The sequence below is a fragment of the Apostichopus japonicus genome, chromosome 19, assembly GCF_037975245.1.
Source record: "Apostichopus japonicus isolate 1M-3 chromosome 19, ASM3797524v1, whole genome shotgun sequence".
NCBI classification, from domain to species: domain Eukaryota; kingdom Metazoa; phylum Echinodermata; class Holothuroidea; order Aspidochirotida; family Stichopodidae; genus Apostichopus; species Apostichopus japonicus.
The window spans coordinates 763,745-883,285 of NC_092579.1; the positions used below are offsets into that span (position 1 = coordinate 763,745).

Here is a 119,541-nt window from a genome sequence, read left to right on the forward strand (position 1 = left end):
GGGTTTATATGGAGGCGAGTATTCAAGTCTCCAGCGGATCGAGGCGGAGAGGAGGTGGGCTTACATGGAGGCGAGTATTCAAGTATCCAGCGGATCGAGGCGGAGAGGAGGTGGGTTTACATGGAGGCGAGTATTCAAGTATCCAGCAGATTGAGGCGGAGAGGAGGTGGGGTTTTACTGAAGGCGTGTATTCAAGTCTCCAGCAGATTGAGGCGGAGAGTAGAGTAGGTGGGGTTTCACGGTCTAATTATAAATTGACCCACATGGGCTACTTTAACTTATAGTCAACGATAAAAAATATATAAATATACAAACCAAGTTGTCAATAATATGTTATTAAATTTGCTACGCCCTGAGAAACTGGCATTTGATAAGTATTGATATTACAACCAGTTTAATCGCTGCATAAAGCATGGTCAAAACAGGAGGTATGGTTACAATTATGTATTATGACAACTGCATGTAATATCGTTACAGCACAGAGTTGGTTAAACACATGTTGCTTGCTAACAACGTTGTGATTACAGATTATGTTATGATTATAGTAGATGCATATATCACATCAAACATACTATTGTTACAAGATATGATATTGTAACAACAACGGAATGCTCGTGTTATACTCGGACTCCGAGAACGATGACAACAGTGTCAAAGGAAAGTCAAATTTGTCCGCAGCAGAACATCTAATCTGTTTATCTGTACAATGATCGGATCAATTATTCACAGTAGAAAGTAACATTTTTTAAACATGTCTGCATTTTGACGAAGTCTCAATATAACGGTAAGTCTTCCCAGTATCATAAACATTACCTCGACCAGAATATTCATTTAAAGGTCTACGGACACCTATAGAACAACATTGTGTTTATCACTCTAATGGGCATTAAAAATCATGAAAATAGCTGCAATTTCCATCAAAATCCATCAAAGATTGACCATTTTACAAGTCTTTTCTTAATTCTACTTTTATTTCTCGAAGAAACATTAGCTTATTATTCACACTGATGATGTAAAGATGTTGACTGCCTAATTGTTTGTTATGTTTTCCCTTTGTTTTTACAATTCAATATGTTATTGTCTTCTTTGAAAAGAAGAACATGACATTATTCAAATTATATATGTAGGCTTGTAATTATGGGTTGTTTAGGCCTAAAATAAGAACTTTTAATGAGCGCATCACTCCACGTCATACTTTGCAAATATTTCATAACTTTCCCAGATTTATCAAAACTTCAAATTTGTATATGTTGAAAACAAAGAGCTATTCGAAATATTTCAACCATTTTGAATGAGAGTATATCACACATAATAAATGTTCTGAATATGGTTCAAATTGGTTAGGTGTGCAAAGTACTTTAAAATGAACTATGTTCAACCTCACCTCTCCTTCTTTAAAATAGCATATTTACGTGCGATAAACGAAGTTTGTCCGTTCTTTGGCGCTTGATATCCAATATTTGAATACCAAGCAAGTAAATGACGTCCTCGTATGACAGAAGACATCTGTAAATATCAGATTGGAATCGGTCTAAGATCGGAGAGAAAACGTAACAAGAACAGGTTAAGGCACTCTGCAATCATTTTTTCCCCCGGAATGCTGTTTTGCATTGATACTGGATGTATCGCACATCTTAACGTGGCAAAATACGTAACATTTAAATAAGGTTCAAGATACATTACAACCGTGTATAACGTACGGGATTTACCTTTCAAATAACAGGAACATGTTGGACATTCTCTTGTTTGTCAGTTATCAATGAGACAAATCAAGCATGTTTTATTAAGAATACTAACTTATTTTGCTCTTACGGGTTTTAGTTTAACTCGAGTAGTTTCTGAAGAAATATTGTAGAATACTCGAGGGTCTTTTGCGAAAATATTCAGCAGTCATGTAGACAGCCAAACACTTCGGAAAACTAAAAGAAGCGACTTGAGATAATATCAGTGACACGTGTGTGACGTAAATACTGAGTAAAGTGGCGCCATGCTGCTAGACGAAGATATTCTGTCGAGATTCATTTTTCACGAAATAAATTAAAATGCTGGGGAAAATGGAAGTTTTATTATTAATATCATAGTCCCATCTTCGTCATCATCATCATCATCAGCATTATTTTTCATCTTTATTGGTGTATGATATGCTTGATTCAGCATTTTCTTGTCGCTTTAGAAAGCTATAAACTAGGACGATTTTAAAGAATTACGGACTCGATTATCAGACCTAAATTACGGAAGTATCGAGTTAATATGAAAAGATGGCCTTGCCAAGTTTTATGTCTTGTTACTACTATATTCATCAAATCACTATGTTCATCACATTTCTTATGTGTGAGTTCGTGAGTGCGTGCGTTCGTTCGTGGGTGTGTGCGTGAACGTGTGTGTATTGTTTGTTACGACTTCTTACTTGAGGGTCCGGAAAGACATACAATAAATAACGCAGAGCAGTTCTTGAACGTGTTTCTCTTTTTATCAACACGCACCGTATATCAATATAAGAACGTACACATGATAATGGCTTCCATGTATTAACGTATAAGCTGTGGTTGCAATATTGGGAGAAGGGAATGACGTAGTCATATGCGCTTGCGCATATACCAGTCTGTTTAATGAATATTCATATTAAAATATAATGGCATCAATGAACTACTAGTGTTCAAGTTCAGTTTTGATTTAACGGATCAACAGTGACGAATAATAATAATAATATCTCTGTAAAATGATATCACTCCTCACTACCACTTTCAAGAGGACAGTCATTGCTTGTATACATTCGGGATGGGAGGAAGCTGTTTGGTGAACCGGAAGGGGCAGGGGTAAGGAGGGGGTAGGTGAGTTGTTGGAGGATGGGTGAAGATTTGAAATGAGATATCTTAACTTCTATGACATAGAAAAAGGTAAAAAGTACTTCTAGCGACGTTAGCGTTGATCATTAGCATGTAGTCATGCCAATGATCAACGCTTATGCAAAGGCAAGGCAATTTTCAAAACACAAAATAAAATGCTTAAACAGTTAATGGTAGTAGAAGATGCGGTTAGTTGACGTACTAGTCTTCATTTTCATGCATATAGCACCCGGCTCGTGATGGCCTCTGATATACAAACATGCTCACTACATCATCATATCACCTTAGGAACGGAATGTTTGTATTAACATGTAGCTACGCCCTCGAGTGCATTTCTCTTGAGTCTAAACAACAGTAAAATATATACAATGTAGGATGCTGCAAGTTGATTGACGAACTGGGAATAATAAAATAAATTGTTTTAATAAAACCAGTAGTAGTATTGAAGAAGGATAATTGAGGGAAGGTAATATGATATACTAGACCATATCGTGTTTATTGGACATTATGATAAGAGCACAAATTGATATAAATTTACCAAATAATCGAGCAACCAGCATAATTGGTCTTTTATTCAAAATAAATAGGGTGTGTGCTTAATAAGATAAACACCGAAAATTTCTTGATCCAAAAACTAATGCAAAAGTTACATATATATTAGCACAAAGCTATAAACTACGCCCCATTTAGCTTCAGCACCTTTATGCATGAAACTTCGAATCACCGCACAAAGTGTCTTCAAGTATACACAGAAATGTCGATTGTGATAAGCGGTACATTAGACTTATTAACATTCAATGTTGATGTGAAACAGACGTTCCTTATTGTCCATTTTAACTCAAAAACATTAGAGGTCACGATCAAAAGAATGCAAGATTTGTCAGAGGGTGAGGTTGGGTCTGAGGAAAGGATTATTGGGGTCGAATGGAGAATATTCATCGATCAATAAATGGGCATCGCCTATTCCTAAAAAAACAAATTGTCGATTTCAAATCGTTTGAATTTTTTTTGGTCACAGATACGAATGTATGTGAAAGACGAAGAAACAAAGGAAATCTAACAATTAATTAATCTAGCTATATTAGTCTTTACTTAAAAACGCTAATTTGGGGATTCTCTCTGCACCAGCTGGAATGCGGAGTCTTCAGCTGTTTCGAATGAACAGAGCATTGAGTAATTTATTCAAACTGACCAAGCTGGTCACGTGACTTAAAATCTACAAAAGACACACCCAGGCATGTAGTATACTTAAGTCCATACTGGTAATTGTATTCAGACTCTAGTCCATACTGATATTTATTCTCATACTCAAGTTCATACTGGTACTTGTATTAAGACTCAAGTCCATGCCGGTACTTGAATTCATACTCTGGTCCATACTGGTACTTGTATTAAGACTCAAGTTCATACTGGTACTTGCACACACACTCTAGTCCATACTGGTACTTGTAATCATACTCTAGTCCATACTGGTACTTGTAATCATACTCTAGTCCATAATGTTACTTGTACTCATACTTAAGTCCATACTGGTACTTGTTCTCATACTCCAGTACATACTGTTACTTGTCTTCATACTCTAGTCCATACTGGTACTTGTAATCATACGTTAGTCCATACTGGTACTTGTAATCATACTTTAGTCCATACTGGTACTTGCACACACACTCTAGTCCATACTGGTACTTGTAATCATACTCTAGTCCATACTGGTACTTGTAATCATACTCTAGTCCATAATGTTACTTGTACTCATACTTAAGTCCATACTGGTACTTGTTCTCATACTCCAGTACATACTGTTACTTGTCTTCATACTCTAGTCCATACTGGTACTTGTATTAAGACTCAAGTCCATACTGGTACTTGTATTAAGACTCAAGTCCATACTGGTACTTGTAATCATACTCTAGTCCATACTGGTACTTGTAATCATACTCTAGTCCATACTGGTACTTGTACTCATACTTTAGTCCATACTGGTACTTATTTTCATACTCTAGTCCATACTGGTACTTGTCTTCATACTCTAGTCCATACTGGTACTTATTTTCATACTCAAGTCCATACTGGTACTTGTATTCATACTCTCGTCAATACTGGTACTTGTATTCATACTCTAGTCCATAGTGGTACTTATTTTCATACTGAAGTCCATACTGTTACTTTTACTCATAATTATTGTTTATTCTCTACATGAGGAAAAACATACTTAGGTTTGTGGTTACATCATCATTAAATTCTCAACACCAAGCAGAAATGGAAATATCAAAAGATTGTTTGAAGAACCGAACTTGTCGGGTTTCAGGTTTGTTTACATCACAAGTACAGACATGTTTGAGCCTGATGCAACATCTAGCATGCATATTCTGTTCTAATTAGAATAACTGATTCAACAAGAGAGAGTTATATGTACTGGTAAGGTATGCGGTATTTCATGTCTCGACCCACACCCCAGCACCACCCACGACTCTGCCCCACTTCATCCCACTCATAGCCCCACCAACAAACCTCATGTATGAATGAAATGTTATATGTTATTCATGTGAGGTGATGTCAAGCAAAAGCTTATCAATTCTTAATAAGCATAGAACTTGCAGAACAAATCTGAATAAATAAATACCAACGATGAACAAACACGATTGTAATCATGTGACGTGTATGCTAACAATGCGAGCTGACTACTGGTACTCAAACTCGAGTACATTGATTTATACTTGTACTCATGAATTGTACTCTTACTGGGTCAAACTCGAGACATTGTACTAACACTACATATCTGACCAGAACCATCACCGACAGTAGTCTAGTGGTCTAGGAGTTGAAGTGGAAGGGTAAAATCAGATTAACCTCTCAAATTGTATCTATCTCATATATATATATATATATATATATATATATATATATATATATATATATATATATATATATATATATATATATATATATATATATATATATATATATATATATATATATCTTTATGATTCACCGATATAAACGTCGAATGTATGGACAAATCCTTTAATAACCTCTGCTAACTTCATTTATTGCTTAGTACATTCCGGCAATTTCAAAATAACACAGTGTAGCTCCATTTAATCAGTATATTGTAGAATCGACATCAATTGACCATTGTTCATACAAGGTTGAGCATGTTATTTTAGACACCGATTTCTCTGGAGTTTGGTTGTGTTGCCCTCTACTAGATCTGGTCTGTGTGTTTTACTTGGTTCATCAGACTATAGTTTTAGATGTTGTTCGCATGAGTGGTAGACGATGTACCATCTCAGAAAGCTGACAATGTTAGACTGGCAACTTACGTTATATTGCATGTGTTCTATCACACATATATAAAAGATCACTTTTTAAATCCTCAATTTAATTAAATTACTGTACTTACTGGTTAAGGTGGAAAGGGATAAAAGTAAATAAAAATGTAAAAAAAAAAGGAAGACATAAGCAAGAGAACGTCTGGATGTTCTACTTCGATAAGACAGTCCCTTTAATTAAGGGAAATCGTTTCACACCTATGTAACGGTGAATCAAAATAAAGTTTGAAGCATCAACGTTTTGATTACCACAGAAATTTAAAGCTGAAGACATCCGTTTCGTTCATCTTCGGATGATAAACCAAACATGGTTGATGCGAAATAATTATAGACCACAAATATATTTATACGTCGACTTAGGGTACAAGAACCAGCCTCACGTATATTTACGTTCCATGACGTCATTAACTAAATGAACCTCCAATTTACCACTAAATGTCTGTAATCCTTAGGCAGAGGAAATGGACAAACAAATTAACATGTGTCGTTTAAATTAACATCTGCACTCAAAGGCCAATCTCCGCGAAAGATTATTACGCAGGCATCTCGTATAAGATTGAGTCTGTTATTTCAGTTATTTCTGTTAACTGACCGTCTTGAGATTCTCCCGAGACTGACATTAGAATCTAAACAAGTCTGTGCGCCAGTCTGCATTCAGTCTGCACTCTTGCTTTAGTCTGAAGGCAAGTCGATTGCTTAACAGTCTTTTCCTGAGTCATAAATTGATCCCTAATATATATATATATATATATATATATATATATATATATATATATATATATATATATATATATATATAAATATGTATATTTCAAATTGGTCCATTCCCTTGACAAACTGGTAAATATAGACAAAGGCTTCTTGGAAACTGAGAATACGACTGATTTGAAGATTGTAGGGTACTATTAGTGAATTTCCCGAGGTACATGTAGGGTACTATTAGTGAATTTCCCGAGGTACATGTAACACTAAGATATCAATCCTCGAGGGATGGGGGGGGGGTGCCTATGCAATTAAAACTGGGCAAATTCCTTTTCCAGAGCGATAACAAATCAGTACAATTGTTTTTCTCTTTCTGATTTTGTGACGCCAGCACTATAATTGCCAAAAATTAAGCTTGAAATTAATTTGTACTTTTGCTGGTTGTTTATGTACTTGTTATTATTTTCAAAACATGTTTGTGGTGACTAGAATCAGAGAGCTGCCAAATGTCTGCTCTCTGATAGGATGTATTCAGTTTGAGAGGAGAGATTGGGAGGTCGGGTATAAGGTACATTACATTAGCGATGACAAGGGGAAGGGCCCTCCGAGGGACAAACCTTTGATATTCACACCTAAAGAAGGGACACTACTCCACAAAAATGGCTGAAACAGAAGCTAGACTTTACAGGCCCGGACATGTCTCCACGTAGAACGTTGTTCGTTGCAAAGACCAGAGAGGCTATACCCATGTATGTAGTACTCCAGCTAATATTTCGCCTATAACAATCTACCAAAGTACTCCATAATGTATTACATATGTTACATTCATATACAAACCATCTAATACTCTATCTAATATTCCACCTATAGTACTCCATTTAGTACTCCATCTACTAGTCTATATGATATTACACCTATAGTACTCTATCTAATACTCCATTCAGTACTTCATCTAATACTCTATCTAATTTTCCACCTTTAGTACACTATCTAGTACTCCATTTAGTACTCCATATAACATCCCACCTACAGTAATATATCTAGTAGTGTATGCATACTTCATATGATATTACAGCTGTAGTATCGGGCTTTTACTTCATCTAGTACTCTATCTATTGTACTTCATCTACATTATTCTACCTATTACTCTATGTAGTAATCCATCTAGTTCTCCATCTAGTACGTACTCTATCGAGTACTCCATTTAGTGCACCATCTAACATTCCACCTACAGTAATCTATCTAGTAATGTATCCGTACTTCATCTGATATTACAGCTGTAGTAACTGGCTTTTACTTCATCTAGTGCTCTATCTTTTGTATTCCATCTACATATTAATCTATGTAGTATTCCATCTAGCTCTCCATCTATAATACTCTATCTATTGTACTCCAACTACATCATTCTACCTATTACTCTATGTAGTATTCCATCTAGTTCTCTATCTAGTACTCGGTCTATGTAAGATTTTAAATGAGAATAAACTATAAGTAGGTTAGTTGTAAGATGATGACTAATATAATGTTATTTCACTTGATCAGTTCATTTTCACTCGCTGAATCATGTTCGGATTCCCCAATTTATCATTGTTTCATTCTCTAAGTAGAAATACATGAGCAGCGTTCCATGAAAATGACTTTTTTTAATGAATATAGTAGTATTCCATATGGATTATTAGCAGCCATGTGTGCAAACCCGTTGTTAATATCGAAGCTTAATTAAAGCTTTTTCTTTCATAGATGTCCTTATGCCGTCTAAAATGTTCGTCGGTAATGTTCTAATGTTGTCTAAATGATGATCCCACCAGCCATTGGTACTATGTGCATCCATTGAGCTGATTTATGGGTACATGTTACCCAGGGACACTAGTATGCTTCTCTTATATTCTCATTCACAGATGAGTACCTTCATTAAATGCATAACCATGTGGCATATGTAATTGGCTACACACGTCATCAATCATACCCGCTAAAGATTACTTTAACAATTGGTAGCTAATTATACTCTCTTAAGACAAAGGGAATAAATTACAAACGGTAATGATGACCTCAGACTGCTTCGCAGACAAGTAATGGCATGATCTGTCCTTTGACGATTCACCTGAGTTACATTTGTGGTGGGATGGTTGGGTTTGGGCATAGGTGGAGGCAAGCAGTAGAAGAAAACAGTGCGCGTTGGAAAAGTCCATCCGTTTGAAATCTTTCCTAATTGCCAGCAAATTTGATCAAGCGTTAAGACAATCCATGCTGACAAAGAAAGCTGAATTGCTTGCTTAGATCAGGCTTCCTCAGAAGGCAAAGCCCGGTTTATATCGCATAAAGGTTGATGTTTAAATCGCGCTTTTCTTTTGTTTTTGATGATCAAATGATAACAAATTAAACCAGCCATACTGGTTTACTGAAGGTTAATGTTTACGCGGAAAATGTATTAAGAGACAGAAGTCTTACTTGAAAGTAATATTAAATACAGTTCCGGCGTAAACAGAGGTTACTCCATTGGGATTTATTGCTTTAAAGCGATATAAAATGGCTGATGAAATGACATGTACTCGGAGGATCCAATAGTTCATATGAATGTATTACCAACGTGATTATGTGATGAAAACCAAATATTTTCCACTCCGATTAATATTATTTGTTTGTTTACGTAATGTCAATGGAGTATGCTACCTGGTCATTAACTTTCCTTATCATAACGAAAGTGACCCCTGTTGCATTTTATAACTAGGTTAGAACATGGAGCTGTTTATAGCTCCATGGTTAGAACGGACCTCACAAGTTCCTTGCAATGAATTTTGTGTTGCAAATGTTTCCTTTAATCATTGAATTTTACTATTTCGTATTGATCTCAGATTGTAAGGGTAAAAGTTGCCCAGCGGCACATTTTAGAGGAATCATTAATATCGTACAGGGGCTGTGTGAGTTAAATGACTTCATGAAAGGCAAGAACGTCCTTTGGTTGATAACTGAAACATTTTTTGAAATTATACAGAGAATTCTTAAGTTACTGCGATGACGGTTATAAAGGACAAAAATAAACTATTTGAAAAACTGAAATTTACTGGATATGTTAAGAAAGACCTTATAGTCAAAGTTAAAGCAGCCAGTGGTTATCGTGTTATTACGTGTTTGGGTAGTATTGTTTATTACATAGGTGTCACAATAGATGCTGACTGGAGTAGTGTTTGTAAATGTTTATAGCTCAACGTCATGTTTGTAACACCGGGCGAATTTATAGGCGTCAGAAAGTAATCAAGGCTGTCATATCTTGTGACACCACGTGATATCCCTTGTCACCAGCTAATGTGTACATCGTTGGGCGTTGGAACAATGCACTGGTCATTTCAATGATAAACGAAAGTGCCTTTGGGAGAAAGGCACTGTTAGGCATTGGATGGCAAAGAACAATGCCCCAGTCACTCAGTGATAAAAGAGAGTCCCTTTGGTGGACGAGACAGTATGAGGCAGAGTACGAAACCTGATGAAACAGAATACAAAGTCACCAAGTGCTAGAGTAGTAACCATTTGTCTGGAAGGACACCATGGAGGGGCACCATGGAGGGGCATCATGGAGGGGTATCATGGAGGGGTATCATGGAGGGGCATCTTGGGGCAGAGACATGTCTATGAGAGCCAAATTGGGAGATGGGGACATTTAATTCAGCGAGCCCAGTTTAAAACTCTTAATTCAGTTTCCATATGAAATGAGAAAACATCTTTTTTTGTCAGAGATTTTCCCGAGCCCCCCTATTGGCTTCAGTCTCCCTGAACCCCACCCTCTCGCCAGGCTTGGTGCATTTGATAGTATTTGATGGTATCTCTGTGAACATGCCCAGACGGAGAAATATCGTCTATTAACTGACATTATAATGTGATCCATGTATAGGCCTGCTTGTTAAAGCACACTCAATTAGTTCGTGTCAGGTAATGTAAGCGACGACTTCTTCTTTATACTTGTGGAAGACTACTGCAGTGACTATATGACTGTTTTAAGTATACTAAGTGAAACCACTATGATACTCAATGCTTTATTGCTCAACAACAACAAAATGAAAATGAAAAGAATAACCATATCGTGTCCGCAACAGTTTCTCGTCATTAAGTTTATTCTCGACATCATTTTATTCTAGCCATGATATTTGTTTCGCGTATTCAAAGACCGCATCTTTTCAGAAACCACTTTTTAGCAAGAATAAAACCTTCGTTACCAATTCAGCAGGTTGAAGTCATAAATCCGTGACGTAGTCACAGATTCTCCAAGCGGTTAAGATTACAATGAGAATTTTGCTTTGATTGCGGTGGCTGAATGGCGGTAAACATTCCCCCAATCCATGTCTCTGACGTAACTGACATCACTTCCGTCATGAGGACAATCCAAGACGTCAGTCGCTGACGTGCACTATATTTGACTATCATCAAACTGTGACACGAGTGACAACAAGCACATGAATTCCATTCTTATAAATGGCGTCTAAAAGTCTCAACTTTAATACTAATAGGGTTAAAATTGGCCAAACATGCAGGTTCTTTTGAAAAACGTGATTGCTTCTAGTTAAGCTTGACATATATTTTTTTTGGAGGGGGGGGGGGGGGGGGGTTGTCTCGCTGTAAACGAAAATAAATTCAGAAGAATCCGAGTAAACGTAAACGTAAGTTGGCAGCAATTTGGAATAGGGAATTTTTCCATTTTTCATGTGCGTTAACGGTGTTTCATTTAATACTTCTGTCATAGTTTCTTCAGATATGCCAAAGGCGATACGGAAGAATTCTTCCATCCGATCACTCGAATGAAGTTACCTATAGTACGGATTTTAAAATACCCAAACCATCTGGACATTTATAAATCGCTCTGAAGCAATTAATACTTCTGGAAAAATGACAGAGCGTTCACCCAAGAAAAAGCGCGGTTATTGACCACTGTGCGAAGCGAACTGAGAGGCTCTTTCAGTAGATAAATCTCGCTTATCCAAATTGGTGTCATTTTCGCTGCCGTTTCGGGCTCATTCCTAAATGAGGGTCGCAAGGATGTGACTTTAATTGAATATCGATTAAAATATCGCGAGACAGAAGATAGGTGCAAAATTCATGCTGCGAGTGATTTCCAGCGACCTAACTTAGCAGGTGTTTAAGTATATATGGGGCTGGGAAACACACTGAAAGAGGCTCAAGTTGTAGCAGGAGATCGGAAAAGCTTTCCCGCCTGCAGGCTGATGGTTCTAATTACTCCTACAAATCCATGTAATTATCTTTCTGGATGCGCGGTTAGTATTATGACATATCTAATTGGCTAGTTTACAATATATCAAAGAGTAGAAACAACGTAAAGGAATAGAAAATATAATATATCACAAATTTTTTCATTGCCAGGTAAACCCATAACGCCGTTAAACTCATTTATTGACTCGGATGTACCATTGGTATATATTTTAATTTTTCCAGTCCAAGTAAAAATTACCGCCAATGTACCTGCAGCGTAGAGTAGGTGCAAGCAATAAAACCCTGTGTGTGTCTTAAGGGGGAGGGGTGGCGGGGTGGGGAGGTTAAGAACACAGGGAGAGGATCTTTCGTTAGAAGAATTGTTGTATAGATACTACGTTGGCCAAGATGAGACATTAAAAATTGCGATAATTTCTCTCACAATTTGAACTACTTCGACTTTTGAACTGTTTTCTCTAATATTCCAATTTTTCATCTAATTCGATATTTCCCTTTAACTTTTCTTCGATAAGAAATATCGAAATTTTGAGAAACAAGTCGACTTTCGATTTATTTATTTCCTAATATGTATATTGTCTTTCTCCAAATGTCGGTTTCTTTATACTGTTAACATTCACAGTTTACTGGTTTCATGTAAAGTCGAATTTTTATCTTAAAAGTTACGGTTGTTTTCTCGAAATGTCGACTTTGTAGACCAAAAGCTATAGCCTAATTAGGAATTTCTTCAACTGTTCTTTCGAATTTTGGGCCTTTTCTCTAAATTTCTTCTTTATTCTCAAACTGTCGATTCTATAGAAAATTCGACTATTTCTCTCACCATTTCGACTTTGCTTGAAATATCGACCTTTCAACTTGACATTTAGCATCGTTTATGCCGAAATTTCAGATTTATCTCAAACTTTTTATTCGAAATTGTACATTTTCTGTTGAGCCTTTTAGGAATGCAAAGGACTCAACTGGCAAATGGGGAGCAGCAGAAATATACCCTGCCCACCAAAAGACAAGAGAGGGGGGGGGGGCTGTCCCCTCTGGTCCTATGAGGTAGGATCTATGTGGCCGCAAATAACTCAGTGTCTCGTATCAATTTTCTTCATCGTGAACTCGGAGCAGTAATCAACTGAAAATGAACTAAACCAAACGTGACTGCTTCAAAATGTAACACCTGTAGTCTGAATAATGAGTCACTCAGTCGCTTCCATAAATAATTAGAACGACAATCGTTCTTTCTTTCTTTTTTGCATCAGTTAACACCTCTTCGATTATTTCATCAAACTCATAAATTGCTACATCCATATTTCAAATTGGTTTCTTCGAATCTTCATAAAGCTTCCCGGTAAACGTTTTAAACATTATTTATGCGGATTGCTTGAAGCTTAAAATAGGAAGAAATTAGAGTTCACATCGCGAGGTTCATACTATGAACAATAAAGTTATTATAATTTTATTAAACGGAAATGCCTTCGCCAAACACATATGAAGATCTCCTCAGTGGGTTTGATATAGAATTTGCCAAATGAAACATTCGGACGACAGTGAAAAATGTTCAGACTACTAAATAAGTACAATTATATCAGAGCCGACGGTTGGTAGCGTCACCCGAGGTTAAACATTTCACAGCAAACAATAGCGGTTACCGTCCGGCACTGATGTCAATTTACAATACTTTGGTGTTTAAACTACTGTGGGCGAGGGTTGTTAAACTTCGAGAATCACCAAAGCTGTGTGAGCAAAAGATATTAGCAAATACCACTGAAGCTATAAAATAAAAAAGTATGGTAAACAAGTTCATAGCATTTGGCTGTAACATCATTCGTAATGCTACCAAGACACGGATGATGCTTTAGCGAATAGTGACGTAAATTAAAAACCAGACTGCAAACATGCATTGTGGTTTCGATGATGTAACATGAGCAGTTTTCTTCATGAATCTGACGTAATGTATAGTGAGGGTTTACATGATTACAAGGGGTTCACGATTGGACCTCTGATGACCCCAGTGGTTCATTCAGTTTTGCATATAACCAGTGGTTCATTTAGTCTTGTATATGTAACCAGTGATTCATACATTCCTGCAAACCAGTGGTGCATTTAGTCCTGCATGTATAACCAGTTGTTGATTATGTCCTGCATATATAACCTGTGGTTCATTTAGCCTTGTATATGTAACCAGTGGTTCATATATTCCTGCATAGTTAACCAGTGGTGCATTTGTCCTGTATGTATAACCAGTGGTTCATTTAGCCTTGTATGTAACCAGTGGTTCATTTAGCTTTGTATATGTAACCAGTGGTTCATATATTCCTGCATAGTTAACCAGTGATGCATTTAGTCCTGTATGTATAACCAGTTGATTAAGTCCTACAGCTAAAGCCAGTGGTTGCTATCACCAGTTGTAGATATTCAAATATTTCAATTAAAATGTAATCATTATTAGTATCCAATCTGCCTTCCTCATGAGTAGTTGCAGCAGTTTTAAGAAGAGAACCATAGCAAATGCACCACAAACCAATCTGCCTGGACATGGGGTGGAGGGTCACTGCACCACAAACCAAGCTGCATGGACATGGGGGTGGAGGGTCACTGCACCACAAACCAATCTGCCTGGACATGGGGTGGATGGTCACTGCAGCACTGTTGTGGTGACACTTTGCAAACATCGACATTGGTAGTGTTTTAAAATAGTATGGATTTTTTTGTTGATCTACTCCTAGAACTCCTTTCTTCTTGGGGTGTGGAGAATGTAGTTTAGAACTTGCTCTGTTGGAAATGAAACTTAACCATCTTGTAGTTAGATCCAGCTTTCTGATCAAATATCTAATATGAGAACTGTACCACAAACAAGCATTCTAAATAGTTGTCCACTTCAGCAAACTGCCCTACTACTACTACTAGCATTGGCAAAACAAAACTGTTTATTTCATCTTAAATACCAGTAACATTTGCAGGTACTATACGCTAGTATTTGTTAACCGCATATCTTGATAACTTTCAACGTTGCAGTTTTTTAGAATGGTTGTTGAGTCAATCTGAAAGTAAAATAAGCACATGGACACAAATTCTTTATCAGACAATTTTCTTTCTATCAATGTAATACAAGTACATGGTTATCTTTAATGTCAATACCTACAACCTCTTACAACACACAAAAAGGAAATGATTTCATAGCAAAAAAACCTTCAGAGACTTGCCTTTCTGAAAAAGACATCCAGCCCCTCCCTTGGAAATCTGAATTGAGTTAGCCTAAGACAACTTCAGTCCCCACACTGTAAATAACATCTAACCTCAGATGTGCTTGTACCAAGAATTCAGAATCAATGTCATTATCATCTGATCAGGAAGCTGCCATTAGAGTTCCCTGATCTGAGAAGCAGATAAACTAATTCTTCATAAACTTAACAAGTAGTCATACCCATGCACACACTAAATGTGAAATTCAATATTCAGTCCTACCAATAGAGATCAATAAAGCACCAAGTTTAAATTTCAATTACAACTATTATTATCTTTATATAAGCCATAGATCTTGCTTTAAACACATGCACAGCACATCTGCATACATAGTTTTCCCCTTTGGGGAGGGGGATGGGGGGAGGGGTATGGTCAGGTTGTAGCTAGAATGCAGTGATGCATGCAATACAAGAGAACTGTGGCTTAGTGAGAAATACTTGTGCAAGATGATATTTAAACTGATTGTTTTTCAATGAAAACTTCTTGATATGGATTGATAAGTACTTAAATCAATGCAAGATACTGTACTACAAGTTTACACTGTGTACTCATAAAGTAAGATAATACAATCTGTTACATGTGTTTGGCAGCCAGCAAGATACTACGTCAATATCAAACCAAGGCCACTTCATACTCCTTAAATGAAGATCTAAAAAGGAACTTGTTGATATAAAACTACTTTGATCATTTTGATGTTGAGATTTATTTGGCAATAAAACTCAATTAGGCCTGCTAATATTATGCGACCAATCAGAGAGAGAAGTCAATGAAATAAAAACGATAACAATGTTCTACCAGACATCCAATCAGCATACTGATTAGAAATATTTAAATTTAAGAAAGGATGAGTTACTAAGAACTTACCAAGAAATATCAACCTGGAACCACAGAGTTTGAAAATGCCTACAGAATTATTTTCAAACTAATAAACTATTAAAATGTAAAACCTGTTGTCTAGATTTCATATACTGTATCCTGTCAGGATAACCTACAGTAGGTCCCTTAGGGTGTAATAGAACACAAAGCACCTGACTCACTAGTTCCTGTATCACAACACCAGAATAATTCCAAATAGACCTCTTAATACAACAACAGAGTGACATTAATAGCAAGACATACCAGTCTTCTCTATAATCTATTATGCAAAGAGCTCATTAGTTGTAACGTCCCCAAACTAAGCCAAATACTCAGATCTTTACATCGGTGATCTCAATTAAACCTCACACTGCCACCCTCAACCCTGCCCCCCCCTCCCGCACCACCCCACATACCACAAGCACTGTGACTGTTAGGTTGACAGCAGTTGAAATTTGTTTCAATACTTTTACTTTGTGGATTGACATTTTAAGAGAAGGAAGATCAAAAAACTACAGAACAAAACAAGACTCTGGTCCACTCAGATAGCACTTTCTCTTCAATGTTTTATGTAGCACTTTCTCTTCAATGTTTTCACATCGAACTGAAACTTGTGCAAAGAGTTAAACGATGGTCCTGCTATTTGGGATTCACTGTGATATTTGATGGTTTACATGATAAAGCCTATTTTCCTCATGGGCACTTGTATTTGGTGACTAGATGGTGATTTCAGTTTCAAAATCTGCTGCCTCCTGCTTCACCTGAGAGGGGCTGCTTCGTCTTTAGAGCTTTGTTCAGCTGGAAAAGAAATGAAAGAGAAAAACAATCAGAAAATAGACAGGCAAAGTGATATGTATTTATAATAAAAATGTAGCAAACAATAAAACCAACATGTAAAATAGTTGAATATATCAGATTGTAAGGACATACAGTAATGATGAACATCTACAGGAGAGGACTTCTACTCCCACCCCCCTCCCCATCAGCCTTCCCCCATCAGCCTTCCCCCATGGATAACTCTCATAAGTATCAATTTTCTCTCTCTCTCAGTCTCTGTGTATGTGTACAGTAGATTCACCTAATTATTTACTTCCCAGATAGGAATAACCATACTGTAGAAAATGTTTTTTATTATCAATTGTACATGGAAATACATCTTCTGTTGGATAAATTCTTGATTAGATGGTGATTCATTAACACCATGCATATAAAATGTGGCCATACAGTACTGTATGGCAAGGGGTATTCATTATGGTCATGCTTAGTCAGTATGAAAAAAGCTAAGTACTAATTAGGCCTTGCCTTTCCAGTATTAATTATGCACATTAAGCATGTTGCATTGTGGGTATCCATTATGGCCATCCCCATTAAGCATGTTGCATTCTTGAGCTACAGTACTGGATTGCAATTGCAAATGAAATTAGCTCTATGAAACACATCATGCGGACAGGAAGAAGTGAAGAGCATCTAATTAATCAGGATATTCATAGACATGATAATGAGTACCAATCTTTGGTACTTAACATTTACTGAACCCTCTTATCAGCACTTGAATACATAATTGTTTTGTATTTTGCACAGGGATTTGTTGTTTGTTTTTATTTAGCATGCATTCCAAATCTGTTCTGTACACACTTGTAGACTTTATGTGTTGTCTGTATCTACAGTACTATACATTTACAAAGGCAATCTATGTAAGTATATATTAAACACTGTCACACTGTGATTACTGTACAGGGGGCAATGGATACAGGAAATACAGTCAATCCTACAAGAGGCTAGGATTCTTGTACTTGAATTTATAAAGAAACTGGACAAGCTGACCTATTGATTATTACCCCTTTTTGCTCACACAGCATAAGGGTATTATAAACTGAATATGTACAAGTGAAAACATGTAAAGTTTATTGTAAACTCTAGGGACCTTTACTACTTTCTGATGTAAATCTCACAAACTATAAAGTATTCTGTAAATGATTGAAACTGAGATAACTGAACAAGAAGATATCACCACACGAATACAACATTTACAAAAATATCACAAAAAACGTCATTCTGTACTCTATCTGAGATAAACAAGTCCAAACCTCGACTTTAAAGAATAGATTTAATTGAATGTAATTGCTTTGGCTTCCTGCAGACACTTTTATGGTTTCATTTATACATTTATGGCTTACATTTAATAAAAAAAAAAAAACATGTTACCAAGAAATTGGTTCTATTAATAAAAAGCGACTGCCTTTCCGCTTTGCTTCAAGAGAATATTTATTTAGAGAGAACAACGAGCATGCTTGAAGAGTACTACTGTAATTATTTACACAGTAAGATATGTGGCAATAGAAAGAACTGATTTACAACATTAGGGTCAACTGATGACAAAGTTTATAATTAAAGTATTCACAAACTTGGTTTAATGTTCAGCAGGCTAGAGTGACAACAGGATATGAGACAGGTGGTTACGTACAGTAAGTCTATGTTGCCCTCAGAATAACAGAGTTTGTCAAAGCATACTGTATTAATACAGTAGGTTATAATATTATACAAAACTGTAAGTTACCATGCATTAATATTATACAATGCAGTATATATGCATTATAAAATACCATGGAGTATATAATTAATCAATAGAAAGTCTAAATGAGTCAGCTTACATAAGGTATTAGAATATGGATAGCTACTGTATAATATGAGAGCTACTGTAAAAAGGGACTTGCAGTCTTTCCCACTGGGCCCCTGATTTGACTACAGTAGCTGATACATATCGACCAGAGTTAAATGCAAACCAATCTTGTGGGATTTATTTCTCAATATACTTAGATGAGGAATATCCCCACACTGCAGACATGAGCAGGGAACATCTCAGGCACCACACAGGGAGAGGAGAACACTTACAAACTTGAGCAGGGAACATCTCAGGCACTACACAGGGAGAGGGAACATCTCAGGCACCACACTGGGAGAGAGGAACATCTCAGGTACCCCACAGGGAGAGGGGAACATCTCAGGCACCACACAGGGAGAGAGAACATCTCAGGCACCACACCGGGAGAGGGGAACACTTACAAACTTGAGCAGGGAACATCTCAGGCACTACACAGGGAGAGGGAACATCTCAGGCACCACACAGGGAGAGAGGAACATCTCAGGTACCCCACAGGGAGAGGGCAACATCTCAGGCACCACACCGGGAGAGGGAACATCTCAGGCACCACACAGGGAGAGGGGAACATCTCAGGCACCACACAGAGAAAGGGGAACATTTACACATGTGAGCAGGGAACATCTCAGGCAACTCGCAGGGAGAGGGAACATCTCAGGCACCACACAGGGAGAGAGGAACATCTCAGGTACCCCACAGGGAGAGGGGAACATCTCAGGCACCACACAGGGAGAGAGAACATCTCAGGCACCACACCGGGAGAGGGAACATCTCAGGCACCACACAGGGAGAGGGGAACATCTCAGGCACCACACAGGGAGAGAGAACATCTCAGGCACCACACCGGGAGAGGGAACATCTCAGGCACCACACAGGGAGAGGGGAATCATCTCAGGCACCACACAGAGAAAGGGGAACATATACAGATGTGACCAGGGAACATCTCAGGCAACTCACAGGGAGAGGGAACATCTCAGCCACCACACAGGGAGAGGGGACACTTACAGATGTGAGCAGGGAACATCTCAGGACTATACTGTACATGGAGAGGATACATCTCAGGCACCACACAGGGAGGGGGGAACACTTACAGAGGTGAGCAGTAGTTTACAGTACTACAGTAGGCCTATACTGTAAGCTATTAATTTGCAATGCAATCCAATGGCCTATGATCACTAGACAGGAAAGCAGAAGTGTCAAAATAAATTATTTATTACTACATTAATTATGTAACTGGTTTAAACATAAATTAATTCCTTTATTACTTCAATTATGTCATTAAATACCTCATGAATTCCTAATTCATTGCTTCAGTAAATAATCCTGTTTCCTGTTTTTAATGGCTATGATTCAGTCTAAAGTACAGACTGAATTAATGTATGTTGTACAGTTTTCATAGTACTACTCAACATTCATCAAATGCTACAAACTGCCTTAAACAACAACATAATGGTTGTGGCAGCTAATTACCAGTAGTTGTCATTAACAGTAATGTACTGACACTTTGTCAAATCTATGATTACACATTAATTAAACTAGCAGGATGCTGCTCTTTTTCTTTAATTAGATAGCTAATAAGTAATTAACATTCCATTCAGTTCTGACAATTTTCTCAAGCAGACAAGCTACGTTAATTACAACTGCTGCTTATAGGGTGATCTACCCATTGTGAGTACAAGTTATGTAGTATTAATGTACATTACAGCTGGTCAACATATAGTAGTTCTGTATATAAGGTGGTTCACACGTAGAGGACGCATTCTCTTTAATGTTCAATTTTTCCTTGTTAATGACTTGCTTCATCCGTTCTGCTGATTCAAGGGTGAATTAATGTTGCGAACTTGTACAAGTTACAGTAGTATTAAATGTATATATAGAGCTGGCCAACATACAGTAGTTCGGCAATACATGTAAGGTGATTCACATGTAGAGAATGCATTCTCTTTAAGAATCTTATTGTTTTTGTCAATGATTGGCTTTATCCTAAAAGTTCTTTGTCACTGAGGAGAGATTTTAAGGTTACAATTAGATGGATCAAGACACCTTGCATTATGCACATGTAGTAACATTATCCACATTACTACAGACATGTATAGAGGAAGTTCATGTTTCTACGCACTGATCATGCCTCTCCATATAAGATTTACTATTCAACAAAACTATTGCTAATCACGATTATGTTCTTAAAAGCGAAGTATATTTACTAGTATTAACTGAAGCATGGCTAAAAGAAGATGATCATGCATTTACCCCCCCCCCCCTGATGGTTACTCTTTCATCAATGTCCTGGGTGTATGGGAATTTGAGGTGGAGGTACAGTATAGGAATTGTCTTGAAAGAGTATCTCTCCCATTGAATTCAACCAGACACTTTTCTATACATGTGTTATGGGGAAACGGAAAGGTCTGCACATGCCTCATAGCAAATATAGACCACCTCCCTCTAAAGAGAATGATTTACAAGTTACAGAAAGATCTGTGCCTAATAGCGTTATATAGACCAGCTCCTTCTAAATCTTGAGAATGGATTTACAAACTGAAAGTTTCTGCATTTGTCAATTAAATTGCAATGTTAATTTGTAAACTTCTCCTAACTGATGATTTCAATGTTTACACTGATCAACCCCAACAAAACTAATGTGAAACAATTCCTGAATAACATCTCTGAAGTTGGACTCATGGAACATATCACTGAACTAACACATGGAAATGGTCACACCATTCAACCATTGACCTTCTTCTTTCGAGAACAGAAGACAAAATTACTGACTGGATCACTGGAAAGTGCTCAACGAATTAATGTCAGATCACTTCCTTGTTATCTGTGATCTCCAACGCAGGAAACCACAGCCTACAAAAATTAAATGCTCTTCTAGAAACGAACAGAAGATGGATGTTAATGCCATTGTCCAGGTCCTTCAAAATAAACTTGTTCCAGTTATGCAAATTGCGATGATCTTGTTTGTGAAATATGAAATGTCTGTAAACGGAAATTCTAGACAAATATTGTCCTGTATCAAAGAGAATATGCACCGTTCAACCACAGATGCCATCCATGTATAATTCAACAATCCACGATGCTTGTCCTTTTTCGGTGGCGCTGTGAAACAAATAGGGTAAAAGCTGCCTTGAAGTGGATAAACAGATCTTCCATGAACAGACGCTGAAGTTGATCGTTTGATTAACCGGGCGAAGTGTGACTACTATGAACATCAGCTCTTTAGTGCTACCAGTGAAAAGCAATTTAGTGTTCTCAACACGTTAAATTATGGTGCGAAAGTTCTCCCTGCAAGCGACTCAATGTCAATTCTGGTCGATAGGTTTGCAGTTTTTTTTACCGAGAAAGTAAAGAAAATCAGAGACAGCTTGGACTCGAGCACTCACGGTCATAATCATGATGTAAAGGAGTTAGTTTGTATTCATCATGCAAGTGAAAGAAATGAACTAGTCATATTAGTAGAGAGTGATCCACGGTCCAGAGTGATCCATATTAGTAGAGAGTGATCCACGGTCCAGAGTGATCCATATTAGTAGAGAGTGATCCACGGTCAGAAGTTAGAAGGTTGACTGATCTTAGGCCAATTAGGGATGATGAGGTCATTACTCCATTAAAAGAAATGATCAAACAAAGTCTTGTTTGCTTGATCCAGTCCCCCCCCTTCCCCCTCCCCCACCTTGCTGTTGAAGGAACACTTGTCTTGCTTTGCTACACTTCTGACTACAGTAGTTTAATCAATGTTTACTTTACATCTGGTGTATTTCCAGACTACCTCAAGGAAACAATCATCTCAAAAATTATCAAAAAGCAGATGCTGGATAAAAACACTCTCAAAACTACAGGCCTGCATCAAACATTTAAGAGGCTCTTGCCAAGGCTATTGCCATTCACTGCTGTAGATTGCTTATCTGAGCACCTGTAAGATCTATAGATAACTTGACAGCTTCCACTCAGATACCAAATCAGCTCTTCTACAAGTAAATAATGATATCTTATCTGCAATGGACAAGCAACAGGCCGTCCTTCTAATTACGCTGGACTTAAGCGCAGCATTCGACACTTTACTTTGTTCCTCAACAAATTGCAACTCAATCCAATTAAAAAAGAATATTTTATCACCAGCTCATGGTGATCTATTTCTTGTCTGAACAGTGTTACATTTGAACTGTATGATGCTCAAATAACACCATCAACATCAGTCAGGAATCTGGGAATAATGCTTGACTCTGGTTTGACCATGGTTGATCAGATATCTTCTGATTGTGAAATGTGTTAGCTACCATCTGTGTAATTTGTCTCACATATATATATGTTTTATGGATGAAGCAACCTGCAAACTGGCAGTCCAGTCACTCATTTACTCCAGAATAGACTACGTATGGTAATGCATTGCTATTGGGAGCTATTGAACATCATCTTACAAGACTTCAAAGGCTGCAAAACTGAGCTGCTTGACTAATATTCTGAGTTGGACGTGACCATCCTGGTAGTGTGTCATTGTGCGTCTCCATTGGTCCAATCAGGACTCGCATTAATTGCAATATCCTCCTTTATGTGTACACATGCTTATATATATACTCTCTGGCTCCAGATTATAGCTGAACCACGCTCATGGAATGATCTCCCACGAAACATCAGGGAAACCAAATCCTTCAAATCTTCAAGTCTCGTCTTAAAACTCATCTTGTTGGTTTACCCTTCATATTTTTTGTTCATATTAGGAGTGTATTTTTTTTCTCCATGTCGTATGTGTATTGTATGTGTATTTATGATTCTTGTTTTTTGTATTTTGTATTTGTGTTTGGTTCTTCTTTAACAGTGCTGTGTTTAATGGAAGGGCGCTTTTAGTAATGCATTTTGGTATTGCATCTTCATATTACATAGACAATACCCACATGCAAAAAAAGAAAAAAAAGAAAGAAAAAAAAAAAGAAGATACTTGTTATAAATATCACTCTTTATAGCTTAATCCTACTGATTGCCATAGAAACTGCAGTAAGTACTGTGCACACAGTTTTGTGGTAATATTCTACATATTATGAGAGTATTGATGAGTGCATATATATCATTACACCAGGCCTGCATATACAGTACCTCTCTATTCTACATATTACGAGAGTATTGATGAGTGCATACTGTACCATAACACTAGCAGCAGTATAACACCAGTAGTGATGAGTGCATAACACTATCAGTAGCAGCACAGACCTGGATATACTTCAATGATCAGCAGACTTTCTTAAAGATGTGTCACACCAAAATGAACTTACAACTCTACTTGATCTGGCAACAAATGGTTTTAATACTTAATTTACATTTTTGACAGAAAACAGATATTTCTGAAGTTGTTCACTGATGGCTGCTCAAGCATATCACACATGTGATTACATAGACCAAAGCATTTTAACTTGGAGGAGGAGGTTCTCTAGCACTGGAGGAATCATCACTTAAGATGAAATTTAACAAGACAAAAATACAATAAAGAATCCACATGAATTTATAAAATATGAACTGGAGACTGGCAAGTTTGGTAGTATATCATGGAGTACATTGGGCATCTACTTTAACACTGGGATCATGTAAGAGACATTATTTTATTATTTAATGATGTTGCCATGTATGGTACAGCAACTAATTGCTATCATAAAACATTGATTCAAAGGAAACTAATGGTTGTTGTAATGAGAATCCTCTATTGTGTACAGTGTAGTGTCAAACAATGCACATGTGATACCTTAGATACAATAGTCATTCCACTGTGCCTTTAATAACAAACACAATCTGTTTACTAAATTACAGAAATCAAATATGTAAGTATTTAAGTTTATCTTTGGCAATCAACTGTTCCTGCTTATAGCAGTATAAGAAGGATTTAGAACACACCTCATACCGACTGAGACTAAGCAATATTAACACAGCACCATAGAACGGCTAACACCAATGTTCAGATTCATGACATTAAGTTCAGCAGAAAATGCTGCAAATAAAATAAATCCATTTTGAATCACACTCTTCATATGCAATGCCATCAGACCGATATGTTACACAGTTCATCTTCTATGAAACAGACTTTACATTACAGTACATGGCGTTCCTTGACAAATGGGTCAGATCCAAAACCTGTCAACCTCAGGGCTAAAATTTAGATGATCATAGTTATCAATTTTGATAGTTTTGTCCAAAAGAAGAACAATTTAAGCTTGCTTGGCAAAAAAATTATATTTGTATGTTTCTTTGTTAACGAGTACTGCTTAATTATATCAACAATGCACTTAAACCAGCGTTATGGACGGAAACAGCAATTTGTGCCACTGAACTGCAAGGAATGATGGAATTCACAGGAATCTGCACCTGAATAATTGTTTATGGTACTGATCTCTCCAAAATAGTTTTTGAAAAAATTAAGTAGGGCATCCCTAATTAAGATGCTAATCGAGAAGAAAATCATTAATTCCGTCCATAACGCTACCTGATGTCATTAATCTCCTGGCAAGTTTATAGTTCACTTCAGTGATAAAATTTGCATGTAATCTTCTGAAGGTTATCAATGCCATTAAGGATGAAGTGAAAAATTACCAGATTCCTGCATATTGATAAGCTGGGGTTCAATGAAACATCTGTGTTATGGATGGAATTAGGAAAACGTTATGGACGGAATGTGAATGTTATGGATGGAAATTACTTTCTTTGGAAAAACTATGCAGAATGTTTTTTATTAAGTTAAATCAAAGCAATCAAATGTGAATGAATGTTATTTAGGATGGAAAACCTTTTTTGACATGTACATTACAGTATTTTTCTAGGCTTTCAGGTGATGTTTTCCCCAATTTAAAAAAAAAAAGAAAAGAAGAAATTTCTGTAAAAATCCCAAACTTTGAGGATTTTTCATTTCAAAATAAGGCAAAACACCCTCCTGAAATTTTTTGTACAAACAGGGTGGTACTATATCTCTTCCAGAAAAAAGTATCAGATTTTTTCAACATTACGCATTTTGAGTTATTGGCCGTCAAAGATGACCTCTTTTGTACAGTACATCGGAGCAGCTTAACAACTTCTTAAATTATTATTGAGAACAGCTAGAACCCTGAAATTTGTTTAGGGGTAAGAACTTTATACTTATAGTTGAAGTATAAAACCCTGACAGCTCTAACATGGTTACTTTGGTAAAAAATTGGCATCAAAACTCCTACCTCATGCTGAATCGCAGCATGAAATAGCAACTTTAGAGTTGCACAACTTGCAAACATATCATAGGAAAGCATTGTAATCATTATTTTGTAATGTTTGTACCAGACATAATAACCTCTGAAAGAATCAAGTACCCTGAAGCAATGGTTTAGGAGCAATTCATCACTAAAAATAGCACATTTTTTAGTGAAAAGTACAAAAATCGTATATTTTGACACTTTTAAGTGGACCTAGCTCCACAAGACAATATTTTTGTAGCCTAATTTTTTATTTTCCTATTCTATGGGATAGACTCTATAGGCATCTGTAATAGAAAGGTACTAGAATGGTTAATTGCTGAGAAATGAGACCTCAAAAGTCAAGAAAATGCCATGGTGGCGACAAATTGCGGAATTTCAAAGTGTGATAAATCGGCTGGAAAGCAATGCAACTGAAATTTTCAGAATATGCTTCATGATGGTCCAATCATACAAAAAATTTGGGAATTTTTGGAGAGGGTGCAGCAACAGCCATTCTTGATTTGACACGGAATGACCCTTATAAATCCAAGTTGTCATCCTTATGCAACGTGGTTTTTTTGTATGAAGGAGACTGGTGGTTGGAAAAGGTGGACCAAATATCAGTTGACAGTAATGATATCTATGTCTCCTTCCTACACCCTAAGGGCCCTACCAATACTTTCTTCTGGCCATCACCTGAGACAAATATCCCACTAGGAATGATCATGGGGAAACTGGAACAGCCTGTCCTCCTAATTTCAAGTAGCAAAGTGGGAATTGCAACAAAGGTGGTTGAATATATATTAGGGACAAGTTTCAAAGAGATTGTGAGCCGTGATGGTGACGAAAAATTTTGACAAATATGAATCGATGTATTTTGTTGAGATTGAAAAGTCTATTTCAAATTTTCATGACTGTTCAACCATACAGGCCTCCCATGTCCACAGTTTTAATTGCATGTGTTGTTTTCTTTCATACAAGCTTTGCAGACTGGCGAAACTTTGATTGCATTGGCATTGTTTGAAGGAGGTGAATCCACAAAAGTGAAAAAAACAAATGGGAAAAGTACTGACAGCCTTTGCTTATAGTGCTGAAAGCCACCTGATGAGTACCTTCAGCAAGAGTGACACTTTTCATGTGCTATAGCAATTCATTTCAGGCTAATTCAGTACTTTCCGTCCATAACATTCCGTCCATAACAATTCCTATTTCAGGACTAGCTCTTTCCCTTCTTATAATAAATTCAATTTTATTTGATATTATTACACATATTGGCCATAAGTATTAACTTATAACACACACTTCACAATGCAACAGTTGATCCTAAATCAGGACAAAACCTTCCGTCCATAACGTTGTACATTCCGTCCATAACACAGAATTTTGGTTTGGGGTAGTGGGTTAATGGAGGTACATTGAAGATTATGAGTGGGAGTATGATAAAGCTAAGGTACCAGGCCTGTGATGAAAAGTACCTGATACTTTGAAATCCTGAACACTTCACAGAGTTTTGACCCACTATGAAGGTTGGTGGATATCGATCATTTTTCTGATTCCGTCCATAACGAACACCTAATTTGCATATTCAGACTAATATTGCACTACCCAATTATTTTTTTTCCGTTATATGGTAGAGGTATCCCAACTTAGATCAATCATGCATACCTTACCAAATACTAACTCTCACACTATTTTTGATGGGACTTTATCTCTGTGAATTCCGTCCATAACATTGGCAGAGGTTTTGGATCTGACCCAAATACCTTGATAAATAACAGAATGGCCGGAAGCATAGATGTTGCACGGGGAGATGACGTGACTATTGATGTACATAATCAATTTCATGTGGAATCCTAATGGGATTCACTTACTCAACATGGGGCATCCTTTTATCAAGTATGAGATTCAACCCAGTTTCCCTTCTTCAGATAATTGTGTTTGCAAGGGCTTCACATTTTGATTATATTGACCTCAAATGACAGTCATTGACCTCCACTAAAGAACAAATGTCTTTGTCTACTCAATATTGGGAAACTGCATACAAGGATACAGTACATGATGGCCATGCAAGTTTTCCTTCTTGAGAGTCTGCAATAACAAAGATTTCAGATTTTAAATTCTGATGACCTCAAATTTACCTTCACAAAAAACATCTACTTAATGTTGGACATCAAAGGATAGAGTCCTGACTTAGAAAATCAAATCTCAGTTTCCCTTTTTGAGACATTATGTTGATAATGATTTAACATTTCCAACTATGCTTGGCTGAAATGACCTTTGACCTCCGATATTAAGAAGAGGCTTGTCTTACTCACTATGGTGCCTACTTATTCAAATCAAGAAATCAACCAGTTTCTCTGCATGATTTATCGTAATTAGAAGGTTTGACCATTTTGGCCACTCCTGAACTTAATGACCTTTGACCTCCGCATAAAAATAAAAGCCCCTTGAACTCAATATGAGGCATAAACAAACCAAGTTTGAGATTGATCCAATCTCATCTTTTAGAGAAATTTTCACAACCAATGTGTTACATGCACAAACACACACACCATTGACTGCAAAGTACAAATCTCATTCCAAACAAGACCCTAATTACCATATCTCCTTTTTCAGAATACTAAATGTTTAATACTTTATGTCATTTAGCTCATATGAGGCATCTTGTATTTCTAGACTACTGTATGCTTTCAAGTAGTACAATGTTTAAAAATTCTATGCACTTTAGAGAAAGAGATGTGAATCACATAATTATTATAACTCTTATAGACGGAACCTTTTGTGTTCACACTGTCGTTAATACACTAATGCCACAGTTAATGATACACATGACCTGTTTCTTAGTGACAGAACTGTTTATAGATACTGTACTACCATCAAGAGATGTTTAAAATGGTTTAATGCCAAACATTCCCTTTAATAAAGAAATGCAACAACTACAAGTGAAGGTTGTTTATACTCAAGTCTAAAAACACAGCCTTTGCTCAATCCAAATCCATTCTCACTTGCATATAACTTGATTTTTAACTCTCAGTAGATTAGCAGTCTTCAGAGCTAACTCATTTCTGATGAGACTGACAAGTATGCATTGATTCATTAATCAAGTCGATAATTAAACTTTCATAATTTGCTATAACTATCATGCACTATTGATAGCTTCAGGGTGTCAAGTTAGTGATGAAGATGTTTTGACCATGTTTTGCGATTCACAGGTTTAGATAGCATTCATTTTATGCATTAAACAATACTGGCAATGAAAGCTGTTTGTCTGATAAATTATTGATGTATCTCACAGATCCAGACAGATCCTCCACATCCAAGAGATCTTAAAAGTGCTTTGCTTTCCAATACTGTAGTATTACCAGCGATGATGCACAACATACAGCAATAGTATAATACTAAGTCTGCATAACTATTGTGAGCTCTAGGGACAGTGAATTGACAGCAATTCTAATCAGAGCCTTGAAGAAGTTTGATGTGGTATCTCAGACAATCTTGATTCACACAATGATATTGAACAGATGGCTGTTACCGTATTGTGTGAGGGTTAAGAGCCAACTTGTTAGATACAAGATCTCTTGAACTAAGTTAATCTGCTCGAGAATCTTGCGGAACAAGAGGGGCATCACGCATTTGCCAAGGCTCCCAAGATGTTCATCTGGAAGTTGTGCTTATTAGCACAGGTCTGTGCATTGTCTGCCAATACAATAGCCCAGATTCAAGCTGCTAGAGCTTGTGAAGGCGCAACTGCCTTAATACACTTCCTTCTCTACATGTAACATTGTACACAAATACCACTAAATATATAACTGTTTAACTGTGAAAAGAACAATAAACTGAACGAACTAATTAAAGAGGGCAAAGCTGAAAGCATAGTCTACCATCTCCGACGACATACTGTAGGGACAAGAACATAACTATGTGTGTTAGGCTCAGTAGGCCTAATAATCCCAATGACATGTATTACATAGCAGTAACTATGAGTGTTTTTGCTCAGCAGGCCTAATTAGCCCAATGATATGTATTACATAACATACCTATGTGTGTTTTTGCTCAGTATGTCTAATTAGCCCATAGACATGTCAATAACTATGTGTGTTTTGCTCAGCAGGCCTAATAATCCCAATGACATGTATTACATAGCAATAACTATGTGTGTTCAGTTCAGCAGGCCTAATAATCCCAATGACATGTATTATATGGTCAATTCCATGGTGACTCGCATGACATTTTTACTCAAATTCCTCTCTATTTGATATCATTTAACAAATAAAGAAATTACCTGGGAGAAAAGCATTAATGTAGCAGTGAATGTACGCCTTAATCCTTACAACAGTAGAGAAAAAATATTTATACCTCAAGTATTGGGGGTGAAATTTGCGAAAAACTAAACGTGACTCGCGTGACAGTTACTATTAGCAAAAATCAGAATGCACACACAAATGTTCGATTTCTTATGTCTTATTAAAAATTTTCCAATCACTTTTTATAATCATACCGAAGTTGAAAAATACCTCTACCTCAATTGCTATGCAACTTTGAAAAAAAGTTGTAACGCATGAAAATAACGATGAAGATGTATTGTGACTCGCGTGACAAGAAAACGTGACTCGCGTGACAAGTTCACTTTTCGGATAGTTCTAGACCAAATGCAGTAGTGAATTGAGGGTACAGATCTTGCATAGTGAAATATAACATTCATTGGTCTAGAAAGTGTCCAAAAGGTACTTCCCTTGGGAATGTCCAGATGATATTAATGTCCCGGAGTTACCTTCATGACTGCAGACAGTCTACTGTACGGGTAGTACAGTTGTTCAGGCAATATATTTTGTCAATTAATATTTATAACAATATTTAGTCTGTTGAAGTCACTCATTTGAAAGTAATAGAAGAAACAGATCTATCAAAATGTGATTCAAATTACCATTCTCATTTGTCATATTTGAATAAACCAAAAGTGTAATATTTGAGAAGATACATTTGCTCATAGGATTGTGGGAATGATTGAGCAGTTAAGACCTTAAGGTTGTCAAGTCATAGCACATGGCATTGCCAGATACAAATGTAGATTATGTTTTAGTATAATACTAAAAAATCAATGACATGTGCTAACTTTCCAAATGTGGTGATAAAATAGGCATTATATTGCGAATAAATATTCATGATTTTAAATTCTGATATTTCAATTGAAATTATGATAATTAGTTGCATTATGTGTGCCCATATTATTCAAGTTGCCTAATTAAAGGGGAATGCATATGATATCTTTAATCAGTGATTCATTCATCAAACTAGATAACATCCCTGTAATTTTCACACAGAAAATAGGTAGAAACACTATCTTGATTTGACGTGACTCGCGTGACGTGACTCGCGTGACATTCATAAAGGGTGATTTTCTGCAAAATTTGAATATCTTCTGAAAAGGAAAATTCAGTAATCCTTTTGGTATCTATGTGAAGACTTGATATTCATTATTTTGGAGTAAAACTATTGTGCAGGCAAGGAGAAAAAAAGCAAACACAGTAAATTTTGTGACTCTGTGACAGTAAATCGAGGGTGTTTACTGTTTTCTATTTACCACTGTTGTCTAATGCCTTGATATCAAAATAAAATTGAAGCTATTAAGTGAGCACTATGCCATAGCAAATATAATTAGTCCAACACACAGTAAATAGGTAGAAACACTATCTTGATTTGACGTGACTCGCGTGACGTGACTCGCGTGACATTCATAAAGGGTGATTTTCCGCAAAATTTGAATATCTTCTGGAAAGGAAAATTCAGTAATCCTTTTGGTATCTATGTGAAGACTTGATATTCATTATTTGGGGTAAAACTATTGTGCAGGCAAGGAGAAAAAAAAAAAAAACAGTAAATTTTGTGACTCGCGCGACAGTAAATGGAGGGTGTTTTCAATTCACCACTATTGTCTAATGCCTTGATGTCGAAAAAAAATTGAAGCTATTAAGTGAGCACTATGCTATAGCAAATATAATTAGTCCAAAAAACTGATGATATCTATGATTACTATGTACAAATCTGCACAAAATGAAATTTCACTGCATTTTTCATAATTTGGTTACAACGGGAACCATTTGTTATAACTGACCCCATAATCAAACAAATGATGTTTCGGGGGTGAAAAAATTATTTTTAGTAACTACAAGTATTCTATTTATTGGAAACTTATACAATTTTAATGTACAATGATTTTAAATTTTTTGGTATGATGTTGACCTTATCATGGAATTGACCATATAGCTGAAAAACAAAAGTATTTCAAACATGAAATGTCAAAACTAATCACTCCCTAGCCTGATCATAGATGTATGCAAGAGCTAATTAGTACTGTGCCTTTGCAATTTTATGTGCTTAACATTCCTACTGACAAGTTGCCCTTCATCAGTTCTTCATATGCACGATACTAGCAGAAAGCTAATGCTCTCAACTACTTATGAAGTCTTTATAGATCTACAAATGGGTATTTATCCAATAATGAGGCAATAAACGACAAAATTGCATAACTTAAAAACCGGTCAGTTTTATATGTTCAAATGCTCATAAATCATGTAGCAATACAACGTACAAGTGTGATGGGCTTCATTCCCCGTTTGGCTTTCGCAGATTTCACTGGGGTTTCCAAAGTACAATGCATGGTCAAATGAACTTTGTAGTAACTTTCTAGTAAGGCGAAATGGTCTGAATTTGTACATGTACTGTACATACATGCAAGTTTGATAGAGTCTCGGCAAGTTGCATGGAACAACTTGAAAGAAAGGTAGAACCGTGTGACTTCCAGGTGATGAAAACAAAATAAGTTTTTAAACAATCATGTAAGCATTGTGTATAGGACTGTGTGTGTGTGGTTTCTTGAAATGGATACATTTATTCATGAGGCAAACGAAACAAATAGGGATGGGGGAACAAGATTAAAATTGGTGGAAAATACCATCCCCATGCACACCTGGGTGCTGTCACCACATTCAGATATTCCCTCAAAGTGAATTTCAAGCAAAAAGTTAGAAAGAGGAATCACTGACATTTCTTGGTTTTTCTCCAAATTATTTGGATAACTGTCCTCTCATCCCAAGCTATCACTTCAGAATATTTTCACTTTTTTTTGCATTTTAGTCAACTTCAGCTAGAATGAAACCAGACTTAAAAATCACTAGCTTGAAGTGAACACCTTTTTAATTATGTTTGTACACCAGCTTTACAAAAACAAAGAAACAAAAATAGAAGGAAAAAACAACAACCAACCAGAAAGCCAGTTGGTTTTGTGCATCCTTGCCTTACAATGTGCTCAAACTTCAAAATTACTACTGTATCTGACTAATGTAAAGCAAGTGAGTTAAATTTGTCCAAGAATTAAGAGAGAACACAGTGAAGATTTCCAGCTCTTATCAATTTGTAGCACTCCCTTGTGGGCAGCAACCATTTCATTACCTGGTATTAAAGGATTTTACATTAACTTGTTTTTTTATTCCAAATGTTTAAATATCCAGAAAGAACAGTCTTCCTATGTGAAATATAGACACATAGATGTATGAATAAGAGGACATTTTCTTTTTCCAATTTTGAGGTAGCAAATTGTTATCAATGAGAGCTCTACATGGCATTTTTTTATACATGTGAAATATTTTCACAACTTCTGCCAAAGCAAAGGTCATCAAGTATAAATCACAGAAAAAATGGCAAATTTTGAGACCATTTGAGATAACCTGTTGACCCATTGAGACAATTTTTTTGTTTGCACCATTTAGAGATAACCTGTTGACCCCTTGAAGCTCAGAGGATGAAAAGTGATAAGAACATTAAAGTGCAGATAAAAGCAAGAATATGACCTCTCTGAAGCAGATTTCTTTACCTGGATGCCAGGTATGTTTCATTGAAGACCTATAAAGCCCCCGCTCATAAAACTAAACTGAACTGAATTTGACCAAACTATGTTCACCAAAACAAAAATTAGCCATCTGAGGGGTAGAGCCTACTTTACTCACAAACACAGAAGTGCACTACTCTGAGGGGTGAGATTCCTGTACCCACAGACACAGGGGTGAGATTCTTGTACCCACAAGCAAAGGAGTTCACCAATCTGAGGGGTGAGATTCCTGTATCCACAGACACAGGGGTGAGATTCCTGTACCCACTGACAAAGGGCTGAGATTCCTGTACCCACAGGCAAATGAGTCCACCAATCTCAGGGGTGAGATTTCTGTGCCCACAGACACAGGGGTGAGATTCCTGTACCCACAGACAAAGGAGTTCACCAATCTAAGGCTTGAGGTTTGTCTACTCATATGAGTTCACCAAGGACAAGCTTCCTATGCACCAACAAACACAGGAGTTCACCAGTCTAATGCATGAGATTCTTGTACTCACAAAGAGAGTTGTTCAACACTCCGAGGGGTGAGATTCCTGTACCCACTGACAAAGGAATTCACCAATCTGAGGGGTGAGATTCCTGTGCTACCAAACACAGGAGTTCACTAGTCTAATGCATGAGATTCTTGTACTCACAAAGAGAGTTGTTCAACACTCCGAGGGGTGAGATTCCTGTACCCACTGACAAAGGAATTCACCAATCTGAGGGGTGAGATTCCTGTGCTACCAAACACAGGAGTTCACTAGTCTAATGCATGAGATTCTTGTACTCACAAAGAGAGTTGTTCAACACTCCGAGGGGTGAGATTCCTGTACCCACTGACAAAGGAATTCACCAATCTGAGGGGTGAGATTCCTGTGCTACCAAATACAGGAGTTCACTAGTCTAATGCATGAGATTCTTGTACTCACAAAGAGAGTTGATCACCACTCGGAGGGGTGAGTCTGTTGTACAGTATACTTCATCATATATGTAATATGCATTCTCAACTTGATGTGAACTTAACCCCTTTTCTTGGATGTGATAAAACAAACCCAGACTTTATAGATCTACTCTAATGCAGTTGCAAAGCATGAAATAACAGCAAACTTGAGGCAGTTTATTAAGAAAACATTCAAAGGGTACATTCATGATGTCATCACTCTCTTAGTCTCATCAATCACAGCTAGAAGATAAAGATAGGAGTTTGTGGATAGCTGAGACACTATGTATATTTGAGAGGCAGAGAAGCCCATTAACATATATGACATAGTAAAGAGGTGATCATTCATTAAAGAGGATCTGTACATTTAAAGCGATAAACTGAGAAACAATGTTGGTAGATGTGACGTTGTGCTTAACTTCAGAAGATAGGAGTCAATTCTGAATGGAAATCTTGAGCTCCAAATTATGTAGCATATGTTGCTCAGTAATACAGGCCTGATCTCAAGCTATGACATATATATGTAAAGTAAAGTTTTTAAGGTACAAAATTAAATTTTGTGATGTTGAAGAAGGTTAAAATGCATAGCTGGTGATTTATCGACATCCTCTAATCCGTTCTAATGTATGTTACATCAAATCTTTACACTTGTACCTTTCCATTGATGTATGGCACATTGTGTTATTTTCTTATGGGACTCGGTAAAACTTGATCAAACCTAGCACTTTTGGACAAGGAATTTGCTCTTTTCGCAAAACTTTCTAAGCGCTCACGTGACTGCAGGTCACCCAGTGACGTACTTGTGCCGAGTCGGTTGAGGAACAATTTTGATCACGCTATTCACTTCAGACCTAACAAAAGGCCTATACGACACTCTGTCATACTGTTAGTATCAAAATGCCAACGAATTGTGTAGTAGGTTGCAAAAACACTTCAGAAAACCTAAATTTAAGTTTCTTTACGATTCCCAAGTCATCAAACCGACGATAAACGTCACAGGTTTTGGATTAATTTTGTAAGGGACTTCCCACCGCCTGCAGGCAAACACGTAGAGGCAGTATAGTCTATGCAGAGGCCCTCTAAAGGTAGTCTCCCTAAATTTTTTTTATATATGCCTAAACTCATTAGCCACAATTGCCTTGTTATTCTAATGTGCATACTCAATTTTTTATCTTCAGCCGTGATTTACCCCATAGGTGTAGGAAAAAGATCATGTTACAAAAGAGAGGTTGTGCCCTGCTATACAATATGCCCTGCGGGACTTAGTTCTCTTTAGCAGAACCAACAACACGAACACTACGCACACTAACACGTACGGACGATATTTATTGTATGCATGTATATATTGTACTGAGATGGTAAAAGTTTTCACATTTGTTTAACTTTGAAACTAGTTTATGGAATATGGAATCTATCATGCGTGTTTTTTACCGTGGTGTTCCATTCACTTGTGTATCTGCTCTTGTGGAGTTGTGACTTTCTGAACGATTTACTATGGCAGCGAGACTGAGACACAACAAAAGCATTATATTTTGTGGATTCGATTAATATTGCATCTACTGACTGGAAACTAGCTGCAAACATGATTAATTACAACTCCAAATCAATAAATACCCGAGATGTGAACATATTTCACAAGGTAGGCATTTGCGGCAAGACCTTGATATCGTACGGCACAGTATGTATAGTGGCTCATCATAGCAATGAATCTTACGAAATATGACCAGATGTGAGGCAGTTTTTTAAACATAATTTACTTTTGATTGAAGAATTTCTACCCAAAATGAGTTCACAAATGTGTGAACGATTCTAACAACCATTTCTTTCTCTCATAGCTGCATGTTTATTGGAAGAGTGAAGTTAATAAAAGGTTCACTTTCTTACGAGAAGTATGTGGAAAGTCCATTTTTATTGTTTCGCGTTCGTGGTACACACTGCAGAATGATGTCACACGGTGACCTGTACGTTCATGAGCTTTTACGCTTCACCTTTCTGGTCAGTGAGAATCTGCTAACTTTGACATCAAATTTCTCTAAATTACTGTCTCTTTTTAGACTTAAACATGAACTACAGTACTGTTTCCGTACTAACATACTTTAGTATTTTAGCCCCCCAAAAAGACATTTTTTTCGACTCCAGCTATGCATTTTAAAGCACCCTGCAATTAGTCCAGCTTGGATTTCTATAACACTTTATATTTTTAAGTTACAATGATCCTTTAAACAGTCAAGGCAGTCAATTCAAGAGACTGGACTTTATGTAGCTTAATGCTTTGCAGACCACAACTACAAATGTAGTTCCCCAGAAGCCTTTGTGTATCATTTTTCTTATGTTTACCAGTGAACCATAAACACCTACTCCTTCTTGAAAGGAATCAAGTTTTCCACTTTTTTATACATACCTCTGAAAACTTGTGGATTTGCTGGATGAAGAATTCTCCGTAGCGCCTTGCTACTTTAGTGTCTGCTATGTGCACCATTTCCTGGAATAATGAAAAATATATGAAAACTGAGATAAACCTTGCAATTAATGACATTCTAACTTGCTAGTCTCTTAATAATAAACATGGTAAGGAATACATGATTCAATATCATTCTTCCTGTTAGGCTACATTGAACACATGTATGTTTGTCACTTATTATTACTAATGTAGTGCACTTTCCTTCTAAGCTTAAATTTGTCACAAATCTCCTTTCCAAAATTTCCTTGCTATTGATGAAGACATTGCAACAACTGTAACAATAGCAAAAGTGTTGTGCAATATTTGAATAAATTTCATGGGTTCCAACTTCCAAGTCAGTAGTATACAAATCAACCTAAGTTGAAAATGAGGACCATTTGAGTGCAACCATATCTTTCAGAATGACTACCATTGCCCAGACTGTTGTCAAGTAGTGGCAGATTATAACACATTAAATTCTCTCTTCTAGCCTGGTTGTGTATTGCAGTGCTAAGTAACTGCACATTTTTATTAACAACCTTTCACAAAGCAGAGGCTGATTCTTGTAAACTGAGAGCTTTAGCCACATAACAAAATTTAAGCTAATGACACCAGAGGTTTCTAGATCAGATAGTAGGATGAAAATGCCTACTCTTGTGTTACGTTTCATTAATTTTATAAATATTTGATACCATCACCTCAATCCTGACACAAATACATTCACAACAACACTCCTATTTGTCTCAACAACTAGAAAGCAAACCTTGTCTGAAAACATCTTTTCTCACTCCCAGCCCCTAAAGAAGATGCCTTTATTACTTGTTTTAAAAAACCATACCCTAGCCTTCATATATCACTGAGTTACAGTAATGACACAAGCTCGCTGGATATAGAACACCAAATTGTATAAGGATGCCCTTAAACCATTTGAGGCTGAGAATTTACCCAACCATATTACCAGACCTCTTTAGTCTCACTAATTAATTGATTGATTGATTTAGTATATTCTGGTTTTGCTTTGACTAATTCATTCTTTTTATTACTCCTATGTTATGTATCCTATATTTGTCCTTCTGGCCAAATAAGAAGGTAGCATTTTCACCATTGTCAAATGTTAAAACCAAAAGAAAAGAAAGATTGTGTTCATTGTTTGAAGGAAACAAATTCCAATTGTGACTTGCATTTTACTGACAATTACTCCTTCATGACGATAATTATGTACCAGGGAATATACAGTATATTCCCCTTTTGAAGTAAACCCTTAAGGAATGCACAAATAATATTAACTTTGAACATCTGATGGATTTGAAACTAACATTGAAAGTGACAAGGAATTCGATAAAGATGGTTTCCTCTCTTTAAAAGGGATATTTAGTGATGCAAATTCAGATCAGCAAGATTATGATGAAATATTAAATTATTAATCAGCCCATGGCTACATCTCTAGAACAATTAATCACATTAGCAATGTGAGGGGGTGAATGTATTTGATCACTTTTTATGGTTTTCTTTAATAATCTGAAAAACTCTTGAAAGACAACATAAATGAATCAAAAGTTATTTCTAGTTTCTGATTGATCCTTCGGTGTAAGGGATAGAAGCTAGCCGATCGTTTCACCCGCAGTACCATCGGATACCATCTCTATGTTGTTGTAGATGTGTGTTGTTTATTGCCAGCTGCAGTACTTGGGTGTCTTACTCTTCATAACTATTGTAAGAGTGTCAATATGTGATTTCTTCACAGCTTGAATGCTTCACAGCTTGAATGATTCTGCAGTAAATTAAGTTGTCAGTAATTTGCCACCAATAACTTAATAAATTCATATATACTGTACCACAAGGCTCCCCATGGGTTCTTGTTTAGCCCTGAATAGTCAAGGCTGAAAGTTGCATTAATATAATACAGTATTTATTATAATTTACTGTATCTTAATCCAAAATGCAAACAAAATATTCATCCTTTTCTTATCAGAGACCAAACATGTTCTAATTAACTTTCATATTGGGAAATTGGGAATATTTCTAATGCAGGACAGTCTGTATTTTCACATTGAGGTGACACTGCCTCTTTAAATGTGTCTGTTACAAAGAAGAATGTACCTTGTCAATGTAGAGTGTATCAAGCATGAGCCCTTCAATGTGAATCATGCCTGTTGCACTAGCAGTCAATAACTACCTCTACATACTGTAGTAATCAGTGCATATTGAGGTGACACTGCCTCTTTAAATGTGTCTGTTACAAATAAGAATGTACCTTGTCAATGTAGAGTGTATCAAGCATGAGCCCTTCAATGTGAATCATGCCTGTTGCACTAGCAGTCAATAACTACCTCGGTACATACTGTAGTAATCAGTGCATATTGAGGTGACACTGCCTCTTTAAATGTGTCTGTTACAAAGAAGAATGTACCTTTGTCAATGTAAAGTTTATCAAGCATGAGCCCTACAATGTGAATCATGCCTGTTGCACTAGCAGTCAATAACTACTTCTATGTATCAGGGATGAGCCTGAGGTAAAAAAAATCACTGACTTTGTGGTTGATACTATACTAATGACGAAGATCTATCCACACAAACCATAAAAGCAAATATTTATAAAGCAATATGGAGTATTTTCATTCATTGAGTATTTATAGGAATAAATGATTGGTTCTGTGTAAAACCACACTATGTGTGTACATTACTGGGACTCTGCTAACATATCTCACATTTACTTTCAGATCTGTATCTTCAATGATCTGCTAATATGAATGTTGATCACACTAATTTCCATACATGCACTTGGTAAACAAAAAGTTCTATGAAATGAAACGAAAGTTTTCATTTGTTAAGGACATCCTGTAATGAGAACAAACAGATAAACAACTCTTGACAAAACAAAAAGTGGGATTATAGGTTCAAAGCAGACCTTGATGAAGAGATAGATCTAAAGAAAACACTTTGCAAATGTTCATGGACGGTAATCAACTGGAAACCAAACAATTATCTAGATACTGCCAAGGGTCAAAGTGGACTCAAACCGACTTGGGGAAAACGTCATTGATTCCAGCAACAGCCGTATTAATAAGAATACTGGCGTAACAACATGAGTAGGTTATAATCTTCTATGTTATTGACACCTCTTATATTGACATCATGTTCTCAAGTAAACATTAACAGAATTGAAGAGCAACAAACGGATGTGCTGTTAAAATTATATTAGAGCTACATCCTTATTATGATAATTTGCTGACTTATTTAAAAAATAATCATAATTGTTCATATAACATGGTTTCACTTACATGATTCTATTATTCAAGAAACCATCATTCATTCCTATGTTTATCTTTCTTTTATTTATTTTTTGTACTATTTTTGCTGCTTATTTGGATTGCTCCAAATTTTTGTTGTTATTTTGTCTGTTTTTATTTCTTCTCCTCAATAAGTCCCTATACTTTCTTTCTTAGCCTCCTCCTCGTTACATATTCTACATGGTCTTTGCTATATCATGTGTTTCTGTTCCTGAGGCTGTTTTACATGTATTTTAGTTTTATTCTGTCTGTTTTTATTTCTTCTCCTCAATAAGTCCCTATACTTTCTTTCTTAGCCTCCTCCTCGTTACATATTTTTCATAGTCTTTGCTATATCATGTGTTTCTGTTCCTGAGGCTGTTTAACATGTATTGTAGTTTTATTTTGTCTGTTTTTATTTCTTCTCCTCAATAAGTCTCTATACTTTCTTTCTTAGTCTCCTCCTCGTTACATATTCTTCATAGTCTTTGCTATATCATGTGTTTCTGTTCCTGATGCTGTTTTACGTGTATTGTAGTTTTATTCTGTCTGTTTTTTTTTTCTACTCAATAAGTCCCAATACTTTCTTTCTTAGCCTCCTCCTCGTTACATATTCTTCATCGTCTTTGCTATATCATGTGTTTCTGTTCCTGATGCTGTTTTACGTGTATTGTAGTTTTATTTTGTCTGTTTTTATTTCTTCTCCTCAATAAGTCCCAATACTTTCTTTCTTAGCCTCCTCCTCGTTACATATTCTACATGGTCTTTGCTATATCATGTGTTTCTGTTCCTGATGCTGTTTTACATGTATTGTAGTTTTATTTTGTCTGTTTTTATTTCTTCTCCTCAATAAGTCCCTATACTTTCTTTCTTAGCCTCCTCCTCGTTACATATTCTTCATCGTCTTTGCTATATCATGTGTTTCTGTTCCTGATGCTGTTTTACATGTATTGTAGTTTTATTCTGTCTGTTTTTATTTCTTCTCCTCAATAAGTCCCTATACTTTCTTTATCAGCCTCCTCCTCGTTACATATTCTTCATGGTCTTTGCTATATCATGTGTTTTTGTTCCTGAGGCTGTTTTACGTGTATTGTAGTTTTATTTTGTCTGTTTTTATTTCTTCTCCTCAATAAGTCCCAATACTTTCTTTCTTAGCCTCCTCCTCGTTACATATTCTACATGGTCTTTGCTATATCATGTGTTTCTGTTCCTGATGCTGTTTTACATGTATTGTAGTTTTATTTTGTCTGTTTTTATTTCTTCTCCTCAATAAGTCCCTATACTTTCTTTCTTAGCCTCCTCCTCGTTACATATTCTTCATCGTCTTTGCTATATCATGTGTTTCTGTTCCTGATGCTGTTTTACATGTATTGTAGTTTTATTCTGTCTGTTTTTATTTCTTCTCCTCAATAAGTCCCTATACTTTCTTTATCAGCCTCCTCCTCGTTACATATTCTTCATGGTCTTTGCTATATCATGTGTTTTTGTTCCTGAGGCTGTTTTACGTGTATTGTAGTTTTATTTTGTCTGTTTTTATTTCTTCTCCTCAATAAGTCCCAATACTTTCTTTCTTAGCCTCCTCCTCGTTACATATTCTTCATGGTCTTTGCTATATCATGTGTTTTTGTTCCTGAGGCTGTTTTACGTGTATTGTAGTTTTATTTTGTCTGTTTTTATTTCTTCTCCTCAATAAGTCCCTATACTTTCTTTCTTAGCCTCCTCCTCGTTACATATTCTACATGGTCTTTGCTATATCATGTGTTTCTGTTCCTGATGCTGTTTTACATGTATTGTAGTTTTATTTTGTCTGTTTTTATTTCTTCTCCTCAATAAGTCCCTATACTTTCTTTCTTAGCCTCCTCCTCGTTACATATTCTTCATCGTCTTTGCTATATCATGTGTTTCTGTTCCTGATGCTGTTTTACATGTATTGTAGTTTTATTCTGTCTGTTTTTATTTCTTCTCCTGAATAAGTCCCTATACTTTCTTTCTTAGCCTCCTCCTCGTTACATATTCTTCATTGTCTTTGCTATATCATGTGTTTCTGTTCCTGAGGCTGTTTTATGTGTATTGTAGTTTTATTTTGTCTGTTTTTATTTCTTCTCCTGAATAAGTCCCTATACTTTCTTTCTTAGCCTCCTCCTTGATACATATTCTTCATCTTCTTTGCTATATCATGTGTTTCTGTTCCTAAGGCTGTTCTATTTTAGTTTTATTCTGTCTGTCTTTATTTCTTATCCTCTACTTTTTCTGTCTCCCTGTATTTGTCTTTGTAAATGATGGACTTGGGATAGATAAGCTTGGGATGATAGACTTACCCTAAATTAAATAAAGCTTAAATAAATAATAAAGTAAAATTAACTGTCACAGGTAAACTTCTATGAAATGAAAACCTTTGTGCTGTATATATGTGCTGTAAATCGAGCCAGCAGTCAACTTCTGATGTTTACTATATAAATTGGACTGATATTGTACATACTGTAGGGCCAACCATCAACATTTGATAAATTGGACTGTTACTGAACATAGACCCAGCCATCATTATTTTAAACTGGGTAACAGAGCTTCTATTTATCCGCCCCTCCCCACCCCATCCTCTCCCCCACAGACTGTACCTTATCGATGTAGAAATCAACCTCAGATCCAGACTGGAATTCTCCCTCCAAGCCACTTGTTCCCTTTGTCCACACCAGGCTGTTCATTTTATGCTGCAAGACGTGAAAAAGGAAGCAAAGATGTAAAGTGCTGTGACAAATATAAGTTACCTAGACAGACATGGGTTGCCTAGAGGGACATGGGTTGCCTAGAGGAACACAGATTACCAAGAGGGACATGGGTTGCCTAGGGGGATATGGTTGCCTAGAGGGACATGGGTTGCCTAGAGGGACATGAGTTGCCTAGAGGAACATAGATTACCAAGAGGGACATGGGTTGCCTAGGGGGATATGGTTGCCTAGAGGGACATGGGTTGCCTAGAGGGACATGGGTTGCCTAGATGAGCATGGGTTGATTAGAGGGACATGGGTTGCCGAGAGGGACATGGGTTGCCGAGAGGGACATGGGTTGCCTAGAGGGACATGGGTTGCCGAGAGGGACATGGGTTGCCGAGAGGGACATGGGTTGCCGAGAGGGACATGGGTTGCCTAGAGGGACATGGGTTGCCTAGAAGGACATGGGTTGCCTAGAGGAACATAGATTACCAAGAGGGACATGGGTTGCCTAGGGGGATATGGTTGCCTAGAGGGACATGGGTTGCCTAGAGGGACATGGGTTGCCTAGATGAGCATGGGTTGATTAGAGGGACATGGGTTGCCGAGAGGGACATGGGTTGCCGAGAGGGACATGGGTTGCCTAGAGGGACATGGGTTGCCGAGAGGGACATGGGTTGCCGAGAGGGACATGGGTTGCCTAGAGGGACATTGGTTGCCTACTGTAGAGGGACACTGGTTGCCGAGGGGGACATGGGTTGCCTACTGTAGAGGGACATGGGTTGCCGAGAGGGACATGGGTTGCCGAGAGGGACATGGGTTGCCGAGAGGGACATGGGTTGCCTAGAGGGACATGGGTTGCCTAGAGGGACATGGGTTGCCTAGAGGGACATGGGTTGCCTAGAAGGACATGGGTTGCCTAGAGGAACATAGATTACCAAGAGGGACATGGGTTGCCTAGGGGGATATGGTTGCCTAGAGGGACATGGGTTGCCTAGAGGGACATGGGTTGCCTAGAGGGACATGGGTTGCCGAGAGGGACATGGGTTGCCGAGAGGGACATGGGTTGCCTAGAGGGACATGGGTTGCCTAGAGGGACATGGGTTGCCGAGAGGGACATGGGTTGCCTAGAGGGACATGGGTTGCCTAGAGGGACATGGGTTGCCTAGAGGGACATGGGTTGCCTAGAAGGACATGGGTTGCCTAGAGGAACATAGATTACCAAGAGGGACATGGGTTGCCTAGGGGGATATGGTTGCCTAGAGGGACATGGGTTGCCTAGAGGGACATGGGTTGCCTAGAGGGACATGGGTTGCCGAGAGGGACATGGGTTGCCGAGAGGGACATGGGTTGCAGAGAGGGACATGAGTTGCCTAGAGGGACATGGGTTGCCGAGAGGGACATGGGTTGCCGAGAGGGACATGGGTTGCCGAGAGGGACATGGGTTGCCGAGAGGGACATGGGTTGCCTAGAGGGACATGGGTTGCCTAGAGGGACATGGGTTGCCTAGAGGGACATTGGTTGCCTACTGTAGAGGGACATTGGTTGCCGAGGGGGACATGGGTTGCCTACTGTAGAGGGACATGGGTTGCCGAGAGGGACATGGGTTGCCTAGAGGGACATGGGTTGCCGAGAGGGACATGGGTTGCCTAGAGGGACATGGGTTGCCTAGAGGGACATGGGTTGCCTAGAGGGACATTGGTTGCCTACTGTAGAGGGACATTGGTTGCCGAGGGGGACATGGGTTGCCTACTGTAGAGGGACATGGGTTGCCGAGAGGGACATGGGTTGCCTAGAGGGACATGCATTGCCTAGGGGGACATGGGTTTCTTAGACGGACATGTACAGTACAATGCAAGGTTGGAGCAAAAGGAACTTGACACTTAAAGAAACAGCAACTTTTTTAAATTCTACTAAATGTTAAATAATCAATTACCTCATAACCTTTAAGATTATTACTGGCTAATGGATATAATAACTGTCACCCTGATGATATAAATATTTCCTAGTTGCTCAAAGTTTTAACATATAAGAACAGGTTGGTTATAAATGTATATGACAAAACACCCATTGCATTACACATATGCTGTAAATAAATAATGGATTGATGCATTACTCATAAAGTGCACTGCACTACATGAGTTATTACTGAAATAATTCCCGCTAAGTCGGAAGTGCCAATATATGAAGTAATAAGCTACCTTGGAGCAATAGCAATGTGTAACATGATTCTCTCTCAAGAGGCTGCAAAGTTCAAGCTAGTGGCAGCTGATTTACTCTGCTTGGTGACAGCAATATACTGATAAATTATTCTGTCCCAGGTAGCAATAAATATAACAACAGAATTCTTAACAGCTTAAAAATCCTTCTGATCAGCCCCCAGAATGCTATGTATGTGTATGAACTTTCATCTTTCTCAATCAGGCTAGGCATTTATGACCATGTTATTGTCTATCACATACATACAGTGGCTGATGTTGAGATATATCTTAATGTTGATCATGATAGCAAATCCAAGAAAAGAGAGATTGAGTGCTATTAAAATAAAGCACATGCAGGTATTCTGGTCTGCAAGATATTTCCCTCTAAAATATGTTATATTACTGGAATATTCAGTTAGCTTACGGCTTAATCAATTATAAACTGGGCTTCAGCGTAGGTGTTAAATTACTGGAATATTCAGAGAGTTTAAGGCTAAATCAATTATAAACTAGGTTGCAGTCTAGGTGTCAATGTTAATTATTTTAATCAGATATTGTTCCATCAACAGGGTTTTCTTTAAACTCAAGAAGTACAAACAACAGAGTCATCCATAGTTGATATCCAACACCATCAATTTGTCCTTGATAAGTATGCAATGCATTGTCATTAACAGCCATAAAAATGTTGTGGTTTACTTTCAAGTTTTACAATGTTTCTAGAGTTGGAGCTGAAGTGAGCTGAGCTACATATCATAATTAAAATTCAAACCAGATATACTTTATGAGTTTCCACATCATGTTTTCTCAGAATTTGACTGGTGTTGAAATCATTGGGCCATTGACCTTCACATACAAGAAATGAGTGCTTGTACTCAATGTTACATGAACTATTTAGTTCAGTGTTTACAAACAGGTGTCACAATGCATTGCATAGTATACAGTACATAACTTTTTTCCTCCTAATAGGAATAGATATAATAAATGTCATAATCTCTTGTCTCCTTACATACGTTGTTATCAGGATTACTGTGCAGCTTTGGTTACCTGAGCTGTATGCAGGGCTAATGATGCTGCTGAATATTCAAACCCTTGGATGAGACAAGCTAGTCTGTGCTTAATGTGGAAGCCGAACACCTATGTCAGTAGACCATCATTACTATCCATTACAAATACACTATGAAGGGCTTTAAGTAAAACCAGCCACTATGATTCTAAGATGTGTTGATCATCTCATGAATATTGATGAGATTTCTTGTTACCATCATCAAATGATGCCAGTCTTTTGACAATTTGCAGTAAGATAGCCTTTAAACCGCTCTTGTGAATCAATCTGCTAAAGCCACCTCCGTATTTATTCAAACTCATTTTAAGTGGCCGAAAGTACATAAATGCACAGTATGCTTGATTTTGTTTAAGTAAAACTGAGGACAAATTGAATCATAAGCAGCCAAACGATCTCTATGTGTTGTAGACTGCTACAGTAGCTCTGAACAGTAAGTTGCAGAACTGCTACTATTGCATCCAGTCCATTGATTCTACTGAACTATGGAAACCTACATGGCTGAAACAAAGCTGATTGATACCATGGCAACAACTCAAAACTCAAAACTTAATCCCTCCTCATTGCAGATGGATACCTTTCCTATCACAGTAACAACCATAGAAAGAACAACCTGTTCTACCCTCAACACCAATGGATACTTCCAGTGTACAGACCCACATATCAAAACTACAGAAACAATTCAATACTGTACATCCCTTGATCAACAGTAGAAATTTAGCCTTAAACCATGTAAAATAATTAATGACAAACATGTAAAATAATAAATGACAAACATGTAAGGTGTCATAGACAGTTTCATTATACTCTGGCACAATATATCAGCTCAACAAGTTTGTGTCTCAGCTGTTCAAATATATGTGCAGCACCTGTAACAGTTCATGACTAATGACACAATTATGACATAACAGCTGGACCATTATTTTTCTTATAAATCTTTCACAGAGAGCTAGAAGTTTATAATTTAACAATTCTACAGATACCTTCAGTCATCAATCATTTCAAACAGAAACTAGACAAAATGCTCTGATGTCATAGAAGTAACAATGTAAGAGTCCTTGTGTGCATGGTACTACTGACACATGCAAGTATATAGTAAATCTTCAAGTTTCAATGGCCTGCCAGCAATACAGCACTTACAACAAACAGAGAGTTCCATAACAACTCCCTGCAACAAACTTGGCCCACTATCTTGTACCAGGGAGTCCATAACAACTCCCTGCTTGTACTAGTCACAGATTAATCCTTGAATCATGCAAGGTACTAAATGTTTTCAGCAAGGAAAGAATCCATTGGTTTTGGACTGAATGAGGTTTCAACAGTTGGTGATCATCATCAATGCATATCTATACATACTGTACAGTTAAAAGTATACTGATGGTCTGAAAGAAGTAAGATACATGTTCTTTGCAGGGAGGGGTTGTCGGATCGATAACATTGGCCAACAAGGAGAAGAATGATGTTCATTAACCTCTTCCAGACACTACCCACTGAGCCTCCTTCCCATGTGAGCTACAGTACCATTGAAATAATGTTGTAGTTATTAAATGCAACAGTGATGTATGTCTGTACATACAGTTATTTATAGTTACACCATTCAACAATACTTATTTTGGAATCTTTGAGTGAAATCAAACTTACTTTGAAACAGAGGAGATGCATCTTGAATTCATCTTCACTCTGAAAATAGAAGGAAAAAATAAAATCGTTTAAACTGAATGCTCAAGATTCACAGAATAATAAAAATTACTTCTACATTTCCACTATGCCAGCTGTAAGATTTATGCAGCCATACTGTGTGTGCTGGACAAAGCCTAGGGCAATAAAATACAACAGTTAAGTCAACAACTTGGATCATAAAAGTGAAGAAGCAAAAAAAAGGCGTCAAAGCAGAAGAATACAAGAAACTAAAATATAATGAATGAAACAAAAAAAAGAGAGAAAGAAAAGAGGTTGCACTTGATTTATGTCATCAAAAGACATAAATTATTCGCAATGAATCTAACAACATGCATTGATAAGAGCAGCCTAGGCTTATGTCTATCTACTGTAGGGAAACGTTCCTGACATAGACACAGATCCCACAGGCTCTTGCGTAGAATACCGCAAATCAAGTCAGTGGTCGTGAAAATCATAAAACGAGGAAGAGTGGAAATTAATTGTCCCTTAAAGGCAAATTGCCTGGTAGTCACTATAAGCTTGAAGGGCATTAACTTTTCATCCAGAGTTCAGTTTTAAAACCCCTAAATGGATAATAAATCAAACAGTACAAGCAAATGAAGGTTATAAACCAAAGTGATAAATGTATAAGGATATTGCATATATGCTGTATCTCTAAATATGAAGGCTATTTGGTTTGAAAATCAAAGCAGTGATGTTTATAAGTTATATATCACTGTAGCAAAAGTAGTAGAAAGTTACTAGTTTTGTACAGTGTGATTAATGTATAAACAGTTTTCAACTTCTATAAGCTTAGGATAGGGCATTTGTTTTTTTTTCAGTATTTATATACAGGATATACTGGATGACATTTAGATTGCCTGACATCTACATAATTGACTAACATCACTACAGGCTGACAGTCTGCACTGTGTTCCATCTTCCAAACTCAAATTCACTAAAAACTTTCTATTTAGCTACTGTTTAGCTAACTTATTATGTACACATGTATAGTAAGGACACTTCAATATTTGGTGTTCAATCTCTGTCCCTCACAATTAATCATATTTATCTGCCCGGGTGGGGGCACACTTTGTCCTTTGTACTTAAAGAGTACTTTGAACTTTGCACTGCAGAGTACTGTACATACAGTAGCTATATTAAAAGATCCAATCATGGAATGATTACAGCTGGTGGTACCCGCATTATCTTGTGATTGAGAGTTCTGATTTGATACTCACCTCAATGCCTTAATTATGTAAAAAACATTATCTGAAGAAAGTCTAAAGCAGAAAACAACAAGTCTCATGACTTTGTGTTATTCTGTATTACAGTAACTTGCAGTGAAACTGTGATATTTACACCATCAATATTCATTTTATAAATCATCAAATACAGTTAATTTAGACTTGCACTGTTCAGTAAAATGGGTTGTGGGGGGGGGGGGGTGGGGGGGGGTGGGGAGGGTGGGGAGGGATGCTTTCTGTACATTGAGTAACCTACATAATGATTTGGATGGTAGCATGGTGGATTAAACTATGGCATACTGCAGTCTTTGAGCTGCCAAATAAATTTATCTTTGTAATTTCTACAGTACAACTTTGTCAACAACATGTACATCAACATGTACATCAACATCAACATGTACATCAACATGTACATCAACATGTACATCTAGCTATTTTACCTATTTTTAACCAAAACTATGATGAAGCTAGGGACAATATCTGCAAACATCTCTTGTCTTGTTAATAACATTGACGCCATTTGAATACCATTAAGGTGCAGTCTAATACGTTTTTAAGCGAATATTCAAGACACAAGCACCAACAAAAACCATTTTGGGTTACTCACTGTAATGCACCTACACAGTAAGACCAACATCCATCATTTCCATATGGAGTGTACCAAGGTTGACTGAGCACTGCAAAATGTTGTTAAGCCCCACTCCCTCATTAATATGCATGAAACCAAATTAAATATGTACAGTACTGCAAGGTACACTCAACACATCAGCATCATACATAGTATAAACATCATATATTGTAGCTGTCATGCAAGCCTCTTCCACAAATTAGTATCAATCAAATACAATAATTGAATAATTAAGTAGCGCACAATAAATCAAACTAATAGAATTATTAAGTACTTAGCACACAATAAATGCAACAAATAGAAAATTAAGTACAGTAGCACACAATACATGTAACTCTAACAAATAGAATTATTAAGTAGCACAATAATTCCAACTAATGACTAAGTTTGCTGAAGTCAGATATTAAGGGTACCTGTTATAATATAGTGTAATAATTTACATTTAAGTTTGTAATGAAACGTGACTCGGCTCACGTTTGTGTCACGGACAGAGTGTTTTAAACATTTCTTCTTTTACTGATTCAGTTCATAAGGATGCTTTGATTCACTTTTTGCCTCCAGTATTCTACCACAAGTTTCATTCAATTCTTGAAGCTGTTTTTATGTCTTGAATGAAGGAGGGAAAACATAAATCCCATCACAAATTACATGCTTGTCATTCTCTAAAATTCTACACTATAACTCAATTTACAAAATTCCTTGCATCTGTTTTACCTCTACAATCCAGAATCAAGCCTCCTGGGCGACCACTAAATCCTTCCAGCTAACTGCAGTACACTTCAAAGCTCTCTCTTACCTAAAAATATCAAGCAATTGCACTTTCATGGCTGCTCCATTGACTTAACACTGTCCATTAACACTGTTCATAACAACCTAATCTACCATAGCATGACAAGGGAGAAGTGTGCCCAACCACCTGCATCAAGTAATTCATTTCAAGGCCATTCCTAAAAACCATTCTCCAAACCTAACATTAATGATTGTGAATATTGTGGTTTCCATTTGCCTAGAAGCGAAACCTCATAAATGCAGTCAATACAGTTACTGTAAAAATTCAGTGTTCTAATCTGATGAATATAATTATGTGCCTGAAACTAAATGTAGAAAACAGTTAATCTACTCTGTAATTATTATTAGGTATTAAGAGCTGAGAGGAGAATTCATTGGCACAGCAGCTCAGCTACAGTAGTGCTGTATTCAGTTTATGCCAAGAGTAAAGAAGAAGAAAACAACAAACACAACTCCAGGTCTTTTACTTGTTTACAAGCATTTCATGCCCTGACTACACCATCCATCTGATAAAAATCCCTCAGTCGAGTTGCCAAACAATGTGGGCAGGTGAAAATATATTCACAAATAAAAAAAACAAACAGCCAAAAGGCTTAGCGATTCCTTGCAACGTTTTGTATGAGAATGTGTAGAGCAAAGACCGCAATAAAGATTTGCAAAGGTTTTACAAGTTCTGCTTAATTGAACTGATCAACAACTTGAAGGTTCTTGCACCCATGTCTTCATCCCAGTTTACTTTTAGAGTTATCATGTTATGTGGATGTTGACCTCTATTAACCTCAAATGACCTCCACAACCAACAAGATTATTCTTGTACACACTAAGTTGCATTTGCACATATATACAAGGGATCTCAACTAATTAATATTATGCAATACATTTGTCTAGATATTAACTTTGAATGGAGTGGAATGAGTGGAGTTTGAATGAGTGTATATACTTAAATATCACACTGTCCTGGCTATAAATCAATCAGACCTCAACTGGTTGTCATAGAAACATCCAGTTTCAAAGCCTTATACCCAGATTTGATATCTGTGCTGTACACTGGGAAACAAGTCACATAAAGACTGCCCCCAAATTATAGCACATTGAAGACCTCCCTTCCCTCATGCTGATATCCGGCTTTGATATCTGTGTTGTGCACTGGGAAACAGGTTACATACAGAATGACCTCAAATTATAGCACATTGATATTCCCCCTCCCCTCCCCTGCCTGACCCTGGGAAACAAACCTTATGCAGATGGAGCCAACTATACAAACACCCTGATGTCAATGATTTCCGGTCTCCCTCTGAGGATGCTTATCCTTACAGAGGGTGAATCCCCAAATAGTTGTTACTTAATTAAAAGGTTTTACAACTGATTAATTGAACTGTTCAACAACTTGAAGGTTCTTGCACCCATGTCTTCATCCCAGTTTACTTTTAGAGTTATCATGTTATGTGGATGTTGACCTCTATTAACCTCAAATGACCTCCACAACCAACAAGATTATTCTTGTACACACTAAGGTGCATTTGCACATATATACAAGGGATCTCATGTTACATACTTTTCAGACTTTGATCTCTATTGAACTCAATTGACAATTGATCTCTACAAATATGACTTGTGACCTTTCACTGATGAATAATCATATCACATGTGAAGAAGTAAGTTCATCCATGCTTTACTTTTGGAATTGTGTTTCTAAGGCTGTAAGACTTTCATCCCTACAAACCTCAAATGACCTTTCACTTTGACCAAAAAGAGGGAGATCTAGATGTCACTGAGGTGTATTAGTACTAAGCATAAAGTTCATTCAAGGTTTAATATTTAGATCATCCATTTTAAAAGGTTTCTGACTTTGACCTTTATTGACCACTAATAACCTTTAACCTCAACAAACAACAGCAGGGTTCATGTAATTGGGGTAACTACCTTTAATAGATTAGTGATATCAGATTTTATGAGTTTTGACCTGTGGTGATCTCAAGTTACTGTTGATCTGTTGAAAACAGCAGGGTTCTTGTCATCAGTAAGATGGATCCAAATACTAAGTTTTAAAGTAATTATTTTTACAGTGCAAGATAAAGGAGTCACATACTGATGCATACAACATCCCACAGATCAAATAGGTCATTCCATGTCAAATAGTCAGGTTTAGGGGAAGTTTGTAGTTTGACCTTCTTCAAAATATCCACCCTCCTTGCATGATTAGGGTACCATGAAATATGCATACTGTCTTTGGCAAGGAATCAGAAATGGTTATACTAAGCAGAGGATTAAGAATGAACATTATCTGAAAGCAGTTGAAATAGTCACATTGCTGTAAACTGTTCAAAACCAAAGCGAGCGTATTCAGGCCGACAGAAAGCGGTTATCGTAAAACTTGAATAATATATAGTTTTGAGGTAACTGAACAATATAAATTGTCTTTGATCCCTGCCTTCGTTATTCCTTTAAAATGAATGTACAAAACATAGCTATATAAACAAGAGTTAAACTTGTGAGTACACTAGCACAGCCATTCTAATACAAGCTATACAGTGGGTTCACTAGCACAGCCATTCTAATACAAGCTATACAGTGGGTTCACTAGCACAGCGATTCTAATACAAGCCGTACAGTGGGAACACCAGCACAGGGATTCTAATACAAGTTGTACAGTGATACACAAGCACAGCGATTCTAATACAAGCTGTACAGTGGGTACACCAGCACAGGGATTCTAATACAAGCTGTACAGTGGGTTCACCAGCACAGCCATTCTAATACAAGCTGTACAGTGGGAACACCAGCACAGGGATTCTAATACAAGTTGTACAGTGATACACAAGCACAGCGATTCTAATACAAGCTGTACAGTGGGTACACCAGTACAGGGATTCTAATACAAGCCGTACAGTGGGAACACCAGCACAGCCATTCTAACACAAGCTGTACAGTGGGTACACCAGCACAGCCATTCTAACACAAGCTATACAGTGGGAACACCAGCACAGCCATTCTAACACAAGCTATACAGTGGGAACACCAGCACAGCCATTCTAACACAAGCTATACAGTGGGAACACCAGCACAGCCATTCTAACACAAGCTATACAGTGGGTTCACCAGTACAGCGATTCTAATACAAGCTATACAGTGGGTAAACCAAAACAGCCATTCTAATACAAGCTGTACAGTGGGTTCCCCAGCACAGCGATTCTAATACAAGCTGTACAGTGGGTTCACTAGCACAGCCATTCTAATACAAGCCGTACAGTGATACACCAGTACAGCGATTCTAATACAAGCTGTACAGTGGGTTCACCAGCACAGCGATTCTAATACAAGCCGTACAGTGGGAACACCAGCACAGGGATTCTAATACAAGTTGTATTGTAAAAGTAATAAGCTATGACTAATACTATACATGATTCCCTCAATTTGGTTACAGAAGACACAACTATGATATATTACATCCTCTAATGCTTGTTTATACTGTCAATAGATGATACAGTGATCAGATAGATCAAACACAGCTGAATGATTTTAACTGCCATTACAAGTATCTTAAACTCCATACCACTTTCTTTTGAGAACTTAAATTGTGCAGAAACAGAGCAGGAACATATTTATATTATTGATCAGTTAAGTTTCTGGCTTCATTAACAAAGAGCCGTAGGAGAGCTTAATTTAAAGCCAGTTATTAGATCTCCACATAGAATGGCATTGGAGTAGAACTATGACCGAGAAAATATCAGAAGGCATCTGGACTAGCGTTGTGCGGTGGTGCAAAAATCACACAACCGGTAGTGTTGCAACATGAATCCCGGTAACGTAACTACAACCGGGACTTTCCTCAACTTTCAGGCTATAATAATATACAGTCCTGGGCGAAGATGGATTTAAACTGGATATGCTCCCTGCGGTTTTGGCTCAAAATTTATTAAATTGTATAATTATTATACCAAAATGAGGGTAAGATTTTGTACATGGGAACTTTCACAATCATCGTTTGAAGGAAGAATAAATAACGAAAATGTCAGAATAACTTTGAGGTCACTGAGTCGAAGTAACGTTAGATATTTGGTGTAGCCTAGGTCCAAATTACTACGTGAAAAGTCTATTCGTTAATATATAGGTCTAAGCCAGTACGTAAATTAATCAGATATTATTCAAACTATGAACACAGAAACCAGAAATGAACATGTTTTGTTTTCTTTATTTCAAATAGTACCAAATAGATATTTATATGATATGTCCGGGATTCCCGGGAATGATACAGAAACGAATGTAATAACCGGTTGTTTACCCACTACCGGTAGTATTTACACATTGCTTTGTGATCGGGAGTAGTCAATACAGGGATCAGGATACCGGGATTCACTTGACTACCTGGATCCCACAAAACGCTAATCTGGACTCCATTTGGGCACTTACCATGTCTAGGAAAGTAGATAGCTTCGAGATGGGCATGGTGGTGTATAACTTCAGGAAGCTGTTGGAGAAAATGATCCATCGATTAGAGCATTACCTGCTACAGTTCTGTAAAGCAGACATGACATTGTGTCATTAATTAAAAGCAGGGTATGATACAGTCTACATGGTTGCCAGAAAGACATTTTCCTTTGTATCTATTATATCATCCTTAAAGTGGGAGTCATAAATAGAACTCCAAATCTCACCCATTATTCATCCATATCAATATTGTTCTTAAGAGAAATGTTAACTCAAATATACCCTATTCTAAGAATTGCTATATATTAGATGATTTTAGAATTAATTAAATCAATGTGGAAATAAATCTACATTGTCCCGATGTGTCTTTATTCAAGTTGTCTTCAGCAATCATTGGCAAACCAACAACTACAGTAAAACATGTACAGTATGCATACCAAATCTACTCCAGTATGTATTCCCTAACATGGCATTTTCCTTGAATTAATTAAAAAGCATAAAGTGTCCTACTAGCAGAAAAATACCAGTGCCTTGTTTTTTTCTACTGAGAAATGGCAAAATCCCCCCGGCATTTAGTTATATACTTAACATGCATAATTTGGGAGGACTTACTGGTACTGGTATGTCTTCTAATGATAATCTCCATTCTGGTTCAACTAATTATTCACATTAGTTACGCTTTGTATGTCTGATGTAAGTACTAATGGCCCAGAGTCATATTTAAGTTTTATTGACAGGTCTTGCCTCTCACAGAATAACATTGACAATGATACTCAAGTGACAATGCTTGCCAATCCAGGTAGAAATACTCCCTTTCTCCTCGGGGGATTATAGCAGTTGCTTTACTGCAGTCTAGTCTTAACTACTCTGGTATATCAAACTATATGAGGTATAAAACTCTACTGATGCAGTAATATTTTGATTTTAAAGGGCAAATCTTGCAGAGAAGTTGTATTACTAAAAGATTAATCTGGAGATACAACCTAAATTTGTGGGTTGAATAATTGACAAATATAACAACTTGAAACGTCATATTCAGAAGGTTAGGGTCAGAACTGTTTGAGCTGATATATAAGCAAGCATAAATCATCTCTAAGCATTTTCTGCTGTAGTATGGAAACACCACACAAGTAAACACAAAGTAAACACAAAGTAAACACAAAGTAAACTTTTTTTCTCATTAGTCAATGCCAGGTATATCTATATTTAAATGGCAACTCAAGCATTACTCTTCCCACTTTTATAGAATTATTTACTCCTGTTTACTAAGATACACAAGATAACACAAGCGACAGTTGTATCAAATATAATACACAAGTTCATCAACTGCATTCTGTATGTACAGTAAGATTTATAGCTCAGGCTGTATTTTGGAATTCACTGGAACCTAGAATGAAACTTTGCAGTTTTCTTTATCAAATTTTAAGAAGATGTTAAAACAGTATTTACTTCATCATCAATACAGCTACATTATTATGGTAGGAAACTGTTCATTCCCCATACGGAACTACTTGGATAATTAACATTCTTGGATAATTAACATTCTTGGATAATTAACATTCTTGGATAATTAACATTCTTGGATAATTAACATTCTTGGATAATTAACATTCTTGGATAATTAATATTTTTCCCTCTCCTTTTCCTTACCTTAGAAGGTGCTGTGACCATGATCAGCTATTATGCTCTTGATTTAGATTTTAATTCTTTATTTGTATGTACTGTTAATTTGTAATATCATTCATTACATATCATTTTTTACATTTAAGCTATAAATGGATTAAAATAAAACATTGAATCCAATTCAAATATCACACTGTCCTGAGTATAAATCAATTCGACCTCAACTGGTTGTCATTGGAACATCCAGTTTTAAAGCCTTGTACCCAGATTTGATATCTGTGCTGTACACTGGGAAACGAGTCACATAAAGACTGACCCCAAATTATAGCACATTGAAGATCTCACTGTCACTTCTATAGCCTCACCCCTGTAGCCCCACCCCTAAAACCATATACCCAGATTTGATATCTGGGAACACTGAACCCCTTTCCAACCATCCCCTCCCCCTGCCATCCTGTTGATCACATTTGATTATTTTAATCTTTTCTGTACATTATATTTTACAAATAAATGATTTTTCTGAACATTATTAGATCTGCAGAGGATGACTTTAGTCTGAATTTAGTCTTTGACCTGTCATGGTCCAAGAACAAAATATCTTTGAGTAATAATAGTATTGCTTCTATTACTGTCCTGATTGTCAAGATATTGCCTAGGAATGCTCCTTTAAGGATAATCCATTGTTTTCTACAGAGCAACCTTGGGAGGCATTTAACACCATTAGTCCAGTTTGGCAAATTTGTATAGCAAGTTTGCTGTTAATATGTTTTATACTTGAGACCATAAGTCTCAGGATTTCCTTTAGGTTTTGTGTTGCATCTGAAGAATTGACTTGTGTTTAGTCTAAGCAGTTCAGCCACTTCAATTGACAAGCATAGTAGTTTTGTGCCTAACTCATCCTTTGAATGCCATCATCTTACTTAAACCTGCATGTTATGTTGTATCTCACTACAGCCAAGCTGTGTAATATTGACACACATTTGGTGAGCACTGAACTGAATAGTTCCATTAGGTTGAATTTAATATAATCTTTATTTTTGACTAAATTAACCCATAACCTCTGACCCATGCAACATCCGTGTACATGTAGATCATCTTACCTTCTTATAGTTGGGATCATGATTTGTTGCTCCACTTCCTCCATAAAGACCTTCACTTGAAGGGCAAATGGCTCCTTGTGGAGGTCAAAGTTTGGGTCACTATAGTTGGGTGGTACTGGTGACAGGAAGCGGGGGCAGGCATATGAAAATGCGTCATCAAACGCTTGAGGTTCCCTGAAAACAGAATAAAATGAGACTGTAAGAACAGGCTTAATCCTTAAATGAGACAGCAGAACAGGCTTAATCCTCTGCTTGAGAAGACCAGTGTTAACAAGAAAATAAGACTCACATCCCATCACACTGTCCTGAGTGTATATACCTCACATCACACTGTCCTGGGTATAAATCAATTTGACCTCAACTGGTTGTCATGGAAACATCCAGTTTTAAAGCCTTATACCCAGATTTGATATCTGTGCTGTACACTGGGAAACAAGTCACATAAAGACTGCCCCCAAATTATAGCACATTGAAGACCTTCCTTCCCTCGCGCAGATATCCGGCTTTGATATCTGTTTTGTGCACTGGGAAACAGGTTACATACAGAATGACCTCAAATTATAGTTCCCCCTCCCCTCCCCCCCTCACCCTGGGAAACAAACCTTATGCAGATGGAGCCAACTATACAAGCACCCTGACGTCAATGATTTCCAGTCTCCTCACAAGGCTGCTTATCCTTACAGAGGGAGAATCCCCAAACAGATGTAAATTTGTCAAATGGTCATTTATAACATGAACATCTAAGCTCACAAACCAATATGGTATTAGATATGTTGGTGTCACACCTTCAAACCACTGCTAAAGTACACACCATTTATACATAGCCTAGATCTTGTAGAATTTCCATACCATTAGGCTATACTAATTATTTTCATTACCTACAGACTGTTGCAAGTGGGGGAGGCTTGGAGCATGAATGCATCTTGTGGACAGTGCATCAGGCTTGTATACTTTCAGTACTTAAATGTACTTGTTACAAGATCTCCACAAATATCTATCAAATTTTCCACAAATTTAATTGTCTGTGACAATATCTCAAAGACTTCAGGCAGAACTTTACATGTCAGTGAGTCAAATGCATCTGTTGGGAAATGGAATACAGAACTTATGCAATTCATCCAGGTACCCTTTGAAACAGGGAATTTAAGCTGGTTGCCCTGCCCATAAACTGATACACTAGATTAATTACTGCATTACAACACATGTATTAAGATGTCTCAAAGTCGTTGAGGCACATTCCAATCTTACAGCTGATTGCACATAACATGATAATAGAAACCTTTACTTGTTTGTGACAAGCTACTGAAATAGAATCAGTTCAACTGCACTGTTTTTCAGGTATCACACTAAAGCTATATATAATACCAGAGGAATGAGTATTAAGCAACTTTCAGGATGGAATGAAGGTCAGGATATGTACTAGAAAAAGATCAACTTGTAGAAACATTGTGACCTACCATAAACTAGAAGCATCATGTGTGCATTTCAATGAATTCCAGTGTTCTAGACATACAGAGTGCAAATTCACTGTAAAAGAAGGTTACATTGTATGATGCATAGGCTTATTACCAGCCACCATTTTTGAGAGAAAATTGTGGTACCTCGATAGGGTAGGTACATAACAGTACTAGGTTGAAACAGATGGGTTACTAAAGATACACTGATAGGATGCCCTAGGGTTTAAATACCTACTGTAAGGGTTAGTTAATGTGACACCCTAGGGGTTATGTACCTATAGTAATACAAATCAATGAGACTGTTACTAAGGGTTAGTTAATGTGACACCACAGGGGTTACATACCTACAGTAATACAAATCAACCAGAATGTTACTAAGAGTTATGTACCTATAGTAATACAAATCAATGAGACTGTTACTAAGGGTTAGTTAATGTGACACCACAGGGGTTATGTACCTATAGTAATACAAATCAACCAGACTGTTACTAAGGGTTAGTTAATGTGACACCATAGGGGTTACATACCTACAGTAATACAAATCAACCAGAATGTTACTAAGGGTTATTTGATGTGACACCATAGGGGTTATGTACCTATAGTAATACAAATCAACCAGAATGTTACTAAGGGTTATTTGATGTGACACCATAGGGGTTATGTACCTATAGTAATACAAATCAATGAGACTGTTACTAAGGGTTAGTTAATGTGACACCCTAGGGGTTACATACCTACAGTAATACAAATCAACCAGAATGTTACTAAGGGTTATTTGATGTGACACCATAGGGGTTATGTACCTACAGTAATACAAATCAACCAGAATGTTACTAAGGGTTAGTTAATGTGACACCATAGGGGTTACATACCTACAGTAATACAAATCAACCAGAATGTTACTAAGGGTTATTTGATGTGACACCATAGGGGTTATGTACCTATAGTAATACAAATCAATGAGACTGTTACTAAGGGTTAGTTAATGTGACACCCTAGGGGTTACATACCTACAGTAATACAAATCAACCAGAATGTTACTAAGGGTTATTTGATGTGACACCATAGGGGTTATGTACCTATAGTAATACAAATCAATGAGACTGTTACTAAGGGTTAGTTAATGTGACACCCTAGGGGTTACATACCTACAGTAATACAAATCAACCAGAATGTTACTAAGGGTTAGTTAATGTGACACCCTAGGGGTTACATACCTACAGTAATACAAATCAACCAGAATGTTACTAAGGGTTAGTTAATGTGACACCATAGGGGTTACATACCTACAGTAATACAAATCAACCAGAATGTTACTAAGGGTTATTTGATGTGACACCATAGGGGTTATGTACCTATAGCAATACAAATCAACCAGAATGTTACTAAGGGTTATTTGATGTGACACCATAGGGGTTATGTACCTATAGTAATACAAATCAACCAGACTATTACTAAGGGTTAGTTAATGTGACACCATAGGGGTTACATACCTACAGTAATACAAATCAACCAGAATGTTACTAAGGGTTATTTGATGTGACACCATAGGGGTTACATACCTACAGTAATACAAATCAACCAGAATGTTACTAAGGGTTATTTGATGTGACACCATAGGGGTTATGTACCTATAGCAATACAAATCAACCAGAATGTTACTAAGGGTTATTTGATGTGACACCATAGGGGTTATGTACCTATAGTAATACAAATCAACCAGAATGTTACTAAGGGTTAGTTAATGTGACACCCTAGGGGTTACATACCTACAGTAATACAAATCAACCAGAATGTTACTAAGGGTTAGTTAATGTGACACCATAGGGGTTACATACCTACAGTAATACAAATCAACCAGAATGTTACTAAGGGTTAGTTAATGTGACACCATAGGGGTTACATACCTACAGTAATACAAATCAACCAGAATGTTACTAAGGGTTATTTGATGTGACACCATAGGGGTTATGTACCTATAGTAATACAAATCAATGAGACTGTTACTAAGGGTTAGTTAATGTGACACCCTAGGGGTTACATACCTACAGTAATACAAATCAACCAGAATGTTACTAAGGGTTATTTGATGTGACACCATAGGGGTTATGTACCTATAGTAATACAAATCAATGAGACTGTTACTAAGGGTTAGTTAATGTGACACCCTAGGGGTTACATACCTACAGTAATACAAATCAACCAGAATGTTACTAAGGGTTATTTGATGTGACACCATAGGGGTTATGTACCTATAGTAATACAAATCAATGAGACTGTTACTAAGGGTTAGTTAATGTGACACCCTAGGGGTTACATACCTACAGTAATACAAATCAACCAGAATGTTACTAAGGGTTAGTTGATGTGACACCATAGGGGTTATGTACCTATAGCAATACAAATCAACCAGAATGTTACTAAGGGTTATTTGATGTGACACCATAGGGGTTACATACCTACAGTAATACAAATCAACCAGAATGTTACTAAGGGTTATTTGATGTGACACCATAGGGGTTATGTACCTATAGTAATACAAATCAACCAGAATGTTACTAAGGGTTAGTTAATGTGACACCATAGGGGTTATGTACCTATAGTAATACAAATCAACCAGAATGTTACTAAGGGTTATTTGATGTGACACCATAGGGGTTATGTACCTATAGTAATACAAATCAACCAGAATGTTACTAAGGGTTATTTGATGTGACACCATAGGGGTTATGTACCTATAGTAATACAAATCAATGAGACTGTTACTAAGGGTTAGTTAATGTGACACCCTAGGGGTTACATACCTACAGTAATACAAATCAACCAGAATGTTACTAAGGGTTAGTTAATGTGACACCCTAGGGGTTATGTACCTATAGTAATACAAATCAATGAGACTGTTACTAAGGGTTAGTTAATGTGACACCCTAGGGGTTACATACCTACAGTAATACAAATCAACCAGAATGTTACTAAGGGTTAGTTAATGTGACACCCAAGGGATTATATACATATAGTTATATAAATCAACCAGACTATTTCTAAGGGTTAGTTTATGTGACACCCTAGGGGATATACACCTTTTAGAAAACCTTGTAAATCAACCAGACTGTTACTAAGGGTTAGTTGATGTGACACCCAAGGGGTTCTGTACCTATAGTAATACAAATCAATGAGACTGTTACTAAGGGTTAGTTGGAGTGACCCATAGGGGTTATGTACCTACAGTAATAAAATTCAACCAGATTCACCTACAGCAGTACCCAGAAACCACAGAGTATTTAACATCAATCTTCTTTTAACTGTCAGTAGTAGTTGTAACTAATACCTTTGAGCATGACTATTCCTGTATGAGGTTGTCTGATAATTTGCAGACAGCCTCAACATAAAAGAGTCTGAAACATTTCTCCTTTTTGTTACATTACATGAGCCAGAGGCGAAAGAAAGGTCTGATCACAAGCATTCCGTCTGCAGATGGTGCTTCACTTACCCTTTCTCCATCCTCTGGATTTTCTCGCCATATTTCTCCATGAGCAGAGCCTGCAGGGCCTCATCAATCCTCATAGGATGTAATACCAGACAGATGGCCAATAAATTCATTATCTGATCATTCATCTTCTTAACCTACATGGATAAAACAAAAGGACATTAGGACATTTACAAACAAAACTGGGATTTAAAATTTGACAAGTATTATTCTCACTTTGAAGGTGCCTGTGGCAGTGGAGAAGGGGAGGGGGGGGTAGGTAATAGGCCCTGGCTAGCTGTTTACCCATTTATTGAGAACATCTTTAAATGTCAAATCAAGATAGTAAATGAAAGGTTGTAGCTTTTCACTTATCATACCTACTCTTTTGTCACAGGTTTGAGATTGTACAAAGAAATGAGTTTTTCACTTCTACACTTATTTTTATAATCAAACATTCCTGATTTTTTAGGAGGTTGCAGCCTGTAACTCCAAACTTTATCACTTAGAATATGATGAACCTAACCACATCAAATTTAGTATGTTCCCGACGTGGAGACCATACATTGGTTCTACTCCAAAATAAATCATTAAAATTTGATGAAAACACACCAATTTGGTATGATCCAGAAGTGGAGAACTTTGGTTCTACTTCAAACTTAATCACTTAAAATATGATGACACTAACCACATCAATTTGGTATGATCCAGAAGTGGAGAACTTTGGTTCTACTTCAAACTTAATCAATTAAAATATGATGAAACTAACCACATCGATTTGGTATGATCCAGAGGTGGAGACCATGTAGTTGGTTCTCTGTATATACAAGAGAATGCTGGTAAAGCTTCGGATAGCATCTTTATATCGACGCATCATCATGTAAGCAAATCCCACATAGTAGTAGGTGGTAACCTGACAGGTGGGTACCTGTGTGTAACTGGTCTGTGTAGAAGGAATAAATACAAGTGAAAAATATATTGATAACAGGTGGAAAATTACCTTTCTCTGTTGACATAACTAATTTGTGTATAGTCATTGCAATTATAATGCATGCCAAACGTAACTGGAAGTCAAACTTTGAAGGACAAGCTAACTTAAACTGTGACCTAAAACACTGTGCTCATAGACCATATATGGAAATTGTTGTACTCACTACGTTACATCCATACACCAGTGCACAGCTCATCCACATTTTATGTTTACAATATGTTTTATTAACGTCCCATGACCTCAAATGACCTTTGACCTCATACCAAGTATTAAATGAACCCATCATGTACTTTGGACTTAACAAGAACAAGGCATTGCATTCAATTGCACACAAGAAGACACACACATGTGCCATTGCCATTAGAACTAATGTGATTCATGACTTAACCCACCCTGACTAGTCAGTAGTATCAGACAGCCATGTCCAGGGGCATCAACAGTGGGTGACCTAAAATTGGTTTCATTATGTATCAGAGATGCACTTATATCTTGGCTGTAAACTGAGTTACATGCATAATCAATCAAGCATATCACTATGATATTGACATATATGCTGAAAGTAACTACCACTGGGATGAGGGAAAGAGTTTGTCACACTTAGCAGATCATCTCACTGACAAATTGATAAGCGATTATTAATCAAAAAGCCGTTGCTTGACTTCTGATTAAAAAACATACATTTGGCAGTGGGAGAAGTCAACTACTAGAATAGGTCAGTGATGACTGCTGGAGAGAAGTAACAAGGATGGAATTAATCAGAGAAATTAATCATTTAGCATGTCTTCCCTTGACTTCAAATGGCAATCGAACTCATAAGTGTCTATAACTTCATCCCCATGGTTGTATCAGTGATAAACTTGAGGAACAAGAGCAAGATCTAAATCATTATCCAAACATTAATTCAAACTTATATAACATATAAATACCATCAAAGTTTCAACTTGGCTCTGTTTGCCCAATTCCAAAAAGACTTTGAGCTTTCCTTGCATTTGACTATACATTGGCAGTGCTCAGTACTACGCAATGTATTGCTATTCTTGGAGAAGTGTTCACATGATGAGACCTTGTCTACCCTTATTCAACAGTATGTAATTGTACTTACCTGCTTATCAAGTTCAATGTACTCCAGCACTTTTATTGCTTGGAAGTAATCACCGAGCAAGGAGTGCAGACGAAGAAGGCCAATCAGACTGAAATATCCAAGCATCTTATAGAGGGGATGTCTGCCAAAATCACCTCCCAGTATGTCAGGGTCATCTTAAGTAACAAAGGCAATCAAATCTTATGATTAATATTTGACAGCATAGGGGATAACAGTGGGTCAGATTACCGTTTATCAATGGATGCCATGTTCATCAATGGAAGGCTACAAAGCTGCTTCTCAGTAAGAAAGAATGACATCACAGCAGTCATAGGTTTCTTTGGGTGAATTCAATTTTAATTTACCAGATTCCATATCTCTGAGAATCTAGCAGTCAAACATCTACCCTACATTTATGGATTAGGAAAGAACATGACACATTGGGTAGCATTGTGTAAAGCAGTACCCTTACTACCCTATAAGCTATTTCATTTACCACACCCACTAATACATTTGCAGCTTACAGACTTCTCATGACTCTAGCAGTCTGTGAACCTAGCAGTCTGTGAACCTAGCAGTCTGTGAACCTAGCAGTCTAGCATCTACCCTTCATTGCCCATATCAATAGATTCATGAAGGGGTCAGTTAATTATCACTCCTGTTTTAGAAGCAACATTCCATCATTGCATATACCTTTATTATCGTTGCGCATGTGAAGCTCCGTACTAAACAGTGCACTACAATCTGAAGATCACCATAGTGACCTCAGTCACTGACCTGAGTGCTGGTCCAGGTCATTGCAGTGTTTAAACTGCAGAGCTGGGAACCAAAGAAACCCTCTTTGAGGTACACCATACATATTTGCGATATACATAGAAGCTTACCTCCTTTGCCATACATCTCCAGCTGAGCATTAATGTTACTCTTGTCTACTAGCGAGTGTAGAACATTCAAGACACTGTGAACGTTCCAGACCTACAAACAGAAGAAAAGGCATTCAATTACAAAAAGGATTTCTCACTAAACTGAACTGAAAAGACGATTTTCCCCCTTCAGGAAACTAACCTAAATTCAATCTCTTTCAAAGAGTATCTTTTTCCATTTTCCAGAACACAATCCAACATTGGCCTATTGAAGTACATTAAAGTAAATTGAATGAACAAATTACCTGAATGGAATATTCCCAGAAGACTTGAAGAAATTATGAACATGCAAGGATAACCCATTTCTATTACTAGGCTTCTCCTCAACATTATGTTAGGCTTATGTCTTACTTCCTCGAGGCTCTACTTAACAAATCAAATTGCTGATTGATGCATTATTACTAAGACATCCATCATGTTTTGTACTTTCTTTACCAAACAAGAAATCAAATCAATTAAGGAAGAAAATCACATTTACATATTGTTTGAGGACATGAGGATATTGCAACAGCAAACTCATTTCAAATCCAAAGGAAAGTGCAGTCCAACTAGTTCCGGTAGAGGGCAGCAATTAAAAAGTAAATCTTCACATTCATAAGTCAGTTGAAAGGAAACAAAACCACAAGCCATGATATTTAACTTGGGTGATGCTATATCGCTGTCCTTGCTATGATATCATCATGCCATTATGGCAGATTGACTTACTGCACTGTGTTCTGATTTTCTTGTTTTATCACCTTATTTTGTGGCATGGGTAAATTACTTGTCCTTAAGATGGCACCCTCTCTTCTCATCAACTTGATTATCTTTGATTATATCTTGATTATATCTTCATATATCTTGATGATATATTGGTAATTCTCACACTGACTTGGTCATTCTGTACTGTCACTGATTAATCATCATCATCATCATTGCATCATGTAATTATTAAATGTTCATGGATTACCTTTTTAGCTTGCTGACCCAATTTAACATTTGGATTAAGTGTTGACTTAATTTCTAGTCTATTCTTACCTTGGAGAGCACTTTGATTTAGCTGACTTGTTGACAAATTTCATTTAGATGTTACTTTTCTTGCAGCAAAGACTGCCCATGGTTTTAGGCACATCTACAATGGTACTGTGTTATTACTGTCAACCCCAACGTCATCCCATCTTCTTGTTTTAATTAGTTTTGTTTTACTGATTGACCAGGAGGTAAAAATGCCATCTGCATTTCAACATGAGAATCTTACTAAGGATCAGTAGCTAGTATATCACACCTTCAAACTGTCTCTGCCAACTCGACACTGGAAACTAAAGTTACCTAAAGATTATCAAATAAAACTGTGGCCTCTCATATCAAATGCTTTCAAGAAGGCTGCTTATTTCTTATTTAATATGGCTTTTTTCTTATTAGTTTGCTGCCTATATATTCTTCTTTTATCAACCCTCTTCAGTCTCCAGAAGCTGTCAGGCATACACTTGACACTTTGCTTACCTTGGGATTCTGACGCAGAAATAAAAGCTCCTCATTGGTTTTGTTGGTGATCTTTGATCTGTACTTGCAAAAATCTTGAAACTTGATAAACATGGAAAGAGAGACATTAACATTGACACTAGATAAGATGACCAAGACTTAAAGAATAGAGAGACATTAGATGCTGCTTGACCATTAAAATAGACAAAGTGAATGTTCACAATGATTTGATTATCTCCATCTACTGATGGCCATGGATGGGGACTTCCAAAGGCCGTACATGACCGTAAACTGCCACAGTAACTAGTGCTATAAAACCATGCATATTATTCTCATTGGGTAGAGGATGTACTTAACATCTGAAACTACCACTAGTGCTATAAATCTAAGTGTACTTTACATCTGACACTACCACTAGTGCTATAAATCTAAGTGTATTTTACATCTGAAACTACCACTAGTGCTATAAAACAACACATATTATTCTCATTGGGTAGAGGGTGTACTTTACATCTGACACTACCACTAGTGCTATAAAACCATGCATATTATTCTCATTGGGTAGAGGATGTACTTAACATCTGAAACTACCACTAGTGCTATAAATCTAAGTGTACTTTACATCTGAAACTACCACTAGCGCTATAAAATGACGCATATTATTCTCATTGGGTAGAGGGTGTACTTTACATCTGACACTACCACTAGTGCTATAAAACCATACATGTTATTCTCATTGGGTAGAGGATGTACTTTACATCTGAAACAACCACTAGTGCTATAAAACGAAGCATATTATTCTCATTGGGTAGAGGATGTACTTAACATCGTAAACTACCACTAGTGCTATAAAACCATGCATATTATTCTCATTGGGTAGAGCATGTACTTTACATCTGAAACTACCACTAGTGTTATAAATCTAAGTGAATTGCATGTATTAACACAATCAATATGAGGTGACAATGCTATTTTATTTAATTAAGTAATTCCGAAAGTAGATTAAAGTTAGAAGCCAAAGCTATGACTTTACATAGCTGTTAACACCTCTCGATGTGTAAAGAGACTGGCCTAAGCTAGGCCCCACTATGGCAATCACCTATACATGACGATACCCTAACATGAGGCCTACACCATTCACTGACCATGTCAATCACTTCTTCTTTGATTATTTAGTTCCCTAGTAGGTAATCTATGGCTAAGAGATACAATGAGTGATCCTTGCAGTAATTATCCAGTTACACTGAGAAGTTTACAGATCTGTATATCATCTAACCTGATAAATAAATTCATCAATTATATCCCAGAGCCACTGGTCTGGAAGCTGCAAACCCACTGGACTCTCTGAACCTGTCAATAAATATAAGTCAAGGGTGACTGTGAGAATCTAACATTAATAAGTGAAAGCTTATCTAAAACTTAAAACAGTAATGGATCTACTGTACCAAGCAGTAGATGCAACTTATAGGAATAGAGAGCATTGTGAGTTATGCACTGGCTATTACTGCTATGTGCCAGCCTGACGGTACACATACTGTATGAAAGAATTCATATCTTGCCACCACATGTATGGCAGAGAACAGCTGAGTACAGGGAAGAGAGCAGTACCTGAATTAGGAGCAAAATGTTACCCTGATAGTACTACAGACCATGAAGAAGTGTTTCCTTCATGCTGACCCACTGGATACAGGAATGGGTAGAGGTGATACAGTGTTTGATAAGCAGATACTACAGTATATTGATTATGCAAAACATTGTGACATGAGCTGAAGAATTCCTTCATTGTTTGCTCCACCAAGCTAAAGGTTGAAAGATGTAGTTTATTGGTATCTTCAAAAAGTATAAAATTGGCATAGCCGAGCCCTAGATTCTTCACTACTTTTGTTTCTTGTCCATTTACAGAATGTATTTGGAAACACTGATGCTGCAACAATGCTCAAGGTTTCAATACCCAAACTCCTACTTTGCTTCAGTAGCAGGATGTTTTAATGTACACATGAACACATCAGCAAGGAGACACCTCCATATCCTGGTAGAAATATTGTCTGCTATTTGGTGGAACTTTGAGGCTTTGGTTCTTGTTCCAAAGAAACTGAAACGTTCAGGTTGATAGATGCTAAGGCCACTAACTCATAACCTAAAGCATTACAAGTAATGTTTAAACTTCAAAGATACAATTGACCTACTATAAGCCCATTTAATCTCATGACCTGCACAATAGCGATTAATGGATATATATATCTGTACAAAGTGATAACTTCTAGAACCATGAGATGAACAATCTTCCAGGTCTCTTAAAGGCTTCCGTATGCAAAGAATTTCACTCTACCTGCTGAAATACTCTATTAAACTTACTCAGAATGTAGTTAAAGAAGTTACAGTAGTTGTAGTAAGATTAAACTTACTCAGAATGTAGTTAAAGAAGTTACAGTAGTTGTAGTAAGATTAAACTTACTCAGAATGTAGTTAAAGAAGTTACAGTAGTTGTAGTAAGATTAAACTTACTCAGAATGTAGTTAAAGAAGTTACAGTAGTTGTAGTAAGATTAAACTTACTCAGAATGTAGTTAAAGAAGTTACAGTAGTTGTAGTAAGATTAAACTTATTCAGAATGTAGTTAAAGAAGTTACAGTAGTTGTAGTAAGATTAAACTTACTCAGAAGGTAGTTAAAGAAGTTACAGTAGTTGTAGTAAGATTAAACTTACTCAGAATGTAGTTAAAGAAGTTACAGTAGTTGTAGTAAGATTCAAACCGCTGCTCTTGGGAAGGGCCAGACTAAACAAAATAAGAGAATAGATTAATTATTTGAAAGGTATTATACCTGCTTCTAACCAGACGCCACAGAAACGTCATCACCCATTGTAAGAAACAAAAATGGCTTAACACAAAAGACAGTAAACAAGTTTTATAAACCATGAAAATATGCTTTTCACTTGTGGCTTTAATTCCAAAAACTTTACTTCCAATATCAGGCTAATAAAGATAACTGCATTCATTCTTACGTGGTACTACTACAGGCTACTAGATACACTCATTTATGTAATCAAGCTATGGACTAGTTTTTAATTTTTTTTTTTATATTTTAGATAGGACATAGTTTCATACCATTGCTTCTGTAAATAACCATCTATTTCACTCCATGTTGCCATTGGTTATTTATTAATGAAATGTAAAACTGTTGTGGAAGAATATCTAAAAGTTGTTATTTTTAAAAATTAAAGGGAATAACTATGTCTGTTGGGTCAGATGTTACTTTATTTATCTTGGAAAGACCTACTGACTTTGTAGTCAACATGTTGGGACACAAACACAAGAAATACATTTGTGTAGAGAAGCATTGTGATGCAAACACTTACCTGTGTCCTGGCAATGATGTGTCTGTAAAACAATTCCTTGTATAAAATCAGAAACACTTGATCTGAAAAAGATAAAGAAACAGAAAACTGACCAAATTTTATGTTGTTATTGTTAGTTGTAGCATTGCAGAAGTGGCTACAATGCTGACACAATGTTAAAAGGATTGTCTGGTGGCCCAAAGAAGTTACCTTAAAAAATGATAAATAATTTTCCAGACATGTTGTCAAAGTATGAGAACGCTACTGTTGCATTTGACAGAGAAACGATATTTTAATCATTAAGGATAGACATTTCAAATATGATTTGAACAGTACAGAAGGTGACATTAGCTATGCTAATGCAGATTGCGACATAACCCACCCGCCGTACAGTACCTATACGGTAATCACAACAAAAACCGCGTTTGTATGTACAGATAAATTTCTTCCTTAATTTCCGGTGAAATTTCTTAGAAATTAGATATGTTTTCAAAAACTCCTTAAGCCGCCATGTAGTAGATCGGTGGTTTCGTGGTCTTTGTGTAACACAAGGTAAATGTTAACAGCAGACTCTTCATTGTTTAGGCTATACATCGTGCTATCCAGCTCCAACACGAAGAATGTTCGCATACAGGCTATTCTATAACGTTGACAATCGGACAGTTCTGCGAAGCCTAAGCTTCTCAGTGCTACATTCTGCTCTGACAACGATTCCGATAAATTTCTTCCATAATTTCCGGTGAAATTTCTTATGAATTAGATATGATTTAAAAAACTCCTTAAGCCGCCATATGTGTAGTAGATCGGTGGTTTCGTGGTCTTTGTGTAACACAAGATAAGTTTTAACAGCAGACTCTTCGTTGTTTATACATCGCGCTATCCAGCTTCCAGAGCGAAGAATGTTCGCATGTGTAAGCTACTCTAACGTTTACAATCAGACAGTTCTGCGAAGCCGAAGCTTCTCGGTGCTACATTCTGCTCTAACATCGATTCTGCCAAGTTTCATCTTTCGGTGTTACGAATACTTCTCAAGTTTCTTTTTACTGTTAATTTGATCTGTGAATTTTATTTCAGCGATTTCGAAGAACAGTTTATGAACTGTGGTTTAGGTGTGAGTGTACTATGTGCAACGCTATACAAGTACACCAACTGGACATCGTAGGATATACGTTCGCGAGTATGTACGTTATATATATTAGGCAATCCAATGTTGCTTACACGTGAGAGTTTATTTGCTGCGGAAATGGGAGTGCTAACTTCAAGTCGCCTGTTTTGCCTATTTGCAAGCACTACGTCAATCACCATATTGAAGCGTTCGAACAAACGGTACTTTTGGTGAGAAACTGGTGAATTTGAAAACCAGATTTCTACAAGAAGAAAACGTCAAATGGGGACAATTTTTACATGGTTAGAAAGAGAAAAATAATAACTACAAGGACAATGTATCAAAATCTTCCACCAGACAATTCCTTTAAATCTTTAAGAGCATTGCCGAGCAGACCATTTGAAATACATATCCTGCTGTAGGTGCATATAATACAGTACATCTAACACTCACTCAGCTCTACAGAAGTTAACAAACAGTTGCTCATAAATTATGTTGGGGCAGTGGAACATTAACAGTATACAGCAAACTCGGGTCATAGGTCAGATAGGGATCAATCTGGGATGTAGTCTACAAGTACATGAAAATGCTTTTTCCTCCACTCTAAAGAATAAATGTTGAATTGTCAAGTAGAGATCATGAAAGATGTTCAGAAATTTTAGAGTCAGAGGTCAACGTACAGAATAACAACATTTCAGGTAAAATGTTTCCCAATACTTGACTCATTCTGGCCACCTATGGACTAATACAGTGCACTCAATATTACTGTCTTTTTCATGTTTAACTGTAGAATATGGCGATGGGTGTTCACTGGGAAGAGGGTCAATGGGGGACCAGTCTTAAACATTAAAGGTTGATAGGCTAGGGAGATGGTAAGGTGCAATAGCAGAGTTGAGGCAGGTAAAAACAAGAAGTAGAGTCAATTCAAATACTGCAAATCAGATACTTATTGTGTCACAGCAGAAGTAAGCAGCATGCTTTGCAATGTGAGCAGTTTGTTACTTGGTTACGGTTTTTCCAAACCTGAAAAGGTATTACTCAAAAGGGAAACCATGGCAACATTTTCTACCAAATGAAGGTTATGTCAGCCAGTGATTAATCAATTGAATTTGATTCTCAAATATTTGATATTGTCATATAAGTAAAAGTGGACTGTTATGCAATTCCATATCAAATAACAAATCAACTGGCAAACAATGGTTTAAAGAGGTAGTAATGTACTTTGTAGTATTAATCTGAAATAAAACCATATCTAACCACTTCCAACTATTTGGATGATATTCTCTGCATCTGGCCACGGGGAATTCTTGAAAAACCTCTCTGACAACTTGTTGAAGCTGTAAAAGAAGAAGGAAACAGCAAGTAGTAAAGTAAGACTTGTTGCTGTACTGTACAGTAGGTCTAAGTAGTAGGGCTGTAACGGTTAAACGGTTAACCGGTTAACCGACCGAGCGGCCGGATAAACGTCCGCCGTACATCGTATAAGTTTAACCGTTTTTGTAATGCCAATTACGCAGTCGCAACAGCGCGTCTTCACATCACTTTATTCCTGAAATAGACCGCAACATTTGCTTGCCGAAAATCACGTAACAATTGCAAACTTTATCACGCATCCATACAAAAGATTTTTAAGATTGGCGGTACGATAAAAGGGATTACCAAGTGGTATGTGACCGTGAAGCGCCTATTGTTACCCCGTTCGACAACGTGGCGAGTCGGCATCTAATCCTTTCAAATTTATATTGTATTTAAGCAGTAAACATGTTCTTTATTATGATGTAATTTCAGTTCAGTGTTCCCTCTAAGGTGCGGGATTCCATTCAACAGACTCAGTAATCCCACAAAGAAAACATTTGTCAGCTGGAAATCCCCGCATCGTTTTCTTGCATTCGCGATAAGTTTACACTCAATGCACAACGTATACACTTGACTGTAAAAAAAAACTCTGAAAATCAGTAGAGAAATAACCAATTGTGTACGAAAAGTAAGTTGGTACACCTTTCAAATTTTACGAAAGATCGAGCAAAAAACTTTCCAAAAATTCACGCGAAACTGGCATATCGTGCTAAATGCAACTAATGTCATGTAAACAAGGCTCTAGTACACCCAATTATGAATAAAACGTAAGAACACATCTGGTGTTAAGCGGCGAAAAAGTATTTTCTAGAATTTCCAAAATTACGGAGAAAATAATATCCTACCATAGTTTAGTGTATAGCAAATAGCCTAACCACCTCGTCGGTTACGGATCTCATGTAACTACAAAACCACAACTAGCCTTGTATATTGCGAAATTTACGTTTTCTAAAAGAACATGGAAACAATATTAAGCATTTATAATCATGCCAAGTGGCCTTAAACATGTGATTACAAGGTTTATTTTCATGTATCTTGTTCATGCGGAGGAGTCAGTTGCCTGTTTTACTTAGGCTACCTACAGTAGCTGTTACGGGATCATATTTTACCTACTTTTCTTAAACGTCTAAGATAATAATTCTCATAACTTAACCGAACCTTTACTGACTGACCTTATTCATTCTAGACCATGTTCCTTGGCAACGTTCCTTGGCAACGTTCCTTGGCAACATGCCAAAAAATTGTTAACAACAGGTGTTAGACAGGGGATGAGCTCACAGTTGTTTGGCAAGGTACCTTGGAAAATGTAGCCTACCGTAGTTGTAGTATAGTGCAAGCTATTGTTAGGCAGTCTAGGAATGGGGCTTTGCCGAACGTTGTTTCATAAAATCGCATGTTTTATAAGTTAAACTTTTTAATGATTGTAAAACAGTTAGATCTCTTTTCATTTTATAAAAAAAAGGCTACTCTTACTTGTCATTTCAAAATTTTCATCATTTTCGGAACAATTTACATTAAAAAAGTTGTCAGTATTTTGCATCCACAGCTGCGAATATTTTATCGCCAGACGCGCCAAATTTTCCGGGCGTTAACCCCTGGACCCCCAAAGAGGTTCCACCACATGACCCCACCGGGGGACTGCCCCACGCCATTATGCTACGCGTGCTAATTGTGTTTGCTGCGCGAACTCCGGCGGGAAATCGACAGGGTGTTCGCCGAAAATTTTACAATGTTTTCCACACTTCCCCCCTACCCTCTGCCTACCCCGCCACAATGCACAAATTCAATATATCTGTGACCCATTGTTGTACTTGTAATTGCGTAGGCCTAGCCCTACTACCGTACACTTCTGTAGTAATCGCTTCCTAACAACCGACTTTCCTAACCTTGGCCTAGCTGGTGAAAGCCTTGTAGTCTAACACTCCATATGATAGCGAACTTCAATACACAATGCCAATATTAAGTAGGCCTAGTAATATTAGGCTTACAACTGCCATACAATGCCTGCGCTATGACAGTAGGGGCTACGCAATTAACGAAGAAATATTTGCTTCAAATATCTCTGTAACAGTTACCGATGAACTGAAAGAGAGACAAAAATTTGTTTAAAACTTCATGAAAAAGCGCGATTCGTCTTTTTCAATGCAACGATCGTCAAAACTAAGCAAATACAACCAAATTCTTGACATACGCGTTACGAAAAAACGATACTTGAAGCGCTATTTTGAGAATGTACTTCCGCATCAAAAGTGGTGGCGCTCTTTCGGAATTATAATCTGAGCTATATAACTCTGATTTTCGGCTCTTATTTTGAGGCAACAACACGGGTTACGTTTAAACGTTAACCGTTCGGTTAATAGAAACGGTTAACCGGTTAGTGAATTAACCGGAATGACACAGCCCTACTAAGTAGTACTACAGTATGCACTGTTGACATTACTCTAGGACTGTGTCATCATACTGCAGACCGTACAAGTAAAGTAAGACTTGTTGCTGTACTGTACAGTAGGTCTAAGTAGTACTACAGTATGCACTGTTGACATTACTCTAGGACTGTGTCATCATACTGCATGTACAATACTGTACCATTTGATCGGGTGGAAGTTGAGAAAAGGGAAAAAAGGTGTAACATGTTCAACTCTGTGTATAGTGCCATTGCTGAGGCTGTAGTACATATTTGCCAGTTCATGTTTGTTGAAAACCTCCAAATAAGTAAGTATATCCCTGTATATGTCCAAAATTTTACATTATAAACACTTACATCCCTGACAATAACAAACATCTACAGTATTCATTACAAGATTATATTGATTTTTTTTCTGTCCTCAAAATTGTCAAAGAGCGTCAACAATCCTGAAGTTTTATAAGCCAGAAGACTGAGGGAAAATAAGCAGTGCTGGCTGCTGGTACCACACAATCTGTGATATCAAAACTATATATTCATGTTCATAGCACATGCTCACATTTCATAGATTCATCCATTCATGGTTAACCCTGCAAAACAATGCCTATGAAAACATTACTGACTCATGACAGCAAATGCTCATATATCTGATAGACTGCATTTATTCATGGTTAACCCTGCAAAATTTGCCTGTGAAAACAAATTCCTTACTCATGTTCATAGCAAGTGGTGACATCTGAAACGTTGCCTTCATTCACACTACGTTGGAAGAAGACAAGGAAATTCTTGATTTCTTCTGGTACGATGTAGGACTTTCCTGGTTGATAGCTCTGTTCAAAGTTAAAATCTTGCTTCGGATCACCTGCAAGGTGGAATAAAAAAATTACATTTCTGAACATGGGTCTGTTGGACTAGGATGAGACAAAATTTTGCTTTGAATTTTCAGTCTGTAACCATGAAATGGTCAGTATGCCACATTACCAATGTTTGTATGCATTTCTTAAACATTGTACACTGTTGCTGGGCATAACATACTATTACTGTACATGCTGAAGATGGCAAACTCACTCTAATTACCAATGACCTGTCTGTTGTTTCTGTGCTAAGAAGACACAAATGGTTCCACAGACCCCAACAAAATATTATCATTTAAAATATAGCAGTAACAATCATAACCTCTATTTTTTTTTTCCATCTGCTCGGAATAAAGTGGTTAGTGTCCTACAGTATGTGGCATCATTTTGATAAAATGAAACCGCAACAACTTGGATGTTAGAAAAAAACATGTACAGCATAGTGCACACATCCTATAAGAATTTTATTTAAGAAAAAAGCTATAGCATGTACTGTAAGGTTCATCAATTAAAATTACAGAACAAAACACAGATGTATGTTCAACTGACATTGTGCATGATACATGGGGAGAGGGGTATACAGAAGAGGTTCCCAAGCAAATAAGAGTACAGTACTACATAAATGCACATGTGGCTACTATGCACTACAACTGTACGATATATTACTATCTATAAATGACAAATAAAATCTTCCTGCATCAGGGCAAAGTATCTTGATTTCTTCAATACTGATAGAATCGTAAGGATTGATCATTTCAATATCATAATATGATTTTCATAACAAGTCAAGGAATTATTAGGTACTCACCTGTGTGAAATCTGTCATACGCATAAGGGTCCACCTGACAGATATGAGAAACAAAAGAAAATCCAATCACTGACAAAGCAGACTTAGGAAGCAGTGATCCCATTAATGACCCAGGTTTCCAATTTCTCTTCCTCATTGCCTAAACCAGTAACATATAGAGCACTTACTGTACATGTACAGTAAAGTAAGTTCTTCAAACATACAAACTTATGAATCCTTGGTGTGAGGGGAGAATTTGTTGCTACCATGGCATTTTCTCGATTTTTGAGGTCTGATTACTTTGCAATTAAACATCCTACTACCTTTCTATTACATATTATATTATATATATTTGCCTGATTTGCTACTCTACATGATTTTGATCCTGGGTACTGTACTTCAAGGTCAATTGATTCAATAACTGTGCATATAAACAGACTAATATTAGCAATGTACCGTCTGCTTCTGGGCAATTCCATGAGAAAGTGGACATGATACCCAAAAAATTTAAAGTGTGTGACAATAGTAAATTTGGTGTCAAATGAAAGCTAAGAGTCCATATTTTCCAGAATCAGGTTCAGAAATGCAATTTTCATGCATTTTGGAATGAAAATATATGGGTAATTGAATATTCATCAGTTGATACAGAAAATTGAATGATTAGTAATAAAAACTATTGGTCACTGCTAATTGATAGGAAGTATATAAATGATATCAGCCACTACCATGTGAGAGTATAGATCATGGAAAACTGAATGGATAATATTTTCGCCCCTTTTATTCATTGGTTCCGCTTCAGTGGCCTTCGGTATTTTTGCCATTTGAAATGTCCTTCCGTTACCGAAAATATAACTTTTTTTAGTTTTTCAGGAAAAGTTGCAGCATGATTAAACTGAATGTTCATCTTCAAAGCAAGTTTAGATGGGCCAACAAAATGAAATAATTAGTTTCACCCTGGTCCTCTTCGTTTGTTCATTATGATTGATTAAAACCTGTCTTTCCGTTACCATTTTGGTAACGGAAGGACAGTAACGGAAGGACAGTTTTTTTTCCAGTCAGATAATTGAGTCATTTGCCAATGATTAAAAGAACATATCATTGCATGCATACATATATATTGTATACAGCATCCTGTGGGAGTTATTGACTCTGAGAGTGATGTTTATATCTACTGTACTAAGGTGGTGTGATTTTATACTCTATTGTTGACTGTCTGGACTAGGGCAGCCAACAATTCTTTTCATGTCTCAATGCTAAATGTGTACAGTTTAGCGTTCAACTTGTCACAGTTTATCCACTTCTTCACATAGACTGATGGGGTCCAACCTTTGTAGTGCCCCTGAATCCCCTACAGTTCAATGACCAACACAGTGTGGGGACTTCATTCTTGTAGAATATGTGGGGGAAAATGAAGTCAGCAAATCAAACAAGTTTGTAGCACTTGTCACAGAAGTTCATGAAAAGGAAGTGTATGTGACCCATCTCCACAAGGGTGATAAGGAAGGCAAAGTGTATGTTGCAAGGGATCTCACAGACAAATATGGAGTGGTCACGGAGGATCAAATTGTGAAGCTGCTACCGTCACCATTCATGGACAACAGGGAGAGATACATTTTCAGTGACGCTATCCCAGAGGGGAATTAGGTTGTCCAGAGTATCACTGAGTAACGTTGCATGCTTATGCATGAAGATTGTGTGATTGTTTGTTCCTTTAGATATAATTACTTCTCATTAATTATTCCAAAAGTAGTAGGATTTCAGCTTCAGTTGACTAATATTTTAGATTAAATTTTGTTGAGTAAATTGATACACTTTAGTTGCCTCGACTTTTTCGGATTCACTTTTTCAAAATTCAGGTATTGATACCGTTAATTAACGTTATAATTTGTTTGTACTTTCAGATACAATCACTTCCCATTAATTAGCAGGTGATAATTCCTTAAGTAGTAGGACTTCAGTTTCAGTTGATTATCATTTTAGAATAAATTCAGTTGAATATAGTGATAGTTGCTTCAACTTTTTCAGTTTCGCTTTTTCAGTTATTGACATACAGTTAATTAACATAATGTGGTTAGTTAATAATTAGAAATAACTTCCATATTTTTGCTTTGGATGGTCAATACATTGTTATAGTTCACATTGGAATGTTGGTTCTGACAATTTTATTATTGTGTCAACATGTGCTATACTCTTCTTTGCACACTATAACTGAGTGGACATATTTTCCTTCCGTTACCGTCCTTCCGTTACCAAATTTAACTTTAATTAGCACAATATTTCTAGAAAACCAAAGCAACAATTTCAGAATTGAAAGTGGTACAGTATAGGAAACAGTATTGGGATAACATTTCTCACCTCTAAAATAAGATTACTCCATAGAATTCACAGAGTTTTACAATAAACTCAAGACGTGTGAAAACCCTTGTCCGTTTGCTGTCCTTCCGTTACCGACCTCATTAATATTCATATTTCAAAAATGGGAAGGGTTTGTGTAAAAAAAAATATGTGGAAATTGAAGTATGTAGTTATAGCTAGTCAATGATGACAATTATTTGTTGTAATTAATGGGGATATTCATGATATACTTGTTCAAATGTCAGAAAATTAGTCCCAATGTCCTTCCGTTACCATGGAATTGCCCTTCTGGTTTAATTCAGACTTAAAAGAAGTTAAAACACTACTACTGTATAAATGAATGTCAATCATGTACAGAGTGTATTAGTGCTAAGTGTAACATTGTCACTCATTCTCCTTATCCAAATGGATCCCAACCAAACATGAAAGTAGCCCAGCCATTTTAACCATATGAAGCAATGCAACTGAAATTTTCAGAATATGCATACATGTCATTGTGCTCTAGTCATGCAAAGAGGATGGTAATTTTTGGAGGGGGTCCAGCAGCAGCCATCCATGAATTGACACGGAATGATCCAAAGGTATTTAATTTTGTAGGATATCCAGCTCAGTTGCCATAACAGTGGACAAGAAAATGTCTACGCTTAATCATGCCCTGCAATCTACCATACATAATACAGTATGTACAATGCTTTGAAAAGAGATACACCTACACTTTGTTTTTAATAATCAGCTTAACATTACCTATTTATATTCTTTTGGTGGAAAACTGATTATCAGAAGTTGCAATGCCAATTTGATCACATGGAGTTTAAAGATGTCCAGTTCTTTTCTTGGTTTACAACATTACAACCAACAAAAATGATACTTACTACTTAGGTAAGTATGTGATTTTCATGTAGGAGTTTCACATTTGAATCCTCCAAAGACCAACAGAGTAATTACATTAACAGAAACGCAAGACAATGGCCGGGCCTTTGATATATGTTTTAAACTAATGCACACACAGAAATTACAGAATTAATTTATATTCGTTTGTTCAAAATTGCAGACACTCATCCCACGCATTTCAGACGATTAATTTTTGTTGACCAGATTTATTGAACTAATAACTGCCAACCAGCTTTTACTAATCAGCCAAACAATGGCTAGGCCTAGGCTATGTCACTATGTGCCCATGAAATTACATTATACATGTTCACTCTGGCCAATTAGCTTGGCAGACTTTAGTCTGGCAATAGGCCTACTCGGTCTTTGATAAATACTGGGCAAATCTACCTTAGAACTGTGGAATTGCGACCTCTTACCTACGCCTAACGTTAGGCCTCACTAGAGCCTGTACTGTGTATACTCTCGAGGTTAGGCGTTTAATTACCGTTAATATGTATGTTAGGACGGGCATGAATACTGACATGTGTTACCTAATTTGTGTGTTATTACTGTTTCAAATATATAGATATGAGTAGAAATAACGAATACGTGAACGAGCGAAATAGCAGACTAATTACCTCTTTCTCTCCATGACCAGAGTAAGCCATTTTTTGTCGAATTTCCTACTACTTTCGTTATTTTAGGAAATGCCAGATGGTTCACTTCTTGCTCGAAAACCACACCCACCTGAAGTTAGCAGGATATTCTGCTGGCAGGATATTTGGTTCAAGCAGGGTTGCCAGTTTTCCGGATACATTGTCGGTCAAATTGAGACCACAAAAAACGCCAAATTTGTATTTAATATATTTTTAGGTAATTGAACTTTTGTGTATGCATACATGGCCGATTACAGCCAAATTGCATAACCTAAACATATTTATGCCGGATCAAACATACTGGATTTTGATAGATGCGACCCCTGGCCCCGTATCAGGACACATCTTCACCTTCTCATTGCTGTCCGTATCCCCAAGAGGGCCCTATTCTCTCGATAGTCGTAATATCAGTATTGTACTAAGACTGGCTAATTATAGTCAAATTGCATAGACTGAACATATTTATGCCGGACCAAACATACTGGATTTTGATAGATACGACCCCTGGCTCCCTAACAGGATACATTTTGATACTCTCATTGCCGTCCGTATCCCCAAAGAGGGCGCTATTCTCTCGATAGTCGTAATTTCAGTATTGTGCTATGACTGGCTAATTATAGTCAAATTGCATAGACTGAACATATTTATGCCGGACCAAACATACTGGATTTTGATAGATACGACCCCTGGCTCCCTAACAGGATACATTTTAACCCTCTCATTGCCGTCCGTATATCCCCAAAGAGGGCCCTATTCTCTCGATAGTCGTAATATCAGTATTGTGCTAAGACTGTCTAATTACAGTCAAATTTTATAAACTGAACATATTTATGCCGGACCAAACATACTGGATTTTGATAGATACGACCCCTGGCTCCCTAACAGGATACATTTTGACACTCTCATTGCCGTCCGTATCCCCAAGAGGGCCCTATTCTCTCGATAGTCGTAATATCAGTATTGTACTAAGACTGGCTAATTATAGTCAAATTGCATAGACTGAACATATTTATGCCGGACCAAACATACTGGATTTTGATAGATACGACCCCTGGCTCCCTAACAGGATACATTTTGACACTCTCATTGCCGTCCGTATCCCCAAAGAGGGCCCTATTCTCTCGATAGTCGTAATATCAGTATTGTATTAAGACTGGCTAATTATAGTCAAATTGCATAGACTGAACATATTTATGCCGGACCAAACATACTGGATTTTGATAGATACGACCCCTGGCTCCCTAACAGGATACATTTTGACACTCTCATTGCCGTCCGTATCCCCAAAGAGGGCCCTATTCTCTCGATAGTCGTAATATCAGTATTGTACTAAGACTGGCTAATTATAGTCAAATTGCATAGACTGAACATATTTATGCCGGACCAAACATACTGGATTTTGATAGATACGACCCCTGGCTCCCTAACAGGATACATTTTGACACTCTCATTGCCGTCCGTATCCCCAAAGAGGGCCCTATTCTCTCGATAGTCGTAATATCAGTATTGTACTAAGACTGGCTAATTACAGTCAAATTGCATAGACTGAACATATTTATGCCGGACCAAACATACTGGATTTTGATAGATACGACCCCTGGCTCCCTAACAGGATTCATTTTGACACTCTCATTGCCGTCCGTATCCCCAAAGAGGGCCCTATTCTCTCGATAGTCGTAATATAAGTATTGTGCTAAGACTGGCTAAGTACAGTCAAATTGCATAGACTGAACATATTTATGCCGGACCAAACATACTGGATTTTGATAGAAACGACCCCTGGGTCCCTAACAGGATACATTTTAACCCTCTCATTGCCGTCCGTATATCCCCAAAGAGGGCCCTATTCTCTCGATAGTCGTAATATCAGTATTGTGCTAAGACTGTCTAATTACAGTCAAATTTTATAAACTGAACATATTTATGCCGGACCAAACATACTGGATTTTGATAGATACGACCCCTGGCTCCCTAACAGGATACATTTTGACACTCTCATTGCCGTCCGTATCCCCAAGAGGGCCCTATTCTCTCGATAGTCGTAATATCAGTATTGTATTAAGACTGGCTAATTATAGTCAAATTGCATAGACTGAACATATTTATGCCGGACCAAACATACTGGATTTTGATAGATACGACCCCTGGCTCCCTAACAGGATACATTTTGACACTCTCATTGCCGTCCGTATCCCCAAAGAGGGCCCTATTCTCTCGATAGTCGTAATATCAGTATTGTACTAAGACTGGCTAATTACAGTCAAATTGCATAGACTGAACATATTTATGCCGGACCAAACATACTGGATTTTGATAGATACGACCCCTGGCTCCCTAACAGGATACATTTTGACACTCTCATTGCCGTCCGTATCCCCAAGAGGGCCCTATTCTCTCGATAGTCGTAATATCAGTATTGTGCTAAGACTGGCTAAGTACAGTCAAATTGCATAGACTGAACATATTTATGCCGGACCAAACATACTGGATTTTGATAGAAACGACCCCTGGGTCCCTAACAGGATACATTTTAATCCTCTCATTGCCGTCCGTATATCCCCAAAGAGGGTCCTATTCTCTCGATAGTCGTAATATCAGTATTGTGCTAAGACTGTCTAATTACAGTCAAATTTTATAAACTGAACATATTTATGCCGGACCAAACATACTGGATTTTGATAGATACGACCCCTGGCTCCCTAACAGGATACATTTTGACACTCTCATTGCCGTCCGTATCCCCAAGAGGGCCCTATTCTCTCGATAGTCGTAATATCAGTATTGTACTAAGACTGGCTAATTATAGTCAAATTGCATAGACTGAACATATTTATGCCGGACCAAACATACTGGATTTTGATAGAAACGACCCCTGGGTCCCTAACAGGATACATTTTAACCCTCTCATTGCCGTCCGTATATCCCCAAAGAGGGCCCTATTCTCTCGATAGTCGTAATATCAGTATTGTGCTAAGACTGTCTAATTACAGTCAAATTTTATAAACTGAACATATTTATGCCGGACCAAACATACTGGATTTTGATAGATACGACCCCTGGCTCCCTAACAGGATACATTTTGACACTCTCATTGCCGTCCGTATCCCCAAAGAGGGCGCTATTCTCTCGATAGTCGTAATATCAGTATTGTGCTAAGACTGTCTAATTACAGTCAAATTTTATAAACTGAACATATTTATGCCGGACCAAACATACTGGATTTTGATAGATACGACCCCTGGCTCCCTAACAGGATACATTTTGACACTCTCATTGCCGTCCGTATCCCCAAGAGGGCCCTATTCTCTCGATAGTCGTAGTATCAGTATTGTACTAAGACTGGCTAATTATAGTCAAATTGCATAGACTGAACATATTTATGCCGGACCAAGCATACTGGATTTTGATAGATGTGGTCCATGGCTCCCTAACAGAATACATTTTGACCCCCTCATTGCCGTCCGTATCCCCAAAGAGGGCCCTATTCTCTCGATAGTCTTAATAGTAGTATAAATCAAGACGGGCGGCCGATAACAGCCAAATTGCATAAACTGAACATATTTATGCCGGACCAAACATACTGGATTTTCATAGATACTGTCCATGGCCCCGTATCAGGAATGCCTTTGACCCCCTCATTGCCGTCCGTATGCCTAAAGAGGGCCCTATTCTCTCGATAGTCGTAACATCAGTTTAGTTATAAGACCGGCGGCTGATTACAGCCAAATTTGTTTAACCTAAACATATTTATGCCGGACCAAACATACTGGATTTTGATAGATACGACCCCTGGCCCCGTAGTAGCCATGTTAGTAGCCATATATGTTCTTGTTAATTTTTCCAAGGTAAAGGTAGTAGGCCTACATACAGGCTTGCAGGGTCAATATTTCGGGGGAAAGGGAGGCAAAGTCGACTTTCCCCGAATATTGAATTTTCAGTAAATTTATGTTTGATAATTTCTTCTCTTATCATTAGTTTGTCCGATATTTATGTTTTTAATTGAGGTAGATAAATAGTTAGGCTATCCAAAAATGGAAATTGGGAATTTCGCTTTGAGAAAATTTTTAATAGATAACAGTCGGCCTACTCGCAATCGGGTATATTACAATGGGGGAACAAAAAAGTGTTTGGACTTTATGGTTGACTTCTTGTCGACTTAACTTTATATCGAGTTGACTTAATGTCGAGTTAACGGAGTGACAGGTTGTGTAAAAGTAAGTTGGCCTGACGTTTTGATCCTAGCAGTATCTTCCTCAAAGGCTAAGTGACAAGTAACAGTAACAGAAGTGACAAGTTGACTGATATATGGGGGATTGGCGAGATTTGATTTCCATTGAGGCTAACCATGATTTTTGTATTTATTGTGTACAAACAACAACAAATAACTCCTGTGAGTCGGTGATAAACTTGAAAATTATGCGTTATGTAGTGTCATGTGTATAGAGATGTGTATATGTATGGAATTACAAATCCTTGCTATCGGTGTTGGTTGTACAGACCTGTAAAATAACCCATTTCTAATAGTGTGATTCACTTGTAGGAGGTTTAATTCTCTTCAACAATGAATTCTGCATAATTTTGGAAGATTCAAATACAACTTTAGGTTTTTCCAGGTTTTTCACACTTTTAGGTGGGGAAAACTTCCTGGTAAAAACCTGGTATTTACCGGGCGGTAAAAGCTGCAGAACTGATCAACCATGGTAGAAAATGATGTCAATTTAGACGCAGTAACAGTATCTTGTTATTCTTATTTCTTTTCAGCCTCAGTGAAGCCAGCAGTGAAGGAATCAGGGAAGCAGCATACCGAGCCCTCCTTGTATCTTGAAACTATGTTGGGTCATTTTTCTTATCGTGGATTAGGAAGCATTTACCCAGTAGACCCTGTTTCTGATGTCGATTGACTTTTTAAGTCAGTTATGTATTTACCTGCATTCTAAGCAATGGCACAGTAACATTGTTTAGTTTCTTGATAACTATTTCTATCCCATAAAAAGGGCAATGTTCTTTTGGAATAGTTCCTCTTAAGCGGCCTAATTTCCTAATCATATTTATTTCTCTGTAGTGATGCTATATTCAACATTGGTTCAATGGACAAACAAAATTAATCTTTGGAATTGGTGACTAGAACTTTAGATAGAGGTTTTTCAGTGTGATGACTCTAGAAATGAAAATGAGATGTTTTTTTTTTGGGGGGGGGGGGTGGCTTTTGAGACTTTAAGAAACATTACGGTGTTAAGAATGTACTATTTTCGTACTACGGACAATGTTTTTATGTTAATGATTAATGTAAGAGAATAGCTTTATTTGTAAAGGTATACATTTCCGTAATACAGCATCAACATATTCCCCCACCACGTCTAAAAGTTTTCATATATTGCCATACATTTTAAAAGGAGCGTTTATTGTTTTTAAATTGTATTGCTATGTTACATTGTTTTTCACAAAAGATCACTTGCTTTACTTGTCAACTTTTTATTGTTATTAATTGATTTTGATATTAAAATGTGTTTAAAACAGAAAGTTATTCCATATTCGCATTTTTCAGTTGAATACCATGCAATATCTTGATTGAAATACTGGACAAACACTTTTTTAATGAAAAATAATGAATCTCAACACATTCAAAGTGTATATACATATACACACCCTTGAAAAGAGTTAAATGCAACCAGAATTGAGTGTTATATTTTTAAAACCGTAATAGGTATCATTATAAAACTTTAAGTGATGTCTTTCTCGCACCCTTGAAAAGGGTTAAAACCAACCCCAGATGAGTGATAGAGTTATAACACCGATATAAGTGTTAACAAATTATTGACTTCTTTAAAATGTTTATAAGTTTGCAATACACACACTTCCTTCCGACTAACAAAGATGGTCTTACAAATGTCAATTTTGGACATTTGCCTGGTTTGAACTGTATGTTCCACATCTGAGTAATGACACTAAAAATAGATTATTTTCAGGTAGTCAAACTTTTCAGACAAACTTTCAGAAAGAAACTTTTTAGCATAGAATTGGGAAAGTGAGTGTGAGTACTGAATGCACACTGACGGGCGTACAACTGGTAATTGCTTATTCGAACGCGTACGACGTGCAGCAACTTATAGCGGAACAGGAGGAAAAGAATACAGAGATAGCCTACATGTTTGGATTTAGTGACGAGGAAGTTCATGTTTTGCTAAAACAGGTATGGTTATAATATATAAATATACGGGTTATCCGGGTACCCGCCCGACGCAATACTACCCGGTTCCTAATTTATTACCCGAATCCTACGCAAAGTGTGATTTAATTTTTTTTTTTTTTTTTTTTGCAAATCTACGGTTAGGCAGAATTCCCATTGACTTAGTGTGGTGTTAGGCTAACATATGTGGTCAAAGAAAAGATAACAGCAATAACGAAGGTACCCGCCCGACGCGATACTACCCGGTTCCTAATTTATTACTCGAATCCTACGCAAAGTGTGATTTAAAAAAAAATGCAAACCGATGGTTAGGCAGATTTCCTATTGACTTAGTGTGGTGTTAGGCTACCATGTGGTTGAAGATATAACAGCAATAACGAAAGTATTCCATGGATATCTTATAACTGCGTCACATTTCAGCTAATAAACAAATGGATATGCTAGATTACCCCATTGACTTATAAGTGTGGTGTTAGGTAACCATGTGGTCGAACGTAACAGCAATAATGAATGTGTTCCATGGATATCTTATAACTGCTTCACAATTTCAGCGAATAAACAGATGGTTAGGCTTAGCTAGATTTTTCATGCATTGACTTAGTGTGGTGTTAGGCTACCATGTGGAAGAAATTATTATTTATTCATTCGTTTATTTCAAAGAAGGAAAGGTTTACAAGGTGTTTTACGACATGTTTATGGATTATAGACGGGATAACTAAAAAATAATAATCGCAAGTGGCTTTTTACTATCGTGTATTCCAAATGCGATCAAATTGCGCGAATCGCGTAATCTCGCGGCTAATGCGAATAATAGATAGTAGTAGTAACAACTGAGCTAAAGGGATATTTTATGGTCTGATCCAATAGACGTGTAGAGCAAGCATAAGCAGCCGCGGCAGTGCGATGTTAACAACATTACTACTAATTAGTAGTAATGTTAATTATATTAAGTAAATTAACAAGTTTATGACAGAAAAAACAAATAGAAATTATTGTGGAAGGTTTTATACCTTACCTTACACATACGTTTTTGAACATGAAAACATAGTCAGTAGAGAATATATTTCATTTATTATAGCATTTAATATGTAATTTCTTGAAAACCGTGATACACGAGGGTAAACAATTTTTCCCCGGGTACCCGGATACCCGACGGGTAACGGCTCTCGGGTACCCGGTTCCCGATTTTTGGACCCGTGTAAACACTAAAATATATATATATATATATTATATTTATATATATATATAATATACATATATATATAGCTTATATATATATAGCTTATATATATATAGCTTATATATAGCTTATATATAGCTTATATATAGCTTATATATATATATATATATATATAATATATATATATGCATATTGAATACATTACATATAAATATGTCGGCGTAAAAGTAACTAAAATGTCCACGCATCTTCGAGCGCTCTAGCCATATTTTCCTACTTTTTTCCCATTTTAGACGTTATCAAGTCTCGATTACTCGTGGAAAACATTATACTACTGAAATAATAGTTTACGTTTTCGTCAATAATTAACTCAAAAACTTTCGCGTGTTCAGATTTTTCTCCGATCCACGATTTTATTTTATAGGCATATTATATATCGATGTATAAACAATTATGGAGGTGCCCGTTCGATTTAGTCGGATCATATAGACTAGTAGACGATGCACACATTATTTTGCAACATTTTCTCCATAAATAACACACGAATTTTTGTATTGCAATAAATGATTTACTATGATCCTTTTAAAAACGTTATACTTACTGCAACATCATATTGCAAGATTTTTGCCTCAAAATAACCCCCAAATTTTCGCGCTCTGCATAGTGCATGTAACAGTGTGTGTTTCATATAACAATTCTGAGTTAATATGATCTATTAGCAAAGTCTATTACTAACCTAAACATTATTTTGCAACATTTTCATCTAAAAATAAATCAACATATTTCTGGCGCCCTACGTGCTCTGGTTATTTCAAATAAGATATTGTGTTTCGTATAAGAAAGGTGATTTAGTATGCCCCTTAATTTGAAAAACATTTTAGTTACTGAAATATTATTTTGCGTTGTTTCGCCTGAAAATAAAGCCAAAACTTGAAGCCAATTGCCGGCCCCCACCGGCCCGTACGCCTATGGGATTTAGTATCATCCTATGATAAACATTAACTTAATGCAATATTATGTTGCAAGATTTTCGCCTAAATATAACCCCAACAATTTTCGCGCGCTGTTTCATATGCCTGTTTCATTAACAAAGGTTTTTCAGTAGCCTATATGATCATCTTAAAAACATATTACTTACCGAAACATTATTTTGCAACATTTTCATCTACAAAAAACCAACAACTTCGGACGCTATGCGCCCTCTACGATTACAGTCCACGAGACCGAAGGTCCGCGAGACCGAAAATAAAAAAAAGGTCCGCGAGACCGAAGGTCCGCGAGACCGAAGGTCCGCGAGACCGAAATTAAAAAGGTCCGCGAGACCGAAATATAAAAAAGGTCCGCGAGACCGAAATTTAAAAAAGGTCCGCGAGATCGAAATTAAAAAAGGTCCACGAGACCGAAGGTCCGCGAGACCGAAATTACGCTAGACCGAAGTTCCGCGAGACGGAAGTTAATTAGGGGTCAACTTTTAACCTCTAGCCCGTAACAGTTGACACAATTTCCTCATAATAAATTAAAAATAATCATCTGTACATTTTGTAGCACAAACACACAAAAATGCTTCTACTTTTCGGCAATGTGACAGGTATTTTTTTTTTCAAGAAATACCCGTAGCGTCAACCTATGGTGACGCTCCATTTTTCAGGCAAGGTTTTGGAAATTTTGGGCAAAGAACGTCATGCCCCCCTTCCTAATGTGAAATTCTTCCGTAGGCTTATGAGTCCCCCTCCTACCCACCCACCCCCACCATGTCTCCAGACCCTGTATAAACCACTACTCTCCCCAGGACGCCGATCAACATTTTTCGCATGTTGAGAATATTAATCAGATTCGGGTTTGCTCGTCCCCCCCTAAAATGTTGATGATATCGCCGCCAATGTTAAAGCAGCATTTTGCGTTTGGTCGCCGTTTTCTACTTTTTTGACATTTCCATCGAGTTTTTTACATATATCAATCACAACAGCAAACTAAGATATAAGCCAAGTTTTTCCCTGCCAACAACGTTAATTGGCGAGTAATTAAGGATTTTTGCAGATAATGAGAAAAGTGTCCACGACAAATTCCACAGTTAAAATTAATCGCATACAGTTTCCATAGACAAATCATACACAAATCAAGCATAGTGTTGTATTACGTATTGGCCAATGACGTTCGTAGCTTTTTATTACATATTAATAAATATTATATATAAAATTATATATTATTAAATATTCATATTATGAGCGAGGTTTATTTGGTTCCCAACGAAAAAATATCTTCGAGAAAAGCAAAACAGTTGAAAGTTGTAAATGTTTCGAATTTTATGCCAGCATTTGAAGTAAGATTTGAATAGATAAGCTACTTATGTATGTCGTTATGGCATCGTGGATTCAGTGAGGTTGAGAAAAAAAACAAAAATAAAATACGCAAAATGCTGCTTTAAAGTCCAGACATTGGACAATAAACAAGAGTCATCCTACTGGAGAAATTATAAAAGAGAACTATGTTTGTCTTTCTGATATAATATGTAAAAGAACATGTAAAAGAATTCAAACAGGAAACAAAATCTGCTGATAATATGATATCATATGATAATGATGAAACTGGCAAAACATTGCACCAGATCGCATATAAGGACCTTCAATTCCAAAAAAAATCTCAACAGAGACCCCCCTCCCCATATCAATCTCTAAATGTGCCCCACTTTAAATTTCTGGCTACGTCGATGTCATGGGGCCTAGTAATAGTTTCGGTCTCGCGGACCTTTTTTTAATTTCGGTCTCGCGGACCTTTTTTAATTTCGGTCTCGCGGACCCTTTTTTAATTTGGTCTCGCGGACCTTTTTTTAATTTCGGTCTCGCGGACCTTCGGTCACACGGAATTCCCCCAAACAGAGTACCAAAATGTATCTAAGGACCCTCAATTATGCTTAAATTCTCTAAGGGGAGGGTGACACCCCCTCCGCTTGTACCCCTCCCCCAGGACGGTGATCAAAAAACATTCGGGATTTTTGGACCACCATTTTGGTTAAATCCTGGATCCGCCCTTGTGGGGTGTGTGGGATGACACCCCCTGGGCCCTGGCGGATAGATCAGTAGTCGGCAAATATTTACATTTATGATATATGTACCGCTTCGCGCGCTTCTCGCCCTTTTTGGTTTCGATGATGATCGTAACCTTTGCATTCATGATGGCGTATGTAAGCGTGTTTGCGTGTGTGTGAACGTGTTTGTGACGCCCAGTTTGTAAACACGATATCTCAAAAAGAGAATGTCAAACCAATTTCATATTTGGTGTGTAGAAGTACCACATTAAGTACAAGAAGCCTATTGGTTTTGGTGGAGGTCAAAGGTCATTTGGGCTCACCAGGGTTCAAACTGTGAAAAACCTTGAAAACACTCTTTCTCAAAATGAAAAGCATGGGTAGATTTCATAATCGGTGTGTAAAAGTACCACATTGAGTACAAATAGTCTATTGTTTTTGGTGGAGGGCAAGGTCATTTGGGGTCACCAGGGGTCAAATTGTGAAAACCTCGTAAACACGATATCTGAAGAAGGGAATCGTGGGCATACCTCATATTTGGTGTGTAGGAGTACCATATGGTGTTAAAGTAGCATATTGGTTTTGGTGGAGGGCAAAAGTCCTTTGGGGTCACCAGGGGTCAAAATGGGAAAACCTTGTAATCACGATATCTCAATATTGAAAGCTTGGACCGACTTATAATTTAGTGTGCAGAAGTACCACATTGAGTTAAAGAAGCCAATTGTTTTTCAGAGGTCAAATCATGAAACCCTTGTAAACATGTACACCATCACTATACATTACCTTAGATTCATAAAGAAAACTACTCATGTTACATAATCGAAACCACAATGCCTCTTTGCTTTCTGGTTCTTTTATCTTTTGTATGTTCCTTTTGTTTTCCATTACATACCCATTTTGTGCAAATGTACCGAAAAACCTCCACCCTTCGCGCGGTTGTTCTTTTATCTTCTGTATGTACCTTTTAATTTTCCTTTATGTACCTCTTTCGTACAAATATACTTTGGGGGTTTCTCTTTGACCGTATGTATGTACCTTTTGATTTACATGTTTATATCCCTTTCATGGAAATATACCGAAAACATTTCGCGCGCATCGTGCGCTTTTTTCTAAAAAAAAATGTTATAGCTACGCCCCTAAATGTTCCCCCTCCCCGATTGAAACTACTCCCTCTGTCCCTGGACATGGAGAATGTTATAAGAGGCTAGTGCGCACGAGAAATGTTCGTTAGCATGTCTGATCTTTGTATTGTAAATACACAAACACATATACACAAACACACTGTAATGACCCAATTATTACATTAATTGTCGTTTTACATTTAACGGTATTGTTCATGTTATTTGTATTATTCGACCGATCAGCTGTTTTCATTCGAAAATCCGCCGTTTAGTAAAACCATAGCTCTATGGTAAAACCATCGTTCATTTTTCTCCACTGGCCACTTCTGCACCTTCAAGGTTATTAGTCTTGAACAATAGCGTGTGTGTTACGTAATCAATTCGCCAAGTCTAGCAAAGGCAACGAAAGTCTCTCAGCTCAAATTTTCCCCCCATCTAGTGCAAGATTCTATTGAAATGCCGAGGCAGGTAAACTGTTACGGCAGTGGTATTTAATGGCGCATTTTCAAACGTAAATTGATTATTTTGACTAATTTACCGAGTCACAGGAACCATCTGTTATAGCTCCATGCAGGAACAGAGCGATTGTTTTATCTAAAATCTCTAAGTCAGCCCGGGTCGCTTCCGCATGTTTCTAAATACGAAACCTTTGTATGGCACCGAACACCAAGTTGTTTTGACATTGTTATTTACACTCGTTCCGACATAATATCCCTATTCTTGAGTAACGCTTGTCCAAGGCGTGATGTATTAAAATGACAGGCTATAGGTCTGGGTTTATTGCAGCTGATTGGTTAATTTGGTTCATACTATAATTAGGCTTGAAATGTGATTGGTTTAATGTTTACCCCGTACTGTTAATTGTTGTTTGCATATTAAATGTATAGGGGAATATTTTCCGCTAAAGCATGTTGCAAGCATGTTGCATCGCTCAAAATGGGGGCTGAATTGAACGTCTATGGCAAGCCATTTGGGACAAACACTGCATTATATATCCGCGTATTAATTGGAATTTATACGCGTATAAATTGGAATATATACACGTATATATTATTAGCCAATCATAAATATACCCGCATATTAATTCGAATATATACACGTATTAATTCGAATATATACACGTATTAATTCGAATATATACACGTATTAATTCGAATATATACACGTATTTATTCGAATATATACACGTATTAATTCGAATATATACACGTATTAAATAAAACACATATGGGGATTAAATCCAATGTATGCACGGATTAATTAGAATATACACGAAAAAAACATTTCCGCTCTTGCTGTGTACATATAGCCTACTCACGATAAATGTTTTGGCGGGCTAGCGAGATCGCTTCAAAAAGCGAAACTTTACACATGTAGGCTACAACACATGTATATTCGAATTAATACGCGTATATATTCAAATTAATATGCGGATATATTATGCAGTGTTTGTCCCACATGGCTTACCATACGGCAACCCATATCAGAAAAAATCCGACTGCCGCACTCCGAATTTCCAGCTCAATTAGTTTGACCACTGTTGGGGGGGGGGGAGGGCTGAGACACCCCACCCCCTATAGCGACATCCCTGAGAACGATTAAGAATTAAAGGTTACGTAAGAACCTGGAACAGAGCCGACCCCCCCCCCCTTAAAAAAAAATGGCATACAGAATGCGGGTAAGCGGACGCCCATAGCAGATATATCAAAGATTAGAAACGTCTGTAAACGGAAGTTTCCAGACAAAGTATAGGCTAACACTAAAAGGAGCGGAGACTGAAGTACGGGAGTGACCAAACCCCTTAACTCCACCCCTCCCCTTCTATCGTTCACATTATAATGCATATGCGCGGAATGCAGGGCCGTGGCCTGGATGAAATTAGTAGCCGGGGCAGTTAGCCAGATTCTTCCAAACAACAGAAAATATAAAATTTGCTGACTAAATTGGTAAGATTACAAGACTAGGAAATAAAATAATGAAACAGCATCTCTTTTTGAAATACGGTACCTCAGCATTGACTGTATACGGTAATATTCAATAACAGTATCTACCGTTTTTTTTTAAAGAAATAACTATGGAGCTATTTTTCGTAAATTAATACATCCTACGGGCACGCAAATTGTAAATTTCTTCTTAGACTGGGGTCCGCGGACCTCCATGTGCAGACATTAACTATAATTAATACAAAAAAAATTCACCATCCTAAAAAATAACATCAGAAAAAATTATACGTAAACCTTACGAAAAAATAAAGAAATAAATACCCACAAATAAAAAAAAGTAAATTAATTACTTCAATTATGAAAACATAGCGAAGAGAAAATGTACCGACAACCTGCACAATATAAATGCTAATGTTACAGCTTACATTAAACCAAGGTAATCAATTGCACAATACAACACCGCAGGTGCAACGTAAGTTGCATGTTGAAACCATGGCAACTATTAACACAGCAATTTAATAAGGGAGTTCGGGTTACAGTTAATGATATTATAATGCTATGATAATGATATGTTGTCAAAGATCAAAGAGGATCAAATGCAGACACGTACAATACGAACACTGTGCAAGAACATATTTTGAAACTCATTTAGAGAATATACCAATCCGGTTAACATGAAACTTCACAAATAATGTACCCACATTTTGAAAAATGGCATCAGCCAAAATGGGTAAATCGCCTTGGTTTTTGAAAAGCTGTTAGGGTTAAAGTCAAAAGTGTAACACAAATGCTATAATCATTGTGAAAAGGGTAAATATACTGGGAGCAGCTCGATATTTATAAGGTCCGTTACTCATAAGGTTCATTGGTCATAAGGTTCCTTAGTCATAAGGTTCATTGTTCATAAGGTTCGTTATCCATAATTAGAAAAACGGTTCTTTAGTCATAAGGTTAGTTATTCATAATTGGAGAAAAGTTTCGTTATTCATAATTTAAAAAAAGAGGTTCGTTTTTCATAATTGGAAAGAAGGTTCGTTTTTCATAATCGGCAAAAAAGGTTCGTTATTTATAATCTTCTAGAAATAAGGTTCGCTATTCATAATCGCGGGGTCTCACGCATATGAATTTCAGATATCTCGAAATACCAGAGAATTTTAGATATCTGAAATTGAATTCGAGATAACTCGAATTCATTTTCAGATATCTCGAATTCAATTTCAGATATCTCGAATTCAATTTCAGATATCTCGAATTCAATTTCAGATATTTGAAATAGAATTTCAGATATCTCGAATTCAATTTCTAATATTTGAATTGCAATATCAGATATCTCAAATTAATTTCACAATTAGTTAATTTTATGCATATAATGTAAATAGGCTTAATGTTAGCCAGCAAGCAAGCTAGATTCAATCACACCCATACGTCGACGCGACGATGGCAGCCACCTGTACCTTTGAACTGTCACTTTTCTGTAGCTTAAATTTCCGGGCCATTTTACGAACTTCTGCATATGCATTTCAGATATCTTGAATTCAATTTAATTTGAGATATCTCGAATTCAATTTCAGATATCTGAAATAAAATTTCAGATATCTCGAATTAAATTTCAGACATCTCGAATTAAATTTTTTGATATATGAAATAGAATTTAAGATATCTAATATGAGAAACAATTTAAGATATCTAAAATTACCGATTAAATGTTAAAATGGCTTTCCATAGCCCGTTCATTGATTTTTCCAAAGCTGGTAAACGTTGGCCGTATCGGGAAAGCCCCGGAAGAAAAAAAAGCGTGTGCGCGCTGCTTGGATGATATTTGCACGTGTCGAAAAGACTCACTGCATAGCTGTCTATCGCTGCTCGTATTCTCCATTGCAATAACCTGGTTCGAACGTTTTCCAAGGTTTTCCAAGCCTGCCGCTATGCCCGGAGTTAACTCGTTGAAATGCGGGTTCAAATTGCAGGGCTTATCTGCGGTTAAAATAGAGCGCTGTTCTATCTATTGTTATCATAATAGTTGTTGAATTCGCTGCAATTATTTTTTTTTAAAAACACGCATTTTTTCTTAACGAAAACACTACCATAAATATCACGTTAGAACCATGATAATACAGCACGATAAGTGGCAGCGTGTCTGGCTGGTTGTGTGTGTGTGTGGGAGAGGGGGGGGGGGACTTTATTACCACATTGTATTCATCATAATACATGGTATGTAGTTGTTGAAAAACGTATTTCTGTCTCCTCAATCTCGAAAATATCACGCCGCTCATATTAGGTTACGGCTCAAATAAAACTACAGTGCAAAAAATCATTTGGTTTCCAGTGACGTCCCTCTATAGCCCAAGCAGATCGGATAGACGGTAACTTTCCGTTTAGGAAAAGACCCCTCCACTTTGAAAGCAATAATGCTTTGTGTGACAATAAACTGAATCTCTGAATAAAAGAAACTACATTTAATATGACTCACAATTAATTTTGGTGTAAAGTACAGTCATTTATGTAGCTTAGGATTATGTATAGAACATAACGTTTGCAAGGTTTCTTTTTAGATATGACAATACCAATATATTACAACACATTTTCTTGGTGCCGTAAACTTGGTCTGAATGACGTTTGCCCCGACATTCAGGTCATTTGGGAGCCACATAAAATGATTGTGTATGAAACACACGGCTTCGTGTTAACTAAACAAGTCCAATTTTCTTTCTGTTGCTTTCCAGGTAGGCATATGGCAAGAAGAAACTTTTGGAAACAAATCAGCGTGCGTGACTTCGTATTTTTTCTCAAGAAGTGGCAAAAACGATTAAATGAAGGTCATAGAAAGATTATTTCAGTTTGGGGCGACATAGCCAATGGCTTGAAAATTAAAAATAATGGCAAAACACGCAAAATACTGTACATGACATGGAAGCAAAACGGAAAAAATGTTAAGGATCTCGTTGCTGTTGAAGAGAGTGGTTTTGCAAGTAATGATGATTCCAGCAGCTATTCACCTGAACATTTATTTTGCATTTGTATGCAAAAGAACGATAAGAATTTACCATACGTTCGATGTGATTCATGCAAAATCTGGTATCATTTCAAGTGCGTTGGCTACAAAGAAACGGAGGTGTCTGCGGATGTGCCTTATATTTGTACAAATTGCGAGGAAGAAGGTGGACGGAAACAAAAATATCAACGTGATGATAAAGGTGGTGATGAAGGTGGTGATGATGATAAGGATGTAACTGATGGTGAAAAAGGTCATAATGAAGATGATGAAAATGACCATCCTGATGATAATGTCGACAATCTTCATGATAAAGATGACCATCCTGATGATGACGGTGATGATGGATATGATGTGGTTGATGAGGTTGGTGATGATGAAGATGTTGAGGAAGACAATTATGATGATGCTGATGGTGGTGGTGATGAGGACAATGACGAGGAAGACCATTCTGATGATGGTGGTGGTTGTGGTAGTGATGATAAAAATGACGATGTAGACCATTTCGATGATGATGAGGATGTTGGTGGTGATGATGATGATGTAGGTGAGGATAAAAGCCATCCCGATAATAATGATTTCGAACTTCCTCATGATAAAGGTGATGACGACCATCCCGATTACAGCGATAAAGTTGACCATCCTGATGATGATGATTACCACTCTCGTTATATTTACGATCGTTGTGATTATGGAAATGATTATGACCAACCTCAATTGCAAGTTGTTGAGTATTCTCATGATGATGCTGATGACCATCCTGATAATGACGATGAGGAGTGTGATGGTAATGATGACCGCCATCCTGATGATGACCATCCTGGTGATAACTGTGATGATGATGAAGATGCTAAAGATGATGAGGAAGACCATTCTGATGATGATGATGTTGATGATGATGATGATGATGATGATGACGACGACGAAAACTATTCTAATGATGATGGTGGTGATGATGATGATGATGATGATGATGATGATGATGATGAAGAAGGTGAGGTAGACCATTCTGATGATGATGGTAGTGGTGGTGATGATGATGATGATGATGACGACGACGACGAAAACTATTCTAATGATGATGGTGGTGATGATGATGATGATGAAGAAGGTGAGGTAGACCATTCTGATGATGATGGTAGTGGTGGTGATGATGATGATGATGATGAAGATGACGAGGAAGACCCTTGTGATGATGATGGTGGTGGTGACGATGATGATGATGGTGGTGGTGACGATGATGAAGATGATGAGGAAGACCATTGTGATGATGATAATGATGATGTAGATGACGAGGAAGACCATTCTGATGATAATGGTGGTGGTGATGATGAAGATGATGAGGATGACCACCAATCTGATCATGATGACGATGATAATGATGATATAGATAACAATAAACATGTTCATAATGACAGTGTCGATTGCGAATACCAGAAGGATGGCGAGGCTGAAGGCTTTTATGATGACGAACATAACAACAACGGGTCTGAGACTGATTCTGTAGAGAAAGAAAATATCGATGGCGAGTCAGATGATGATCCTGTTTGTGATGACGATGATGAAAGCGATTGTTCTTATTTTGATGATCATAATGAACATGGAAACGATGACCAGTCTGGTGACGACACGGACATGTTTACAGACAATGACGACAACGTCCGGGATAACTGCAAGGAAAAAAAGATATTTTCCTTCAAATTGACGAGGGCTGAATGGCTGTCAGTATCACCAAGGGTAGGTGTGCAGAAGTTACGCAAAGGATGGACCGACCTCATGGCCAGAAAGTTTCATGGAGAGAACAAATCGTGCGTCCTCGTCTTCAAAGATCAACATGTACGTAAAGCAAGAAGCCACAAAAGATGTGCTCCGTATTGGAGAGGAAATGCAAGATGCAAGTTTTCAAGGTGTTGTCAATACACTTTCATATTGCAGAGACAGCCATCTAAACCTGCATCTGCAGTCACCATCACAGTGAAACGGAATGGTCGTATTCGACATCTTAAAGTGGAAGTTAAAAAACGACATACATCAGGAGAAGAACGATCAAAGATTGCCGAAGATTTAGAGCGTGACGGGACAGCGAAGTGGTACTATAAGAAAATGTTCCACATGGACCCTGCCTCACAAGCAGCTGGTAACATCAACGACCCGAAAACTCTAAACGTACTGCACAAAATTCTATCCGAAGGAAGAGGCAAGCTCAACTTATCGACCGATATCTTGCACGAGGTGAAGTTGCTCCAGGAGATATACAAGGAGCTAGATAAGGACAAGATGGTGCCTGGCTATATCCAACATTTTGCATGTGATCCGTTTAAGGCTATTTTGTTTACCCAAAGCCAGCTTCAACTGTACCTCTCAACCGTGGAATCCATTCTTTATCTAGATGCCACAAGTTCGATAGTCCAAAAAGTACCAGGAAACGACAAACCGGTGTTTTACTATGCCCTAGTCATGAAAAGTCCGATCCCGAGGAAGGGAGCTGTTCCCGTGGCAGAGCTCCTCACCAACGACCAGCAAACATCAGAAGTATGCCACTTCCTGCTGATAGTTTTGAATGGATTACGGCAGTTATCATCAAGGGATGTGGTGATTCCACGAAGAGTTGAGATTGATAATTCCTGGGTACTGCTAAATGCTGTGGTCAATGCATTCAACAAGGAGGATGTGAGACAATATTTGAGAGAATGTTGGGGTATATCGGTTGAACGAAAAACGGCCAGAAAAAGGGTATACCCCCACATGTGCTCAGCTCACATACTCCATCAAATGAGTCGAAACCTGAAGCAAATGCAATCACCAAAACAGATTTCAGAGTACGTAATGTACGTTTTTGCATTGCTGATTGAAAGTACATCCATAGAAGACGCAACCACAATATTCAAGCATTTATGTTGCGTACTTGGAACACCGACACAGACAGCCCAGGTGATTAAGAGTAAAGGCGTATTGGAAGGCATGATGACTAAATGCAAGGGCTCAACTCAACTCAACGAACTTGACCCTCCTTTAGAGAAATTAGATGTGGAGAATCCTGACTTCCAAGATCATCGTACAATAAAGAGATCCTCACCATTTTTTCATCATTTCAACGCCATCTGGGAAGACCGGAAAAACAAGCATCTGACAGCAAACAAACAAAGACAGCCACAGACAGCCAATATCAACACATTATACAAGCCAGAGGTGATAGATAGTCTCGTGCACAAACTTATGCACATTTTCCCATTGTGGAGCGGTTTGATGTTGGGGCAACTAGAAAGACATGCTGTGGAAGAAAACTCAATTGGAACGGAGAAACATGCTACCAACAATATCGTTGAAAACTTTTTCGAGAAGGTAAAAAAGGACCTAATCCCACGAAGGGGGAAGAGGATGAGGCCCGGTTTATTCATCCGTTCACGGTACATTTCGGTGGTGGGCCACATGAACGAAATCCAGACATACCAGCCATCAGCCTTTAAGAAACTCCAAAAAAAAAGGTCGAGAAAGAATGAAAACGAAGAAATTTGGAGACGAAGGAGGAAACAAAGAAAATCAAAGTACTTTAGTGGAGACTATCAACCACGCCATCAACCCAAGGCAAATACAAGTACGAGAAAACGCGCATCGAGTCATATGCAAAGTAACGAAGAGCCACAAGAACCCACGAAGAAGAATTCAAGAAAGACTGACTCACAAGAACTTGGGAAGCAGAGAGATTCAGGAAAGCACGAACAAGGAGAACTTCACACATCAAAGTCAACGGCAAGTGATGAAAAACCACAAAAACCTAAGTGGCACAACAACGAAGATAATGTACCTACGTGGGGAGGAAATGTCGTTCACATGGGAGTTCGGGTATTTTTGCTGAATACTTGTCCGCTCGACAATTTGCTGTATATATTTTTCAGGATTAGCACTGAACGTCCGGACATATATACAGTTTTATGCCACAACCAAAAATCGAAATTATGCCAGTACTTGAGTAGGCTATCTACATTGGGATCAATTGGGGAATGGACAAAAGCCAAAGTAATGTGGTTAACCCAGTTTGCAAAATTTGTTATACCAACTAACGTCAGTCAGGTGTACTGGGACATATATGGCTCCGAATACGGACGGGTGATACAATATCTCGGAGACATCCAAGCATCCGAACAGACGTCTATCTGCTCTGAGGAATCATGTCCCAGAAGAAACCGGCGCACGGCAAGCATCGACGTTTCGTTAAGGTAATGTATAATCAAACTAAATTGTAGAACTATAGAACTATAGGGTGGTAGCGTGGTGCCTTAGATTGAGTGACCGCACGCCGAGGCCTGGGTTCTAATCTCGCATCTGCCTTAGAACTTGCTTGTTAAAAGCCTATCGACGCCCCCCCCCCCTCCCGCGTACGGGCCTGAACATGTTTTTGTAACGGAAACAAACCCTCAGTGTATTCCCCTTTAATTACAAATTGTAGAATGAACATAAATCGCACTGTGCAATTAAATAATGTCTTGTTTTATTCACCATGCTGTCCACCTTCCCAACAGTTGTGTGTTTACATGAAGCCCCATTTCACTCAGTTCATTCTGATCACCCATTCATATAAATATAACATTTCTATTATTTGCATATTTACTTGATTTTCAGTTCGTCCGACATAAGCGGAGGTGTCCAAGGCATGATACAGATATTTATGGACGGTTTCAGCTCACGGTGTAACCAACAAATACCACGGTACGACATTTTTTTTTGTTGATATTTCGGAGGAGTGATACAACTAGTTTCCAGTTTCCATGCCAACACATGGTGTGTGTATGTATGACGACGACGACAACAATAACAACGATTATAATAACAACAATAGCAATATCAATAATAACAATAGCAACATTTCCCCGTTCACGTAACGTAACCCACCAGCTATACCAAAATATCACCATAACTAATACAAAGTTAGCCAAACTCGGACATACAACATCAATGAGCTTTGTTTAGGCCGCTCCTACTCATGGATATCCTCATCAAAAGAAAGTATGGTTATCTACTCTCCATGGGTATCATATGTAGGCTACGATTCTTTTATCATCAATGGGTTTCCAGTCTTTAACATTATTATATCGAGCCTAAAAGCCTAAATGGTCTTGATATGACCCTGACATAATGTGTCACACACATACACACGCAGTATGACAGTTGTGACTGCGTTGCTTGATTCCTTTAGCTGACGCCAAAGAATCATGCGGCTACGGCCTGTTTACTTTTGCAGTTTAGCGGAGATATCGTTACGTAACCCTATGGCTAACAAAATGGTGTCAAATTTCTTCTTAAGGCTTCGCTCCTAACACCACACTATTAAAATAGCGATGCTATAACCGTTTTTTATTCATTTTCAGTACACTTCAGAAGTGCCAAGGGCATCGCAAATGGGATCCGAGGAGATTCATTAACTTTGATGGAAAACCACCGTTCCTGATATTTTCTCCAACATATATGGTCGGTCCAAACAACGTGTTGCGCACTGCCGCGTTTACGGAACAGCTGGTTGTTGGTGAAATGAGGTAATTCATGTAAAAAATGCATATAATGGGGGTAAAGATTAATTCCAATCCAAATTGATACCGTTGAAACAATCGTTCAATGATATCCATTTTGTATTATTAGATGGCTACACGGTATAGTTATTAAAAAAGTGTTATCGAGCTGAAACACTGAAATGTCGAATTGTCGATTCAACTGTTAGGAGCTATGTCGAAGTATGACCGACAAAAGAGTTTATTAGATATTAAACATTTTGGAAATAAAATTCGAAGGAGCTTAGTGAGTTGTGTTTGTGTATGGCTTAGAATCAGAACCGTCTGGGAGAACGATAGAGAGAATGCTAACACAGTAATAGCCCAAAATACCGTATAAATAGGCCTATATATGTATTATATATATATATATATATATATATAGTCTATATATATATATGTATATATATATATACATATATATATATATATATATATTTATATATATATATTTATATATATACACACACAAACACACACATATATATATATATATATATATATATATATATATATATATACATATATATATATATATAAACATTATTGTTTCAGGTATGAACTGTTTGCTGTAACTGTCAACAAAGATGACCACTTCCAGGCTGCGTTCAAAACCGATGATGGATGGAAATGGTACGACGGCCTAAAGACATCTCTTTCAGTTGCAAATAGGACGTTTAACGCCAGAGGGGGGAACCCAGAAAATGTTGTGTATGTAAGGATTGTATAAACTAGTGACGATCATGTTTATATCATAAATACTATTATTACAATTATGAAGATAACACAAGGCGGTTCTCGAACCTCTAGTGCCACCTACTTAAGAAACTGATCATATGATCTGGTAATGTAAAGTTGGTGGTAAAAAGTGCAACATTTTTTAGTGAAAAATTTAAGAGTGATATATTTTATAGTCAAATTAGTTACTTGTTCCTTTTTGTCATGCTGTCCAGTAGCATTTGTGACGAATGTGCTGTTTACAAAAGATAGGACATGATAACCATATTTTCCGCGCGTATCGCGCTCACTAGCATCGTCTTTAGTATTCCATTTCCACCCCAGAGTATGTACGAAACTTGCGAGTGCGGCAGTATATTCGAACCACATCCAGTGGTAAATCAAAAGGTTATACGTCACTGACTGCAACAATGAAAAATGCGTTGCTAAATTGATCATGTCGTATTTGTATTCTAATCATCAACCAATCATAAACATGCACACGTGAAATGTTAATATGTTAATACCTCCCCCACCACCAACACCGCCTAGACATATAGCCTGTATGATATGTAAATGACAATATGTAATACACCCAACTAGGGAGTATAACCAGACTGTTTCATCTGGTAGGACAGAGATTTGATCAGGGGGCAAACATGCGTAATGGGTCTAAGGGGATTGGGTATCTCCCTCCGCTATGGAAAATGTATATTTTTTCTAAACAGGGCTTAAACACAAAATGGTGCTATTTTTTACATCAATTCAATAGGTAAAAAAAGAAGAAGACCAAGGGCCCGATTTGTAGGCAATAAAGGCACTGGCAGCATCGATTTGGAAGTAATAAAACAATATAAAGTATTTTATCTCATCGTTGAGATATGCAGGCAATTAATAAGTACTTTGATGTTATATAACCATGGACACAGATCAGTCTTGGATAATGGTGGGGACGCGTGTCTGTTCTCTAATACTATCTAGGCAGAGCGCCACCATAAGTTCGCGCGTAGCGTACAAGAATATTTTTGGCGAATATACCTCCCAGATCGCCGGAAATAACACTTCTCAGACTCAATGATGCTCCCAAACCTCCTTAAATTTTAGATCGCATGGCTTAGAAATTTTACAGACAATGACGACAACGTCCGGGATATCTGCAAGGAAACAATGATTTTTTCCCTTCCAATTGACGTGGTCTGAATAGCTATCGGTTAATTTGAGATATTATGTCTTAGAAATTTAGTTTGGGAAAGACATGGGCGTCTGCAGAAAATAAATCAGGGGACAAATAATCCAAGTAGACCTTTGTATACGATGGGTCTGGGGTCCTCTCCCAGAAAACAATTATAGACTGCCGCAAATGCGATTTCCGTCCAATATTCAACAACTGTGGATAAATATAAGAAAATGAAAACTGCTGCATGTCATTTGCACAATGCTGGATCAAACTGCTCCAAAGTTTAATACAGGGGATTTTGAAATGCAGCGTTTGGTCAAGACAAATTGGTGGAACACGGTATACCATGTCCCCATCACTGAAAAAGTTGGTCAGGACGCGTCCCGCTTTCCCCACCAGGATCTGCGCCCATGTATATGACACCCGCGCATATATTAGCACCCAACAAAGATTGGCTTATTGTTAAAGTCTGCATGCAGGTGCATCGCTAGAACATTTTCTTTGGGTGTAGGGTATAATTTTGCCGACTGAACTTGAGTTATGTGCCGACAATCCGACAATGCGCGAATCACCAACAGAGCGCGAAGCGCGACGTCGACAACGTGGGTGCAGGATTCGGTTCTAGCACCACTGGTGGAGTTTCTGGGAGAAGGTTAAAAAGAACGTGGGTCATAAGACAAATGAAAACAAGCGGAGCGCGCTAAAAGTATTCATTATATATGCACGAAAGGGATATAAAATGGTACTCATCAATAGGAACATACATACATACAAAAAAAGACAAAGCGAGCGAAGCGCGCACAAATTTTCGGTAAATTTTCACGAAATGGGTATGTACAGGAAAATGAAAGGTAAATGCACATGCTAAAAGATAAAGTGTGCCGACTGCTCATATATATATATATATATATATATATATATATATATATATATATATATATATATATATATATATATATATATATATATATATATATATATATATATATATATATATATATATATATATATATATATATATATATATACATAAATAAATAAATAGTTTAGGCCACTGGGCGTAAAATATGAATGGAAAGTTGTGTGGAGTTAAGACGTTAATGTGAAAAAAGCGAAGAAGGTCATTACAAACAAAGATAGGAGGAGCAATTATGCCCCCCCCCCCCACCGTCTCCTTCCTCCCTCCACAAACGGAACCGTACTTCACTATGCCATTACCCAATGTAGTAATAAAACATGGATTTCGCTGTAGGCCTAATTATATAAACTTGACTAGCAACTTGGTTTCAAGCGAGCTAACAGGGCATGCTTTCTTGAGAATTTATTCGGTTGGGTAGATAGGTTTAAAACTGATGCAGTTGTATGTTAACATTCTCAACATGAACATTACAGAAAAAATGTGCAGCCCCTTCGTCTCGTTTGTTATTCATCTGAAATGAGTATCTACTATTCCCGATGGCTTACATTGGCATGCGCGTTGCAAGAGCTCGATGACTTTTTGCGCGCCTATTTTTCGTTGTTTATACCGCCTTGCCATTCGTGTAATATCTTTGATAGTCCAATATAGATATATTTAGAGAATAAAGATTAATTTGAAACTTAAACATACCATAATGTATTACAATGTTGTAGTATATTCAACTGTGGTCAATTTTGATCGTAATTTAATATGTGCAAGAGGAATAGTGGAAAGACCAAATTTTCGAATACCGCTATTTTTGCGGTCAGTTTTGTACAGAGGATATATGATTTAGAAATCATATATGACCCCCCATGGAACTATATACAATTTTAATCAAATTGCACACAATTTTCAAATCTATCCGTGTGTGTGGCTGAGTTGTCCTCGGTGCCAATGTGACTTCGGTGGTTAGATGTCTTCATGGCTGAGCTGTCTCATGTGCCGAGATGTCCTTAAACCCCCTGTTGATACGGTTTCAATTGTAGGCTCTACTCCAGTCAAATCGCATTGGCATCATCTACAGAGTAGGGAAGGTTCTTTGACCTGACAAAATGAAACATCCTGACAACTCCTGGGTGACTTAAAGCATTATGCAATTCATACAGAATATCAGTGTCCATAGTTGCAGAACAGATTGAGCGTGAAAGAGTATCAGGGGGGATGTTCTCTTATTTGCCAGGGCGATAGATGATATCAAAGACATAGCAAGATAGTTCCATCCGCCAACGCATTATTTCCTCATTCCAGTTGGTTAAATTGACGTGACCTATAACTGTAGGTTTTAACCAACTAGAATGAGTAAACACAAAAAGCACCGTGGTCGAGGGTGGACACATTTAAATCCTGACTGTGGTCCAGGGAGCATACTACTAATAACATCACTAACATCATAATGTAATAATATGATAATATAATATAATAATTATAGTTTCCTAAGTGCATGATAGACAAAATAATATCAACGTATTGTAGCGGCAAAATAAATCTTAACGTTATATATAAGGTTAAGGCTACGCGTAGCTAAAAAATTACTCAAATACCGTATAAGTAGTTAAAGCAATGACATGTGGAGAGAGTGGAGTCGGCAGTTCAAATGGTTATTGAAGGCCGGTTATTGTGCGTATATGCAACTAGTTGACTTTGGTTGTGGTCACTCGTAGACAAATTCGGATCGAACCTGCTGTTTTAGAAAGAAGTACTGGCAACATTTGGGAGCACTCATCCAGATGGGCCCGTGGAAAATGTGTGTCCGGCATGATGTAACTCGAAATTATAATGCAACCAAAGGTATAGCTTACCAAGTGGTGGCCAAGGGCATGTCCCTACTAGATGCTCACAGCAACCTCGCTACTTTAAAGGGTTTTTCGTCATATACAATAAAACATAGTGATATGATGTTACTGGTTTATGGCCCGGTTGTTAATTATGCCATTAAATATAAGTAGTTTTCTTATTCTACACACTACATGCGTGTCGTTAACTGTGTACATATTGAAGTATATCATGTAGTATAGACAATTATAGCCTAGCTTATAAATGTTGCTATAGTATCGTGTATTTGGACCAATTTATTTATGTATTATAGACCATTGGCCCAGATAGTATGAAACAACAAAACTTCGTGAGCATATACTGGTACTCCAAGGTTTAACTTATGAGGTCTTTATTAAACCTATGGTAGTTTTTACTGAAAATCAAGGTAAGCTATTTCGACAAATCATCATAAATTACCAATCACAATGTAAGTAAGTACTCAGAACTTCAGATCCATAACCAGAAAGAAGCGGTCAAAATAAAGGAAACGAATCTTCATTATTTTTTAAAATTAATTTTATGCACAGATCTGGCTTGCTCTTAAAAATTGGTCCCGTTTGGCGTTTACATGACCCCCTAAACCAATTTATGCTGAATAGCAATACTGCATGATTTTTAGTTTTCTATAATACTATAAAGATCTTTAAAAGAAGTCATAGTGTATTTCCAATGTGTTTCCCAAATGATCGCCAAGGCAGTTATATTTTGTTCAATGTTTACTGTTAGCACCTATTGAGCTATACTCAATTCCATTATAAAGTACGTTAGGGCAAATAATATAGTGAGGCGATGCAATTAAAATGAGACGATATCTGCCTATAGCATCTACCAACACCACCACGAGATGAATTTTATGTTACCATATCCCTGACCTTAAATAGCACCCGTTCAATGTCCCACCGTTGGGCTCCACGAAAGTTACTTAAGTTAATAAGATAAATGGATGAATAAACAATTCAAAGAGATAAATTACTTGTATATTTGTTTCTCACATTTTTTTAATCGGTGTCGAAGGCGAACTGGCGAAAGGAATCTATGTAGTCATGATTGTATGTGTGTGCGTGTGTATGTCTGTGACACTGCTTGTAAACACGATGGGTAAAGAACGCAAATGTCTACAATACCTCGCATGTATGTTGCCCATATTGTTCTTAGTGCTGTTCCAAGGTCATTTGGGGTCAACAGAGTCAAACAATGAAAACCTTGTAAACACGTGAACTTGATAAGACAAGGTCATTAGAGGCTCATATTGGGTATGTAAGTTATGACAAATTTGGATGTAATCGGCAGCCGCTCTTAAGTTAGATTTATACTATTATAACCATCTTGGAAAAAAAGGAGCCTTCTTTAGGGATATAGACGGCAATTAGGGGGTTGAGCTGTTCCGTATAGGGGGCTATAGGGGTCATATCTATAAAAATCCAGTATGTTTTGTCCGGCATAAATATGTTGAGGTTATGCAATTTGGCTGTAATCGGCCGACAATCTTAGATTAAAACTAATATTACCAATATCGATAGAATAGGGCCCTCTTTGGGAATACGGACGGCAATCAGGGAGTCAAAATGTATCCTGTTAGAGAGCCAGGGGTCGTATCTTTCAAAATCCAGTATGTTTGGTCCGGCATAAATATGTTCAGTTTATGCAATTTGACTGTAATTAGACAGTCTTAGCACAATACTGATATTACGACTATCGAGAGAATAGGGCCCTCTTTGGGGATATACGGACGGCAATGAGAGGGTCAAAATGTATCCTGATAGGGAGCCAGGGGTGGTATCTATCAAAATCCAGTATGTTTGGTCCGGCATAAATATGTTCAGTCTATGCAATTTGACTGTAATTAGCCAGTCTTAGTACAATACTGATATTACGACTATCGAGAGAATAGGGCCCTCTTTGGGGATATACGGACGGCAATGAGAGGGTCAAAATGTATCCTGTGAGTGAGCCAGGGGTGGTATCTATCAAAATCCAGTATGTTTGGTCCGGCATAAATATGTTCAGTCTATGCAATTTGACTGTAATTAGCCAGTCTTAGTACAATACTGATATTACGACTATCGAGAGAATAGGGCCCTCTTTGGGGATACGGACGGCGATGAGAGTGTCAAAATGTATCCTGTTAGGGAGCCAGGGGTCGTATCTATCATAATCCAGTATGTTTGGTCCGGCATAAATATGTTCAGTTTATGCAATTTGACTGTAATTAGACAGTCTTAGCACAATACTGATATTACGACTATCGAGAGAATAGGGCCCTCTGTGGGGATATACGGACGGCAATGAGAGTGTCAAAATGTATCCTGTTAGGGAGCCAGGGGTCGTATCTATCAAAATCCAGTATGTTTGGTCCGGCATAAATATGTTCAGTTTATGCAATTTGACTGTAATTAGACAGTCTTAGCACAATACTGATATTACGACTATCGAGAGAATAGGGCCCTCTGTGGGGATATACGGACGGCAATGAGAGTGTCAAAATGTATCCTGTTAGGGAGCCAGGGGTCGTATCTATCAAAATCCAGTATGTTTGGTCCGGCATAAATATGTTCAGTTTATGCAATTTGACTGTAATTAGCCAGTCTTAGCACAATATACTGATATTACGACTATCGAGAGAATAGGGCCCTCTTTGGGGATACGGACGGCAATGAGAGTGTCAAAATGGATCCTGTTAGGGAGCCAGGGGTCGTATCTATCAAAATCCAGTATGTTTGGTCCGGCATAAATATGTTCAGTTTATGCAATTTGACTGTAATTAGACAGTCTTAGCACAATACTGATATTACGACTATCGAGAGAATAGGGCCCTCTTTGGGGATACGGACGGCAATGAGGGGGTCAAAATGTATCCTGTTAGGGAGCCAGGGGTCGTATCTATCAAAATCCAGTATGTTTGGTCCGGCATAAATATGTTCAGTTTATAAAATTTGACTGTAATTAGCCAGTCTTAGTACAATACTGATATTACGACTTTCGAGAGAATAGGGCCCTCTTTGGGGATACGGACGGCAATGAGAGTGTCAAAATGTATCCTGTTAGGGAGCCAGGGGTCGTATCTATCAAAATCCAGTATGTTTGGTCCGGCATAAATATGTTCAGTTTATGCAATTTGACTGTAATTAGCCAGTCTTAGCACAATACTGATATTACGACTATCGAGAGAATAGGGCCCTCTTTGGGGATACGTACGGCATTGAGAGTGTCAAAATGTATCCTGTTAGGGAGCCAGGGGTCGTATCTATCAAAATCCAGTATGTTTGGTCCGGCATAAATATGTTCAGTTTATGCAATTTGACTATAATTAGCCAGTCTTAGTACAATACTGATATTACGACTATCGAGAGAATAGGGCCCTCTGTGGGGATATACGGACGGCAATGAGAGTGTCAAAATGTATCCTGTTAGGGAGCCAGGGGTCGTATCTATCAAAATCCAGTATGTTTGGTCCGGCATAAATATGTTCAGTTTATGCAATTTGACTGTAATTAGCCAGTCTTAGCACAATACTGATATTACGACTATCGAGAGAATAGGGCCCTCTTTGGGGATACGGACGGCAATGAGAGTGTCAAAATGGATCCTGTTAGGGAGCCAGGGGTCGTATCTATCAAAATCCAGTATGTTTGGTCCGGCATAAATATGTTCAGTTTATGCAATTTGACTGTAATTAGACAGTCTTAGCACAATACTGATATTACGACTATCGAGAGAATAGGGCCCTCTTTGGGGAAACGGACGGCAATGAAAGTGTCAAAATGTATCCTGTTAGGGAGCCAGGGGTCGTATCTATCAAAATCCAGTATGTTTGGTCCGGCATAAATATGTTCAGTTTATAAAATTTGGCTGTAATTAGACAGTCTTAGCACAATACTGATATTACGACTATCGGGAGAATAGGGCCCTCTTTGGGGATACGGACGGCAATGAGGGGGTCAAAATGGATCCTGTTAGGAAGCCAGGGGTCGTATCTATCAAAATCCAGTATGTTTGGTCCGGCATAAATATGTTCAGTTTATGCAATTTGACTGTAATTAGACAGTCTTAGCACAATACTGATATTACGACTTTCGAGAGAATAGGGCCCTCTTTGGGGATACGGACGGCAATGAGAGTGTCAAAATGTATCCTGTTAGGGAGCCAGGGGTCGTATCTATCAAAATCCAGTATGTTTGGTCCGGCATAAATATGTTCAGTTTATAAAATTTGACTGTAATTAGCCAGTCTTAGTACAATACTGATATTACGACTTTCGAGAGAATAGGGCCCTCTTTGGGGATACGGACGGCAATGAGAGTGTCAAAATGTATCCTGTTAGGGAGCCAGGGGTCGTATCTATCAAAATCCAGTATGTTTGGTCCGGCATAAATATGTTCAGTTTATAAAATTTGACTGTAATTAGCCAGTCTTAGCACAATACTGATATTACGACTATCGAGAGAATAGGGCCCTCTTTGGGGATACGTACGGCATTGAGAGTGTCAAAATGTATCCTGTTAGGGAGCCAGGGGTCGTATCTATCAAAATCCAGTATGTTTGGTCCGGCATAAATATGTTCAGTTTATGCAATTTGACTGTAATTAGACAGTCTTAGCACAATACTGATATTACGACTATCGAGAGAATAGGGCCCTCTTTGGGGATACGTACGGCAATGAGAGTGTCAAAATGTATCCTGTTAGGGAGCCAGGGGTCGTATCTATCAAAATCCAGTATGTTTGGTCCGGCATAAATATGTTCAGTTTATGCAATTTGACTGTAACTAGACAGTCTTAGCACAATACTGATATTACGACTATCGAGAGAATAGGGCCCTCTTTGGGGATACGGACGGCAATGAGGGGGTCAAAATGTATCCTGTTAGGGAGCCAGGGGTCGTATCTATCAAAATCCAGTATGTTTGGTCCGGCATAAATATGTTCAGTTTATAAAATTTGACTGTAATTAGCCAGTCTTAGTACAATACTGATATTACGACTTTCGAGAGAATAGGGCCCTCTTTGGGGATACGGACGGCAATGAGAGTGTCAAAATGTATCCTGTTAGGGAGCCAGGGGTCGTATCTATCAAAATCCAGTATGTTTGGTCCGGCATAAATATGTTCAGTTTATAAAATTTGACTGTAATTAGCCAGTCTTAGCACAATACTGATATTACGACTATCGAGAGAATAGGGCCCTCTTTGGGGATACGTACGGCATTGAGAGTGTCAAAATGTATCCTGTTAGGGAGCCAGGGGTCGTATCTATCAAAATCCAGTATGTTTGGTCCGGCATAAATATGTTCAGTTTATGCAATTTGACTGTAATTACACAGTCTTAGCACAATACTGATATTACGACTATCGAGAGAATAGGGCCCTCTTTGGGGATACGGACGGCAATGAGAGTGTCAAAATGTATCCTGTTAGGGAGCCAGGGGTCGTATCTATCAAAATCCAGTATGTTTGGTCCGGCATAAATATGTTCAGTTTATGCAATTTGACTGTAATTAGCCAGTCTTAGCACAATACTGATATTACGACTATCGAGAGAATAGGGCCCTCTTTGGGGATACGGACGGCAATGAGAGTGTCAAAATGGATCCTGTTAGGGAGCCAGGGGTCGTATCTATCAAAATCCAGTATGTTTGGTCCGGCATAAATATGTTCAGTTTATGCAATTTGACTGTAATTAGCCAGTCTTAGCACAATACTGATATTACGACTATCGAGAGAATAGGGCCCTCTTTGGGGATACGGACGGCAATGAGGGGGTCAAAATGTATCCTGTTAGGAAGCCAGGGGTCGTATCTATCAAAATCCAGTATGTTTGGTCCGGCATAAATATGTTCAGTTTATGCAATTTGACTATAATTAGCCAGTCTTAGTACAATACTGATATTACGACTATCGAGAGAATAGGGCCCTCTGTGGGGATATACGGACGGCAATGAGAGTGTCAAAATGTATCCTGCTAGGGAGCCAGGGGTCGTATCTATCAAAATCCAGTATGTTTGGTCCGGCATAAATATGTTCAGTTTATGAAATTAGACTGTCATTAGCCAGTCTTAGCACAATACTGATATTACGACTATCGGGAGAATAGGGCCCTCTTTGGGGATACGGACGGCAATGAGGGGGTCAAAATGTATCCTGTTAGGAAGCCAGGGGTCGTATCTATCAAAATCCAGTATGTTTAGTCCGGCATATATATGTTAAGCTTATGCAATTTGACTCTAATTAGCCATGATAATTTCATGATAAACCGTTATAACTTGTTATTAAAAATGATCACTTGACTACCCATCATATGAATCAGTGCTACGATTTATTTGAAACAGTACACAAGTTAGTGTTTTCTGGGGTTTTATTTTTTCAAATCTAGCGTTTATTTGTCACATGTCGCTGGTCACCCTGGCAATAAAAGTTTTCTCATTGACTTTGTACACGCTACAACTCTCAAATTTCCACGTTGACTTTGTACACAGAATATCCTGCTAGCAGAATATCCTGCTAACTTCAGGTGGGTGAAAACCACGAATTTGTAGGTGACGGTGACCACACAACCATCAATGAAAATGCTACATTAAGCAAAATTGACGCCGAACAAAAACCATGGAATGCCTAAAAGGCAATAAAAACAAGAATGGGAAGATGACGTACGGCAAACCAGGGACCAAAAGGGATGGTTTTAAAAGTTTAACAAAGGATTACAACTGACAATGGCAAATAATAAAACACACTACGTCTTCATTTTCGTAATGGTTGTTAATATAGATATGTGGCTACATCATAGAAATTAAACTAGGAAGAATGCTGACACAGTGTATCGCTATATGTGTTTAAAGATTTAATGTTCTGCTTTATTGGCTCCAATTATAGCACTCTATAGCTAGGAACGTTTTGTGATTACGTCATCGACCTGCCACGGTCGTAAATCGACCTCAGGCTCTAAAATTAGCCTGCATAGCTTCTTAACACTATTAGGCTTTTTTTTGTGTAAACATTGTATGGAAATATTTTGTTCATGTCTACAGTGTAGTTAATTATACAGCGTTCACACAAAGACCCTCATACAAGAAAAAAATGTGGCAGACGTTTCAGGCTAATTGGTAAAATAAGGTCACTTTACGACCAAGGCAGGTCGATTACGTAGTCTCAATAAACTTTTCCATGATAGTGTGCTATAGTTGGGGTGTATACAGCGTTGCGTTGTACGGCAAAAAAGCCAGCTCATTTGTAAGTCTTCATACATACATTGTGCATTCGACTTTGAAATTGAATTTTCATTTTACACATTTTTTTCGAAAGAATAGGTGTATTTTTCACAACAGAAACATGTTATGGCGACCAGAGTTGTAAAGTGGGTAGTAGTCTATGCAGGATAACAGATCCCACCTTATGAAGTGAGAGTAAAAAAGTTTGATGCTTGTCTACATTCAGCCACATTCATCAAAGGATGAGATGTTAGCACTAGTAGTGACCTGAGTGTGTCGTTTTGTCTACAAAGCCATGTCCGAACATGGTTAGTGAATATCATTAGGCCTTAAAATCATTGTTGAGTAAATCTAGGCAAATGGCCTATAAAGTTACTGTCCAGAACATACCTGGCTAGACTAAATAGGCTTTGGCCTACCTCAAAACTCAGATATTGACTAGGCCTATATTGCTTATGCCCTTTTGCCACATTTCCGTTGTTAGGATGATGTTGCAAATGTAGGATGTGTTTGAATATTTGTACAAATCTACATATGTTAACAGACTGAAATATCCTAGGCTTAAGTTATGACCTAGGCTAACCTTCGTTAGACCAAGGGCAAGGCTACGTACAAACGCCTAAGTTAGGCAGCCTACTTTCCTAGTATTGGTTGCTATAGTGTTAAGCCCAGGACATAGGCGTACGGGACCATTTCAGTTTGGGGGCAGAACTTTTTGTGCCCGAAAGTTCCCGTGACACTATCTAAGCGGAGCGCCACGATCGGTTGGCGCGTAGCGTACAAAAAAAATTTTGGCAAACAATGCCTCTCAGATTGCCGGAAACGGCACTTCTGAGGCCTTGCAAGTTGCATCTAAACATTCTTTATTTTATAATCTCACGTTTTAGAAATTTACACTTCCCCAAAAATTTGGTAAATTAGAAGAAGAAAAAATGGTAACATCACTTTGAAGGGGAAAAATGGGACAGTATATTTTTTAAGCTCCTATTTAGTTACCTTATTTATTATTTTAACACAGTACTCAGCTAACTCCAGAAAAACATACATTGTTCAACGACACGTAGGCGGGATAATGTCGCTGTGCCGGGTGAGACTGCAATTTGTCTCACAAAACAGTATAAAATGTAACAAGAATATGATAAACCTGTACTACTAGGCTTGTAGGCACTCCCCCCCCCCCCCCACCATCCATGAAAAAGAAAATGTTTCTTATATACACTCAGTTGGGGGTGTCCAGGTCAAGGCGGCGGAAGCACTTTAATCTGGGGGGCACCGACATCAAAGGGCACTTTGTAGAAATTCGATTGGACTGAAGCAGCCTTACATTTAGTACCCTTTATAACTCTTATTGTATTATCTTATTTGCGTATACACATCACTCCATCAACGCCCCCCCCCCCCCAAAGGAAAATATGCCTATACTAGCACTGCAATATCCAATGCGCAAATTGGGAAACAAGGAACAAGTTTTCTTTTGAGACAAAATGAGGTGAAATCATGCTAGTTGCTAATGTAGGAATCTTCCGAATTAAATTTTTTTTCTTGTTAATATCTTAACAAATTTTTTCCATTCAAAATAGCTTTGAGTTTGACCCACAGAAATTCATTAAAAGTCACGGGCTTAGCCAGGATTTGCAAAGTTGTATGTACAGCCACCATCGGTTGGCGCGGAGCGTACTAGAAAATTTTTGGTTTTTACAAACCCCTCAGATGGCCGGAAACGGCCCTTCCCGAGTATTCATTCTGGTTCCCTGGCCTCTTGCTAACTTGAGGCACCTCAATGTTTATGTAGAAAAAAGGCACATTTTTAACCTGAGGAAAAGTGGGGGGGGCACGTCCCCCTGTTCCCCCCGGTTTCCGCCGCCGTTGGTCCAGGTATACAATTGACTAGTTAGAAAAAAAATTGATCGTGCAAAAAGGGTGGTAGCCCAGATGAACTGCGCTTACGATGGTGTTACACGGAAATATTCGGGCATCATGATGCTAAATAAAGAAAATCATGGAATTGTCGGGCAAAAATTTGAAAAAAATTCGGGCAAGCTTCTGCATATTTATATATATATATATATTTCCAGAGGACAAGAAATTCGGGCAAAAGTCCTGAAAAATTCGGGCAGCCTAAGAGAAAAAAAAAAAAAAATATATATATATATATATATATATATATATATATATATATATCTATATTTTTTCTCCTCTTAGGCTGCCCGAATTTTTCAGGACTTTTGCCCGAATTTCTTGTCCTCTGGAAATTTGGGGGCAGTCTGCCCCCTGCCCCCCCCCCCCCGCCTCGTACGCCTATGGCCCAGGACATCATAACCGTCATCTCATGTCATTCTGGAATGTGGATCTATCGTAAGGGATACACTTTTAAGTAAAATGAGGTGGTGTTTATTGTTTTCATTAGGCTTAAGTCATATTGCATCCGAAAGGACAGACATAGCTGGTCTAGGGGCCTAGGCTATCTACATCCAGGGTCCAGTGACTAACCATACAGTAGCTGAGCAGACGACACTAGTAAAGTAATAACATTCCTATGTAATTGCTTTTACTATCGCTCCCTAATATTTACCTGTGAAAATGCAGTCCACTGCCACATATTTGAAAATTTTGGCACCCAAATGCGGCACAGTGATTTATGTCAACTTGATCACTATCATGTCAAAGACGTAGTGTTTGTATTACGCGCCGGTATACTTTCTTGCCGTACAAGCAAAGCGCCACCAACTGGATGAGTGGCTTCAGAATAAGTCGTATGACTTCATGCTTCCTATTTCAATACCCATGGGCTACCTGTTACTCAGAATAACTGCGTTAGAACCCGTTCTTTCTTTTTGCAATGTAATTATCTGCTTGTGCTGTATCACTGTTCTTGATGGTATCAATGAGCTTACTCTTTGGACTATTGAGAGGCAATTTACTAAAAGGGATCGTCAATCACTGCATGGGGTGACAATACTAGCATGAAAAGTAAACAGGAATTCACACGTAATCAGGCATTTTTCGGGGGCATGAACAGAAGACCATAATTTACTAAATGGAATTGTGAAGCTGTTGACCAAACCCCCCAATTATGACAATTTAGAATTATAACAACATCGCTGTGAGGCTTTGTAGCGCTTTACTTCCTCCAGGATCTGATCTGTAAACCAGATGAGAATACATTTAGGGTATTCTTCTTCTTCTGTATTCTTCAAATTATCTACGATAAATATGAACTTTAGATTTCTGATCTAAATATTGCTCTGCATCCGTTTTGAAACTGCCGTGTTGTATACGTGTGACATCACAGTGTCACCAGAAGGTAAAAGCTCTTGCTGTTGTTGCTTTCTTTCTGATTGTCATTGTTTGTTGGGGAATGTTTGTATTTCGTGGTGAAAGTAAGCTATATAGGTAAGTTCTAAATAATTTTAAATCTTCATCATTTCAGCAACAACATGTGCAACTACCAGCACTTCTAAAAAAAGCCATGAATAATTTAATTTGATAGAAAATAGACGCTTGTGGCTCTGTGATGTCATTTTGACCATTTCGTAATCGTATGAACGAATTGACACTTTAAAGATTCCTCTAAATAGGCGCCCATGGTCTACGAATTAACATCAGCATATACCTCAACGGCTTAATATGTGAGCTTCGTGGTCTCGTAAGCTGCTTGATATCTCACCACTAAGCGACCACATGGATGTGCATCAAATATAGTCATCATCTCTACATCTTGTGTGTTACGCCCCTAACACGTCCCCCACACGCATCCGTACCCCCCCCCCCCTTTCACTCCCTTACCAGCCACAGCCATAACATGGCAGTAGTCAACACAATCATTACCGTATGATAATTAAAGGTGACTTTAGGCACACAATTTCATATTGATACAGGCCATGAAAAGATATTGCTATCACTATTTCTAAGTTTATTACTTTTAATTTTTGGAGAAATGACCGTTTAAACATATGAGGCGTATCAATATATGATGCAATACAAAATACAACAAGAAAAATAAAACATTCATGAACTCAAATATAATGTTAAGAATGCGTTAAACATTTTGTGAGGGATAAATAAGTTGTTATTCATATAAAAATTAAATGATAGTGTTCGGGTTGAGTTATGACAATTTATAAAGCAATGGATTAACGTAAACATAAGTTAGAGACATGCACTGAGGATTCGACGACGTTGTCAATTAACGAGTAAAGGAATATTTCAGAGATTTACATATTTTTAAATCTGTATATCTTCAAACCAAAATAGAGCTATTAAACATCACTAGCAAACAAAGCGTTCCTTTTAAGGGGGCTATTGCATATAAAGACTAAATTTCTGCCTACAGCTATCATTTATCTTAGGCGTTTGACCCGATATGATAACACCCTTTCCCTTGCCCGTCGTCTAACGCTTACATATAGGAAACGTGAAACCAACAATTATCATTAACTATGTACTAGAGCGATTTGATTTATAACAACTCACAATTTCTTTACCAAACCCTTTGACCACTGCATCTATTACACGGGAACAGCAAACCCAACCAATCTTATTCATTTATGTGATAAAGACGCTTTTGGTGAATAACCCCAACCATGACCCTTAC

The 119,541-nt window shown here is 37.5% G+C and overlaps 1 protein-coding gene across 2 annotated transcripts; it reads right to left on the reverse strand.

Annotated features, from left to right (window-relative positions):
* Positions 1-15,153: 15,153 nt before the first annotated feature.
* Positions 15,154-114,297, reverse strand: LOC139959718 (eukaryotic translation initiation factor 3 subunit L-like). 2 transcript variants are annotated; one of them, XM_071957534.1, is made up of 19 exons: positions 114,260-114,297; positions 81,069-81,162; positions 77,227-77,260; positions 76,276-76,426; positions 73,062-73,141; positions 70,721-70,782; positions 70,070-70,139; positions 68,641-68,714; positions 67,386-67,466; positions 65,865-65,955; positions 65,002-65,156; positions 63,678-63,851; positions 62,933-63,066; positions 57,986-58,159; positions 55,245-55,302; positions 48,153-48,191; positions 43,158-43,250; positions 37,235-37,315; positions 15,154-16,978 (listed from the first exon to the last, which is right to left on the reverse strand). In XM_071957534.1, exons 2-19 carry the CDS (start codon positions 81,096-81,098, stop codon positions 16,916-16,918), a joined length of 1,644 nt encoding a protein of 547 aa, XP_071813635.1. In that variant the 5' UTR covers positions 81,099-81,162; positions 114,260-114,297; the 3' UTR covers positions 15,154-16,915. The 2 variants fall into 2 exon arrangements, with proteins under 2 accessions (XP_071813635.1, XP_071813636.1); XM_071957535.1 differs by lacking the exons at positions 76,276-76,426; positions 77,227-77,260; positions 81,069-81,162; positions 114,260-114,297 and adding an exon at positions 76,101-76,132.
* Between the last annotated feature and the right edge of the window lie 5,244 nt (positions 114,298-119,541).

Excerpts from the sequence above, each read along its gene's own strand:
- LOC139959718 (XM_071957534.1), bottom strand. The coding sequence starts at position 81,098 with ATGGCTTACTCTGGTCATGGAGAGAAAGAG. Across the intron at positions 76,427-77,226 it reads GTATGACAGATTTCACACAG|GTGATCCGAAGCAAGATTTT; the intron begins GTGAGTACCTAA and ends TCCACCTTGCAG. Across the intron at positions 68,715-70,069 it reads CTTCTTTAACTACATTCTGA|GTTCAGAGAGTCCAGTGGGT; the intron begins GTAAGTTTAATC and ends ATTTATTGACAG.